Here is a 122,164-nt window from a genome sequence, read left to right on the forward strand (position 1 = left end):
CTTATCTCTTCCCAGATGACTGCAATAGCTCTGACCGGTTTTCAGCCGTTACAAGCATCCCTTAGTAACCCACCACCACCAAAGTCACAATCTAGAGATTGATATAAAATATCTTAGAATTTATGAATTAATTTAGAACGAGGATCGTGGTTTAGGGACCTTCCGTGCAATTAGCTCAAAAAAGTCAGACAATAAATAACAGGGACTATTATTAGAGTAAGCAGCTGCAGCAGGCCGAGTAAGTGCTTGAAATTAAAGCACAGAACTACAAATCAGCACATTTGGAGGAGTCATTCAATCATATATTTATGAACTATAAATTTTGTTGCAGTGAACAACAGTAACCAGAAAGATGGAGTTCATTGTTTTCATTAAAAACACACCACCAACAAAAGCCAAAAGAAAACGATAAATAAGAGACTAAAACAGTAAGAATTCAGTGAAACGAGTGATCCCCACTGAGTAAATTCTTGGCCTCTAACTGCAGAAAGGTCATAACTAGGATATTCAACCACCTGCAGAAACAAAAACAAAAAAAAGGGAAAAAATAATTATGCTAATTTTTACAACTGGTTAAAACCAAAAGAGCCTTTAATATATACCATTATCTGATCTTGGATTGAAGATGGAGATTGAGAGCCTGGTTGTTGAAGGTGATGATGAGCTGTTTGATGATTTATCAAACAAATCAAACCATGACGAGTCTCTATGTTTTGGCGGCAATTCATCAAAGAAATGATGGATTGGCCTATGGTTTGAAGAAGATGAGCTCGTTGTTAATGGTGTAAATTGCCACGAATCCTCCATTGATGAACCTGAGAAGCTCCTACAAGGCTCAGTGGTATGTGCTTGAAGTGTCAGTCCAGTGCCAACAGCTCTTGAGGAATGGGGATACATGAAGGGATCATTGAGCTGAGACTGATAACCGGTGTAACCAATTCCATGGCGGTCGTTTTGATTGTCGGAGGAAGACAAGCTTAAGGACAAGCTTTGAGTTGCTGTCGAAGTGTTCGCCATTGTTGTAGCTCTAGGTTCCATAGGCTTTCTTGAACGGTTTTTGCCTCTATGCATGTGCCTTTCACAGTACTTCGAATCACTGTAAGCTTGTTTCGAGCATCTCCATTTTTTCCCATCAGTTCTTCGACACCTCCCAGGCTCTGGGTCCATTTTTCTCCCCTTGAAACAGCTCCATCCAACTACCCAGCACAACAACGAAACGCCATTGTTAAAGCCAGAACGAAATAACAACAATTCGTCACAAAAAGAAAATGTACAAAAAATTGGGGCTTTAACTTTTTACCATGTTGAGGCTGGTAAGAGAAAAGCCTGGAAGAAAATGAGTACTCCTCCAAGAAGCTTCTTTTGATGGTGAAGATGAGATCAGGTGGTATAGGAATGCCTGAGACCATATACTTGAAGATCAAAGCTTGATGTTCAAGCTCTTCCCATTGAGTTGCAGTAAAAGGGTATCTGTTTCTTCCACTCATTATCATTCAAGCAAAGGTAGTAAGAAACCTCAAAGTTCAATGAAAGAGAGAACATAAATATGAATAAGAGTACTTTATTATATTACTTGAGAAGCCTGCAATTGTAGTAGAGTAGGTATATTTATATTGAGGGACCATTTTCGCTGCAAAAACCTTCTTAACATGGATGAAAATTGAAAACTAATGGTTCTGATTATGATGCTGCCATGCCATACCATGGTATTTTCTCTCTTCTTCTTTTTTCTTTCTATTCACTGACAGTTGAAATCATGAAGGAAGAGAGAGAGGTGTTTCAATGTTGACTGTCACATCTCTGTTGTTTTGTTGAGATTGCAGATAAGTTGCTTCAATGGCAGCTCTTGTCTCTGACAACTCTACTGAAACCCATAAAAGTAAAATGGTTAGTGGATTGAAAAGACAAAAAAACCAAAAGAGAAAACTATTATTATTAGTGTAAGAGTTGGTATCTGACAGTCTGAGCTTCAATGAAATTATGAAATGCCTGCTCTCATAGGAAGCTTTTACTTTTTTACTTTTTTCCCTCTGTTTCTTTTACCACAGTACCCCAGCATTCTCACTGACCAATTCAATCTTTTTCAGTTTGGGAGACTAGGAAAATCAAAGATTAGTTCTAGGGTTGTTTAGAGATTCAAAAGTAAGTTTTTGATATGCATATTTGTTTAATATAAGTTTATTTAATTATATATATCTAAATTGTTTACATTTAAGTTCTTGACACTGCTCTTTGTATTATAAGTTTGGCAGAGGTGTCCCCATATGCTGTTCTTATCCCCTGTCAGTTTCAAACACATGCAATGCAAAATACCTACTTCATTTAACCATTGTGTATTACAATAGGTAAATCTGTCTAATTTGTATCGTGTTCATATCATTATCGTATTTAAGATGTTATTTATTTGTAAATACATGTTCATGTTGCACATTTGTATACTTGAGAGCAGTTCTTTAAAGTGTTGGAATGTTAAAGCAGGTTCCCAAATGTTCCCTGGATTTTCTACAATGAAAATCAGATTTGAGTAGTGCAATAAGATATTGCATGAATGCTTTCCATGCCAAAAGGAAGCATCATCTTCTGCCAACCATGTCTCGTTTGCCATGCATTTATGTTGTTCAGATCCTTAATGCCATTCATTCATATATCTTTGGGTGTTGAGCATTTATTCCCGAGTTTTATTTGGTGATTTGATAAATGAAACAGTGTTTCAAACTAAATGATGGTACAGAGCTACAGACAGGGGCGGACTCAGGATAAAAATTCAGGAGTTGCACAAAAAAATTCTTATAAACTTTTTTAGGGATTGCACAATATTAAAGGTGATACTTATATTAATTAGAAAAAAAAATTAACACTAAGTAGACAATTTTATTGCACAAAATTTTTTTTTCTATAAGAATTTGACTGAAATATAGGGATTCTACCTAAAAATCACAAAATATATATATATAAATACTAAAATAATATCATTTGATCAATGTTCCTCACAATTTGTCCGCCCATGGCTACAGATCAGTAGGTGGAAACCACTGCAAATACATAATGCGAATTGTCAAGTAGTATATGCAGCCATTGTTGCAGTCATAATTTCGCCTGCAGTTGATCACCTTAATTGATAAAATTATCTATAATCCATTCAGCCAAGGCTTGGCAAGTGATTCAGAGACTTAACAAGCTAGGGTCAAAACTCGATCATATTCGAGCAACTCTTTCTTTGTCCTCAAGCTATGATCTTACTTTGTAAGAGTTCGAATTCGAATTCTAACATATGAAGCTCTTTCACTATCCTACTTTCTATAAAGAAAGAACGAATATTGGGACCTCCAAATCGAATCAAATGCATGTTATGAAGCAATTAAATAAATATATACATTTGCGATCAGCAAATCCATCAATCATTGAAATCATATCTTTGTATTATTAATACCTGATGTAATACAGTTCATAGAGTACATCATCCTATATGCCATATTTCCATCACTTATTCAAAACTCACTTTTTGCTTGGGAACAACCTAAACCAATACCTTTTAATCAAAACAATAAGGAAAATAGACCCCGAAAAAATCTTATGAAGGGTAGTTAGGGACATGAAATCCCTCTGTAACACCCCCAACTCGTATCCGACCCGGATACGAGTCCGAAGTGTCACATTGACTTTTTAAACATGTATTCGTATAAAATAGTGGGTAATTTAAAAACTTTGATAACATTTAATTTATTTCAAAGCGTTTACAACGGATATCAGAGTTCATACCATTTATATCTTTAGACTACATGCCAACTACACTCTGTAAACAGTACATACATTTTCTGATCTGACATTTGGTAAGGAAAACTGACCTGTCTTGCTCCGCATTACTCTTTACTCTTCTCGAAACCTACGCGTGAAACAATCACACGCTAAGTCGAAGACTTAGTGAGGCATAACAACTTACAATGCACTTCATAACATATATCAATACATGCATGTTCTGTTCTATCATGTTATATCAATTCCATGCATTCTTCGTATCATATAAAATCATATCAGATTAATTACAGTAAATACATACAGACACATAATTCATCATTAACAGTTTATCATGTAATCACATACTTTTATTGTTAACCTTTTCAATCAAACACTATACACACACAACATCATATGGTTCACGTAACACATTTCAAACCACTTATAACCCCATCGTATACATATCACATTCAGTATGCTTGTTTAATCACTTTATTAGCCCATGTACACTAGTGAGAACTTAAGGTATGTGAGTACATTGAGGTTGTGCACACATATGCTGTCACCACAGCTCGATCAATGTCCCGAAGGACCAGTCCATAGATTCCGAAGAACCTAGGTAATCAGTCCATATGTCCCGAAGGACATAGGTAAACAGTCCGTATGTTCCGAAGAACATAGGTAATCAGTCCATATGTCCCGAAGAACATAGGTAAACAGTCCATATGTCCAGAAAACATAGGTAAACCCTCGACCCTTGGCATGCCAACTATACCCCTAGCTCTCATATCACATAACATGGGCATTATCATTTATACAGTTCACATTACTTATTCATATTCTTTCTCTTATAACCACTTATCCTTTCTTTTCAGTCACGTATCACATGTACGTGTAATCATTGATCTCATAACATATACTTGTTTTCACATATATATTCATATCATTTCACATATACACTTTCATATCACATGCCATATAAGCTCATAGCTTCTTTCACATTCTCATAGGATCACATAGTTCATATCTTATACTTTGTTTTCTCATGTTCACATATATCATGTCATATGGCTCATATCTTTCTCATGCAGTCACATAGTTCAGTTTCACATATGTTCATATATACATTACATAGCACATACTTCTCATAACATTACATTCAAAAGCATGTTAACACATATAATCATGCATACATACAATTCATGTCATTCATATACGTATAATCATATATTCATGCATTCTAACAGAGGAAATAGACTTGTCGCAAGTCTTGTTTCCATTTAGCACCATAAACTAATTAATATGCACTCACCTGGCCTCACTAGTCAATTCAAATCTCTTATCTTTCCCCTTGATCAATCTTACTTGCCAAACGTTCCGGAATTCTTTATGCGTAGAATCTACATAAATGTACATTTCGAGGTAATCATTAGATACCTACACCTTGTAATTGGATACTAGCAACTTAAACGAACTTATTAAACCAATATTCGCATTTTCCTTTAGGGGGAATCGGTTCCCTACCATGGGGGTATCGATTCCCTCAAGACATTCTGGAATTCTGTCGTTTGAAGGGGTATCGGTTCCCCTTGAATGGGTACCGATTCCCCTTGCCCAGAAATCATATTTTCAACCCGAAAATTACTTCATTTCCACTCAAACCCTTCATATATCATCCCCTTTTCATTCTTAACTCTAGTATACATACTTAAACCAATCTATATTCATTTATTTCATCTTAAACCTCAAAATCCTATCTTCCATATGAGATTCAAAAATCATACCAAATTTTCAATGTGTTCTAATTCCAATTCTAACACTCCAAATCTCTTAATTTAACCATTGACAAGTCAAATTTAACTTCAAATTCTACTTATCAATTCTTTTCCAAAGTTTCATATAAAAACTCCAAATCTTTAATCTCTCTTAACCCCTCCATCATTTGTTTTTAAGATGATTTAAGCTTTCCTTAAGCTTAGTTATCATCTAATAATCAAAACCCAACCTTAAAATCAACAATTCATTTACAAACAAAGAAACTTACCTTTGGCTTGCTCTCCCACGTATGAAGAAGAAGAAAAGAGAAGAGCACTCTGGAGAGTTCTCTCCCTTTTCACGTGTATATCATTCCTTGAATGATCAAATGACCATTTAACCTTAATTTCCTTTAATAATTACTAAATAACCTTCAATATATATTCAAATAATCATTGAATTATTTCATTCTTCTACTTTAGTCATCAAATTCTGAAACTTTACAATTTGATCACTAACCCGGTATTGAGGATGTTACACCCTCTGCATCAAATGAATGTTTATCTATTACCTGTACCTCTCGAGAAATGAGAACAGTGTGTCTGACCTTATTTGCTTTGGGCCAGCTGGTACTTCCATTGATGATGACTTAATATGTTGGTTCAAATGCTGCCCTGGGAATTGCCCCCTAAAGCAGGCTTTGTTCAACCATCGAGTAGTCTCGTGGTACCGAATGGTATTATATACAATTTTTATCCTTACGAAACGGCATGTCTGAAACATTGCCAGCACAGTGCAAACCCTCTTTGTAACATTTAAAAACAAAATTGTGGAAGCTGTGTTTCAGCTTTCTACATTTCTTCTGTTCTTTCGCAGATGCATCCCGGAAGTGGATTTGCATAAAAACTCTCCTCCAGTTTTGGAAATTCTCCAGGCTCTCTAAGATATGGAGCCCCAGTTAGATCTTTGTGAAGCTTTTTCACCTTAGAATTGAATTTCTTCCAAGAAAGATTCCCTTCATAATATTCATCCACAAGTTTCACAAAATTCTTCCTGCACCAACAGATTGATAATTGTTTGTGCAAATTTTGGTCTGGAAATTACGATGATTCGGTGCTAATAGCACTATTCATTCAAGAATGAACAGAAATAACTACATTGAAAAGGTTAAGACTTAAGAATAGTTTCAATCTAATAGCTAGCGAATTACGATTACCTGTCAGGACAGATAGTCTTCTTGAAGTTCTCAAATCGCCTATGACCTTGAACTGCCTTTGCCATATTTCCGTCGTAAGTATACACAAAGACATCACTCTGAAGGGCAACAACATAATCTAAACCGGCCAACATGTTCTGATGGTTCTTGAAAGGATTCAACTCCTCATCTGTTGCCAGCGAGGAATGAGAAAAGATGTTAGGGAAATCCTCCTTAAGAGGCTCCATACTTCCATTTCCATAAGCTTCACCAGTTACCAAGTAAATCCGAGTACTTGGCGGGAAACCAATGCTCTGAGCATGAGGGAAGTCTCCCTAGGGGTCAGTGGACAGCCACCGAGCAATCTTCTCTCTGTACCATTAATCTCTTTCTCCTTCCAATGGCTGACTTCATAACGCATCCTACATAATTCATCATCTTCTTCTGCTGTCAAGCTTTGACTGCAGCCCGTAAATGCAAGCATATCCATCTCATATCTACAGAAGTAACAACATACAGCAGCATTGATTTCTTTGCAGTATATCAAGTTAACCAATGTTACTATTTATCATGAATGTAAAGATGATACTATAAACCCATTTTCCATGAAAACAACTGCTTTATAATATCAAATGCAAACAATAAGAGTAAGGTGCAAGGGAAATATGGTATTGTTTTTCTTTCAGTTTTTGGATAAGTGGTAATGTAGCATCGATATGCAAAAGAAATAAATTTATTTACTTGCCTCAAATGTAGAGCAAGATAAGGGCTTCCATTTTGGTGCATTCTAGAAATCAATGTGTTTCCAAGTTCTTCAATTGCAGCTGAATATTTCAGTGCCTTGTACACGGCACCTCAGCTTTTGTATGGAACTTGAGATACCATTATTGGCAAGCCGAGAATCGGTGTGAGTAAAATAGATTACATTATGCTGCTTCAGTAATGGAAGGACCTCTGCCTTATAATAGCTAACCTATACCAAGAACGTAATAATTAGTTGCTACTTATCACAGAAGTAACCAGTAATACAAGTTACATTGTATCATATGATTGACTAAAGTAAAGCCACTTGTACGGTTGTATGAATGGGCTACTAAAATGATTGTCATTTGAGGCCAAGAAAAAGAAACAACCATCCTCAGTCACAGGTGCACTGTTTACTTTCTGAATGTATATTTGCCAATAAAAAAGATAAGGTTCTAATGACCTTAGACCAGGATATTGGCGTTTTTTTAAATGGTTCAATTCCAGCATACTCGGGTGGTATTGTCTCAACTATGTGGACATCATCCTTCAGGGTCTCGATGAAGTGCTGCCAGTCAAACAGATCTTTAAAGCCACTGCAAATATATCAAACCAACCAATTAGCTAAAGGACACAACAATAGAGCATGTCATGCAACTTTCTTGTAACTTAAGTAGCCAAAAGCAGATGTCAAACATGACAAATTAGGGCATAAGCATAAGTTAGCCATACACTAATAGCAATGCATGTCGATTTATTAAGAGCAAACAAAGAAAGCTTTTCCTAGTTGGCAAGGAAATGTATCATTTCAGAATGGATCAGAAGGGCTAATAAGTATTCATGTCCGGAAACATGCAAATGCAGATTATTAGCTTTAGTATTCAACATTTAATCAGATCAGATTAGGGACTGATGTATTGATAGGTGTAAAACAGGCAATCCAAAACATTAGCACGGTACACAAAGAAGCTAACCTATCATCTGCCCAATATGAGCAGTGGTCAAGTGAGGGAAGGACAAGTGTTGCCTTCATAATCTTAGCAACAGCAACCATATCACAGATCTGCATTCTAAAATTATTGATACATCAGACTGCAGTAATAATAGACAGTCAGGCTATAAAAACTAACAATGATAAACACACAACAAACAGACCCCAAATCTCATCTGATTCAGACCACCATTAACATTTACGAGAATGTACCCATTCGTCTTTGCATCTAGCTCTGCCAAGAATGAAACATTTAGAAGATTAGAACAAACAAAGCATAGAAATCAATTGCAACTTTGCAACACAAGAAAAACATCAAGATGTCACTGAACACACACATACATAAAGTAGGGAGAGATCATTAACAAAACAGTAAGAATTCCATACTCTTATGATTCTTTGAATGGTCGATGCACTGGATGAAATTCTCACTATTAGGTTTTGACCAAATACCTGAATGCTGGATAAGAAATGAGACAAATCTCAAGATTATTTTTGTTAATAAGAGTAATAAGTTCCAAATGTTTGTTGTTAATCATGTTTTAGCAAGCCAAACATAAGCGAGACAATAAGTCTAACATGCAGACTTTAAAAGTACCTCTGTTACATCTGATGCCACTGTCATTAAGGTTCGATCTGAGTCACTTCTCCCCTCCCTGTACCCGTACTCATGAAAGCCTTCATCAGTTAGCTTTAGTCGATTGGTGGAGGTATCAGGTAAATCCTAATTACAACAATGGAGGTGGAAATTAGCAAGGAAAAGTCTTATACAATGTTCTACAATTGATTAATCATTAGACATAAAAGAAGTTGAAATTCACTCTCTGGACACGCCTCAAATTTGATTAAGAATAAACTTAGAATGCAACTATTCATACGATACTTCAACTCTTCTTTTTTCTTTAGGTATACGTGTACAATGCAAAAAAAAAAAGATAATTAAGCCACTTACTATACTCCAGAAATTCTTCTTTGTACTCATAAATACTTTCCAAAGGTAGAACAGTAAACATGACAACAATCACCAATTCATTTCCGAAGCAAGATCATTTTTGTAAAAGAAAAATGCTTAGGAATATCAAAAGAATAGATCACATTTTTCACATTGATACATCTGAATTAAATCCCAGTGCAAGTCAATTCACAAACAGCAATAACAAAGACACTACAAATAAAATTCAAAACTCATAAAAAAATACCTGATTTGATGTTATGGTTTCGATAGCAGATCCAATCCAACCAGTAGCGCAAATCTTAAAAACACCCAAAAACAAACAAACTCCACAGAAAACCAAGAACATCCAATGCCCAATCTTCCTCCTCTCTTTCAGCCCAAAATAAAAAACCATAGATCCAACACTCGGCTTCCTCAGGAACAACCCTTTCCTTTGGCTCAACCCTTCGATTGAAACTAAACCCACAGCTCCTCCAGCTTCCGATCTGGGCGAGTTCAATGGCAGATCGATCTCATGATGAACGCTCATGTTATTGCCGTTGCTCACGCTATTACCGGCGTTACTTGAACCAACGGCGCTGGCGTTGGTGCCGGTAGCGGTAGCGGTCTGGGAGTTTCCATTGTTATTGCGCTTGAACGAGTGACCCCGACGAGTCATCGGGCCCGAGAAACGGGGGCTGTGAACTCGCGGTGAAACGCCATCGGTCGTGTTGTGGTGATGCTGCTGCGTAGCGTATGGTGAGCCATATAAAAAATTATTACTCTATAGTGATCAGTAATACTTAAATTTATTTATAGTAATAAGAAAATGAAACAAAACAAAGCAGGCAAAGGATTTTGATTAAACCTCCATTATTAAAAACAAGAACGAAACACAGACTTTTCCGGTATTTGGGTATTTAGCACTCTGAAAATAATGATTCAGAATTTTCCAAAAAGCGCGTGTTAGGACAGTTGAAATTATTCTGTCGACTTGAACTTTTTTCTAAAATCTATATATTTTAAAGATAATTTACCTATTGAATAAGAAAATCATTTTCCAAAACAGCAATATCAGAATATAATTATTTTTTACCGATATGTAATTACTTGATATTTCAAAGACCAAATTAAGTATTAATTAAAATATTCTAAAGTTATGGAAGTAATATTTTAAATAATATATTGTAAGATCTGGATGTTGTCTTTGCCATTTTCTAATGTAAATATATTAAAATTGATAAATCCAATATTAATATAATAGTAAAAGCTAAGCTACTCAAAAGAATCCCAAGTATATAACAAAACACTAGACTAGTACATACATTACACACTACTATTTTTTTTATTATATTGCACACTGAATTTGAAAACTGCACCAATGATTGGAAGAAACAAATAGGGGTGTTTGGATATTGGATTTAGAAAACAACATCAATGATTTAGATAAAAACAAATGGACCTGTTTGAATGTGATGAGATCTAACTTCATGGCCTAATTAAACTCTTTGTTAACCCTTTGTGCCGGCTACTTTCATCTTCTACAATATATGAACGCAAGGTTATTATTAATTGTACACGTCATTGAAATTTATAAGTATAATTAAAAATGGTCATGCATCTTATTTATTTTTTATATTAATAAATATATTTTATTTCTTTTAGATAAATTACACTCGTAATCACTTTAAAAAATTTAATTTAATTATCGATATTTTAATTTTCTCGATTAAATCACAAATTGTTAATATTAAATTAGAATTTAGGGCACCGAAATAGAAATGAATGGAAGTAGAATATTTATTTTTCAAATAAATTTCCTCATTAAGATAAAGCATGCAAAAGAGGAGAGTAGATTTTACGCCGTGAAGAGGCGGTGACCGAATGGGTAAATTGTGAGTCATTATTTCTCTTCTTTTTTCTTCTTCGTCTTATTTTTGTTATTGTATCATTCAACTATAAACAAATTTCATTCTGATCATCCAAATTTATAAACTTACAGAATGACTACTATAATTATATTCCATTTTTATTTTCATCACCTAAATTATTAAATTTCATTACTAACACGTTTCATTCTTCAAATTTTTTATTTTGGGTGACAAAATATATTTTTATAGTTCCAAATATTTAATGTGTAGTTTATCTCATTATTGTTGTTGTCGTTGTTATTATTTGTTTTTGTTGAAAAAAAAGAAAAATAAATAAATAATGGGAACACGTGACGGCATGCTAAATTTCCGATCTGAGAGGACCCACACGTGATGCGGGAGTTTCCGGTTTCCACTAATCAGCTGTCGTTTACACGATGACAGCTTTACGGATAAGATTTTTTCTAGTTTAATATTTAAAGGGTAAATTACATATTTAATAATTGAATTTGACTCTCTCTTATTTCACTCATTATATTTTATATTTTTCAATTTAATCACTGAACTTTATACGTTAAATATTTTTTATAACTGTTGTTAAATTTGTAACGGATTATGTTGTAGCTGGATGAAAAGATTTTTTAATCTTTAGTCTTTGGAAGTCAGAAAAAAGTGACTATTCTCTCTCTAGATCTTCTCGTCTTCCTAGTCGCTCTCTCTTACCCGCTAAGTCTAGCATTCTCTCGGCCGTTCGCAATGTCGTTTCCAAAGTCTACGTGGAAATCATCAAAAAGGCAGAGACTCGCTCCGAACCAGTGTCTGGAGAAGAGAATGTGGATCAAGACAAGGTGATTATAAACTTAAGTGGAGACCTGTAGTCGCGATTGAGAAGAAATGAAGCCGATGTCGGAATTGGAGTGAGACTCCAATTTTGAGGTGGATAATCCGAGAGTTTATAAGAGAAGTAAGTGGGAGAGAGAAGAGTAAGACGGTCGGAGACGGAGAAGTGCAGAGGAATTGAAAACATGGAGGAGAAATCATTTGCAGAAGATGAGCTAATAAATGAAGAGTTTAAACGAGCGATCGAAGATTTTATTACTAAACAGTTGAGGTTTCGTCAAGAAGAGTCTTTGTCCGTTGCTCTTCGGGGTAAAGCTTAAAAAATAGCAAAGAAAAGAAGGTAGAGACCTGATCAGGGTACGTTGTACAGTCGTACAAGGAGAATGGAGGGAGGGATTAGCAAGTAGCACCTAATATAGTTTTTGTTAACCAAATCCTATCACGATAAGTGTACTATTTTTACTTTGCTTGTATTGCATGTAGAAAATAAATAAAGGGTAAATTACCATCCATAAACATTGAGTGACCAAATTCCCCATTTAAACTTTTTCCTCGAGCTTTGATGGCACAAAAATATCAGTTATGTTTTCATTTGCAAGATAAACTGATGACATATGGATTGTTGTTATCATTGTTTGCAATAAACTCTGCTTACTATTTTTCGAAGAGGCAAAGTTTATAATACCAGTATGATATATTTGGTAACCTCCTTTACTTGGAAAACATAAGGCTTTTGTTTGGTAAGCTCCTTTACTTGAAAAACACAAAACTGAGAGGAAATATGATGATTTTGTACTTGTGCAACTGAAACTGCAAATATATTGAAGGTAACAGTTTGGTTGAATTTGCAAATCTTAATGATGATAAATGGCTATAGAAGATGCAAATGAGTAAAGAAAGATGTCATGTCATAACAGAGTTAGGAAGAAAATCATAGTGTGACAAAAATCAATGTATAAAATTCAATGATTAAAATTCAAAAGAATTAAAGTATAGTGGGTGAAATAGGAGATAGAGTATACTAAATTTATAATTTACCCATATTTAAATAAATCATGCTTTTAAAAGTTTATTTAAAAAATATGGTAAACTACACGTTTAATACCTAAACTATTGACTTCATTTTATTTTAGTATGTAAACTTTGATTTGTGTCAAAAGCATACATAACATTTACTTTTTGTTTCATTTTTAGTACTCATTGTTAAAAAATTAACGGAAATGGTGCACATGTTATTTTTATGGATAAAATACATCAATAATCACTTAATTATCTTCTCATTCATATTTTGGTCACTAAAGTTTAAAAAATTTCAATTTAACTACTCAACTTTCAAATTGTTAATGTTTTAATCACTCTAATTTATTTTATTAATAATTTTTTTGACATGATATTTTTTATTGTTATTCTTTTAACAGATGATCAAAATATTAAAAAATTGAAAGCTAGAGTGATTAAATTAGGAGTAATTTGAAAGTTAAGTAATTAAATTGAGAAATCAACCTTTTGTGACCAAATTAGGAGTGAGAAGATATTTGAGTGATGAATGATGTAATTTACCAATAAAAAGTGTCATGTTGTAACAATTCCGCTAAATTTTAACGACGAGGTACCAAAATGAAATAAAAAATACACGTTATGTATGAATTTGAAACAAACAAAAGTTTAGCTATTAAAAAATATCGATAATTTAAGTACTAAACGTGTTGTTCACCCTAAAAATAATATCATTCTAATAAAAGTGTGTCAATAAAACCTATTTTTTAGAGGTGTGTTAAAAATATCTTTTAGAGGCGTGTTTTATAAAATGTAATTTTATTGACGTAATATTTTTTCGAATAAACTTTTTAATTTTTATAATTATTTAGGATAAAAATATAAGAAATAAGAATAATGAATTAAAAATATTAGGTGATAGTCAATAATTTCTAGAATATATGATTAAATGCTCTTGACACTTTTTCTTTTTCTTAGGTTATGGGTTTAATATTTATTAAGAGTAAAAAATTCCTCCCAAAATAAGAATTGTTATATATATATATATTATGTGTTAAAGATATGTATTTGCATAAACACAAATCAATTTAACGATGCCGAAAGATGCATAAATATTTTTAATTAGTTAATATATTTTTAAAATATTATAATTAAATAGTTGAAATTGTATTACCCGGAAATCAAGCTTCCGGTACAGTTTGAGAGCTGGTTCATTATAGCTATGCACGTGGACACACAGATTCGAGACCTCCAACACAGGTGACTGAAACTAGAAGGGGAAGGGGAATGTTTCCTCAACGAAAGCTTCTAACTTTCTTACCACTTAATAGTGCTTTGCAAAAACGCTGCATCTTGATAGCAATGCGTTGTCGACGAGCCGATTTCAGTACGCACAAGTTCGAAACGTATCCGCATTTTTCAGGTTGTGATTTCTTCTTTTTTTTCGATAATACAGATAATCAAAGATTAAGCAATATAAGCTTGGTCATTAACCACTAAGTCAGCCACCTCGTTAAGAATACACCGATAAAGAACCACGCCAAGAGGACACCCCTAGCCATTGCTGCGAGCTTATCAGCAACTTGATTAGCCTCCCTATATATATGACAAACTTTAACTTCCCAATCTCTGCTGATCACCCCGCGGATTGAAATGATTATCGCTCGACCCTCGAATAAATGCTATTGCTCGAATTCAAAATATCTAAAAAGATTAACACTATGTTTTACAGTTAAAATCTTGTAATAGTTATCTAATAATGACGTACAAAATACATTAAAAAGAACATCCTTTCACTTCAAGAAAGAAATCTTTATAACTTTAGTCCCCGCCTGTCGATCCTCCTAGTGAGTTTCTGCTCTAATATATGCATGCCGCAGTCCAACACAAAGTAAAACAAAAATCATCAACATTCATATGATCAAATGAAAGTGAAAAAACACGAAGAAGAAGAAGAGTTCGAAATGGCATGCACGTACATACATTTCGTCATCAAGGATGATCTCTCTTGCCATGAATTTATCAAAATCTAATGTTTTAACTTGAACTAGATCCAAATCCGACAACTGAAGTCCATCAAATCTAAAATCATCAACATTCATATGTGTTTTAGATAAATTAATATTTAAATAATTTGATAATGAATGTTCAAATATTCTTACGAATGACATACTTAAACTTAAGACATTTAAATATATTAATTCTCTCTTTAATCATTAAAGTCACTTGATTCGTACTTTAAAATTAGACTAACAAAACATTCAAACCAATCCCTCCCTGGACTTTGGGCACGCATAATAAGGTCCATTCTTTTATATGTACCTCAAAATTTGTATACGAATGATATAACTTCAATGAAAGATATATAACATATGGTATATAACCATCGGAGAGAGGGTCTACTCTTTTCTTTTTTATCTAAGAAGGTCCACTCTTGTTATGTAACGTCCAATTAATTATTCATGTAATTTTCCCCTCTAAAAGATTCCTCACCGTGGCTGGCTTTAAATATAGAAATCTGGACTTAATTCATATTAAATGATCCCAGCAAAATATTTATTCATTTCAGATTCCCTCGGATTTTCATTTTTTTAAATCTTAAGAGGATTCAAGTTTTTCCTAAATATTTTTTAGTTCAAATTAAAATAATTTTAGATAATATTTATTTTTAGGCCCAAGATTTTTACGGAAATACCTCGTTTACCAATAAATTTACAATGAAAGTAGTCAACATAAAATTAAGGAACGTATCTTATATCTCATTATAATTCTAAATATGTATGATATGTGAGTGTGAACTGGTTTTTTTCTTAATTATAATTAATCCTTTTTTTTAAAAAAAGGGGTTAATTTCATATTTAAAAAATCGTTATCGTTCTGTCTTCTTTCAGTTATAATTATCATTAATTTCATATAGATATGTGTATCATATTTCGTTATGAAGTAGTGCATTCGTGTCTTCTTTCAATTAAATTGATATGTTTTTAGTAAGATACACGAAACATGTTATGTTATGAAGTAATACATTCGTGTCTTCCTTCAATTAAATTAACATTATATTCCGTTATAAAGTAGTGCATGGATAGGATAAAAAAATTACTTCAAAAATAATTAAAAATTATATTTTACATTTCAAAATGTAGTTATTTCGCCTTTATTATATTAAGTACCTGCACCATATTCCATAACCGAATAATTGAACGAGATGACTTCAAACATAGAAAAATATTGAAATTACATTCCAAAGTCCCATTCCTAACATTTGAGTTTAAATCATTATTATATGGTTGTGAATTGTTTTCAATTTTACATATATTTTTCTCTTTTCTCTTTCAAAATAACTATTAATCTCGCGCCTTCTTTTAAATACATGCATATTTTGTTATGAAGTAATGCATTAAACACATAAAAAAATATTAATCGAAACATAGAAATTAGAAACACTGAAATTACATTTTAAATTCCATTACCTTTCTCTTTCCCAAAGATTTCGAGTTTTACATCAAACAAATGGATTATCACCCTCGTTAAAACCCTTTACTTTTTTTTCTTCTTCTTTAACGAAAAGATGATTATAAACCATTTCTTCTTTTAGAAATTAAGATAACTGGTGACGGTGTTTGGGCACAAATTTTCGAGCCCAAACGTGTTTCCCATTGATGTTAAACTTAGCTTTGCCACTACCATTAAGGATCATTTCAATGGCTGTTGTGGAGTAACAAACGATTCGAGCAAACAATGATTGTTCATTAGGCATCACTTCTTGCATATGTAATGATTCGATGCAATTCCCATAGAACCTTGTGAAAAATTCTCTGACTTCCCATTCCTGAACCGGATACCCTTTTGAGAAGGTAACAAATATGGTTCGATCATCTGGTGGGACTACTTCGTTGGCTTGGGTCAAAGGGTGTCCCACCCTGACCGGACCATTTCCTACCCCCTGAGCCAAACCTGGTTGAGCCGTAGGTTGTTGTTGTACTTGTTGTGACATCATTTGTTGCTTCTGTTGCTGGGCATGATTTGCTAAGCTCTGTGTGGCATTTCGTTCGATGGCGGCTTGCATGATGTCCCTCAACACCCTCATACACACCTCATCGACGATCTTCGCCAAACCTCGCATCGCTATCAGTCGGTGCTTGACAAAGAATTGGAGAGAAAGATCATTGTCAATCAAGTTTTGCATCAAAGTGACATCGTTGGCCGAAGCTGATATCGATACTTGGTCATTGTGAATGATGTTAAGACACACGAAAGCCTCATCGGCGAGTTCATTTATCACCATATAAGGCAAAGACAATATCTTTTTCACAACATGTTTGAAGCCAACTCTTTCCAGCCAAAGCCACAGAGCTACGAACTGAAGAGCTTCCACTGGGTCTAAACATAGATCTATGACGAGTAAGCTATATAATGTACGATCGATGTTGTGAAACATTTTAAAGTCCTCATCTGAAAGAGGAATCATCGTTTCCAATACTGCAAAACCAACCATTTTATTGTAAAAAATGAAATGAAAAAGCTAACCAAATCATATATGTTCATCATTTTTGACGGTGAAAGTAGAAGCAAAAGAGAAACCTGATTCTCAGATAGGAGTGAATTTGCCTTCGGACAAGATGAAATCAAGGGGAGGGGCCCCACCATAAAACAAGACAGTGTTTTCGACTTCATAGCTGTGTGTATGTGCGTTTATATATGTCTTTGTGCTGATGAGTGTGTCTTTGTGTTGAAGAAAATTGACCAATGGGGTGAAATAGTTCTTTCTTGAGGAATTAAAATATTCAATAACCTGAAAACCAACAAAAAGTTTGTTGGGTTTATATGTCAATTAAATAAAGAAAAAATGTTTATGACAAGGTAAAATTAATTAGAGTGTAGGCTTTGTATGGTAATTAGAGTTGGAATCATGTATGGTAATATTCATTATATGGTATTAAGTTATTTGACATCTATACTTATCTTGCAAATGTCTTCCCAACGTGAAAAACGATCTTTTCCCCCTCTAAAAGTTGCATTTCACCACATTTCAAATGTTAAATGATATAACAATTTAATCTTTATATAAATTAAACTTGATCGTAAACATAAATGAAAAGTATATAGAAAGATTGTTTCTCATTTCAATTATATAATTATTTATTATTTTATGTAATTTTTTACGGCCTTTAATTTTGCTTCTTTTTTTTTATCGAAGTTACATTTCATCACAAAATTTTACATTAAAAGAAGAGAATTCTTATAATTTTTTAATTATGTTATCTTTAGATTAACTAATGATATCAACTCAGTCAAAGATTTAATATAATATATCCATAAACTTGGGATTTATTCACGCATTATATTATTATTGATTACTTTTACATTATTAATTCTTCATTTGAACGTTGATTCTATTTTCAAACTTAACATCACCGATTGAATTAGTCGGAGTATCGATTCAACAAATTACTCAATGATGATAGTACTAAAATATATTACATGTTTTTCCATTTTATGTATTTTTCGTGAGAAATTATCAATTCGATGCCGCATCATAAGCTAAGGTGAAGTCGCTCAAATTTTATCAGAAGTTATATAACATATGGTATATAGCATTGGAGAGAGGGTCCATCCTTTTATGTAACTTCCATCAACTAATTATTCACCTCTAAAAGATTCCGTCACCGTGGTTGACCTTTAAATATCAAAATCTGGACTTAATTCATATTAAATAATTCCCAGCAAAATATTTATTGATCTTTGATTCACTCGAATTATCATTTCTCTAATTAAAACCTTGTTCGAGAGTAAAACGGTTCAAGTTTTTTTATCGAAATATTTTAGCTCAAGTTAAGTTTATTTTAGTTTAAATTTATTTGTTCGACATAAATAAAAATTGATAAATTAATTGAATTAAACTCTCAATCGAATAAATAAAAATGGAGAAGCCTTGTATTGAATTAATGTTCGACATAAATAAAAATTTATGTATAGGAGTGAGAAAAAACACTAATTCCACCCCAAAGTCATTCCAATCAGGATCAGTCTGTCTATACAAAGTGGCGTGGAATGAGTTATTTAGGGTCCACGCTGCTCACTTGATTCACCTGATGTATGTGATGATGGATTTCTAAACGTTGAAATCTTCTTCTGCAGTTCGACGTTCGACATCCGCTCAATCTCCAAGGCTCGTTCAAGCTTTAACCATTGATTTGTCATGACATTAATATCATTGAATATGATGATAAAAACATATTCAGCACCCGCATTCGATACATGTCTATATCCGACACTCACAACTGACACATAAATACGGAATGTAAGATTATGAGTGGGAATAAAAAATTACCATGGAATAAAATTATTGAGAATGTTGTATTTTGTGTTGATTTAGCAAGAATGTAAGATTACCATGTTTGGTTAAAGGAATAAAAGATTATTGGAATATATATTTGATCAAATTATCCTTATTATATATTTGTATAATATTACAAATTGTAAAATATTATATATTTTCTTTAAAAATTAAATTCATAATAATTATATAATTTTTTACAAAATTAAAAATATAAAAAATGTTTAATGAAAGGGTAAAAAAAATTTTTAACCCTGAACTTCATATAAAATTTTAATTATAGATTTTTTTTTTTAAATCTAAAATAATTTAAGGATAAATTTATAATTTAACCTTCGTAGAATTTTTATTATTCAATGACAGAAGAATGATATTTTTGAAAAAAAATAAAATTTTAAGGACATTTTAATCCAAAATGTCGGTAATGTTACAATACTAAAAAAAGGGAGGTAATGACATTCCCGGTAATATACCCCAAAAAATCTACTATTGATAAAACATTACCGGAATAAGATTCCCGGCCAACCAAACATGAGAATGTATGATTCTATCCCATGGGAATCCCACAATCCTTGAACTAAACACCCCTTAGGTGTTTGCAGCTTACATGATTGTTGGTTGTTCGAATGCGCTGGACCTCTGCTTCAGTCTCCGCCATTAAAGAACGAGCCAGTCTTAGCTCGTACTGCAGTTGATTCATCTACAATTAGAATAGTTTAATATCCTAGTTTCTGACAGAATCTAATACCGTCACACTTCTCTGGAAAAAAAAAACCGGGGAGCAAGGTGGAACGCTCACTATCAATGCTCAAAGTTCAATAACTTAAGGTGCATGGAGAAGAGTGAACAAATTGGAGTTTAAATACAAAGAAAAACTGTGTCACGAAGTGCATATCCAAAGATGTACATGAAATGCATATATTACAGCTATGTTACTCTGACTCGGCTGAGCATAAGTGTTGGATATGGATATCCATCTGATAAATTTTGTGTATTTAGAGTGTCAACCCCCATACCATGTCTGAATATGTCTCGGACATGGGTATGAGAAACATATACTTCAACAAGAAAAATGAGGGTCGGAGGCTCGGAGCAACATAGGACCGTAGGGTTTGCATGCCAAATGAACACCCAGCTTCTTAACAGGTTAAATCCTTACTCTTAAGCACTAGTCACCTATTTAAACCATGAACATGAGTATGTGTTCAAACAAGATAGAACAGTATGGAAAAGGGCAAAAGGTGCATAGGTGAACAACAGATGATATGCGAGCATGAAAAGTTTAATCGTTCCAAAGAAATCTCTGCATCGGTAAGGCGAATCAGCAAATTTTCATATTTCCGATATTAACCAGTGTACCTCAGCTGAAACTGTTTGCAATTCTTGATCACGTGCTGCTAATAGATGGGTAAGATCGACCTGGAAAAGCAGTCGAGAGTAACCAACCATTATTTTGACCATTTCTTGCAAAGTTATCCCAGAATTCATATGTAAAGATAGATAATAACCTGAGGTGTGGTTCCATCATTAGATCCTTCATATTTGCTTAAGCACTCTTGCAATCGGAGAACCTGCAGATAAAGATATATTGTTTGTATTACAGTATTCTGCTACGCTACTGCAAAATGAATTAGAAAAACAACTATCATGAAATATAAGTATAAGATGATCCAAGTACCTCCTCACTCAGAAAATGAAGGCTTTCAAGCTGATAATGCAGTAAAGCCATTTGCTGGTCAGAGAGTCGACCGCCATCGTGATACCTGGAACACCAATCAGAAACAAACATGGCATATAAACACCATTATGTATAACAACAGTAATGATTCATAATTTCTTATTAATCTTTTTCTTTGATTTCATGACAAATGAATCTCCGGCAACTATAATCAGGATATCTAGAAACCAGAAAAGCTCCCAATATGGCAATACTAAACTAATCTACCTAAATTAAAGATTGAAAGAAAGGATTTCTTGATTCTTATCAATGACAATAGGGAAAAAGACAGAAATATTTACCATATCCAATCTTCTCCAATTTTGACGCAGCAGTTGTAAAAGCTTTTGATATATAATAGAGAGCAATATTTCAACAGCAGAAAGCAGATTTAGAGCCATTCTAAAATGTGTGTGAGAGAGAGAGAGAGTAGTAGAGAGAGTAAAGGCGAATAGCAAGTTATTTTCCGATGAGATTTGGACGGTGTTTGTGGATAATCTTCGGAGAGTTTCACGACGTGTGTTAAGGGAAATGTTCTTAGTTCATGGTCCTATTCAGAGAGTCTTCATCCCCAAAGAAACAAGAAATCCAAAATACAGATTCTCCACTTTTGCTTTTGTGCAGTTTGGGAATGAGACTGGTTTGAAAAGGGCAATAGATAATCTAAATGGTTCAGTCATAGATGGGAGAAGGATTACGGTTGGAACTGTAAGATACAAGGAATCCCGTTCATGGAAAGAGCATAATAATAGTTCTTTCAAGAAGGCTTCACGTCCGATTACTGTTGAAACATCTAACTCAAAAGAGTCAGATGGTATTAATAGAAGTTTGAGGAATGGCAGAACGTATAAAGATGCTCTGATGTCGAACAGGATGTCGAGAAGTGTTCTGGGGTTCAAGGAATTTTCAGCTGAAGGTCATCACAGGGGGAAAGACAAGAAAAACTTATTGGAAGTTCACATTCCATCTGAAAGCTCGAGCTGGGTTAAAAGATCATTGACGGGGATTATCAAGCATTCATTTGAGATAGAATTAGTTTCAAGAGGCTCTAGTCAATGAAGTTATGAAGTCCAGATTGCTAGATGGGGATATGTCTGGAACTCTTGTGTGAACAAGGAGATGGGGAAGGGTGGTAGATATTCCTGAGCAGATTACTATTGGATCTTATGGAAGATCCTTCAAAGTCAGCATTAAGATTGGTTCGGCGAATGAGCATTCAAATCTATTTTCCAGTAACTTTCCGGTGGTCAGTTCCGATGAGGGACAGTTTGGAGCGTTTATGTCTGAGAAGGAAGAAGACATGGAGTGGTTAGAAAAGGAGGAAGATTCAGCAAGATCTGCAGAAGAAAATCGCCAGAGGGTTGACAGTTGGATTGAACAGGGTGCTGCTCTCAAGTTTGATGGAGCTGCTGGGGTAGATCAGTTTCAATGATTTGACAAAGTTGGGAAATGCATTAAAAGAGGGATGTCAGAATTGCAGAAAGGTGGGAGTATCAAAGTAGGTGAGTTTGCAGGTTTGGGGTTTAGAAATTCAAAAATTTCGTCTGCCGGATCTCAAGCCCAATCAGAGGATGATGGGTTTTCTGGACCAAATGTATCGAAGATAATTCCTGCTGGTCCAATAATTAAAATTGATAAGTTTGGGAAAATGATTCAGGATCAGAATTTGGTTGAGTCAGGAAATTACAGTAAAGAAGAGGGGAAGAGGACAGTTTCAGAGAATGTTGAACAGGCTGGTTTAGGAGTTCAGGAATCACAGTTAATGTTGCTAGAGCCAAGTATTAATATTTCTGGAAGTAAATCAAGGGGTACTTTTTTATGTAGGTCTAATAGATCGTTAAGTATTAAAAGTGTACCGTTAAAGAAAAGAAAAATGAGAAGTTATAAAAGGGTTTACAAAAGGTCTAGGGACAGAAAATACTGGCATGGGAGTGTCTTGGATTTTATGTCTAATAAAGAGGATGACTTATCCGTCAGGGAAGGGAAAGATTTGAATTCGAGAGCTATTGAACAGGTTAGCTTGTCAGTAGATTTAGAGTTTCATGGTTGTGACGATTCTACTGCTGGAAGAAGTTCGGGTGATAAGAGTATGGAAAGGGAGGTTGAAGGATTGCTTTCAGTGGGAGGAAGACCAAGTTCCAATTATGGATTTTCTAATAGAAGAGCTAAAAGACTTTTGTTAAGGGAAGCTGTAGAAAGAGTGAGCATTTTAACAGCTTCCTCTTCAGCCTTTTCAAATTTAGTGGAAGAAACACTAGCTACTTGGGAAATAAGTAAGCTGTTGGAGATTTCTTTTAAGCAAGGACAACAAGCCTTTTTTAATAAGATCATTAGCTTAGAGAAAGATTTGAGAATGGACAATCAAGGTGATCTTGATGAAGTTAAAGTTATCCATTGTTACATGGAATGTTAGAGGCTTGGGTAGAAAAGAGAAGCAAAGGGTTGTTAAGAGGTTAGTTTCTAAATACCATCCTCATTTTCTTTGGCTGCAGGAAACAAAATTGGAGAAGATTCAGAGATCTTTTCTTAGAAGAAACGGGTTAAATAATTTACAAGGGATTATTGAGTCTCCATCGGTTGGTTCATCAGGGAGATTACTGAGTTGCTGTGATGATAACATTTTTGAGTTGGAAAATCAGTTCTTAAACAGAAGATTTATAGCTATATCAGGGAGGTTTTGCGCCAATAATTTCAGATGTAGATTCATTAATGTGTATGGTCCTTCTGTTGAGGAGGAGAAATGAAGCTTTTTTGAAGAGTTAAGCATGTTCATAGGAGGTAACAGTGAACCTATTTGGTAGAGCTCAGAACAGGAATTCAATTAGGATTTTCAACCAATTTCTTCTATATACAGGTTTAATTGATTCGCACTTGAATGGAGGTAGGTTTACTTGGTGTAACAACCAAGATTCTCTTACTTATGTAAGACTAGACAGATTTTTGGTTGATAGCCAATTCATGACTGGTTTTCCAGATTTAGTCCAATCATTACTGCCAAGTTCTGTGTCAGACGTGAAAATGGAGGTGTTAATTGGGGGAAAACCTTTTAAACTGTTTAATTATCTGATAGATGAAGTCGGATTCGAAGATTTGGTCAGCTCTTCAATTCAATAATGTAAGAAATATCAGAGGAATGTTGGAAATTATAGTATGCTGAAAAAAACCAAATCAACCATAAAAAATTGGGCAGGGAAGAGAGATAAATTTCCAGGAGCTTTGATTTCAGAATTAGAATTGAAGATTCAAAAGTTAGAAGTGGATGTTCAACAGTTGCAAGATGGTTCCAATGGTGAGAAAGCAGTTGAGTTGAAGGAGTTAAGAACAGAATTGTGGAGGCTGTACAAGATAGAGGAGCAGATTTGGTTCCATAATTCAAGATAAAGTGGGTTGAAGATGGGGACAGAAACACCAGATTCTTTCATACTTATGCTTCAGTTAGGAGAAAGAGAAATGCTTTGAATGCTCTTTATATCAGGGGTAATGTTATTCAAGATCCGAATGTTATCAAGGCCACTGTCAGAGATTACTTTTTTAAGGCTTTTAATGACCAGTCAACCTTAGAAGCGGAAGATATTGGGCTGAATTTTTCTAGTATTTCATTGGAACAAAATTTTATTTTGGAGAAAAGAACTTACAAAGGAGGAGATATGGGATACTTTAAAATCTTGTAATAGCAATAAAGCTCCGGGGCCAGATGGTTTAAATTTGGGCTTTTTCAAAAGATTTTGGCATGTACTTAAGGGAGAGATTATGAAGTTTTTTCACAACTTCTACTTGGGGAAAGATTTGGAACATGGCATAAATCATACATTTATTACTCTCATTCCAAAGGGCTCAAACATTGGTGACCTAGATAACTATAGACCTATCAGCTTAGTTGGTGGATTATATAAGGTCCTCTCTAAGTGTCTTTCTAGGAGGTTAAGGAGCTGTATTTCAGATATAATTAGTCCTACACAATTTGATTTCATCCCAGGTCGACAAATTTTGGATTGTTCTCTAATTGCTAATGAAAGAGTTGATTTTTGGAGAAAAAATGGACTTAAGGATTGTGTTTTCAAGGCTGATTTCAAGAAAGCATATGATTCGGTTGATTGGGGTACTTTATTTCTAGTAATGGAGAAAATGGGATTTGGTGTCAGGTGGAGAGGTTGGACCAGAAAATGTGTAACCACAGCTTCAGTTTCAATTTTAGTTAATGGAGTGCCTTCTGAAGAATTTCCAATGGCCAAGGGACTAAGACAGGGATGTTCTTTATCCCCTTTGTTGTTTAATTTTATAGACGAACTTCTCAACTTACTGATTCTAAAGGTTGTTGCACAGGGACTGTTTTCTGGACTGGTTATTGGCAGGGAAGAGGGGTCTTTCAATTTATCACATCTACAGTTTGCGGATGATCTCATGGTCTTTTGCGGTGCTTCGAAAATGCAGATTCTAAATGTGAAGAGGGTGCTTCGTATGTTTCAAGTGATTTCTGGTTTATAGCTAAACATAAAGAAAAGAAAATTGTTTGGTGTTAATTTAAATGAAGAGGAAGTTCAGGAGTGGGCAAACATTATCGGATGTTCAGTAGGCAGATTTCCTTCTGATTATCTAGGGCTTCCTTAGGGGGCTACTAGGAATTCTGCAGCTCTTTGTAATCCAGTGGTTAATAATTTCTCCAACAAATTAGCTGGTTGGAAAGCTTCTTCTCTTTCATTAGCAGGAAGATTGGTATTGATTAAGTCGGTTCTATGTTCGCTTCCAACATATTACCTAGTATTGTTTAAGATACCATCTTCGGTTCTTAAAAACCTCAACTCTATTATGTCCAATTTCTTATGGGGAGGGAGAAATGGAAAAATTAAGATTCATTGGGTTAGTTGGCATAATGTGTGCAAATCAAAGATTGATGGGGTCTAGGTGTTCTGAATCTTAATTTGATGAATCGAGCACTTTTAGAAAAATGGTCTTGGAGGTTTACCAATGAAAGGGAGGTTGTTTGGGGAATTTATTTGTTCTAAATACAAACTGGATTCATCTTTTTTAATGTTGGACAGTAAGATCCCACAGAAAGTATCTTGGATTTGGAGATACGTGGTAATGAATCACTTCAAAGAGGACATTGTTGGCTCCAAGTTTAGAAGTAATGTATACTTTCCTAGTTGGAGATGACAATTTTATTCGGTTCTGGCAGGAAATTTGGGCTTTGGATTATCCTCTTTTGCTCATTTTTCCTAGACTGTTTTCTGTGTCTACAAACAAGATGGGCAAATTATTCGAATTTGGGGAGTATAGCTCTGAAGGATGGATTTGGGATGTGCAGTTTCGAAGGAAATTAAATGACTGGGAATTAGAGCAGTGGTATAATTTGATGGCTGTTATTTCGACTTTTTCTCTATCTATGGAAACTTCTGATGATTTGGAAAGGTACTGGGATGGGGTGTACACTGTAAAATCTGGTGTTAATCTCTGTTTATCAGATTCTTTAGGATCGGAAGAGGTCCATTTTTGGAAGAAGATTATTTGGAGGGGTCAGCTACCGCCAAGAGTGGAGTCATTTATGTGGCAGGTTGTTTTAGGGAAGCTGGATGTTAAGACAGAACTTGTTAAAAGAGGAATTCAAGGAATTGAAGATGTGTTATGTCCTCTTTGCAAGATGGAGGATGAGTCTCCCTCGCATTTGTTTTTCTCTTGTTCGGTGGTGTGGTCTATTTGGAACAAATTTATGAATTTTTGGAGGATTAAGTCTGCCTTTCATGCTAATGCTAAAAGTTTTCTTCTAGCTTGGGATGCTTTGAAGACTAACTCACCGATATGGTCTTTTATTCCAGAGGTCGTTCTTTGGACAACTTGGAAAATTAGGAATCTTATTGTGTTTGAAGGGGGAAGTTAGATATGGCAGAATATTTCTTCTTAGCAAGGTTTAGGCTTGCTTCTTGGTTCCTAGCAAAGAATAAAGAGGTTTCTATTTCTAAGGACTCTCTTATTTTAGATCCTTCTTTGGGGGACTCTTGTTCTCTCCATTCTAATCAGATTGTATCTATATTTCTTTGGTCTCCTCCTCCTATTTGTAAAACTTAATGTAGATGCTGCTACTACAAGGGATTGGAAGAAAAGCGGGTTAGTAGGAGTTTTAAAGGATTCCTCAGGTTTTACCTTAGACTCTTTCAAGGAATCTGCTGGTCCAGGGCCTCCAACATTTATGGAGTTAAAAGCTATTCAAAAGGGGTTGTTGTTCTATGCTTGTTTTCGAGAGCGGATCAAGGACCGTTTGATTATTGAAAGTGATAGCAAGGTGGCAGTGGATTGGGTTAAGAAGGTTGAATTATGTCCAGATGTTTATGCTTTTATTATTAAAGACATTGTTCATAGACTTAAAGTATTGGAAGGTGTTGTTATATGGGTAAATAGGACAACCAATTTAGAGGTTGATGCCTTAGCTAAAGAAGGAATAGGCTGAATTAGTGTTGTTGTTTATGGTTATTTTCTGTTTCTCTATTTCTGTTTGGGGTGTTTTCGAGGCTGTATCTTATATAATTTCTTATGTTGAATAAATTCCTAAGGCACTCTTTTCCTCCTTTCGCTGATTAAGGAGCTTCCCTACAAGCTCCATTAATCAAGAAGAGTTTTTTTAATGAGGCCTGATATTCTTATAAAAAAAAGAAAGACATGATTTCTTTCACGGTGAAATTTGAAAATTCAGATTGGATTGATAAAAGTTTTTCCGTTACCTTAAATCTTCCAAAGGACTTTGTGGTTGAAGGGGAGAATATAATGACTTCAAAACATCAGGCCGAGAATCCAATGAATTGTACTGGTGTACATAGCCTACAATAACCAAAAAAGTGCATATATATATTGGAATATAACTGAAAAAAAGAAGAAGAAAAAAACTCATATTATTGGCATGTTTTATTCAATTAAACTCTTCAAGTGGTTCTACACATGTATGTGTGAGCTTACCGATATACACACTCATAACAAAAGCAGAACATACTGCTTCAACCAACATAATAATCCTGCAAATCATGAAGGAAATTGTCAACGATATGTAGTTTTAAATGAAAGCGAGAACTTGGAATGTTACTGTACTATATTATTCAATTGCAACTTCTGAATTGACCCAACATTCCCACCAATCAATAACATCATACAGCCCCAATGATGAAATTGTAACATAAATCTAATTAGAATGAGCATCCGGAACTTGCAAACGTTTCAAGAGGCAAACATTTCAATCAATATGATAGAACACAACCAATATTTCTTTCTCCATCCCCTATAAAGGCTAAAAGGTAACTACTTGGTATAAATCCTTAAACAAGCATAAGAAATATATCTCACGCTTAAAATAAATGGAATTATTGCTGAGCCATAGATTACCTGCGTATAGCTGAGGTGGAAAGAAAACTAATATAGGGTTGCCAGACCATGACAAGCATCATTGCAGCAGTTCCTAATAAAACAATAATGAAGATATGACAAAAAAAATGACCTTTTACTATTAAATTTCATCATAATTCCTAATCGAAAAGGTTCCATGGAGATAAGCCATTATCGTTCATGCATGCGGATAAAGGAAAAGATACTCACCATAAGCAGTAATGGCAAATGGTAGACGAACAATATGCTTCAACTTCTGACTGAAACTATAATAACCCTACAAAACATAAAAACATTTAATGTCTTCTACTAAAGTTAGATGTCACTTAGGAAACCAACAGGATGAAGTAACTGGTAAAGTTACTTGTAAACGTATCTTCTGGATTTGATAAACATGATATTGCTGAAAAATGCCTGTAAAACTTGAACAAGAACTTAAACGTTAGCAGTGCACTCAAATCCTTGTTATAGTACAGCATTCCTTCTAAATCAAACCACAATATAAAGGAATATTGTATGCAAATCTATAATCTAAAGCATCCCACGGATGGTAGAGATCTGGAACATCTTTTCTTATTTTCATTCAATAAATACAAGAGAAGACCAAGCAAAGAGACCTGTGACTACTAAAAGAACAACATCGCAACTGCAAAGCAACTGTAAGACGAAACTCCCGAAACTCCCAAGAGGCTGAAATATCCAAGGAGCTGCTGCAGCCAATATTGCATAACCTGCCTTAAATTTGAAAAACAATCAGAGTTTGCCTAATTACCCATTGAAAGATTCATTGTTTGATAGAAAATAGTTATGAACTTCAACTTGCCAGTATGAAACAGTAAAAAACACCCCCAACTTTACACCTTGGTTTCCGGTGACCAAATAATAGAGCCTCATGAAGTATATCAAGGAAGCTACAATTGACTCAAATTTTGAAATTACCCATTACTCATTTGAGTAAAAATTTTGCTAAGATCAAGTTAAATTAACAAAATTTGATCCCTACAGTCAAGTACAGGGAAATGCTATTCCAAATTTTACATTAAACACGCGTAATTATTGAATAATTCTATTCGGTAAAACCCAGAAAGCGATTATTAAAGGGCATGATCGAAGGAACAAAACTTAAAATTCTTCAAGTAGCAGAATTGTCCCACAAAATGGAGGTAGCTGGTGAATGAAAAAACGATGAAAATGAAAATTTTGAAATGAAAATGGAAGTGAAGGATTGAATGCTTACATAGCATCTTCCTGAGGAGATGTAGGATTAGAATAAGCGATCCTCTGATTAGACATCTTCCACCACTTCTCTGGAAAAAGGCTTCAACTTTTTTCAAATTACCCAGTTTTCAGGGAAAGAAAGCTGGATTGATACATTGTTCCCCCCCCCCCTTTCTTTCTCTTTGGGATGGGGTCAAGGTTCAGTGCTGCAACAAACGTTCTTTGCTTATTCTAGGAACTAAAATACACCTTATAAATGGGTTATTTTTCAAAGTTATACTTTAATAATTTAAATAAAATATTATTATAAATATATTATTTTATCTAAAACAAAATTAATATAATAATTATTATTATATTTAAAAAGTTATATATTATATCAATTTGATAGTAGTTTCAAATGATTTAATAAATTTAACATCTTATATTTAAAATTTCAATTATTTTGATATTTTTTATAATACAATCAAATTAAGTGAGTCTATCAAATCAAAGTAATAATTAAATAGTTATGTTCTATCATAAAACAACAATAAATTATTGATAATTATTATTATATTAGAAAATTAATATAATACTTCTAGAAAAACAAATAATTTAAGAGACGAATAAACACTTAATTGATAGAAATTTTTAAATATAAAAAGTTAAATTTATTGAATCATTCTAAATTATAACGAAATTGATATAATGTATAAGTTTTAAATATTAAAATTATTATTTATACTATACCTTGTTACTATTTTATTTTGTTTATAATAATATTTTAATTGTTTGATTAAATTATAACTTTTAAAAGAAATATGATTCATTTATAATTAAACTAATAATTGAGTGATGTAGAGCCTTTCAATGAAAATGTCAAATGGAAATGGCATCCTACAGGCCCAATAGCTATAGCCTTATATTGCTGGTTAAGCATGGACTAAAGCAAGCCTCAATGGGTCTTTATTTATAAGATAAAATGCCTAAGCCTTTAAACCCTAGTCTTGTTTTCTATTTTGGATAGTCGATAGTCTATCTTGACAAGGCAGTGAAGTGAGCCAGCAAAAACAAAAGCCCTAGTACTTCCTTTTATTGCTATTGCAGGCATTACATATTTTCTACATTTCTCATCGAAATATCCCTTTTCCATTAAACAGCTCTAACATCTTTCGTCTTCCCAATGAGCAGTGATCACCCAATGATCCTTTTTAGTGAGTGAATGCTTGAGATTCATAATGGGTTTAAGCTCTTCTCTGGGTTTATATCATACCAGTCAGTTAGTTTGAGCTGCGGATCATTTTGTCATGGTACCATACTTGTATTTCTCGTTATCGTCATGAAGATTTTGAGTTTTCAATGAAAAACCCACCTTTGAGCCTGAGGTGTCCAATAGAAAATCCAGTCATTTTCAAGTAGAGAAATTTGGGTATTTAATTAAAGCTAGTTATGTCGTGGGTTTACAATCTTACAGATGACCCTTTTTTCATCGGCAAATCGTCTCTCAAGGGTTCGAGCAGCCTCCAAGGCCTTCATTCCGCGGTGTCGCATCCAATTTCACGGCTTGTCTCATCCGCAAGGTGATAAAGGGGCAAAGGCAATCCAAAAGCAAGAGTCTTGGTTTGTTAAGGTTGTATGCACTCTCTTTGTTTACTCACAACCGTTGGATGATTCCTGCTGGGGTTACTTGAGCAAGAATTTGACGCCTTCGACTGAATTCAAAGTTGTTAAGTGGTTAAAAAATCCAGCTTTCGGATTGAAGTTTTTCGAGTTAAGTAGGGAGAATCTTGATATTACTCATTCTTTTTGGACTTATAACTTGCTTATTAGGTCATTATGCCATATGATTTTACATGGTTCTGCTAAGTTAGTTTTTGATTATATGAAGATTGATGGGCATTTGCCTGATACTACTTTGCTAGGGTTTATGATTTCAGCTTTTGGGAGGGCTGGTGAGTTTGATATGTCAAGGAAATTGCTTGCTGAGGTTCAGTCTGATGATGTAATTGTCACCGTTTACGCAATGAACAACCTGTTGAATATGATGGTTAAGCAAAATAAACTAGAAGAGGCAGCTAGGTTATATAAAGAGAATGTAGAATCAAACTTCAACCCGGATACTTGGACGTTCAATATTCTAATTCGAGGCCTTTGCAGAGTTGGGAAAGTGAATCAGGCTTTTGAGTTTTTTAATGATATGAAGAGCTTTGGTATTTTTCCTGATATTGTTTCATATAACACCATTATAAATGGGTTATGTAGGGCAAATGAGATAGACAGAGGCCGTAGTTTATTGAATGAAATTCGTTTGAGAGATGATTGTTCCCCGAATGTTGTGACTTACACATCGGTCATATCTGGTTATTGCAAGTTGGGCAAGATGAAGGAGGCATCTGCTCTTTTCAGTGAGATGATAAATTCCGGAACTGTGCCTAGTGTTGTTACTTTTAATGTTTTAATTGATGGCTTTGGAAGAGTTGGTGATATGCTTTCCGCTAAATCAATGTATGAGAAGATGGCTTCTTTTGGTTGTAGTGTTGATGTTGTTACATTCACTTCCTTGATTAACGGGTATTGTCTGATCGGAGATGTAAATCAGAGTTTGCAGCTTTGGAATGCAATGAAAGTGAGGAATATATCTCCAAATGTTTATACCTTTGCGATTACTATTAATGCTCTATGCAAGCAAAATAGAATACACGAGGCTCGTGGACTTTTGAGGGAGTTGCAATGTAGGAATATTGTTCCGAAACCATTTATCTTCAACCCTGTGATTGATGGGTTCTGCAAGGCCGGGAATTTGGATGAGGCCAACCGGATAGTAGCAGATATGGAGAAGAAATGTGAACCTGATAAAGTGACATTTACTATTCTCATTATTGGTCATTGTATGAAAGGAAGAATGCTTGATGCAATTAGCATTTTCGATAAAATGTTATCATTTGGTTGTGCCCCAGATGGTGTTACTGTACATTCTTTGATATCTTGCCTTTTTAAAGCTGGGATGCCTAATGAAGCCTTCCGTATTTCTACAATAGCATCATGGGACATGAAGTTGACTGGTTCAACTTCCATGGATAACAATGCTCATTTGAGGATAAATAGAGATGTGTCTGTTGCTGCTTAAGATAAAAGCTTCCCTGATCATCGAACTTGGTTTCATCACCGAATATCAAGTATTCAATCAAGCATCTCGAGTCTGAAGCACAATCCAAGTTGCATTCGGTAAGTGAAGTCCTTGTGTTCTTCAGATCATAAACTGCAATTATGCCTATTATTACCAATCAACTGTTTAAGCTGGATCTTTATGAAATTGCAACTCTACAAAGTTGGCCTTTATATTTTTTCTCCATCCGGCGAGTCCCTTTGTTCATTTTCCATGTATGCTAAAAGTAACACGATCAAGTTCGTCAGGGACAACATTAATTGCAGGGTAGTTCAACACTCTTCTTAGCCAGAAATCAATTTCCATTTTCCTTTTCAATCAATGCAGCACTTATAACTAGTAAATGCTACTTTAGAAAATAAAGCAGAGAGTTGGCTATTACTTGCAACCTCAGAAAGATGCAGACTTTTTTTAGTTTAGCAGCATAGTTAAAGCAGTGGTATGCATGTGTACATGGATGTATAATCTTAGAGCATCTGTTGTTAAATCTGAACTTGGTAGGGGAACAACACCAGTAAATGCTATAAAGCTTGCTTGATGCCTAATGGATCGGAAAGGACCACAGAGGTTAGCTATTTATCCTCACAGTTTGGTATCTGTTGTTCCATGTCCGGTAAAATCTCGAACATTGTAATGTAAAAAAGTAAGCAATTCCATGTTTAGGGTCAGGAAAAGGGGAACAGGTAGATCAATTTTGTGTTTTAGATTTCATTCTTCGTTCTTTGGGGCAATTCGAAATTCTTTTCAGCATCTTGGATGATACCTGCTACATGCAACATTCAATATGGTATCTTGTATAAAATTAGGCAGTATGCCATCACTCGTGCAATCCCGATATTCCGATATCGACAGCATTAAAAGAGTGACAATCCGATAATCCTTGTATAGGTGCTATTGAAAGAACAGGCAAGTTGAATGATCTTTGAGGGAATAATAAAACCACATAACTTGATGAAAATTTTGTTACACAACAAGCATGTCAAATATGAGATCTACATTGTCTTTGGTGTATACAACTGATTTGCATCTTATAAATGCCTTTATAATTATTGAGTATTAAGTCAAGCACCTTCAACTAAAGACCATGGCATTGATCCTTCACATTCTTGGACCATAATTTAAACACTAAGCAATGACATAATCAAGACAGTTGCTCAATCAGATCAAGCAACAATAGGGTATGATGCACATGTTTTACACCTGCAACAACCAAATTCAAGATATAAGCATAAAGGGAATGCCAGTGACTTGGTATGTTGGATTTTTTTTAAAAAAAAGTATGAATTTGGAGTCTTTAGAGGATCATAATCTCTTAGCCGTATCTTTTGAATACGTATTGAACACAAAATAAAAGTGTGAAATCCAACTGAGGATGAGACTTACCACACATGTTTTCCCCCATCTCCATCTTGAAGTAGCCATTTTCACCCTAATCGGCTCCACATGAGTTCTTGATGAGCCAATATGGAACACCGTTCTCAACTCCATAACCTACCGCGAGAACAGCGTTGTTCACATCCTGCAATATAAAAAAGGCAGGAGTTTTGGATTAGGCACAAGATGCATTTGACATATATCTATATTTGACGGACAAGAAAAACCTTACCTGTGAAGTTCTACCACATGTTTCATCGGATAAAACCCCACTTTTGTAAAGCCGGAAACTAGAGATTACTTGATAGGCCACGCTAACTAGCCGAACCAAGGCGACTGCATGCTTTAGTTCGTCTTCAGCACCCTATGTTCCTTTATCCGAAAGATGAAACATTTAAATCCACAAGGCATTCGTTTTCAGCTTTATGCCAGAAAAGCAATGCCGTGAACTTACCATGATAATGTTGACAGAGCCAGCGACTTTAACGCCCACATTTTCGGATGAGAATTTGCATACACCATCTTTTCCAGTGTAGGGGTAAGATTCCTCGGTATCAAGGCCGCCGTTATATTTGATGTATTCAAAGGCTTGAGAAGGCAACCCACCATGGCAACCTTTGTTATTAAAGGCTCCAGCACAGTCCACAAGCTGCTGCTCAGATAAAGAGATTCCTTTCCCAAATGCCTGATGGTAAGCTGCCTCCAAAGCCCCAGTGGTACTGCAATATCCAAATGCATAAAGGTCACAGCTTAAAACGTTTACAAGCTAAACATTTTTATTAAGATACCCGAATCCGACATTTGTGTTTAACACAAATGTGAATATAAATACGAGAGCTAACCTGAATGTCCAGCAAGATCCACAGTGGACTTGTTCTTTGACAGCGCTGACAATTCCTGCTTCCCTCCAATCTTTCTGCATGTATTATTCGATTATTGTGCATATGTTATCCACTTATCGCAACACTAGCATCCAACATTCAAACGGTATCAAATAATATATCATCGTATAAGATTCTTTATGCTCGTATATGTACCGATTCAGGAAGGACGACATCAGTGAGTTGGTGATTGCCCTTAGAGTAGCGGAGCAATTTTGAGCTGCTCCGAGCTTGTATTTTTGAAATTCTTCCCAGCTCCAATCAGCAAACTCTGCATCGTTCACTCAAACAAATGATAAGCTCATGATAAAATACAAACAAAACATCATGAGTTCACAGTTTCATCGGAGCCAAAGTAAGTTCAGGCTACCGTTGACATGTAACCAAACATACTGGAACTCAACTGAGCTAAATCAGCTTCGTGCCGGAATCAGACAAGTCCGATTCATCTACAGGTAGTGGATATTCTCTGAAATAATCCTTCAACTTAAGAAAAAGAACTTACGATTAACACCAAGAGTATAAGACAATCCCTTTTAGTTAGTGGATCGGATTAAATCCAAATTCTCTTTGAAAATCTGAAACCGAAGCTTCATCTCCTCCACGCTCTCGTATTGTTAAAAGTTTCAAAGTTTGGCAACCAACTTTGGAAAATGTTTTTTCAAAGTTTGGTAAATGTTTCTTTGAAAAATGTTTTTCAAAGTTTGGTAAAATTTTGGTAGATGTTTGTTGAAAATAGGAATGGGTAAATTCACTTTAGTCATTGCACTTTAGGGTATTTTCAAAGATTAGTCCCTAAGTTTCTACTATAAATACCCTTACCCATTTAGCTTCAAAATCATCCCAAAACATTTCTTTCTTCCTATACTAGAGAGCTTTCTTGTGAGTAGTGAGTGTTTTGTAAACACCTGTAAATTTTCTCTCTTAGTAAAAGATCTGCAGCAGCCCGGAGACGTAAGCACAATTGGCTGAACTCCGTTATCAATTTTCGGGTATTATTTTTCCGCTTTTATTTCACATTCTCACTAATCTGGTTATAGGGAAATTACTTGTACTCGGTTTATTTTCCTAACAACTGGTAATCAGAGCTTTTGGTTGTGAATTTTGTCAAATTTTCTGCGAGGTTACTATTCATTACTATTCACGTGAATAGTGAATTTCGTGAATAGTGAAATTCGGTCGGCGATACGAGTTTGTCGACGGTGGTGTTCTAATACACGGTGATTCGCAAGAATTGTCAGAAACGATCCAAACGAAGCCAGATTCGAGTGGGAGCGATGGCTGCAGACGAAGGGAATGTGAAAATTGAAAAGTTCGATGGTGCGGACTTTGGCTTTTGGAAGATGCAAATTGAAGATTTTTTGTACCAGAAAAATCTATATCAACCTCTCTCAGGAAAGCAACCAGAGGGCATGAAGGATGAAGATTGGGCTCTTCTCGACAGACAAGCCCTCGGAGTTATCCGACTGACGTTATCCCGCAATGTTGCTTTTAACATAGCAAAGGAAAAGACCACGGCGGGTCTTATGGCGGCTCTCTCCAGTATGTACGAGAAACCATCGGCCTCAAACAAAGTTCATTTGATGAGGCGATTATTCAATTTGCGGATGGCGGAAGGGGCATCGGTGGCACAACACCTAAATGAACTCAACACAATCACAACCCAGTTGAGTTCAGTGGAAATTGAGTTCGATGATGAAGTTCGAGCTTTAATTCTCTTATCATCTCTACCAGACAGTTGGAATGCTACTGTTACAGCAGTCAGCAGTTCGTCGGGAAACAGCAAATTAAAATTCGACGATGTTCGGGATCTGGTATTGAGTGAAGAAATTCGACGAAGAGAATCGGGTGAAGCATCAACCTCCTCAGCCTTACACACGGAGTCTAGAGGGAGAACTTCAGAAAGAAATTCAAATCGTGGCAGATCAAAATCTAGAAGGGGCAAATCAAGAACAGGAAATAAAGATTTTACCTGTTATAATTGCGGCAAAAAGGGTCACTTCAAAAGAGATTACCGAGCACCGAAGAAAAATACCGGCGCACAGGAATCTGCCAACATGACGGAGGAGACAGGTGATGCCATGATTTTAAGCGTCAACAGTCCGATTGAATCATGGATCTTGGATTCAGGGGCATCTTTCCACTCCACCCCATGCCGAGAAATCATGGAGAACTATGTCAGTGGTGATTTTGGGAAGGTTCATCTAGCTGATGATGAAACCTTGAAGATCGTCGGAAAAGGAGACATCCGACTAAAGCTGCCAAACCAGACCACCTGGAAGCTGACAGGAGTGAGACATATTCCTGGCCTCAAAAGAAATCTGATTTCTATTGGACAGCTTGATGGAGAAGGATATAGCACAACCTTTTCAGGCTGTGAATGGAAGATTACCAAAGGAGCACTCGTCATTGCTCGTGGTAAGAAGACTGGTACTCTCTATGTAACCTCAAATTTAGAGAATATCATTGCAGTAGCAGATGCTGATGGAAAATCAAACATATGGCACCAAAGGCTCGGCCATATGAGCAAGAAAGGAATGAAGATACTTCTGTCAAAAGGGAAGCTGCCGGATCTAAAGAATGTAGATGTCGGACTATGCGAGGATTGCATCTTTGGAAAACAAAAGAAAGTCAGTTTTACAAAGATTGGCAAGACTCCCAAGGCAGAAAGGTTAGAATTGGTTCATACTGATGTATGGGGACCATCCCCTGTTCCATCTCTTGCAGGCTCACTATATTATGTCACCTTCATCGATGATTCAACAAGGAAGGTGTGGGTTTATTTTCTGAAGAAGAAATCAGAAGTCTTTGGTACCTTCAGAAAATGGAAGGCCATGGTGGAAAATGAGACTGGTTTGAAAGTCAAGCGGTTGAGGTCTGACAATGGAGGAGAGTACAGAGACAGTAGTTTCAGAGATTTCTGCGCAAACAATGGGATCAAGATGGAGACAACAGTTCCCATAACACCGCAGCAGAATGGCGTAGCAGAGCGCATGAACAGAACTCTGAATGAACGTGCCAGAAGCATGAGGATACATGCCGGATTGCCCAAATTTCTATGGGCTGAAGCTATCAACACTGCAACTTACCTGATCAACCGTGGGCCCTCAGTTCCTTTGGATGGCGGAATACCAGAGGAAGCTTGGAGCAAGAAAGAAATAAACCTTTCACACTTAAGAGTGTTTGGTTGTATTTCTTATGTACACATAAACTCTGCTGAAAGAAGTAAACTTGATGCCAAGTCCAACAAATGCGTCTTTGTTGGTTACGGTGGTGATGAGTTCGGTTACCGGTTTTGGGACTACGAAAATCGAAAGATCATCAGAAGCAGAGACGTCATTTTCAATGAAAATGTGATGTACAAAGATAGGTCAACCGCAGAATCAAGTAATACCGAAGCTGAAACAAAGGAATTTGCTGAGTTCGAGGATATTTCTGGAAATGATGTTCAGATCAATCCTGAAGCAGTTCAAGAAGAACCACACACACCAGAACTGAGACGCTCCTCCAGAATTCCTAAACCAACCCAACGGTATTCGCCTTCTTTACACTACTTGTTGCTGACTGACAATGGTGAACCAGAGTGCTATGATGAAGCAATGCAAGTGGAGGATTCAGTCAAGTGGGAGTTTTCCATGAAAGATGAGATGGACTCACTTATGTCAAATCAGACATGGGAATTAGCTGAATTACCACCAGGCAAGAAAGCGCTCCACAACAAGTGGATTTACAGGATCAAAGAAGAGCACGATGGGAGCAAACGCTACAAAGCAAGATTGGTCGTCAAAGGCTTTCAGCAAAAAGAAGGTATTGACTACAATGAAATTTTCTCTCCAGTCATAAAATTGTCTACAATCAGACTGGTGTTAAAAATTGTAGCTGCAGAGAATTTACATCTTGAGCAGTTAGATGTAAAGACAGCTTTCCTTCATGGTGATTTGGAGGAAGAAATATATATGAGGCAGCCAGAAGGCTTCATAGAGGCAGACAAGAAAAACCTGGTATGCAGGTTGAAGAAGAGCTTGTATGGTTTAAAACAAGCTCCTAGACAGTGGTACAAGAAGCTCGATAGCTTCATGAGTAGCAGTGGTTTTATCAGATGCCAAGCAGATCATTGTTGCTACATCAAGAGGTTCGACAACAGCTTCATTATTTTATTATTGTACGTTGATGACATGCTCGTTGCAGGCTCAGACATGCAAGAGATTATACACTTGAAGCAAAAATTGTCGAAGCAGTTTGCTATGAAAGATCTGGGCGCTGCAAAGCAGATTCTTGGGATGAGGATCAAGAGAGACACAAAGTCGGGGACTTTGATGTTATCACAGGCTGAGTACATCAACAAAGTACTCTCCAGGTTCAACATGCAAGATGCTAAACCAGTAAGTACACCTTTAGGTGTTCATTTCAAACTCTCCAAAGACCAATCACCAAAGACGGAGGAAGAACGTGCACACATGGTGAAGGTGTCGTATGCCTCAGCAATTGGAAGTCTGATGTATGCCATGGTTTGTACCAGACCAGATATTGCTCATGCAGTGGGAGTTGTTAGCAGGTACATGAATAATCCGGGCAAGGTACACTGGGAAGCAGTCAAATGGATCCTCAGATATCTTCGGGGTACCACAAACAAAGCACTTTGTTTCAAAGGTGGAGATATGATACTGACAGGCTATGTAGATGCTGACTTAGCCGGAAATGTCGACATCAGAAGGAGCACTACAGGGTATGTCTATACTCTAGGAGGAACTGCAGTGAGTTGGGTTTCTCAACTACAGAAGATAGTTGCTCTCTCCACAACTGAAGCAGAATATGTCGCTGTTACGGAAGCCAGCAAGGAGATGGTTTGGCTCCAAAGTTTCTTGGAAGAGTTAGGCAAGAAACAAGAAAACAATATCTTGTATTGCGACAGTCAAAGTGCTATCCATCTAGCAAAGAATCCGTATTTTCATTCCAGGACAAAGCACATACAATTGAGATATCATTTTATCCGGTCTCTTCTGGAAGATGGGATTTTGAAACTTGAAAAGATTAGTGGAGCTCAAAATCCGGCAGACATGTTGACAAAGACGGTGACTACGGACAAACTGAAGTTGTGTTCAGCTTCAGTTGGCATGCTAGAATAACAAGACCAGACATGCTGCTGCATTGATCGAGGTGTGAAGACATTAAAATCAGTCTTCAAGTGGGAGATTGTTAAAAGTTTCAAAGTTTGGCAACCAACTTTGGAAAATGTTTTTTCAAAGTTTGGTAAATGTTTCTTTGAAAAATGTTTTTCAAAGTTTGGTAAAATTTTGGTAGATGTTTGTTGAAAATAGGAATGGGTAAATTCACTTTAGTCATTGCACTTTAGGGTATTTTCAAAGATTAGTCCCTAAGTTTCTACTATAAATACCCTTACCCATTTAGCTTCAAAATCATCCCAAAACATTTCTTTCTTCCTATACTAGAGAGCTTTCTTGTGAGTAGTGAGTGTTTTGTAAACACCTGTAAATTTTCTCTCTTAGTAAAAGATCTGTAGCAGCCCGGAGACGTAAGCACAATTGGCTGAACTCCGTTATCAATTTTCGGGTATTATTTTTCCGCTTTTATTTCGCATTCTCACTAATTTGGTTATAGGAAAATTACTTGTACTCGGTTTATTTTCCTAACAACTTCCTCCCATGCCTAAACCAATTTTTTTTAAAAAAAAAAAAAACTCAAATTTTCATCCACAATTTCAATTTTTCTCGATCGTTTCTCCTTTTTATAGTGCTAAACCAACGAACCAAGATAAAAGGTGCGAATTTCGGATGAGTAAATGAAAGCTTACTTGTAAGCAAAGCGCGCGAAGGAGATAACATGACGAGTATGACCGATGACACTAAGAATAGAGGACTCGAAGCCACGGAGACCGTCGGATACCATCTGAATAGGGTTGGAGCCGTCGAAAGTTGATGCTGCGGCAATGCAGCATAGCATAAGGATGATGGAGAATACCAACGTTAATCGAGCCATGACTGTGCTTTTTTTTTTGAGAGCTCTCTGTTCAGTGGATGTAGAAATTTAAAGGGAGAGGCAGCGGGTTGGATATATCAATAAATTAATACCTCCAATTATGAAAATTAGGAAACTTTTAAGAATTTATGGAGATTTCAGTTATAATTTATTAGACCATAAAAATGGTAATTTTAACCAAATAATACCATATCAGAAAATTATCTACCAAATTTCACCTAATGGCATAATGTGAAATTTTATTATTAATGTTTATCTAGATAGTATACCATATCATAACTTTATCACATGTGAATATCATGTTGACATATAGTATTGAATCAATTAATAATTATTTTATTTTAATGAAATTTAAAATAAATTAACAATAAAGTATTAACATAATAAAAATACAATACTACAACGAATTTGGCATATACAATAAAGAATAAAAAAGAATTTTACATTCCTTTAAAATATCGTCATCATCGTCATTTTGATCAAAATGTTTTCTAACATTATCGATATCAATGCGTACTAATCGAACAAATTTATTCATTGGGGTGTCTTTGAAACACTCCAACGGTACGATGTTGGATGGCTTGTGGAGAATAAAGATTATAGAGTTGTCTCATCAACAATCTCACTATTAAATAGGGCCAACGAAAATCTGAAGAATGACAGCGACGCTTATGATATAGTTGATTGAAATGACGGCGGTGTATATACAGTAAACGTCGGATCTAATAATATTACGTCGGACTTAGAATAGGTGAAACAAAATAGGATGAATTCAATATCGATGGATTAGATAACAATGACATCGACGGCGTAAATTGTGATGGTCATGATAGTGTCAATGACGATGAGTTGGGAGTGTTTTGGAAGGGGGATAATACCATATCGGTTAGCCAGGGATTGGACCCTAGCTTTATAAAATAAGGATCATATGATATATAGCTCCAGTCGGAAAATCCTTATCAACAGTATTCAAAGACGGATGAATGCGAAGCATAGGGAAGTTGGGGGAATTATAAAAACCACATAACCTGATGAAATTTTGTTACACAACAAGAATGTCAAATATGAAATCTACAATTTTGTCTTTGTTGCGTACAACAGATCGGTATCTTATAAATGTCTGTAATTATTGAATATTAAGCCAAGCTCCTTCATCTAAACACCATGACATTGACCCTTCACTTTCTTATACCTTAATTTAAACAATGACATAATCCAGACAACTGCTCAATCAGATCAAGCAACAATGGGGTATGATGCACATGTTGCCACACCTGCAACAACCAAATTCAAGATATAAGCATGAAGGGAATTCAACACTAATATTTTCTAAAAAGAATAGAAAATTCTGAAATCCAACTGAGGACGGGACTTACCACACATATTTTTCCCCAACTCCATCTTGAAGTAGCCATTGTCACCCCAATCGGCTCCCCATGAGTTCTTGATGAGCCAATATGGAACACCGTTCTCAACTCCATACCCTACTGCGAGAACAGCGTGGTTCACATCCTGCAACATAAGAAAAAGCATGGAGTTTTGAATTAGGCAAAAGATTTGTTTGACACGTATCTATATTTGACAGTAAGACAAGAAAAACCTCACCTGTGAAGTGCTACCACATGTTTCAGCAGAGAAAACCCCACTCTCATAAAGCCGGAAACTACGGATAACTTGAAATGCCACGCTAACTGGCCGGACCAAGGCAACTGCATGCTTTAATTCGTCTTCAGCACCCTATGTTCCATTATCCGAGAGATGAAACATTTGAATCCATAACACATTTGTTCTCAGGTTTATACCAGAAAAAGCAACACCATGTACTTACCATGGTAATGTTGACAGAGTTGGCGACTTTGACACCCACATTTTCGGATGAGAATTTGCATACACCGTCTTTTGCAGTGTAAGGGTAAGCTTCCTCAGTATCAAGGCCGTCATTATATTTGATGTATTCAAAGGCATGAGACGGCAACCCACCATGGCAACCGTTGTTATCAAAAGCTCTAGCACAGTCCACAAGCTGCTGCTCAGATAGAGAGATTCCTTTTCCATATGCCTGATGATAAGCTGCCTCCAAAGCCCCAGTGGTACTGCAATATCCAAAGGCATAAAGGTCACAACTTAAAACGTTTACGAGTTAAACATTCTTCTTAAAATACCCGTATCACACACGAATTAGATACATATCTTAAGATGAATACGATAGCTAACCTGAATGTCCAGCAAGACCCACATTTGCCCTGTTCTTTGACGGGGCTGACGATGCCTGCTTCCCTCCAATCTTTCTGCAAATATTATTCCATTATTATGCACATGTTATTCACTTACGCTCCCTTGATTCTTATGTCTCACACATGAATGATATGATATGATTTTCCGGTATATGAAAATAAACTTCAAAAGAAGTAAACATATTAGCATCTACCAGATATTCGTATCCAACATTCAAACCGAATAAGCATCGTAAAAGATTCTTTATGTTCATATTTGTACCGATTCAGGAAGGACGTCATCAGTGAGTTGGTGATTGCCTTTTAGAGTAGCGGAGCAATTTTGAGAAGCACCGAGCTTGTGTTTTTGAAACTCTTCCCAGCTCCAATCAGCAAACTCTGCAGCATTGATTCATACAAATAATCAGTTCATAGTAAAATACAAAACAAAACATCATGAGTTCACAGTATCATCTGAGCCAAAGTAAGTTCAGGCTACCGTTGACCTGTAGCCAAATATACTGAAACTGAACCGAGCTAAATCAGCTTGGTGCCGGAATCAGACAACTCCGATTCATCTATAGATCGCGGATATTCACTGACGTAATCTTTCAACTTAAGAAAAAGAACTTACTATTAACACCAAGTGTATAAGATAAGCCTTTTTTGTTAGTGGATCCGATTAAATCCAAATTCTCTTTGAAATTCTGAAACCGAAGCTTCATCTCCTCCACGCTCTCGTACTTCCTCCCATACCTAAACCAAATTAAAAAAACCCCAAATTTTCATCTGAATTTTCAATTTTTCTTGAGGGTTTCTTTTTTTAGAGTGCTAAACCAAAAAGGCAAGATAAAGGGTGTGAATTTCGGATGAGTAAACGAAAGCTTACTTGTAAGCAAAGCGGGCGAAGGAGATAGCATGACGAGTATGGCCGATGACATTAAGAACAGAGGACTCAAAGCCACGGAGACCGTCGGATACCATCTGAATAGGGTTGGAGTCGTCGAAAGTTGATGCAGCGGCAACGCAGCATAGCATAAGGATGATGGAGGATACCGACGTTAATCGAGCCATGTCGTTTTCTCTCTCTCTCTCTCTTGAGAGCTATCTGTTCAGTGGATGTATACTTTTAAAGGAAAGGGGAAGCAGGGGATTGGTTGTACCAATTGACAGTTGGGATTATCCCACGGCAGTAAATAGAATAAAATTGATTGATATCTCGTAGCCATTCCAATAGAAAAAATACTGTAAAATTAGGTTTAAAGTTTTTTATTTTTGGGACAAATTTTTAGAATCAAAGTTTTTTATTTTGTTAAAAAACGAAAATAATAATCTATAAATCGATATATTAAAATAGATAGATTTTTACCGTATCTAGTGGATTGATGTATTAGATTCTTTAAGTATGATAAGAGATTTGAACTTTAGAATTTACGAATAGAGTAAACTGGAAAGAGTCACTCCTATAATGAGTCTCTGCAAAACTTAATTTAGATTAACAGATCAATTTTTATTTTATCTCAATTAACAAGTTAATGTTTATCTCAATTAACAAGTTAATAATTAGCTCTAACAGTCGTCAATTTTTAACAAAAAAATAACGAATTTGAAACATATAAATAGTTTAAAAGTCATTGTGCAACTTTTAATATTATGTAGACTCGACAAAGTAACACTATAATTTAATACTTAACAAAACAGTATCATATATTGGAAACCATTTATATACTTCATCTTATTTTTTAATTCTTTAATGATCTAAAGAATAATAAAAATAAAAATGATATAATTTAAATTCTTATTTACAATAAACCATTTTATAAGGAGTAGTATTTATAAGGCTTAATACAAAAATAATTTACTAAACAATGCCTCGAAAAATGTTTTAATGTCTAAAGAAAATTTTATTAAATATATGTTTCTAATGTTTTCTCAGTTATATTTTTAGATGTCGATCGTTATATTTTTAAAATTTTCAAATTTACTAATAATAAAATATTATTTTAAAAAACCGAAACTTTTATTGAAATTATAAAAAAATCTAAAAAACTAAAATAACTCATTTCAACCTCATTATTAACTGTCGTCGGCCATTTTCGGCCACCATCATCGTTGAACACTTAGATTTTGATCGAAATTACACGGTGGTTAGAATGATGGTGGCGGTATGATTATGGACATTGGGATCGACCATAATCGACGAAAAATAGTGATGGTGGCTTAAATCCAACAAATCTTTTAACTTTATCTATGACAAATTGTAGCACTTTATGATAAAAGATTAATTGGGGTTTGATCGGGGGTCGATATCGGTACCGATGAAAGTGAAAATGATGGTCACGGATGGTCGGCCGACGGCTGAGGAAAAGGTAAAGGGAAAGGGGAAAAGAGAAAGGGGAGAGAGGGGATCGACGCGCGCTATTAGGTTGTTGGTTTTTTTAAAATAAATTTTTAAAATTATCAAAACGTGACACGTATTACTTAACGGTCAAATTTAACGATCGTTATGGTCTAAACACCTAAAAATCTCCGATGAAAACATTTGACACTTATTTTATAAAAATCTTTAGGCATTAAAATATTTTTCTAGGCAAAATTTAAACATTTATTCTTGTATTAAATCTATTTATAAACGAAGATATTTTATGCTTACATCATCACCTCTCAGTCGGAAGATCAAACAAGGCATCTTTGCTTGGCCAAATCCAATTTTTCATTATGCTGAAAATAAAAACTAAAATTTTATGAATAATTATTTGATACATAAATGATAAAAAAAATTATTCACAAACAATTTTAATCTCGTTCTATCTCTTTATTTATTTATTTAAATACTAATTAAAATACATAAAAATAAATTAATTTTTCTAAATATTTATATATATATATATATATATATATATTTTTTATAACATTTTTTGTGGTTTTTCGTTTTTATATAAACATTTCAATCCATGGACATCATTTACAAAACCTTAAGTAAAAAAACTAGAAAGAATCTTATTTTTATATATTAAAGCAGTTTATTTGTCAATTCTTCTACCAACTATTTTGGTTTTTTCCCTCAACTTAAAGGAATACGAGCATTTACAACAAACTGAATTTTATTACATTTTGGGTTCCAAAGAATAAACAATAAATAAATAAATGATTTGATTTAATTTAATTTTCAAAGAAACACCACCAAAATATTTTGCCACATGGAAAGTCAGTAGTCAGTTGTGTGTTCTTTATTTACAATTAGCTTTTAGTGTTTTATTAAATACTATTGCACAAAGCAAGTGGTGAATTAGATAATATCTTTACATGGTGGGTGAGATCCATTGCGATAATATCATCTGCCCATTTATGTGCCTCTATATTTTGATTGGTCCACGTGTTTCCCCCTTCTCTTTGTTTAATTATGCATTAGCAAGCACAAAGTTGAAAGATTAATAATAATAATATTATCTCGTGACGTACAGTATTTTATGTTTTCAACTTTAAAAATCCCTACACAACCGGATATATTGAAAGAGTAAGTGAGAACTTCACCAGACTCATGGTTACCCAACTGTTAGGACATTTAATATTGAAATCTAAAAATATTCATTTAGGTTAATTTTAATATTTGTTATCAGACCGTTAAATGATTAATAATATGATACATCCACATGTTGGGTGGCTGAATCAATTAAAAATATCTTGTTGCTTTTACAAGCAATGATTTTGCAAGAAAACAAAACACAGGAGATAGGGTTTGGACAGTGAAATATATGGGCGTAGGAGTAGAGATATTATAATGTTAATGTCAACATTGAAGATTGGAATTTTCAGATTTCCTTGGTATTCCAAATTGTATGGTGATTGTTGGATTGGAGAATATCAATGGCAAGTGTGGTCCATGTGAGATGCTTATATTTTATGTACGCGTGTTTCCTTTTTCCGAGTATAATAGAGTTGATAGGGAATTACCATCATAGAAGTACATGTTAAAAAGATAAATGTCTATAATTTTAAAAGATAAAAATAGATTATTAATGAAAAATATTAAAAAGATATTATAAATTAAAATATTTAGAGAGACTACCTTCCTCGTAACATGCGTTGATATTAGAGGTACCCTGGTCCAACACTTGATTCTCTTTCTCCCCCTTCACATCTCCCCTATAAGAAATTAAATCTGAATTTGGGGTTTTGGGAGACGGGATAAATTAAGAAAAGTAGAAGATGGGGGTATCAAGTGATTAATATTTGCAGGCATACTTCAAATGTGATTTCTTGGACTTCTTAGCCCATTATTTGTTAATTGAAGGCCCGCAGGAGCACGAGTTTATGATTCGGCAAACATGACGCGTTTAAGAGAAGACGACAACATCCCGGGCAGAAGGGTTCCTCTTTCCAGAGCATTGAATCCATAATTTTCACTTGATGATAATAATAATACTAATAAAGGTAGTAATCAGCCAGAAAAACCCAGCTCCACTAAAGAGATTTGACTTTGAATCTGTAGGGTTTTAATAATTTTCTGCCGATTATATAACTTTATGTTGTCTTTGTTTAGTTTAGTTCACTTGGACCATGCAAATTCAACATTAATCCCTTGATTTCATTTCTTTAATATGTAAGCTCCAAGTAATTGGATGTTTTTTATATTTGTAATTTTACATATCATTAAAAATCAAATAATAATATATAATTTATTTGGCACTCTTACAAAAATTGTGTTATGGAGCATTGAATTTGTTAATGCGAGGAGACGCCATGACGAACAATTATCTCAAATCACTCACCTATTCCCCCCATTGACAATTTTGCATCGTTTTACCATTTTCATGCTTTTGAAAAAGAAAAATTACGACATCTTTTGTCTTAATTAAGCATAGTCCCTGTCATTTAAGTCTTAATCCCCATGCATAACTTTGCAAAAATCATGCTTTGAACTTCAACTTGGCCACGGAACCTTTATAATATCATTTTTCTCTCGTCTTTTTTAAATATTAAAATCAAACTTTATTATCTTAAAATATAATTAAATTGATAATAAAAATATATTAAAGAAATTTATATCAGATTCATATTATAGTATAAGTACACATCTCCCCCACCCGCCCTGGGGCCCTACCTGTGAGGAAATGTCAACATCAAAGGAAAAGTCCACAGAGTTCACGCGGTTGCGATGATGAGCCAGTGATGCATTTGACGACAATTTTCATTTTGCCATTTCAAAACTAAACATTAATTTTATTAAATTAAAACTATTCTAGAAGACATATCACTGTAATAATAATAATATTCTTTTACAAGACCAGATTTCAAATTTGATCAAAACCATTATTTTAACGCTGATTTTAGCTGCCACACCGTCAAATATTAGCCATGTTTTCATACGGACACATTCCAAAGTTTAAATTTTTCCCGATACCACTTTTTACAGAAATAGAAAATCAAAGAGGGCTGTATGTTGGCAGCCGCGTTCAATTTTTTGTCTTGCACCACCTTTTGTGGACTAGGCTCAATTTGCCCTTCAATCAAATCTTGTTCTCCCTCTCTCTATATTACTATACATATTAATTACAGTTATAAACATGTGTGGAACTTGGAAGATTTCCAAATGTTTATCGGCATGATATGAAAGACGGAATCAAAGAGGGCTGGAAGCTATATATAAAGAAGGGTGCTTCAAATCTGTGTGTTGTGTTTTCAGACCAGTTTTTGTAGAATTATATACTTAGATTTCAGTCAAGAAGAAGAAGCAAAAATGACAGTGATGAAGTTTAGCTGGGGATCAATTATCCCAAGATGTTCAAAGGGTATTGAGATTGAGAAACCAGAAGAACCCAAGCCTAAGAAGGAAGATTCAAAGCGCGGTTCTTTTGGCCGGCTTGCAATGTTGGACCTAAGCTATCCAGGCTCGATGCTATCCGAGGATCTTTCCACGTCCCTCGCCGGTTCCAATCTCAATGTCTTTACGCTCGAGGAGCTAAAGGTGATAACACAGTGCTTTTCATCCGCTAATTTTCTCGGCGAAGGTGGGTTCGGACCGGTTCATAAAGGGTTCATTGATGATAAGCTTAGGCCTGGTTTAGAAGCTCAGCCTGTTGCTGTTAAACTCCTGGATTTAGAAGGCTGCCAAGGACACAGAGAGTGGCTGGTTAGTAAATTTTTTTCTCTCTGTGTGTTTAATGAATTTCCCATTTGCTTTTCAAATGCATGAAAGATTGGAATTTCGTTTCATTAATTACAGACCGAAGTGGTGTTTCTTGCACAATTGAGCCATCTACATCTGGTGAAACTTATTGGATATTGTTGTGAAGAAGAACATAGGCTCCTTGTGTATGAATATATGCCTAGGGGAAGCCTTGAAAATCAACTATTTAGAAGTAAGTTCTGTCTCTAAATTTACCTCTCTTTTTTTTGTATATTAAAGCGATGTCCAAATTGTGTTGCAGGGTACTCGGTGCCTCTTCCATGGTCAACGAGGATGAAAATAGCTCTTGGAGCTGCCAAGGGTCTTGCTTATCTCCATGACGCTGAAAAACCAGTCATATATCGAGATTTTAAAGGTTCAAACATCTTGCTGGACTCTGTAAGTTCTTGCCTCATTTTAGAACTGAAATATCGGACTTTCGCATGCCTCATTCACTAACATGTTGTTTTGTTTACCCAGGATTATACAGCAAAACTTTCAGATTTCGGCCTGGCAAAAGATGGCCCTGAAGGGGATAAATCCCATGTTTCAACCAGGGTAATGGGGACCCATGGATATGCTGCCCCTGAGTACATCATGACAGGTTAGAAAATTTCGATCTTTTGATTCTATTTTCTATGTTCAGATTGTCGGAAAACACTGACTGGATGTTTTTGTTTAGGTCACTTGACGGCGATGAGTGATGTTTATAGTTTCGGGGTTGTACTATTGGAGCTGCTAACGGGGAGGAGATCTTTAGACAAGAAGCGGTCTCCGAAGGAACAGAACTTAGTAGAGTGGGCTCGGCCGATGTTGAATGAACCTAGGAGACTTGGTCGGATAATGGACCCCAAGCTCGAAGGGAAATACTCGGAGATGGGTGCACGGAAGGGGGCTGCATTGGCTTATCAATGCCTTAGTCACCGGCCGAAACAAAGACCCAAAATGAGTGAAGTGGTTAAGATTTTGGAGCCACTTCTGGACTATGAAGACACCTCGGTTAGAACCTTTGTTTATACGGTCACAACCCAAAGTGGTTCGCCACCAAAGGAGGTTAAGGACACTAAGGAATGTAAAGCTAAAGCAGAGGTAAAGAAAGAGAGTGGCCATCATCATCATCGTCAAAGGAACCAAAAAGACCACCACGGACGTAGCCATCATAGCAAATCGTCGAGTATGTCTTCGGTTCACTCGGAAAATGACTCATTGAAACAAAATACTGAGCAGGGGCCGAATTCGCGTTTGCACCGCAAGTCTAGGGAAGAACACAATATGGACTAGAGGAACGGTATTTCACTTTGTAAATATTGCCTTTGGATTTGCCTACTGATAAACGTTGAAAGTGTAAGTTTCTTTTGAGAGCAAAGATGTTTCAATAAGGCTTATATAAGGAAATAATAAGAAAAAAAATTAAAGAGTTGGGTGATTTTAGGAAATAAATTGAAAAGAATAAATCACTTAAATCGTAATTGAATAATGGTAATAAAACACATGTATTTACGTGTTATAGATACGTATGAATAAAAACACGAATCAAGTAGAAATAACATCATGCATGTATTTGTCTCATTCCTCAACTCCATTCATTCAATAAAAGGTAAGTATAAAGATCATACTTATAAGTTCATTATCTATTCCCTGTTAGGCTTTGTATTACCGACAAATTCTACATTTTATTTTTAAGAAATCACTAGTTTTATTCAAAATAGGAAATATCTTAAACTATAATAAAGATTTACAATCAAAATCGTAAATTAATCATATAATTAGGATACTTTTTTTATAATCATTAAAACAAAACTAGCAACTTAAGATCAAATGAGGACTATACAAGAAAAGATTAAAATCTAACCAAGAAAACTCGAACAAAGATAAATATAAACGGATCTGATCGCATCAACAAACGAACCACAAAAGGGAATCAAGCTACTGAAATACCACCAACAAACTACAAATCAGAATCGAGCGACGTGAAAAGGTATCCACGAACACATAACAGGTATCCAAATCTAATCTGAGAGTCCATAGTAGGGAAGATAAACAATATAACATATAAGCGCTATCTTGATCAATTGTGGCGATGACTAGTTAACCATTAGAAAAATATAAGTGAAAACAATAGTCAAACGACGAAAAAACGTGCCTAAAGACAATAGAAAGTGTGTCATAAAGACAGAGGAAAATGTATCATACACGAAGATTTATTGAAAATAAAAAATAGGAGAAAACAAAACGACAATAAAGAATACTTGCGGTAGGCAACCAATAATAAAGTTAGTGTCGCTGCCGATCAACAGAGATAAAAAAAAACGGCTTATCGATGAGAGAAAATTAGGAGAGAAAACTAGAGGTTATAGAATGTTAGCTAACCTCTTAACTTAAATTCTATATTATTTGATATTAACCTGTATAAGTAGTTAAATATAATCTTGTACCCTTCTCGTTTATTAAATGTCTAAAGATTTATTTACTTATGATATCGGTTTTTTCCAATCTAATTCATGTTTATATTAATATTAATGAATTTGTATCGGTGAACGACTTTGAGTTATTAAAAAGATTTATCCAACTAAGAGGAACTTTGATAATTAAAGTTAAAGAATGGCTAATCACGGGCTAAAGTTCAAATCTCCTTTAAACTAATACTTTCCTAATTCAATAATTAGCGATGTAGCCAAAGTTAAGTAATGGAGGCAGGGCATCATTAGGCAATAAATTTCAAAAGGTGCGATAAAATTCCTTCTTACTAATAGCTAAATGGATGACTTGACATTCATCATTTCTGCTTCAACAGTAGAATCGTGAAAGACGGATATATACGTTGCAAAGTTTGAGAGCAACAACCCATTTATAATTCTATGTACTCCGCAAAACTTCAGTAACAGCACAGCATTTGGACAGTGATTCTGTTAACCCACAAAGCATTCAAGTTCAACCAAGACATATTCTTTGGCAAATCACAACCAAAACCCTAATAATCTAGTTTACCGGTTGTAAGGTTATGCCATTCGTGCTCTGCCTAGGCCCTGGCTGCAACATTAGCCAATATTGAACCAGTTGAGCATATGAGCCATCAAATTTCATTCCTACCCGTAGACAAACAATAATTGTACGGATGTCAGATGACTTGACCATTCGTGCCATCCACCATTTCAGTTTCGATTGTAGAATCGTGAAAAATACAAAGATTGCAGGGTTTCAGGTATGTTCAGTTTCTCATATTATATTCAAAATATGTTTCAGTCTTTCATATAACGTTGCCAAATTTGAGAGCAACACCCAATCTATATACGTACATGTAGTCTGAAAAAGTGCAAGAACAAGACAGCATTCCAACAGTGATTCATCCAATATCTGACCTAATGTTGCAGCCAGACCGTGTTGGCTTTTCGTTGTTGTTTGTTTTCTCCTAGTGATGGATTATGGATAGTTTTTGGAGATGATGTTGTTGCACATGAAACCATAGGCCACAACGGCTTTGCAAGGGATAGAAAGTTACTCTAACCCAAAAAATATTGTTTACACTTTGCAACCGGAAATAGAAACCGTCGCCTGAGAGATTCGAACTCTCGCGGGTAAACCCCATGTACTTAGCAGGCACACGCCTTAACCACTCGGCCAAAGCGACTGGTTGCAACCTAATAATAAAACAAAGTATCCTTGAATTATGATAGTGAAAACTTTTTTTTTAAAAAAAAGAAACATAATCATTAAGTCTCGAAATTTACGATCCTTTCTTAATCTCAGACTACGACATTTGTGATTAAAGAAAACAAAAACATTATTGTTTACATATAGGTGTTGATATGATTCATCTACCGATGCTTTTTGTTGGGTCTCCACATGCATAAAAGTATTCACCAAAAACAAAAGGGTAATACATCAAGGGGAACCTTCTCATTCCTACATAAAACTCCCATGTGAAATATTATCAACATTTTAAAAAATATTTAATACAACAATATACATATAATAATCAATCAAGATTTTAATTCACTTGTATTCAGATATATGTTTGAATACGAATATATAAATATATTTAAGAAAAATAAAAAGTTGGAAGCATTAGCTGTTTTTGCAACTTCTTTTGTAATTCTCATTAAACCCTTTAATCATTAATCTCAAATGATTATGTTATATGTAACACCCCATAAACCATAATTTAATCCTGCAAGGTAATTGAGGGCTTGGGGCCAAACTTACAAGCTTCCATGATTATAAACATTTATAAACTCTCGTCAAATACTGTGTTTAAGGTTAAAGTATTGAGCATTGTCTTGCTCTTTAGAACTAATTAGACTTACGAGCATGTACCACTCTTTCTTAATTACCTTTTTCTGCACTTTCTGGGGTTAGTGGATCACTGCTCTCTGGTCACTTATACGTACGTATCTGTGTGTGCGTATATTTTTTTACTTCTTATGCTAAACAGGTCAGCTTCCATCACCATCGGTTCATGTAAGATAATATTTAATTTACATCTTTCTTTTTATTAATTCAAAGTGTTTGGGATATTATAGCTTTCCAGTTCAATTTTTCACATTGTTTAATGTTTCTTCGCTTGGTATCTTATTCCATTCTTTTCCGGCTACTATATTTATTTTATACGATCCTCGTACAAACCCATTAATCATTCATCTATTTTTTTAAGTGAAAAAAGTACACAATATTTGAATCTAATAATTCAACTTTCCATAGCGATTTGTCACGAGTTTCAATGCATTAAAACATTAAATGTTGTTACTTTAGAGATATTGGGTTCAACCGGTCGTAAAGTGTGTACGTTATTAATAGATTAAATTATTAAAAAAATAATTTAAATCTTAAAATAGAAGCTAGATTAACATGTATGGGGACAATATAATTTAGATTTTGAATCAACTTCTAAAACATTTAAATTAAATATTAAATAACACTTTAAATATGACATGAAACATATTTAAAATAAATAAATCGAATTATAAATTAATGTATGCCTATCGCATAAATGACTTGTTGAAAATATGATGATTTTTTTTCCTTCAATTTTTGAGATAAAGCCATTTTAAAAATAAATACTAATCCTGTCAAATTGAATGGATTCGTTAGATTTGATCACTTGGCTATCCCTTAAATTAAAGTTTAAGGATAAACTACACTAATTGGTCAATCACCTCTTTGTATATTTTTATTTTGGTCATCAAATAAAAAATTTCAATTAAATCATTAATGTTACAAAAATAATTATCTTTATCACTCATCATTAAATTATTAACATAATTACTAATTTATTAAATTTTGACTCACAAAATAATAATTTTAGTCTTAAATACTTGTACATTTTATCAATTTAATCATAATCCTAAATACTTCAACAATATTATTTCTTAAAAATTACAAATTCTATGAGTTAACTCTCAAACATATTATCATCATTGTCGACACTTTTACTCTTGTTTTTGTCCAAACACTTCCTTGTCCCTAAAAAAATCCCTAAAAAGGTATTTGATATTTTTTTAATTTTTCATTCTCCTCCCTCCCCACTACTACACAATAAGCAATTCTTTTCCAAGCATACCTCAACTTTTTTTAGTGTAAGTTGCCTTCAATTTTGTTGGAAACTTGCATTAGAGAGAGCTAATTACTTGGTACCCATTTGAATATTTAATCTTATAGTTCTCTACAAATATACAAAAGTATCATGCTAAAGAAACCTAATAAATGATAGACTATGCAAATGTCAAGGGTTAAATAATTACTTTACTACTTAAAAACGAGCTACATCGTTAATTTCATTAATAACTTAACGGTGAACAATTGAAATGATCAATTTTATTAGTGGTTAAATTGAAAAAAGGTAATTTAATAAATAAAATAGAAACATGCTAATAGTTGACTGACCAACCGTTCAATTAACCCCAAATCTATTCGTAAAGTTAAAAAGTTCCATGACCATTTTTGAAGTTTTTAGGAAACAGCGAAGGAAGATTATGACTGTACCCAAATCATAACTACATTTAACAATGAATATTATTACAACTTTTCTTCACTTGTAATTCAACTAAACCCTATTTTATGTCCCAGATGGACATGTGTTATGTTATAATTTTGTTATGGAAACTCTCAATTTTCATAATATCCCATCATGCATAGAAATTATCACCCTACACCATGATATCTTGCAATCAAATCTTTTACTTTAATTCCATTATTTTTATCAAAGTTTTTGGCTTTTTCAAAGGTGTTTAATCCTGGGATTTTTCCAAAGCAAAATTCAAATTTGCGATATAGGCACACACATCTTACTTGATATACTAGGGTACTATAATTGTAGTAATATACTATAACTTATTTTAATTCTGTGTAAATAAATTGAATAAATTAATATTTTTACCTTTTTTTTATTTTGGCATAAAATTATATGAAATAAAATAAAAATAAGATCGTATAAAGTTTTTTTTTTTGAGTTTAAAGATCACATTAAGTAAAAAAATAATTCAAAGATTATATTAAATTTTATGTGAAAAAATTGGAGAATCTCATGTACAGTTAAACTAAATGTAAAATATAATTATTTAAACAACTCAATGAGCTAGCTTTTCCTCATCGCTTGATGAAAGCTAAGAGAAAGCAACGACAAAGGAGAAGGAGAGAACAAAAGCTGGGCAGTGAGGTATGCAAGTCATAAAAAAAACACATTTTGACTGTTTAAAGGACAGATGGAGTGTTGTTTTGCAACATCTAGGGAACAAATTCTATGATTAACGATGAGCCGGTGAAAGAAACAAAACAAAAATACAAGTTTGTATGGTTAAAATGTACTCTAAATCCTTGTATTCTTGATATATTAGAACGAACTCTCTATTTTTATTTCTAGGACTTGAATTCCTCTATCCATCATATTTAAAATTTTAAATTAAATTGTAAAAATTATTTTTTGTTAAACTCGAATTTATTAAGTTTTCTTGAAAAAATTATTGCAACCTTACTATTTTCAGATGACAATGGATTTAATTTTGTATTTTAAAATGATGTATCGTTAAATTTAATAGAATAATATCAATGGTGTTAATAAATAAATTTAAAATTTAAAAAGTTGAAGATTTAATTTTTGAAAGAAAAAAGTAGGAGATTAAATTTAAAATATGAAAAGTCCAGGGACTTGAATTGCATATTAACAAACCCTTATAAATTACAGAAAGCTCGTCATATAATTGAAGGGAAAAAAAAGGAAAGGGAAAGGGAAAGGAAGTGAGGGCGTGCGATATAACAGCGGAAATATCTTTTTTCAGATTTCATGGGAGCTTTTGATGCCTCGATTGACGCCTTTATCTGCGCCTACGTTAGACCCGGGTCCACAACCTACACTTTATCCTATGCCCCTCCCTCCTACTCCTAATTGAGATTTTCTCACGTCTGTCCTTATTTGGCACACTTAATTAATGAATAAATTTTAATTAAAAATATTTTAAATAATATATTAAATTATTTATAGTTTTTAAATTAAATTATTATTTATTTAAATGTGTTTTTTATGGTATATGAAAAATCAACTTATTTAATTTTATTTTGCTATAAATAGGCAGGGAAGTGAGAAGAAGAACAAACTCACATTATTTTTCTCGTTTCGCCCCTCATTATACATATAAAATTAGTAATATGTATGAGATTCTAATTTTATGATTTTTAATTTGATCTGATTTTATAAGTTGTTTTTTAATTTAAATTCTGATTGTGTGATATTTTTTTTAAAAAACAGGTCGAATTTAAATTTAGAATTTAAATTTTTATATTTGATTCAATATAATAGTATAATAATCTATTCAATATCTAAAGATAAATAGTATAATATATCTCTATATATTTCAATCATATCTCTATTTTACTTAATAAAAATTATATAAATATATATATGTTTGTTTGTGTCTAATAAAGTTGGATAAAATACTCGAATAAAATTATGAACAAGTAAAATAACAAACCAATCATACTCGTATTTATCCCTAAACAAAATTACTTAAATTAAAATCACTTAAAAATAATGTATCCCCTATTCTTTAAATTCATTGAAATGGCAGATTTGAGGCTGTTAGATACATTGTATCATTACTCTATACGTATACGGTATATAAATACATACTGATATAATGTGTATATTAAAAAATGATATATAAATACATAAGTTATGAATTTATTGATTTGTCAAATAAGACAAAAAGAGGCATTAGTAATATTATGTTGCATTTCCTATGACGTGTCTACATATGTATGTCCTACTTCATCCCTTACCATTTGTATTGAGTTAATTGTATTATATGTTCTTAAAAGTAGGTTTCATTTTAAATCAGTTAAATGTTTTAATTTTATCTTTAAACTATAATTATCATTTTAAATTAGTTCTTAAAATTTTGAACATTTCAATTTAATCTTCAAACTATGACCTTCATTCTAAATTGGTCCACAAACATTTTGAACATTCCAATATCATCTCAATCTATACATATACACTAATCACATCCCTTCTTAATAGAATCATTAGGCTAAGTTATATTATTGTATGTTTGAAAAAAATTTAAGTTAAATTATAGTTGAAACTAATTATATATTTGGATGAAATTGAAATATTCAGAAGTTTGGGGACCAATTTAGAAAGAGGATCATATTTTAAGGATGAAATTAGAATGTTCAAAAGATTAAGGATAACTTTAGAATAAAAATCATAGTTTAGGGATGAAATTAAAATATTTAAAAATCTAAAGATCAATTTAAAATTAAAATCATAATTTAGAGACATAATGCAGTTAAGGTTATATTAGTAAAATTAGGTTGCATTTCCTATAACTTCTCTACAGCTGTATGTCCTACTTCATCCTTTACCATATGATTTTGAAAAAGACAAATATCTGTCACGCTTAACACTATAGACACGGGTAGACCGTTATAGATGTGGAGCATTAACCTCGTAAAATGGGGAGATATCCAAATAAAGATATCTAATTTATATAGATATTTAATTAGTTTAAAAGAATATCGTAATATATTTTATAATTAAAGTAAATTTAAATTTAAACTAAAATATATTTTAACAAAACTCACATATAATAATAATTAAGCTTTATGAATTTTATTTTATAAATATGGAGTGAATATAAAGTAAATTATATAAAAATACTCTCGATCATTTAACAATAAATATTTATATTTTTATATATACTCAAAATTAAAATCTTAAAAATAACAATAAATCACTTTATCATTTAGTTTAATTCATACCGCTAATCTTAGATATTACTTTTTAAATATAAATTATTGAACATAAACGAACTTACTTCAATAATAATTGAATTATTATTATCTTTAGTAGTTACGAATTCAAACAACGACTGTAAGAATAATTTAATGTACATTTTCAAATATTTAATAATATTTAAAATAGATATAACTTTCTAATTGATAATTAAAAATATTACAAATTATTATTGATACTTTAAATAATAATAAAAAATACTACTCGTACATATCATAGGAACACCGACGGGATGGCACCGAAGTAAATAAAGCAAAATTGGAAGGCCAATTAGAAATACAAGTTCGTTATAAATCCGACATCAGTCTAATGCTTTCAAGCTATCCTGTTCTCTGTCTCCTCCAATTTTTTCAATATTAGTGTTAAACTAAGTTCATTAATAGTACTGATAGTACTAATAATCCTTAGTTTACAGCCATGGCTTCCATGGCTTCATCTACATTCTTCCCCGGCTTCATCTTCCTCGTACTTTGTCTCACAGTTACCTCCAAAAAGACCTACATTGTTCACATGAAACATCAAGACAAACCACTGTCTTTTGAAACCCACCATGATTGGTACAGTTCAAGCTTGCAATCACTCTCTGCCACCCCAGCTGAGTCCCTTCTCTATTCATATAACACTGCGTTTAATGGCTTCGCTGCTTCACTTGATCCAGAACAAGCTGAAGCTCTTAGCAAATCGGACTCTATTTTGGGTGTTTATGAAGATACTGTTTATAATCTTCATACGACTCGTACTCCGCAATTTTTAGGCCTTGATTCCGAGTTTGGGCTCTGGGAAGGCCATAACACCCAGCAACTCGAACAAGCTTCTCGGGATGTCATTATTGGAGTTCTCGACACCGGGATTTGGCCGGAATCTAAAAGCTTTGACGATTCCGGCTTGCCGGCGATTCCTTCTAGGTGGCGTGGTGAGTGTGAATCGGCTCCTGATTTCAATCCCAAGCTTTGCAACAAGAAACTCATCGGAGCTCGAAGCTTTTCGAAAGGCTTCCATATGGCCACTGGCGGTGGTGGAATTTACAAAAAGCCCAGAGAGGTTGAGTCCCCACGTGATAAAGATGGTCATGGAACCCACACTGCCAGCACCGCAGCTGGATCTCACGTGGGCAACGCTAGCCTCCTCGGTTACGCCAGCGGAACGGCTCGTGGGATGGCCACCCACGCTCGGGTCGCCGCCTACAAGGTTTGCTGGGAAACGGGTTGTTTCGGGTCCGACATTCTGGCCGGCATGGATCGGGCTATCCAAGACGGTGTCGATGTTCTCTCAATGTCCCTCGGTGGCGGATCCGCGCCGTATTACCGTGACACCATCGCCATCGGTGCTTTCACGGCGATGGAGAAGGGTATTTTCGTCTCTTGCTCCGCCGGAAACAGCGGCCCCTCTAGGGCCAGTCTTGCCAACGTGGCGCCATGGATTATGACGGTTGGTGCCGGGACTTTAGATCGAGACTTCCCCGCTTACGCAGTTTTAGGAAATAAAGTCCGTTATAACGGCGTCTCGCTTTACAGCGGTCAAGGAATGGGAAATAAACCGGTTGGTTTGGTTTACAGCAAAGATAGAAGTTCGAGTAATTTATGTCTGACAGGCTCACTTGATCCGGCTTTGGTTCGTGGGAAGGTAGTGATCTGCGATAGGGGAACAAACGCCGAGTTGAAAAGGGAGCAGTCGTGCGCGACGCAGGTGGCGTCGGGATGATAATAGCGAACACGGCGGTTAGTGGTGAAGAACTGGTGGCTGACAGTCATTTGTTACCTGCCGTGGCGTGGGGAGGAAGGTCGGCGACTTGATCAGAGAATACGCACGGTCCGATCCCAATCCGACTGCCGCACTTGTCTTTGGTGGCACAGTGTTGTATGTTAAACCATCACCGATTGTTGCCGCATTTAGTTCCCGGGGACCTAATATGGTGACACCGCAGATCTTGAAACCGGACGTGATTGGACCGGGAGTCAACATATTGGCGGCTTGGTCTGAGGCCATTGGACCCACTGGGTTGGCCAAGGACACGAGGAAGACCATGTTCAATATCATGTCAGGTATTTACCAACGGCTATATCACTTGTCTTTTGCCCATAATCTGTTCGACTTTGTGTCCAACAGAGTTATTTTCATAAACAAAATACCATTAGTAAGAATAATCTAACAATATTCAACTATGGATATTTAGATATACTCGTACAATACATGCATTCGAATTTGATTATTATGTTTAGTTATTTATCATAGTAATTTTGTTTGTTGCTTTAGGTACATCAATGTCGTGCCCACACATCAGTGGGCTAGCAGCATTGATCAAGGCAGCTCATCCTGAATGGAGCCCAAGTGCAATAAAATCGGCTCTTATGACCACGGCCTACTCTCAAGACAACACCAACTCGTCTCTCCATGATGCTGCCGATGGCTCATTTTCGAACCCATGGGCTCATGGCGCTGGCCATGTTGATCCCCAAAAAGCTCTTTCACCCGGCCTAGTATACGACATCTCCATTGAAGAATACATTACATTTTTGTGCTCACTCGGCTACACCATCGATCATGTCAAGACCATAGCGAAGCGCCCCAACATTACGTGCTTGAGGAAATTCAATGACCCCGGTGAACTCAACTACCCATCGTTTTCAGTCTTGTTCGGAGACAAAAGGGTTGTTCGATACACTCGTGAATTAACAAACGTCGGCACTGCACGGTCGGTATACAGAGTCACAGTCAATGGACCATCGACAGTTGGGATCTCAGTTAGGCCGAGGACAATAACTTTTAGAACCGTGGGGGAAAAGAAGAGATACACCGTCACTTTTGTAGCTAAAAGAGGGACAAGCCCAATGGCTAAACCTGAATTTGGTTCAATAGTGTGGGGCAATGCTCGAAACCAAGTTAAAAGCCCAGTTTCCTTCTCGTGGACAGAATTAAGCGATTGACAAGTTTACAGTTCTGGGTTGTTTTCACCCATTAACAAGCCTCGCTCAGCACTAGTTTCCATCCAGGAAATCTGGTGCAAAAGGAACCCTCTAGTCCTGAAAATGTCATTTTTAATATTGAGATTTGACTTGTAAACAAGGCCCACATGCAAAATCAGGGTCGTTTGTAATATTTCTCCACATAAGTTATTTTATGGAGTTTGCTTGATTAAGTTGATGGTAACACTAACAGATTCCCCTTCAAATGAACATCCGCCATTGACAAGTGAATTAAGGTTCATTGCGGATTTCGACAAAGTAGCACACAATACAAGGAAAAGAAAAGAGGGGGGACAAACGACGGGACCCCTAGCACAGTCAAAATCCCTGGTTTCTTTGAAACTTTGATGTTTTGTCATTGTAAATGAAATGAATGAACATGGATTGCATTCTGGGTTAAGAACTGATCGAAAAGACAAATCAACCACATAATTTGGTTGAGTTTGAAAGGCAGAAAACCATGAAAGTGTTTTCAATTCCTTTGCATCATCCATGATGAAATTGTCAGTTGAATTTTGGGACCTGAAATAGGTTCATCGTACTCTCTCACTGTCACCCAACATCGTGATCCTAAAATGGCAGATAAGAACAGTAGTCTGCTCCTGCAATTCTAGCTTAAATCTGGGTTTTTTTAAGTCCCAACAAATTGAATGATTGATTCAATAATTCATACCACACTATGACTGAGGCATTGATTCAATACTTTACTAGAAACTAATCAACATGTCGAGGATTAGACTCGAACATGCAGAAATATATTCGAATAAGAGGCAGCAAGCATTAATTACAACAGGTTTTTGTACAGTTGCAGCAAAGGGTTACCTTTGGACATTTAGGAGAACATTTCCATCTACAGCAAAAGCAATCTGTCATTGAAGGGAATTGAAAAATGCAGCAGTTTTGGCTGCTGCATGAGACCTTTTTGCAGCAATGGGATTTAGGACACGAGAAGCATTGCCATCCCGGCATAGTGCAGCAGCTTGAACATGAACAGCAGTTGCATGAGCTGCACTTACATCGACATTTTGGGATTGTGCAGCAGCTGCATGAGCTGCACTTACGTCGACATTTCGGGATTTTGCAGCAGCTTGAACATGAACAGCAGTCGCATGAGCTACATTTACATGAACTGCAGTCACACAAGTTGCATTTATACGAACTGCAGTTGCATAAGCTGCTGCATTTACACGAGCTATATTTACATGAGCTGCAGTCGCATGAGCGACACTTGCATGAACTCAGGTCAGACGAGCTGCATTTACATAAGTTGCAAATGCATGAGCCGCTGTTGCATAAATCACCGTCATAGCATTGCGAACATTTCAAATGGGAAGAGCACCCGGAATAGCAGCAACAGCAGATCCATGACAAGTTAAAGCAGGGAATTCCACTGCAAAATAACGGAATTAATGTCATAAAGCGGGATAAGTAAAGAAAACAGAAAGTTTGCAGTAGACATCGTTCGTGTATACACAAATACCAACTAATAAAGAATAAACATAAAACAGAAGCACAAGAAATTGGTACCAAAGCCAATTCCAAAACCGACGTGACTTTCGATTCTTCCGGCTACTGCTTCAAAGAAGAAAAATATAGAACGTAAGGGCTTAACTCCTCTAGATATTACACGAAAATTGGTGAAAACAACAACATTTTTAATTCTTACGTAGGTATTAGAGGATCGGATTTTGCCATCACAAAATCTGTAACCCTGAAATGAAGAAGAAAAATATAAATGTAAGAAATTCTTCAGCAAATGCTCAACTTCACCTATACAAAAATATAGTCATTCAAGGTAACTGAAAAGCTTCACATACTCTTTGCAGTATCTCGAAGCAGGTTGGAGACCTTCGACGGATTTCAGCTCTTCCTGCTCCGTATGAAATCATCAGCAACATTTTACAATGCAAATAAAGGGCACAAATTCGATAAAAGTTTCATCTCTTGATGGTGCAAAACAGAATGTTGTCTTCCATTGATAAACCAAAGTCCGTTCTTCATTCAAATCATAGTTTACAAATTCAAAGATGAGCAAGAATTATATTGAGTTTCTTTAAAAGATTTATTTTTTAACCATATCCGAATGTGTCGATCGGTCCGAATGAATTAATAATAAATTTGTCCATGATGTAGCTGGATTGTGAACATATAAAGTATATATTTTTATCCTAATTCATTAAAGAAAACATTATATTTTAAGCAAGTTAAACATGATAATCAAATATAAACTTAAAAAACACCGAAGCAAGCCAAAATTTTAAGCACACCTCAAGGAAACTAATCTCTCTCTCAAGCATCTGAATCTTAGCCGTTTCCCTTCGTTTCCCATACAAATCAGGATACTCCGGTGGCGATTTTGGACATGGTGGAGGCAGAGACCGGAGAGACGAAGTAGAACCACCCGACTTGACAGCCATCGCTGTCCTCTGAATCTCCGGTCACCACGGGACAAAACGAAAAACCGATGGCGTTAGTGTTCTTTTTACGTAATATCACTCCACCAAGAAAACGATGAAGTACCCAGAAATTGCAAGTCAACAAAGGAATCCAAAAAACCAGTGACATAAAAGAGGAAGAAGAAGGAAGCGCCAAGTAAATGTAGGTGTATAGAGAAAGAGGTGTATGACAGTGGCAGAGGCAGTAATTAAGCGTGTCTGACAGGGATAATTACGACCCAGAGCTTAAAAGATTAACCAGAAGCTGAAAACAGCAAAACAGGGGTGGTACAAAGCAATGAATGTGAATTGGTGTAATTTTTATTTAAAGTTGAAGGAACAAGAAATAATTAAAGGAGCAAGTAACGAGGGCAAAAAGGGAGTCATCATTAATGGAAGAAATCAAAGAGAGTGTCTTGTAACTGTGATTCGGGTGGGCACATTGAATTTCGACTTAAATAAATATATTAGAGTTGGTATTGATTATTTATTTTAAAAATAAAATTTAGATTGATTTGACATCTCGATTTATCTTCTTATTTGATATGCATTTTATTAGAAATATGTCGGGTTTGGTAGTCGATTACAATCAAGAAATGATTAGCACTCTTGTACTGTATTTTCGATACTAATTTAATTTCTCGATTGTCTTAATTACGAAAATTAAAAGTTAAAGTAAAAATTAAAATTTGATCTGAATTACTTACATTTGATCAATAAAATACCCCTAAACAAGGTAAAAAATATGTTAAATTGTAAAATAAAATATTGAGTGGGTCGAAAGAAGAATATATATATACATGCCGAGAAATAAATAGAAATAAAATTAAAAGAATAGAATGCCAAAAATAAATAGAACAAATTCATGCCAAATAAAGAAACATATCACTCATATTAAGAAAGCACGTAGTAATAAAGAAGATGATGTAAAGAAAAGATCAATTAGATTAAAACAAAAGAAAAAAATGCGAATTGCAAGATAAAGTAATGAAAAGCAAAGATAATTTGAGAATTAATTAAATTATAGTAAAATAAAAAAGAAAAATAAAATAAAAATAAAACGATTATCGTAATATCAAAATCTCGTAAAGTGTAATAGTCTGTTAAATATGATTAAATGAAACACGAAATATATAAAAAGGACTAAATTAAAAAAATGAAACAAAGTGTATGGAAAATTAAAAAAACCATAGTTAAAATTAAATTAAAAAAAATAAAATGGATTTTCAATAAAACTCTAAGGATCGAAAACGTAATTTGACCCTACCCAGAAGAAAACACGCTGATCTGGGGGCTCCAAACGGGTCCTCGGGTCGAGTATAAAGCCCAAAAATCATGAAACAAATTTTATTTTTTTCTCTCTCCCTAAACACGGATCAAAATCCCTTTTTTCTTTTCTTTGCCGGAGTTCATGAAAACCCAAATTCCTGCCATGCTCTGCCTCATCGACCGTCGTTCATCGACAATAAAACTGAGCGATTTTTACGCCTTTCGAAAGCCCTCATCCTCCTCATTACAAATCCCACCACTATTTTCGTTAAAAAGCCTCGAGGAGAGCAAGATCTAATAAAGATCTTTCGCACTCAATCTCCTCCAATCATCGGCTTCTTCCGTCCATGATGTTTTTTCGAGATAAAGAAAAACACACAAAAAGCCAAACAATGGAACATGCAAACAAAAAAGCAAATCGAGAAAGGTAAAAAATATTACCTCTTTTATTGATTTTTCCTTTCGAAATTTCAAGTCTTTTGCTTTCTCTTTTCAATCTAACCCCCATGCTTTTGATTTCGTAGGGATTTATAGACTTAGGGATCCCTTTTTTTTGTTTGGTTTAGAGTCTTAGTTAGATGAAAATACTATATGCTCTTTGGGTTTTTTTGTCTGATTTTCATGAAATCCATGTTGTGCCGAGAAATCTGGAAATGGGTTGTTTGTTGCGGCTGGGATAGGATTCTCCAAGAGCCCTAGATGTTATCATTTTGACAGTCGGATTGCAAGTTGATCCAACGGTCCAAGGCGCGCAACGCTAAAGGGAAGAAGGCAAAAACCCTAGCTCCACTAGGGTAGACTTCCCGTGTGCTAGGCTTGGACTATTGGGCCTAGTGGGGCTTGTTTTTAGGTTGGGTTGATCTTCAAATAAAACAAAAAATGATAAATATATATATATATATATATATATCATAAATAATATGTAATAATATATAATGCATATATATATAATATATAATATATATATATATATACTATAATATAAATATGCTATATAATATACGGGAATGTATAACGGCATAATATATATACCTACTATAAATAGTACATAATATAGTATGTATATATTATATAATATAAACATAATATATATACTATACAATACACATAAATGTATAGTCATATAATACGTTTATACTATATAATATAAATAGACTAATATATATAAATATAATAATACTATATAAATAAGATCCAACGAAAATATGTGTGTACATAATGAATGGCGGAGAGAGGAAGAAGAAGAGAACAATGGTCTTTCTGGATTGACAAACACAATAACCTTTGTGCATGGTATTAATGAGAATAGGAATAATGGTAAAGTCGGCTGTCAAAAAAGGCTGCAACTTTCTTGTACGAACGCATTTTAAGTTAACGCTTCAGTCTTCCAAGTAAAATTCCCAGTGTGTTTAAACTTTTTGGGGTTTGGGTGGTGAAAATTCCCCAGTTTTTCATGCACAGAAGGCAATTAAATACTAAGTACAGTGTGGATCAAGACTTAAAACTTATATTTTATGAGGATTTAAATCTTAAGAAATAGATTTTTACAGTTTTAAACACATGGAAATAGTGATTAAGATGGTTAAAATTTGGGGTCTGTGAATCTATGAGGTGGGTTGGGGATGCAGAGTTGCAGAAGAAGGCAGAGAAGCGAAAAGCACGATGTACTACCTCAGATCGCACGTGACATCTGCCGATCTGCGTAGGAGAGAGAGAGAGAGAGAGAGAGGTTAAACATTGCTTCGAAATAACAAATGGAAAAGAAAAAGGTGTGATTTTGGGGGTTATTGGTTGCATTTTTTCAACAACGAATCAGCCCTCACTTGGAGAAGAAAAAAGTTGATGAACAATATGAGACCAACTCCATAAAAAGTAATTTTGTAGCATTCAATAAACTCACTGAGTCAAACAACATACACTGATTTTTATTCATTTAATAATTCAAGTTCATATAACAACAATCCATTTGAATTTTATTTTTTAAATTAAATTCCTATTAGAAATTAATTTAAATTTCAATTAATAATATTTAATTGTGACTTAATTTTATTAATTATTGAATATATATTTTTTACTAATAATAAAAAATATAATAATATAACAAGAATAGTCAATCAAAATTAGAATCTATTATTAAACACATCAGTCAATCATTTTATCTACAATCATTATAGTTCATAATTAGTCATTAAGAAATGGAAAGATTTAGAAAATCAACATAACAACTTGAAAAAAATATGATAGGAACAAATAAGCATCATTACGACAATAAACGCAATTGATACTAACGTAAAAATACATATAACAATGATGATACTTTAATAAATGACTTTATCACAAAACAATTGTGACTTACTTTAGTTAAATGCAAGCGATTATCTATATAAAAGAATCAATTTAAATATTCTAAATAGAGATAGATTAATAAAATAATTAGACATTCTTTAATTGAAGATGATGTAAAATTTAATCTTAAAAAAAAGCTTACTACAAAGTAAGAAAAAAGTGTTACAAAAATTAGAAAAAAATATCATCATTTTTATTGAAATAAAAAGTTTTCTTAAAATAAAATTCGCATAAAAAGACAAATGTGCGAGGAAAATATATATATATATATATATAAAAGTTGAGGACAACATTTAGCCCAAAAAGAATTTATCAAGTGGTCTTAGTGGTAAAAAATATTGATCTATGTAAAAGTTTTAGATCCGAACAATTAAATCTGCAAAGTGTATATATTACCAATTGATTAAGAAAGTTTTTAACAAATACTTTCCTATAATTATCCCAAATTAAAAAAAAATTAGGTTGTCTGGAAATCCAAATGGCATTTACGATTCTAAGGTTTTTTGTGTACGCCAATCTACTTTAGTGTGGTCGGGGTTGGCACCACCGAAAGTGGAATGGTTTTAGTAGAGAAAGGTGCAAGTCGAATCCCAGTTAGAACTGAACTCTTGAAGCGAGGGGTGTGCAACGTTGAGTCTAGCAGCTGCGTTCTTTGTATCAATAGGCTGGAAACAGTTCATTGAAAGAAATGTTGGTTAGTTGGAAACAAACATCGACTAAACCCTCCTTAAAACCATTGTGGTTACTATCGTTTGGACAATTTGGTTAGTACGTAATGAGGCCGTGTAAAAGTTTGACGCATCAAGAATTCTTGATTTAGCATTATTAAGGATTGGGATTTGGAGTAAGTCAATTTGTCCAGAGTCTATTTTGTCCATTGGTGATTTAATTCTTTGCCCGTCTACAACTTCCATTCCCTTGTCCCCAAAACAAAGATCAGCTGTTGGTTCCCGGATTGCTGCTCACCAGGGGATGTTCAAATTCAATGTTAATGCATCAGTACGGGGAAGCTTTGATCCAGCTGGGATTGGAGGCGTTCTTCGCAACCACAATGGAGTTATCCTAATCAAATTTTCTAAACCAATGAGTATTTCAGATGTCAAGGGAGCAGAATTAAATGCAATACTGGAAGCTTGCGAATTATTCGAGTCTTCGAGGTGGTGTGGTCAAGAAAAATTGCTTATCGAGTCGGATTGCAACACCGTGGTCAATTGGATCAAGGATTCGCGGTCTGCTCCTTTGGTTGTTGGTCAGGTTGCAAAATGCAAAGCCTATTGCGATAGGTTCTCCTAGAAGGTGGCTTTTGTGTTCAGGGAAAGGAACTCGGAAGCTCACGTTCTAGCTCAAGCTGATATTGGGAGGAATCCGGTTTTATTATGGTCTGCAACCAATGATTAGAAATCGAAGCTACTGGGGGGCCTGGATATCGTTGAAGAGGGTTTTGAAGGGAGTAGACCTATTGTTATGGAGATACAATTAGTAGGAAAGCGTTTCTTGTGGAGAAGACGTTCCCAATAGCAAGGGTGATTCGAATCCTCCTATAGCAAGAGTCCTCGTGTTGTAGTAAACAATCTGTGTAGGTTTAGCAGCTGTTTCGATTGCAGCAGTATAGTTCAAAGATCACAGTTAAGTTTTTAAAAACGTTTTGTTGTACTCGAGAGGTTCCAATGGCAGGGCGTTATGATTTTGTTGTAGTTTGTGTTATAACACCAGCACATTACACTCTTTTTCTTCTATTTAGGTTTTGCTTTACTTAATCAAATTCAAATTACATTTCCTCTTTAAAAAAATCTCAATATTATGATTCAAACTTTTGGTAATACTTAAAGGATTTAGTGTCTTATCTCACTAGACAAATGATTGGTTTTAATCATGAAATTAAGGCGCTAATGATATTCTGGAATTCCCTGGAAATATCATTTTGAATTATTTTTTTATGTATATAATGGAAAGGAGTGATTAGTTGTGTCCCAAAATGTAGGGTTGGTTTTTCATGCTGAGGGGTCTGTGTTGGGAGAGAAGCAAAGAGTTGAGGGACCTTGTCTCCTATTGTCTCTTTTTATATTAGCCTGACGATTATAGTGTGAAGGCCTGAAGGGTGTTATTAGCATGAACTCAAATTTGATATATTAATATTTCATCATCATCATTTAAATTATTTATATATTCAATATCTTACATGATAATGGTGTTCTGAACAGAATCGAGCGAGTGAGAAGACAACTCAGTGTGACCTCACTTCCAACACAAAACTCTTTACCAACGTTAGCTCATGCCCATACATTGTCTATAAATGAACACAGATTCAACAATCTTTCTTCTCCGCTTCTTCTCCTTTAGGCATAAATGCATAATTTCTTCTTAAACTATATCAGTTGTACCCTAAATTTTTTTTAAGACGTTTTGCTTTCTAAAATTTAAATCGTTATCTTATTTACTAGTTATCATAAACGGTTAATTTCGTTAAAAAAATAAAATAAACTACATATTTTTATCATTTAACTCTTTTTTGTCACCTAATTATTTAAATTTTCAAAATCATCATCAAACTTAAGTTTTTATTCTATTTTAATCTCATTTTGACGTGATTTTGTTGTGGACTATTTCTTTTTCAATTTGGGAAACCTTTCACTTTCATACATGCCTTTTTTATTTTATTTTCTTTATTGAAAATAAAATCTTTTAATATTTTAATTACAAGCAATCATGTGCAGAATTGAGTGACAAAAAAATAGTTGGCCCGAAGTAAAAGGTACATATGGGCATGGATGAGCAGCATATGCTAAATGTTCGACAGAGATGGCTTGTTGTCTCAGTAACTCTTGATTTGCATTTCAGCATAACTTATAATCACTATATTAGGTCAGAAAACCTCCACAGGCTTGAAAAAATAATGAGAAAACTTACACGACATTGATGAAAACTCTCCTACCCTAAGAGAAACAAGAAAAAAGAGGACTTGTTAAGGAAAGAATACAATTGAAAGAAGAACCAAGCAAACAATACAGTAATGATTTGTATAAAGAAATAAAAAGGAATGATATACCACAACATTTGGAGGTCACTGGTGCCCATTTGGAATCTTACTCGAATGAAGTCAGTCATGCTAAGATTCCAAATGGGCACCAGTGACCTCCAAATGGACGACGGTGATGGAGGTGCTGTTGATGGGGGTGATTGCAGAAATAGAGGGAAGTCTTTTAAGGATTTAAAAAGGCTTAAAAGGAAATCTTTGAAAGTGAAAGGTGTCCAAAATTGAAAAGAAGAAGGCTCACAATAGTACTACGTGAAGATGAGATCAAAACATAACAAAAAATTAAATGTAATGATGATTTTGAAGGAAAAAAATATTTGAGTGACAAAAAAAAAGTTAAGAATAATTGAGTAGCTAAATATGTAATTTACTATTTTTAAAGATAGTTAACTATTAAGACAAATGAAGTAATAATTTAAATTTTAATGGACAAAATACTCCGAAAAATATTTTAGAGAATAATTCAGTACTGACTGTATAGTTGAGGGTAATCATGTATTTAAGCCTCTCCTTTAATAATACCCAAATCTTATATCACATTAGTTAATAATTGATTTGTGTTTTTATAATATGAAGCTTTCGTATTTTCTTCTGGGTATTTGTTGATCTATTCGATAAGCCCAACGGTTTGGCCTGCACTTCTTGCTTGGGTACTTTAAAGATTAGACCTATTGCTTTTTAGACAGTGTAAATACTAAACAGGGTTTCCTTGACTCAGAAAACTCCAATAATGACGAGACAACACCAGCCTCATTAGATCAAAGCTTGTTTGGGTTTAATTGAAGCCCAAAATGTAGCTTCAGATTGACATGAAACCTGTAATAAAAATGGGAATTCCACGTAAATAGGTTTTAACCTTTCATGTTACAAAACAAAGCAAAGGTTGTCGTCTTCATCTTTGGCATAATGCAATAAAATACTAAACAGGGTTTCCCTATTTTTTTTAAACATTTGATCACTCAATGTTTATATTTGAGTCAAAAACAATTAACAATGGATGGAAACCGACGCCTATTGTTGACGGGACACACACTTGAAAGGAAAATTGACGTGGATGTCCAGCTCATGGTGATTAATGACGTGGCACTGCCACGTCATATTTAAAAAAAAAAAAATTTATTTATATTTAATTAATTCTTACCAATCAGAAAATGAACCTTGTCACTATCTGAGATTATAGGTTCGAAAAAAATCACGTTTATTATTAGAAAAGGAGAATAACACCACATGTTTTAGTTTTTTTTTTCATTAAGTTCACACTGAATCATTTATTAAATAGGTTTTGTTTCATTAAGTAATCAAGTAAGTAGGCTTGGTTTGGTGGCAAAGAGAATTTCATTTCATCCTTTAAACCTAGATTCAAGTCATTTACCATGCATCACATTTCATAATTAGTTTCATTAACCAAAAATCAATTAACATGTGTCATTCTATAATTGATCATAATTAATTAAATATGAATAATAAATATTAATTTAAAAAAATTACGTCATCAATCACCATGAGCAGGACATCCACTTAACTTTTCTTTTGCGTGTCTCGTAAGAATCAATCGTCGACTGTCAATTGACTAATAATTTTTATCTACTATTGATTGTTTTTGACCTAAAACTAAACGTTTGGTCAAATATTCAAAAAAATAATACGAACAAATTTGACACCAAACATTAAAATTATTTTACTACATTATGCCTTCATCTTTCCATCTCACCTTTAATTGCAGAAAAAAGAAAGGAAAAAGCAACGTGATGACAGTATTACGCTTCATTCCTTTGCTTCCTTTCAATCAAACGGATCTTCATTTTAGATTTCCTCAACAAAATCAAAGGATTTAGGAATTAAAAAGATGAAATAATTCATTTCATGAACGTCATGATTCGTACAGGAAATACGTGTAAATTATACAGAGAAAAAATGCTTTAAGAAAAAGGAAAAGGGTCAAGCGCAAGCGTTTTCGATCACCTCGGGATCCTCATGGGTGAACCTGAAAATCAAGTAACCCACGGCCAGCCCCGAAACGACGGCCAGTAAAACGCCCCCGTTGAACGACACGATAGCCAACATCAGGAGATACCCAATTGCGGAGTTGACTCCGAATAGCACGGCCGTCACGAATTCAGCGGAGCGTCGGTACCTGGGGATGAGAGGAACGGCGACGGAGGAAGGTAGGGATGGGGTGGAAGAAGCGAGGGATCCGAAACGGAGGCGACGGTCTTCCATGTACTGATAAAACGAAGAGAAGATGAAACAAGCGAGTAGAGTGGGGAGATAACTCGGCCATGAATCGGTTTTCCAGGAATCAATGAGCAGAGTCACATCTTTTCCCCAATATAAAGTCATATGCATCCAACCCAAAAATGTTTAAGATTTTGATAGTTCGACTTTGGTTTGGTCGGAAACTCTGATCTCCAATGAAACTATCTAGCTCCAATAATGGAGTTTTGATTTACCATCATGCCCTTTGTAGGATACACCAAGCTTGGAATCAAAGTCTTCAATGGGGAAAAGGAAATAAAATGGGCACATGCCACAAGCTGTCTTGTCTGTCATCTTTTATTATATTAAAGGCCATAGCTTTTTTCAACCTACACCTATGGCTAAAACACAAGGGATGTTGTTAGGTATGACTCATAAATATACCAGTAAAGAGGATAGGAGGTGGAGCGGAGTGAACGAAATGAACATCAACTGTCCTTACAAAGAAAGTCTCGTTGTGTGGTTACGAATTATGTGGGTTGGGGGTGCAGGGCTGCGCCCCCGCAGTACGGTACATGATTGATTTTGTAATTATGTACCAGAGTTTTCTATTATAAATAGAGATGTAACCTAGACCTAAAATATCATTGAATAAAACTTCTAGCGCCGCCTAGACACCGATGACGTAAGCATATTGTCGAACCTCGTAAAATTCTCGTGTTCTTTTGTTTTCTTTACCCGTTTTCGTCAACAGATGTACTCACCTAAACTGTGACAAATATCAAGTAGATAGCCAATCCTCAATGTCTTGTTCGGCCGCATATCGTTCCGGGGCAACATCGGTCCAGCATAGCACCCCGACAAGGCAATTTGTACGCTATCCCCGCCGTTCATTACGAGGGCAATGTCTGGCATCAGATCACCCATCGAGTTTCCCCATGCCAATACGGTTAGACCAAGGATCGATGGTTTGATACAAAAGATCACACCTAATGCCACAAACAACACGACGAACTCTCTCGCGATCATGTAAGACCAGACTATACTCATAATAAATCCTCCGAAAACCCATGGGAAGCAAAAACCGGGATGATCGGATTTAGTGAATAGATACTGTATGTCGTTTTTGGAGTTAGATTTGAGCAGCGAGGCATAGATGGAATCCCCCTCCTCATCTTCACTAGAAGATGAGCCCACTTTAACAGGCAACAAAGGTTATACATACTCCAAATTAAACCTCTTGTTGATCCTTTGTTGTCTGTTAAAGTGAATTCCTATCAATTTGAACCCTTTGCTGAATTTCTCTTTGGTAGAAACCAATGTCCCTAACAAATGAATTCCTATCAATTTGAACCCTTTTATCAGCTATACAAAGAGAAATAATCCCAACAACAACACAAGTCACAAACAAAGCCCCTCCTAACACGCTATTAATCCCCACTTCACCTGAATTCTTACCCGAAAATGCAGCGATGCTCGCAAATAGGTTGGGAGCACCGTTCCCTAGTGGTAACAATGTAACACCGGCAACATCTTCAATAAACTCGAAAGCTTTTCCAAAGAACAGCGGAAGTAATCCACCGCAGTGTTTGCCAATAAATAAAACAATGCAACGAGCCATATAGCCAACACTCTGAACCCCAAGAAGCTAAAATCTTGACAGCTACAATAGAAGAACTTGGTGTAGTTGAAAACACCCCCAGGATTACACTCAGGGTGAGCAATCAAGTAATCACATTGAGTTCGATAGCCCTTGTGTTCAAACAATCCAGAACAAATTTTGGGCTTTCGAGCCGTGACATTTATTTTGGGATAAAATGTATGTACTAAATCCAAAAAAACAAAAGCAGCAAGCTGCAACAATCAACAAATCAACCAAACCAAAACCTATAATCTCTCGTTATACATTCCCTGATATAGTCCCCCTAGTTAGTTTCACCTGCACAATTTCCTCAATACAACCAATTAATTCCTCATCATTTCTATATAAATTTCCAAATTTTCTTCTATTTATCTCTTCCCAAATAAAATATATAAAAGCATTCCAAGTAATCTTAACATAAAAGAAGAAATGAAATTTTCCTGATTCTCCCGTGGATAACTTCACCATGAAGATATTAAAAAAATTAAAGGAAAGGAAAGTGGAGGGGTTATCTTTGTTTCTAGGAGTTTTCCTTGCAGGTTCTTTTTCTGTCATCATCTTCTTTGATATGCCGCCGTTCATATATATATCCCGTTTTTCTGATGAAATTCGACCCAGAAACCACCACAGAAAAAGGCTACCCAGTTTTCATACAAGTTCACATGTTGTAAGATTCTTTTCTGCCAAATCTTTTCCTTCTAACTTATGCACGATTAAGACAAGCAGCAAAGTGTCATAAGCTGCTGTAGCAATCATATTAAGACATGGAAGCATTTACTTCCTATGAGACATTTAAAACATGCCTCGCCAACATGAGTTGGTTCAACTGATAAACAATTTAGTATCACATAAGTAAAATTTCGAGTTTGAGTCTTTATGTATTTAGAAAATTTCTGTTGAGAGACTCATCCCTGTGCGACGTGGGTCGGTCCGGATTAGTTAAGATAAAACCTTGGAACCACGAGGACAACAAAAAAAAAAAAACATGCCTCGATTGTGTTCAAACAATAATAATGTAATAAAAAATGTAGCAGTTCTTTAGATGCCAAAATACTGGATTCTTAAAAGATATCTACTTTGATTCTTTACAGTTTTACGCAAGTCTTCTTCTCAAGCTGTTTATTTTGTGAAAACCAAGACCGATCTGTGTGTTCATCACTCTCTTGTCTTGCTAACACCTGAAAAGATGAAAAAATTATTATATGAGCCCTCTGTTGGGAGAGGGTTTGCACTTGATGTGTTCAAACAGTAATAATCAAACTTTGATTATGATCCCAACCAATAAGAATCAACCACTCTATTTTCTATTTTTTCTATTATGAAACTTCACATTTTTCATGTAAATATGAAAAATTAACGATTATTTGAAAATTAATTATAAGTGGATGGATAATATAGGAGAAGAAAAATGAGATGGGTGATTTTTAATTGATTGAGGTCATAAATACTGTGGTGAGGGTAAAATAATTTCTACTAAAAGGAGTGTGCCCAACTCAAAAAAAATTGCCAACAAAAAGTTCAAAAAGACTAATCCAATCAGAGGAATAATTTACGGTTTACGTAACATTATCTATAAAGACTGTACTCCGAGGCTTCTCTCCAGTCTCCACCACACAAAAACCTTCCTGTCTGGAGCTGCAATAACTTCCAGTTTCCATGGCTTTCATCAAACATTGTTGGGTCCTTCTCTTAGTTCTTGTAATAGCCTTTGTACTCCAAATCATCTTCTTCTCGCCGATATCTCCAGAGATACTCCAACTGCCATTGCCATCTTCTTCGGTTTCAGTCCCTCCATCAAACAGCCAGTTACAGGTAACACTATATCACATTTTGAACGACCACCACCACGATTTTTGTCTTTACAAGGTTTGCACTTGATGTATATACATGTTTAGTTTGTTTCGTTTCGTTTCGTTTCAGAAAGTGATTAAGCTTGGAGAAGGGTTATTGATTGGTCCGGAGGATGTTGCAGTGGATGAAAAGGGTACTCTGTATACCGCCACCAGAGACGGGTGGATTAGAAGATTGCATCGGAATGGTTCGTGGGAGGATTGGATGAAACTGGAAAGCAATACTGTGCTTGGAATTGCAACAGCTAAACGAGGTGGCCTGATTGTTTGCGATTGCAAAGCGGTAAATTAAAAATATATTTCCACATAAATTACTTTGAAACCATGCATGGTTTTATAAAATGAACTTTGTCATGTTAAATTTTCAGGGTTTGCTTAAGTTCACAGATGATGGTGTAAGAGTTCTTGCATCACATGTCCATGGATCTGAAATCAGGCAAATGTTCAAATCAATTCTTGTTGATGCATATTTTACTAGTTCTAATGTTGTACGTTGTTAATTTTGATCAGGTTTGCAGATGATGTGATCGAAGCATCGGATGGCAGTATATATTTCAGTGTAGCAAGCACCAAATTTCAACTCCATAACTGGCATCTCGACTTGCTGGAGGCCAAACCTTACGGCCAACTTCTTAAATATGACCCATCGACGGAGCAGACCTCGATTCTGTTAGATGCCCTCTATTTTGCCAACGGTGTTGCACTCTCCAAAGACGAAGATTTTCTTCTTGTTTGTGAAACAATGAGGTAAGACATTCAAATCGTCATTGCCACTGTGCCACAATTTCCATGTATGTTGTCATGTTTGACCTTCGTTTTACACACATCTATAGATTCAGGTGCCTGAAATATTGGTTGAAAGGTGAGAGTAAAGGGAAAACAGAGATTTTCATCGAAAACCTTCCGGGAGGACCTGATAACATCAACTTAGCTCCAGACGGTTCCTTCTGGATTGCACTACTCCAGGTACTCAAAAACACTGATATCTTAAAGTTTAACAACGAAGAACACGCCATTGAAATGGATTGTATCGCATTTTTGGTGCAGTTGGTTCCTGAGGGGACGGAGCTGGTGCACACCTCCAAGGCATTGAAACGGATTATATCGAATTTCCCTAAACTCATAGAACTTGTTGTGGGTGGAGAGAAGAGAAAGGCTACAGTGATCAATGTGGCGGCTGATGGCAACATACTCGAGAGGTTCGATGATCCTAATGGAACAGTTATAACGTTTGTGACATCTGCTGTGGAGTTCGAGGACCATCTTTACTTGGGTAGTCTCAACACTGACTTCGTAGGAAAATTGCCACTCAAATGAATTCGCAGCAAGATGCCAAGGACCAGGAGAGAGAAACAGATATGGGAAGTCATTGCATAGATATAGATGCAGATGGCTAATAAAATCTCCAAAAGAATTATTCACAATGACTCTTTTTTTGGTTTTGATGAGTGATCCACAATTAACATGAAACTCAAATTCCAGAAATAACATGAACTTTAATTCAAGCAGTATTAGGAGAACAAAGTTTGAAACTACGAACCCTTTTTTGTATTCTCTCCCAAACATAATGATCAATGAAAAGCACAATGTTAGTCCATGCTTGCTAGTCACGCTCACTAATTGCTGTCAAATGTTCATCAATTTCCTCGGTTGACAACACTTGGAAAACTGGATTATCAGCTTTCACCACTCCCACCTGCCGAAAATCAAAGGATTATTGTCAACCCCGGTCCGGAAAGAGGGTAAACAAGAATAATTTCAGTTTCCACAATGACTGTGGTTATATGTACGTAATTATATTAGAGAAACAAAAGCAATTGGATTAGAGTGAGAATACGCGAAAGATATATAATCCATTCACACATTTAGATAGTTGCAGACTCGACATAGCAATAAAATCACTAACAACTAAGATGATTGGCTGACTCGTTATACCTCTATCTCAGTAGCCTTGAAATCCTCTTCAAGAACAGATTGCAGAGCCGAAATAGAAGTCTGTACAATAGTAGGAATAGGAAACAATAGACAAATGCGAGAGTTTTGTCAAATGTTAAACCTGTGGCCTTTAACAACTTCCTTTTCCATATACAAAGATATTAATTGCCTCTTGTTCTTTCGATCCAGCACTGGTTGCCTGCAGAACATCAGTCAAAAATTCAATCTAGATGCACAATGCAAACCTTAAACCAACTGAAATTTAAACAAATTATTGTGGTTGCCTCTTGTACTACACTCTCAACAAAAACAAAATTTTCGTATATAATATAGTCAGAGAGAACTAGTAGAGAAAAACAGTTATGAATCATAACCATAGTAATAATATATGGCTTCTGGAATCCAGGCATTTAGAACTAAAATCAAGAATCCAAACTTGATGTGCAATAAAATTAACTTGCAAACTACCTTGTGACCATAAAAATGGCCTGCTGGATCACACTTGTAGAGTTGGGGTCCCTTTTCTTCATCAATACCCAAAACCATAGCAACTTCACATAAAACGAAACAGAATAGCAGAGTAAGTCACCGGGAATACACATAAGCATATATCTGCTTGCATGTGTGTTAACAACTCAAAAATTGCAAATCTCCCATGGAAAAAATACAGATAGAAAAAAAAAATTAAAAACAGAATTATAGTTGTAGGATGTTGAAGAAGTCATAGATTTACCAACTCCAAGAGGTCTCATATAAGCATGTTGAGTATAAACCTGTGATTTGTCTGCAATCCTATACCAATAAAGCATGCTAGGCTAAATTAGATGTATGATCATCAAAATGCAAAGAACCATAAATATAAAAGAAAATCAATTTCCAATAAGGAATTCAAAATAATATTTAAAATGTGGCTGGTTGAATGTATTAATTTTTGGAACCAAGACTATATCAATGAACCAGTAAATAAGGACGACAATGGCTCCAACTTTGATGTTAAAAAGAGAAGGGTCTTAATATTTTTCAAATATCTGGTAGAAAAAGTTCAAGCGCAAAAATCTATAACCAGTGTCTATCCAAATGACTGATATCTTGAAGTCGCTAAGCTTGTTCAAACATTATCTAGATGAGATGTACAGAGAATACAACAACCAAAAATTGGAAAACAACTAAACATTGCCAAGTTCAACAGAATATGATACAAGGAACCATAACATTTGGACAATACATCCACAGACATCTCATATCCATATCTGAACTGAAACTCAGCTGCTTCATTCCTTACTTGTTGGACCAAGGTCCTTGCATCAGCTGAATAGTGGAAATGCCAATTATTATCAGTGTGAAAAGAGATATATCATTATAACCTAGAATCCCTAACAACCCCAAATCCCTGATTCCCAAAAAAATAATCTTGCCAATTCGAACAAATAATATCTAAGATAAATATTTAACAAACAAATGGTATTTAGCAATAATAAACCTGTCATGCCAGCAGCCAATAATCCAAGGAACTTGGTAACAGGGAATAGATGAGAGACACTAGTCTGATCCAATAGCTTGTCCTGTATAGCACTATTCAAATTAAATACTCAAATCGAATAAAACCCTTAAAATCACATTAATCCCGAAAATAAAGATGTAAAAGAAATATAGAAGGGATAGTACGGACGAGAACTTTCTTCTGGGTAACAACGTGTTGGGAATTAAAACGAGAACGAGTAATTTTCCCTATAACCAGATTAGTGAGAATGTGAAATAAAAGCGGAAAAATAATAACCGAAATTGATAACGGAGTTCAGCCTATTATGCCTACGTCTCCGGACTGCTGTAGATCTTTGACTAAAGGGATAAAATTTACAGGTGTTTACAAAAACTCTTGAGAGAGAGCTAGAATGATTTGGGGATTTGGGATGATTTTGAAGTTAAATGAGCTAGGGTATTTATAGTTGAAGCTTAAGGACTAATCTTTGAAAATACCCTAAAGTATAATGACTAAATGTGTGATTATCCCTTGCATATTTTCAACAAAAGTTTGCTACAACCGTCCCATTTAGTCACCCCATTTGCTTTTGAATTCACGATGGCTGCCAAATATTGTTGAAAAACAATATTTGACTTTTCAACTCCAACAATCTCCCACTTGAAGACTGATTTTAATTTGTCTTCACACTTCGATCAATGCAGTAGCATTTCTAGTCTTGTTATTCTAGCATGCATGTGGTCACCGTCTTTGTTAACATGTCTTCTAGATTTTGAGTTCCACTAATCTTTTCAAGCTTCAAAATACCATATTCCAGAAGAGACCGAATAAAATGATATATCAATTGTATGTGCTTCGTCCTGGAATGAAAAGACGGATTCTTTGCTAGATGAATAACACTTTGACTATCGCAATACAAGACATTGTTTTCTTGTTTCTTGCCTAACTCTTCCAAGAAACTTTGGAGCCAAACCATCTCTTTGCTGGCTTCCGTAACAGCGACATATTCTGCTTCAGTTGTGGAGAGAGCAACTATCTTCTGTAGTTGAGAAACCCAACTCACTGCAGTACCTCCTAGAGTATAGATATACCCTGTAGTGCTCCTTCTGATGTCAACATTTTTGGCTAAGTCAGCATCTACACAACCTGTCAGTATCGTAGCTCCACCTTTGAAACAAAGTGCTTTTTTTGTAGTACCACACAAATATCTGACGATCCATTTGAATGCTTCCCAGTGTACCTTGTCCGGATTATTCATGTACCTGCTAACAGCTCCCACTGCATGAGCAATATCTGGTCTGGTACAAACCATGGCATACATCAGACTTCCAATTGTTGAGGCATACGGCACATTCACCATGTGTGCACGTTCTTCCTCCATCTTTGGTGATTGTTCTTTGGAGAGTCTAAAATGAACACCTAAAGGTTTACTTATTGGTTAAACATCTTGCATGTTGAACCTGGAGAGTACTTTGTTGATGTACTCAGACTGTGATAACATCAAAGTCCCCGACTTTGTGTTTCTCTTGATCCTCATCCCAAGAATCTGCTTTGCAGCGCCCAGATCCTTCATAGCAAACTACTTCGATAATTTTTGCTTCAAGTGTATAATCTCTTACATATTTGAGCCTGCAACGAGCATGTCATCAACGTACAATAATAAAATAATAAAGATGTTGTCGAACCTCTTGATGTAGCAACAATGATCTACTTGGCATCTGGTAAAACCATTACTACTCATGAAACTATCGAACTTCTTGTACCACTGTCTTGGAGCTTGTTTTAAACCATACAAGCTCTTCTTTCAACCTGCATACCAGGTTTTTCTTGTCTGCTTCTATGAAGCCTTTTAATTGCCTCATATAGATTTCTTCCTCCAAATCACCATGAAGGAAAGTTGTCTTCACATCTAACTGCTCAAGATGTAAATTCTCTGCAACTACAATTTTCAACACCAGTCTGATTGTAGACAGTTTTACGACTGGAGAGAAAATTTCATTGTAGTCAATACCTTCTTTTTGCTGAAAACCTTTGACAACCAATCTTGCTTTGTAGCGTTTTCTCCCATCGTGCTCTTCTTTGATCCTGTAAATCCACTTGTTATGGAGCGCTTTCTTGCCTGGTGGTAATTCAGCTAATTCCCACGTCTGATTTGACATAAGCGAGTCCATCTCATCTTTCATGGAAGACTCTTACTTGACTAAATCCTCCACCTGCATTGCTTCATCATAGCACTATGGTTCACCATTGTCAGTCAGCAACAAGTAGTGCAAAGAAGGCAAATAACGCTGGGTTGGTTTAGGAATTCTAGAGGAGTGTCTTAGTTCCGGTGTGTCTGGTTCTTCTTGAACTACTTCAGGATTGATCTGAACATCATTTCCAGAAATCTCCTCAAACTCAGCAAATTCCTTTGTTTCAGCTTCGGTATTGGAGCTACTTGATTCTATGGTTGACCTATCTTTGTACATCACATTCTCATTGAAAATGACATATCTGCTTCTAATGATCTTCCTATTTTGATAGTCCCAAAACCGGTAATCGAACTCATCACCGCCATAACCAACAAAGGCACATTTGTTGGACTTAGCATCAAGTTTACTTCTTTTAGCAGAGTCTATGTGTACATAAAAAATACAACCAAACACTCTTAAGTGTGAAAGGTTTATTTGTTTCTTGCTCCAAACTTCCTATGGTATTCCGCCATTCAAGAGAACTGAGGGCCCACGGTTGATCAGGTAAGTTACAGTGTTGATAGCTTCAACCCATAGAAATTTGGGCAATCCGACATGTATCCTCATGCTTCTGGCACGTTCATTCAGAGTTATATTCATGCGCTCTGCTACGCCATTCTGTTGCGGTGTCATGGGAACTGTTGTCTCCATCTTGATCCCATTATTTGCGTAGAAATCTCTGAATCTACTGTTTCTATACTCTCCTCCATTGTCAGACCTCAACCGTTTGACTTTCAAACCAGTCTCATTTTCCACCATGACTTTTCATTTTCTGAAGGTATCAAAGACTTTTGATTTCTTCTTCAAAAAATAAACTCACACCTTCCTTGTTGAATCATCGATGAAAGTGACATAATATAATGAGCCTGCAAGAGATGTAACTTGAGATGGTCCCCATACATCAGTATGAACCAACTTTAATTTTTCTGCCTTGGGTGTCTTGCCAATCTTTGCAAAACTGACTTTCTTTTGTTTGCCAAAGATGCAATCTTCACATAGTCCGACATCTACATTCTTTAGATCCGGCAGCTTCCCTTTTGACAAAAGTGTCTTTATCCCTTTCTCGCTCATATGGCCAAGCCTTTGGTGCTATAGGTTTGATTTTTCATCAGCATCTGTGGCTGCAATGATATTCTCTAAATTTGAGGTTACATAGAGAGTATCAGTCTTCTTACCACGAGCAATGATGAGTGCTCCTTTGGTAATCTTCCATTCACAGCCTGAAAAGGTTGTGCTATATCCTTCTCCATCAAGTTGTCCTACAGAAATCAAATTTCTTTTGAGACCAGGAATATGTCTCACTCCTTTCAGTTTCCAGGTGGTCTGGTTTGGTAACTTTAATAGAATGTCTCCTTTTCCGACGATCATCAAGGTTTCATCATCAACTAGAAGAACCTTCCCAAAATCACCACTGACATAGTTCTCCATGATTTCTTGGCATGGGGTGGAGTGGAAAGATGCCCCTGAATCCAAGATCCATGATTCAATCGGACTGTTGACGCTTAGAATCATTACATTACCTATCTCCTCTGTCATGTTGGCAGATTCCTGTGCGCCGGTATCTTTCTTCAGTGCTCGGCAATCTCTTTTAAAGTGACCCTTCTTGCCACATTTATAACATGTAAAATTTTTCTTTCTCGTTCTTGATTTTCCCCTTCTGGATTTCGATCTGCCACGATTTGAATTTCTTTATGAAGTTCTCTCTCTAGACTTCGTGTGCAAGGCTGAGGAGGTTGATGCTTCACCCGATTCTCTCCGTCGAATTTCTTCACTCAATACCAGATCCCGAACATCGTTGAATTTCAATTTGTTGTTTCCCGACGAGCTGCTGACTGTTGTAACAGTAGTATTCCAACTGTCTGGTAGAGATGATAAGAGAATTAAAGCTCAAACTTCATCATCGAATTCAATTTCCACGGAACTCAATTGGGTTGTGATTGTGTTGAGTTCATTTAGGTGTTGAGCCACTGATGCCCCTTCCGTCATCTGCAAATTGAATAATCATCTCATCAAATGAACTTTGTTTGAGGTTGATGGCTTCTCATACATACTGGAGAGAGCCGCCATAAGACCCGCCGTGGTCTTTTCCTTTGCTATGTTGAAAGCAACATTTCGGGACAACGTCAGTCGGATAACTCCGAGGGTTTGTCTATCGAGAAGAGCTCAGTCTTCATTCTTCATGCCCTCTGGTTGCTTTCCTGAGAGATGTTGATATAGATTTTTCTAGTACAGAAAATCTTCAATCTGCATCTTCCAAAAACCAAAGTTTGCACCATCAAACTTTTCAATTTTCACATTCCTTTCGTTTGCAGCCATCGCTCCCACTCGAATCTGGCTTCTTTGGATCGTTTCTGACAATTTATGCGAACCACCGTGTATTAGAACACCTCCGTCGACAAGCTCGTATCGCCGACCAAATTTTACTATTCACAAAATTCACTATTCATGTGAATAGTAACCTCGCAGCAAAATTGACAAAATTCACAACCAAAAGCTCATGATACTAGTTATTGGGAATTAAAACGAGAACGAGTAATTTCTCTATAACCAGATTAGTAAGAATGCGAAAAAATAATACCCGAAATTGATAACAGAGTTCAACCAATTATGCCTACGTCTCCGGACTGCTGCATATCTTTAACTAAAGGGAGAAAATTTACAGGTGTTTACAAAAACACTTGAAAGAGAGCTAGAATGATTTAGGGATTTGGGATGATTTTGAAGCTAAATGAGCTATGATATTTATAGTTGAAGCTTATAGACTAATCTTTGAAAATACCCTAAAGTATAATGACTAAATGTGTGATTATCCCTTGCATATTTTCAACAAAAGTTTCCTACAGCTGTTCCATTTAGTCGCCCCATTTGCTTTTGAATTCACGATGGTTGCCAAATATTGTTGAAAAACCAAATATTGTTGAAAAACAATATTTGATTTTCAACTCCAACACAACGCAGACGGAATCTTTTTCTTGAACACCAATGGATGTGATTTCAGCTGCTTTCAATGCCTTAAACGCATACTCTGCTCAATTTATTCCAAAATCAAAATATTGAAACAAATAACCATAATGAAGTTCTTGAAGAATAACAGAGTGAATACACATACCGACTTGGAAAAGACGACCTTTGGGAGAGAAGATTGTGATATGGCGATCGTAGCCGCCTCCACTTCCTCGGCTCATCTTTTCTCTCTTGTTTTGATGATTCAAATTCAACAAATTGATAAGCTAAGAGAGAGCTATTTTTTCTCCTAGAGATTTATGACTTCCGAGTTAACTCGCACTCGTTGAAGAAGAAAACTTGCCTATTTCCCAAAATGCCCTTCTCTTAATTTTATTTTTAAATTTTCTTTTCTGCCTATGAAACTTGAATAAGGGGTTGTTTGTTTACCTCTTAATGGAATCATTCAGCATTGAATGCTGAACCGTTCAGCATTCAGTGCGTTTGTTTCGCACATCTGAATGATTCAGTGCTGAGCCATTATCAAACAGCATGTCACATTCAGAGCTAATTCATACAGAGTCTCTGAATCATTTAATATTTGAATCATTTAGCGCTTAATCATTTAACATTTGAATTATTTAGCGCTTAATCATTTTGAAGTAAACAAACAGCCCCTAAATTTGAAAATTGACCGTCTTCGATGTTGATTTAGTTTCAATGAATTTCGATTTAACAATAATATATTCCATTGAAGTGTAATCATTCCATAAATTAAAACATTGAATTAACTTTTTTTAATAGATAAATGAAATTATAAAGATTCAAGTTAATAAATATTTCATTAATTAAATTAAAAAATAATTAATAAATTTTCCAGTGAAATTTGATTCCATTTTGCATTCCCTACAAGGCACAGCCAGCTGATATTCAAGGTTACAGTATGTATTTGAAGGGTAAAATTTAAACCCCGCAAGCAGATACAACACTGAAATTTTATTAAAATACAACCTTAAAAGCACAGTATGAATTATTTAAATTTTATTCAAGTGTTAAAATGTATAGCTAGAGATGCCAACTTCACACCGTAGATTTTCCCGTCGCCTTCTCTATGAAACCTTTGATGTCAAAACCATCCTTCATTTCATTCTTTGTAATCACACCCTGCTTAATATTAACAGCTTATCAACAGAATGTAACTACAAATGCCAGATGAAATAGTTGTAATTCCAAAAACAGAGAGAGGGAGAGAAGGCGAGATCTTTTCTGTTACGATACCGGCTATTAGATTGGCGGGGGTGACATCAAAAGCCGGGTTCAAGACTGAGATCCCCGAAGCAGCCACTTGCTCACCCAGTCCTCCCCGTGAGTGCAATAACTCCTTTGCTGATCTTTCCTCAATAACAATTTCATTCCCAGAAGAAAGTAACAAATCAATCGAAGTAACCGGTGCCGCAACGTAAAATGGAATACCATGATACATTGCACATAAAGCAAGGCTATATGTTCCAATTTAGTCAGCAGTGTCACCTGCAATTCAATTCAATGTGTTCGGTTATATTTACTTCATCACAGAATCCAAGTGAAATGCATCATTAACAGCCATGGAGTACCATTTGCAGCCACACGGTCCTCTCCGATAATAACAGCACTGACACGACCTTCTTTCATTAGAGCAGCTGCAGCAGAATCTGCTATTAGAGTAGCAGGTATCTTTTCATGCACCAGCTCGAAAGCCGTGAGTCTGGATCCCTACAGTCCGAGCCAAATATATGAGAGAAAACATAGATTGTGAATAACAGCTTGTAGTAAAGGGGCTTCAATGTAGAGGTGGGTATACGGGCTACCCGCTCGTTTAGTCCGTGAGTTTTGACTGTGCGGGCTTAAACGGAACGGTTTAAAAGTCCGCAATCATAAACGATTTTGAATTTTAAGGCACGCGGCCCGCTAAATAAAAATAATTTTAAATGCTTTAAATGCAATAAAAAATAATGTTCTAACTTGCCACACCTTTAAAAATGATCCAGTAACTTGAAAAGGAAGATAGCACCGTCAAAATAATAAATAATATTTAAATTTTATTTTAAATAGCCGGAAATGATTATAAAATAATATTTTTTTTAAATTTTTTAATCATTAATATATATAACGATATAATTACTTAAACTAAAATTAAAAAAAAATAATATTCACTTATATCACCAAATTGAAAAACAAATAAAAAAATAACCACATTATACTTTTATAAAACACTATTATTCAAGGCTATAATATGAAGACACAAAAATGTCTGCAAGCATAGATTCAAACAGAAAAATTCAACAAAGTCAAACATTATACAAATCTAACAATTTTTCTTTTGTAAAAGCCTTTAAAAGTTGAAAAGTATGTTTTCAATTTTTCTTTTACTTTTCTTTCTTATTTTTAATCCAAATATTACGTGTCATGTGATATATTATTAGAATATCACGTGACTTTTTATAAATAAAGAACGAAATGGATAACATACTTCATGAAAAAAATAAAGGTCGAAATTAAATAAAAAAAATCTTTAAATACAAAAGTGATAATGATGTAAATTTTATAAAACTAAAATATTATATAAATCTTTTAACTTTTATTTTTTAAAATGAAGAATAATTTAATACATTGTAAATGAAAAAAAAAATATCAAACAACGGTAGAATTATGACAAATGTCCTAATAAATTTAAGAACTACAATGGTTATAAGTAACATCATATTTATAGGTAATTTGTTTTCTTTTCTATAAAATTCTTTGAGTTTATTTTTTCTAAAATTTTCTAAATTTTAAATTAATCGGACTATTGTGGGCTTCGCGGGCTACCCGCGGTTATACCCATTAAACCCGCGGGTTTAACGGTCCGGGCTAAAAAGCCCGCAATTTAAACGAGCTTCAATTTTTTATGTCTAAAACCCGTACGGGCCGTGGATTAAACGGGTAGCCAGCGGGCCTTAGCCCATATACCCACCTCTACTTCAAAGTATTATCAGAAAGCTCAGTGGCCAATTCAGGTTTAACAAAAGCATGATCTTAATCGCAAATCTATTTATCATATGAAAACTAAGAAAAGGTATTTTAGCACATTAACGAACTTAAGATATTTTTTACACTAGTTCGGTTATTTGCAGCACACATGTCCTTATGCTGGTTAGTATGGACATATTTAAGTCAGTTTCCATTACATTCCCAATAAGGTTCAATACAAATGTTACCTAATTGAAGGGCCGAGTTTCGGTACAATATGCCCTTTCTAACACTCCTTCAGCATGAAGGACGTGGATTACACCTAGAGCAGTACCATATCCAGCTGTTGCAAACTGCAAGATACAGTAAATAACAGTTAGAAAACCATCATATGGCAATTTAGTGTCCATGTATATGAACTACAATGGCTTCTTTACCTTTAGACATTAGTACAATAAAAGAAACAGCAGGGAGATGACTAACAAACCTTCCAGTGTTCCAGTGGGTTAAAACCGAAAATCTCTTCGAATTAATTTATTGCTGCAGGAGAAAACTAGCGCCATGAGCCCCAATTGCTTTGTTTGTAGCAACATCTTCATCAAGCATGATTTCAGCAGCTTCTATATAAGCCTATAAAGATGGAGAAAAGCTAAACATATAGCAAGAACGAAATAAGACGTGCTTAAAAAATCCAAAAACAAATCCAAATCGATACAAGTCAATAAACATGAAAACTGACCAGGAAAACATTCTCAGGCACTGTAGCGGTACAAGCAGCCTTCGATATAGTGTCCTTAAGCTTTATAGCAGCATCAGAAAGATTCACTGCCGTTGGTCGGCTGAATAAAGGACATAAAAAGACAATAAAGTATCAGCCATACCTCGAAAACAGAAGGGAGAAACTAATTTCAATCTATAAAAACAGGCAAAATATATTGCTCTCACACATTTTTCAAACCTCGGCACGAAGATTTGACACTCCAAGTATCAAATACATAAAAAAATATTTGAAAAATCGAATATATACATGTCGGACATGTGCTCATATCCAATACCTATTTGAAAAATGAACATATCCGTGTTGAACATGTGATCATATTCAACATCATACTTGAATCCACAGTGATATGTGTCATAACTATTTTTTTAAGGTAAAATAATTGTTTATTGTTTAAAAACAGTTATAACTTAAATTTTGAAAAATATGAGTGATTTTGGATTAATTGAATGAAAATGGATAAGAGTCGCCTGTTGGATTAGGTAGGTCGAATACCTAAAAACGTCTTTTAAAAAAAATTAAGAAAACCCATTTTTAAGACAAAAAACTGGTCTACGTTTACAAAGATTCGATTAAAATAGGTTCGGGAGTCGGTTACGCGTGGTGAAGGATTAGCACCCCCACAACGCCCAAAATTGGTACTGTATCGCTTACACGTTGTTGTAATGGTGAAATTTATGAATCGAATATAAAGTTAATTTATGATCCATTTATCAAACATTTATTAATTTACTTCGAATTAACTTGTTAAAGAAAATCCTTTAACTTGATAAAAAATCTTGAAATTTGTAATCCTCTATCGAGAAAGTTATTTTAACCATTTTCCATTGTTAAAGAATATTTAATCGTCTAATATGTAAAAGATGCATATCAAAGATAAATTGCAAATTGACAGTTGCGAAAAATTAAATACAACTTGCATTGTTCGGTGTAAAATAAAAATGAATTAAAAATTAATAAACTAAAATTGATTTATTTCAAGTTTCATTTTGTTCGAACGTCGTGTCGAATGTATCACTTCGATCAAGTGATACTTTCTCTGCCCGTTCTACAAATACAAGTTTTTGAAAATATTCGAATAAAGGACACTAAAATGAATATATAATTGCGTAATTATTAATCAAACAGTTTTAAAAGTAAACATATCTTCATATATGTAATATTTATACATAAAAAATACATTAAATAGAAATCAATACATAAATATAATATGCACACACATATATATATATTCACAACAACATATATACTACGACACAATACAATTATGAGTAAAGTTCTAAAACAGTAAAACAACAAGGACTATGAACATAAAATAAATACTTAACCTTAAACAACAAATTATAGATAAGAATAAACATACGAATTATATTAAATTTAAGGTCTCAAAACATAAATCACCCAATTTATACTGACTAATACGAATGGCCAAAATGAACATTATATAAAATCATCAGTCAAAAAATACAAATACTTAAACGAGCAGCCATACAGGACCAAAATAAAACATTCACAAACATAGTGACCAGAATCTAACACCAGCAAAATGACAAACAACAATCTATTAACTTAATATGGAGGATCAAACTAATAAAACCCATAAGCATGCAGGACTAAAATTGAAGAAAATAAATGCCATGACTCTAATAAAATAAATAAACTGTATAACAAGTGACTAAAATGGAATATATACAAATCCCAAAACCAAATTAGAAAATCAATAAAAATAGAAATCTCACTAACTTAGTGACTAAAGTGAAATAAATAGCAAATACCATGACTAAATTTTAACATTAATAATAATGACAAAACAAACACAGGACTAAATTACAAATAGTGAAATTAAAGCTCGAAATAAAATAAATATAATTTTATTTAATGACTAAACCGTACATTTACAAAGAAGAAGGGATCAAAAGTGTCATTTATTCTTAACATGAAAATACGCAGAAGCCCCCCAACCATACGACGTCGTTTTGCATGAATAATATAAGCCCAAAATGAGGCTTAATTCACTCATTTCCCTCATTTGTTTATTTTCAAATAAACGAAGAGAGAGAGAGAGTTCTCTGAAACTTTCTCAACTCTCTCCAACGAAGAGAGGGAAGCCACGGTAGCCGGACGCTCTAACGACGGGGCCAACGGAGGAACCATGGCGATACACGGCGGGGTACAGCTCCCGGAGGAGACCAAAAGGCTCCAAAGATTCCTCTCTTCTCACTCAACTCGAATCTCACTTTAGTTTAACCTAAAACCCCTCTTAGATCCGTAGATCTAAGTTTTATCTCTGGGGTATTTTAAAAACTGGCGACGTGGGCTTATCGGTTTCAAAAGGAGGTAAGATCTCTTTCCCCTCAAATATTTTTGTTTTATTTTTCTTTTCTTTGTTCGAATCTTCCTCTCAATATTCTCTGTGTTCTCTTTTTTTCTGATTCGAATCGGTTCCCCCTTTTCTGATTACTCGTTCCTTTCTTTATGGCTGCCATCCTCACCGAATCCCCTTGTCCCTTTCCTTTTTCTTCTTGCTTTTGGGTAAGATGATGGGTTTAGGTGTATGGAAGAGTAGATTGAATCCCATAATTTTCGGGATTTCTTTTTTATTTCAATGGTTTAGGTGAAATCCATTTTGACATTGGTGAATGCAACTTGATGGAATCGGTTGAGGTAGCCCGATTGGTGCTTGCTGACATTTGATGTAGCATGAGGAGGCACAGTTGGCATATAATATAATGAATTTTGAGACCATTGTGCATGCATGAAGGATGAAGGTTGGCTGCTTGTCTTTCCTGCAAAAGCAATAATAATATTAATAATCATAATAATAATAATTAATAATAATATTTAAGCCCGACAAAACGATTGTCTACCCTATGCACTTTTGCATATAGTAAGTGACTAAAATCTAACCAAGACCGGAGATAACAAAAGTAAAATATAAACCTTGTGACAATATTCTAATTTGGTTTCGAGGAAAGAAGCAGCATCCTTAGATGTCCCCTTAAAGTCCATTAAGTTGGCAATTTCAACCGCCAGTGAAAGGGCAGCCGCTGTGGCCATAGCAGGCGCCCCTCGAACCACCATATCTCGAATTGCGTTCCTAAAAACCATCAAATAGTTTATTCAAATTGAGATCTTTAATCCCAATGAAATTCAAAAAAACAGAATCCAGAGGAAGAACTGAACTAATCCATTATCATCCATCAATTGAACCTTGAATATCTAAGTACACGGTTTCCAAAGGGAGTTTTATCTGTTCAAGTTCAACAACTCATAACAGTTAAGTAAATTAAAAAGAAACCCAGACCATAAAGCTCCTTATAATAAGGTATCGAAATTCGAAACAATCAAAACTGAAAGATCTTCAGCTTTAAACCTAAAGAAGAAAAAAAAGGAATGAAAAACTATACCTGGTCAAGCAACTGAAGGGAACCACGTTTGTAGCAGATAGCTTGGAGAGTGTTGTCGACTGCAGTTCCGTCAATCGATTTAGAATCAGGCGCCATTGATTGAAAATTTCCTGAAACGGGAATATTTAATGAATTCTGGGGTTTATGAAATGAACGGGATGAGGCTGCCTTTTCAGCTTTTTACTGCTACTGTGTTTTGTTACTGGCGGCTGCTCCACGCCTACTTTATATATTATTTGCATATAAAGCTCCTGCCTTTGCGATCCTTTTTCAATTAAAATTGCCATTTAAGAAATTGTGAAAAGTCAACAAATTATTAACGTTAATTATCTCATCAAAACATATATTAAACTGTAGCAAAATTTAAACTAAGACTCTTAAATTGATAAGATTACTTTTTAACGCATACAAATTTACGATTTTTTTAAATTGATTCGGTTACATTTTAGCGCATACGAACTCACTATTTTTTTAAAAGAACTCAACTAAGACTCTTAATAATGACTAAAGTTGTTGTAATTAGTTCTTTTTAACAATTCCTAGAGAGAAGGGGAATTTTGCTCCTAATATATAATAGACTCACAATCCATAGGACCATAGGAGAGAAGAAGTGTCAACTAGAGCTTTTAATCATCTACTCTAAAAAATCGTTAACAGTTCAACTAAATAAATGAGGATGGACAAAATTTTTATGTTCATTAAATAAACGAACAAACACAAACTTATGTGTGTTCAGTTCATTTATGTTCACAAACAAATTTATTTATCGAGTCGCTTTATAAGCTTGTTTATTCTATTCCCTTTTTTCCTTTTTTTTTATATTTTAAATATTGATGAATGTAGGGACTAAATTAAATATAAGGTAAATTTTAGAATTCAACTATGAAGTCTAAAAATTTTAAGACTAATGATATAATTTTATCATTTTTTGGCAGTCAAATAAAAAGGCAAAAAGAGGGAGTTGGTTGTCAAATATTAACCGGACGTTAAACAAATAATAAGCATCTTCAAAAATAACTAAACGAACACGAACAAACTTTGCTCGTTCCTAGCTTGATTCTAACACTTGTCTTCAACACCTATAAGCAAATCATTTTTGAGTTTGTATACCACTCTCCCCAATCCTCAACAATCCCCTCCAACATGGAGTGTTCTTGCTACAAGAGAAATTTATCATTAAATTCACTTGCTGGATAACGTAAATTACAGACTGTTTCCTGTAACGTGAACATGTCTGAAGTTTTACTTGAACTACCGATTCCTTGATAATTTTCATGATTACGACCAAAGGGACTTGTTCTTTATTTATATTTTCCCGGGAAGTCAGCAGAGTAGTCTAAAATTTGTAAATTTTTATATATTTTATAAAATTTATATATTTAAAGATATATCATTTTCCTAACATTATTTTATAAAATTTACATATTATATACGCTATATTTATCTAAAATCGAGTTACGAATCCGAATTATTTATTGTCAGTGTCGATATATTAAATTTAAAATACAAACACTCGGGTAAGAGCCGAAAAAGCTAGACTCTTGTCGCTTTTATAATAAAAGGTCAAAGTTGTTGAAATTTTCCTCCAAATTTGATTGAAAAACAAGACAAAATCCCTGTGTGGAAGCAACGAGCAGCCATATAAACAGTAACGGGTAAGGCATTATTATTGATCTAATTTCCAATGTTTGATGTTACAGTCCAAACTTTGTCTTTTTACTCATCACTGTCCCTTGAATCCATGGTTAAGTTTTGGCCTGATATTTTGTACCATTTAATCTCACAATTTTTTTAGGTTACGATGGGAAGGTAAAAGAGTGAGACTAGTTGACGGTGAAACCTTTAGGGAAGGCCATGCGACCGGCGTTTAAAAATGAGTGGAAAAAGAAAGGCGAAAACGAAATGTGATAAATTCTTTGGTGAAAGATTATTTATATTTACCGCCAAATCTTTTAGTTTTGTACTATTATAAATTTCTACTTAAAAAAGTATTTATTAGCTTATAATATTTAAACTATATTTTTATACTAAGAATAAGTAATAATTATTTGAATTTGAGTTTACTATTAGAGAATCTCATTTGTGTTCTATCCAATATAAATGAATTCGATTATATAATGTTCTAAAAAAGTATCTAAATATTTGATTGAAAGCTGTTGTTATATGCAAACTCTACAAACGAAAGGCATTCCTCCCGATTTCCCTCGAAATCAATGACAACACTGAAAAATGTTCTTTAAAGTTGAAATTGTCTTTTTTAATTATCTATTTTTTTATGAATGAAAAAGACGTGTTAGAGAGCATACAGGTGTCTTTTAGAACTTTCATTGAATTTTCATAATAAATTTGAAGATTTTTATCAGAAACGATTGAAGTAGACGTATCATGAAATTGTACCATCTTACTAACATAGAACTTAATCTACCTTTCAAGCGTTTCAACAGAAAACATGTGATTTTTGTTAGTCTATCGACAATTATAGAAATTGTACTATCTTACTACAAAATACGAATTAACCAAATATTTTTTTTTTTAAAAAAAGCGTGTTTAGTCTTAACTTATCCGTTAAATATATTATAATTATATATTTAGATACATCTTCCCTTTATATATTGCTATCAATACAGTTGGAATAACTCTATGGGGTAATCGATAAATTAAGAAATTTTAAAAAGTATTATCTTATAATCATTCAAAATAAAATATTATTTTTCTTAGAAAAAAAAACTCTATGTGCATGGTGTGATCCATCCATTTTCCCCATGTAAAGTAAGTAATCCCTTTACGTGAAATTACACCTATGACTTATCTTCGTAAGATAATTCACATGCTAGTCCATCTTCATAAGATTTTTTTGTTATTATTAAAATCTATATTCTTATATCGATAACCAACAGAATTTTTCAACAATTTTAATGAACTGTTTCTTTATTAAATGTAAAAATTCAAATTAGAAGACCAACAATAGAACAATAATAAGAAAGTGAAAATAAAATAGGATAATAAAGCAATGGACTTATTAAACCTCTTAGGTATACATAGTATAATATTCGAATTATACAAATTATAATACAATCATTATACGAACGAGCACCAAAGGATGATTGTACAAAAATCGAGCCCTGCCCCAATGCTCTATTATTAAACTGCCCAGGTTAAGCTCACATGTTCTAGAAATTCCAAAGAAAAGATTCTGAAACTAAAATCCCATCAGCATCATCCTCTTCACCACTGATGTTGGCCGCCGATGAACCAACAACGTCGCCTGTGAGATCATAAAATTCAGGGAATATCTTATAATCCAAATTGTAATCATTCGAATTCATCGTCAAAACATCTTTAAACGATTCGACCATAGGTAACTCACACTCCAATTGCACTCTCTTATCAGCATGATCTTCTTCACCATTCATGTTGGCCACCGATGACCCAACAACGTGATCATCAAATGTGGGGAATATCTCGTAATTCAAATCGTACTCGCTCGAATTCATCGTCAAAGCATCTTCGAACGATCCGACCATAGATAACCCACACTCTAATGGTACTCTCGCATCCGAAACTGACAGCGTCTCGGTTCCGCTGGTGGGCTTGGAGTGCTCAGAATGGGTCGTTGGAGTTGGAGGCTCCGAATTCGCAAACTGAACAGCAGCAACTTGAATTTCAGAAGGGGTTAAAGACCTACCGCGAGCGATATTCGGGGGGGTATCGGGAAAGTTGAACTTCGCCGAATGACCACGTAAGCAAGAAGCAGCAGCGTCAAAAGCACGCGCCGCTTTCTCGGCGGTATCGTAAGACCCCAACCAAATCCTTTCGCGACTGTTGGGTAGTCTGATTTCGGACACCCATTTTCCCCATTTCCTTTTCCGAACACCCTTAAACTGTGCATCGGATCTCTCAGAGGCTGGTTTTTCAGTTACGAGTTTCACCATTGTTCTGTTAATGAGGAGTTGTTGGCGGCGAGTACGAGGGGGACTTTGCGAATCCGTTATTATACTTGCAGTTATGTTGTGGGGATTAGAGAGAGTATCGGAGTGAGAGTGACAGTTTACGGATTAAAAAAGTGTGGTTTGGAGAAGCCGCAAAGGGAAAAATCAGCCAAAACTTGTCCGCTTTTTTTATGACCTTTCTTCCCATGCTACGTGGGAAGGGTTCCTCCACGTGGATTTTTCTTTTATTTCTCAAAGACATTCACAATTGATTACATTACAACAATAGTAATTATTTTTTTCTCTTATTCATATTTTTCGTCAATTTATCTTTTTTACTAAAACATCACTAACATTAAATTTTTTTTATCAAGAGAGGATACTCAAACATAGCCCTCCTGCATAAAGGTCTAACGCATCGTCCTGAATTAGAATAGAACTTTATTAAATGTTTATCTCCGTAACTTAAAAATTACGTCAAGATATAACTTAAATTGATTAAATTGATAATTCATACAAAATGGGTCTAATACTTCACCATATAACCGAAATAAAAGTATGATTAAAATTGAGTGTATATGATGTTGTGATGTGTTATCTGTATATGATTGTGTCATGTGTCGTTGTTATAATAGTCAAATAAAAATATTAAAAATAACATGTTAACTTCTAATGAGAGAAAATAATGTGAATATTTTTTAAGAAATTATTATGTTAGTTTCATGTCATCATAATTTTTAATGGACAAAGACAAATAATGTTATTTGTTTTTACCGAAAAATGATTTGATGATTAAAATAAAAAATGTTTTTTAATAGTGATTTAAACACAACCAAGTGTTATTGTACAAAAATATCGGGTAGGCTGGCCCCCACCTACTGTGGTTTGGTCCCGGCCTATGCTAGTAAAGGAATAAAACAAATGCCATTTTTTTATGAAGTCAAAATTTTAATAATTGTATGTTTCCACAAATAAAATATTCTGTTTAAATTCAATTGCGAACGGAATAAATTATGTGTGTTGTAAAATAATAAATGGTAAATTAGAGGATTGATCACTGTCGTTTAGGTTTTGTATACTTCTCTTTATTGAATTTAAAAAATATAATATTTGGTCATTTTTGTTTTTATTTAACTAAGACGTGATCACTGACAATTAACTGTCGTTAGAACTTTAATAGATTATTAACGTAACACGCTGAATTTAAAAAGTATATATAAATAAATTGGGAAATTTTGGGGAAAAATAGAAACTTTTTTTAATAAATTAGATACAAAATCATTGTTTAATGATTTTTTTGATGTTTTATTAACCATTTTGTTACTTTTGAAATTTTAGTAGGGAAAACAAATACATACTCAGACACTAGTCACCATTTGTGTAGTTTACCCTTTTTAATTTTATAAATTTATTGCGCCACGTCAACAATCCATTAAAAATCTAATGACAGTTAATTCTTAGTGACCAAATATTAATTAAATAAAAATAAAAGTGACCAAATATTATATTTTTTAAATCCAGTGAGAAAAAATGTAAAAAACTTAATCGAAAGTTATCAATCTTATAGTTTACCCAATAGTTTGTAGTGATTGCAATATATTATTTGATAATAATATTTCTTAATCATTGACAACTCACACACCCTTCATACATAACTATTTGAACCCATGACCTTAAGGGGGTGTTTGGATGGGGAATGTGGAATTTTCATGGAAATGGAATCCACATTCCCCCGTTTGGTTAATCCAGAATCTCATTCCCGGTAATGTAAGATTATCAATAGTGGATTTTTTGGGGTATATTATCGGGAATGTCATTATCTCCCTTTCTTTAGGTATTGTTGGATTATCAGCATTTTGGACTAAAATGCCCTTAATTTTTTTTTCTTTCAAAAATATATTTCTTCTGTCATTGAATAATAAAAATTCTACGAAGGTTAAATTACAAATTTATCCTTAAACTATTTTAGATTTACAAAAAAAGACTAATTAAAATTTTATATGAAGTTCAGGGGTTAAAATAAAATTTTACCCTTTCATTAAACCATTTATATTTTCAATTTTATAAAAAAAATTATATAAATTTTGAATTTAAATTTTTTAAAGAAAATATATAAATATTTTTCAACTTGTTAAAAAAACAAATATACAATAAGGACAATTTGGTCAAATATACATTCCAATAATCTTTTATTTCTTTAACCAAACACGGTAATCTTACATTCATGCTAAGCCAACCAAACACAAAATACAACATTCACAGTAATCATATTCCCTAGTAATCTTACATTCCGTGAACCAAACGCACCTTAAGGGAGAACAATATTTTCTTTAACTATTGAAGACAGACAATAAATTCATTTATTTTTTATTATTATATTGATTGATCCATTATAATATTAGAGATAGTCTGAGGCAATCTTTATAATAGATGAATTGCATTGATATTTTAAGAGTTAAGGGACTAAATTGATGAAATTCCTAAAATAGAGGGGTCTATATGTATTCTCACCCTTAAATAACTAGTGTGGTTCTTTTTGACAAGAGTCCTTGATTTTTTTTCCATATTAATCCCTGAAATTTGAATTATGTAACATAAGTTACGATTTTATTTTAATATTGTAGTAATGCCAAAAGAGGTGATGTACCATCTTGAGATTATGTTACATCTTCTAAAAATTTTAAAAATAAATAAAAAATCATTAATAGTTTATATTTAAGATATTTATAAAAATGATCAAATATTGGTTTTTTTATTAGTCTTCGTTAGTCTATTTTCTTCTTCATATTTATAGTTGGCAGTGGCGTCAGTCTTGATGTTGATAGTCGACCGTCAATATTCATTATTTTTCCTTTACTTTATTATAGTGTATCTTTATTTTTTTTCTTTCTTATTTTTTTATTTATATTAATTCTGTCATTATGACACATCTTTTTCCGTTTTTATGATACATTTTTCTTTGCCTTGATGACATATTTTCATTCGTTTGACCGTTATTTTTCGTTATCATTTTCTTTAGGGTTGGGTTTAACATCATCACGACTGATTAAGATGATACTTATTTGTTATCATGTTGATCTTCTCTGTTTTGGACTATCAAATTAGATTAGTTACACGATTTGTGTTTATGAATAGTATTTCACGTTGTTTGATTATGATTTGCAGTTTATCGGTGGCTTTCAATAGTTTATCTTTTTTGGTTTGTTTACTGATGCGGCTAGACTTGTTCATATCTACCTTTTGTTCGAGTTTATTTGGTTATGTTTTTAACTTTTTATTTGTATGATATTTATATGATCTTAAGTGACTAGCTTTCTTGTGTGTATGAAAATATTTTTATTATACGTTTAGCTTATGAACGTGGTTGCAAACCTTCGTTGTAATTTGAATATTTTTTATTTTTAATAAAATTAACGGTTTGTATAAAAATGTTTATAAAAATTATTGAAATGAAAATCGATAAAAAAATATTAATGTTGACAAAATAAACAAATACTAATACTAATCTGTCCTTACTAATCTGTCATAATGAAAATAGTAAGGAATCTTTTTTAATTATATATTTTTTAGTATTCATGATCAATCTTTTCTTTTTCATTACAATTTTTTATGTTAATTGCAATGATTTATGGATAGTGATTGAAAATGAAATGTGTAATAATTCTTAGGTTAGACCAAGACGATTTCAGTTTACGACCAAATCTTTCAGTTTGTCTTTTAGTTTGTGTAAAATAAGCATTCACTCCTTATTTGTTAACCTCTCTTGATTTGGAACTTCAATTTTAATTTTACTCCAAAAGGAAAATTCATGCCAAAGTTTATATTTAAGCTCATTTTTCTTCAAATCTTCTATCCAAGTCGTAAAAGTCCAATTTTTAAGATTAAGCGTTCAATTAATAAAATCAGGAGGAAATATCACAATATAAAGACAAATTACACTACGGTAATTTCAAACATATACATATCGTGTTCTTCAATTAATGAAAATTTTAAATGGATACAGACCCTTTTTTATTTGAATTTTTATATAAATATAAAAACATATAAAATATATGAATATAAATTTGATATAATTTTATATGCGATATTTTTTTTTTTTTTTAAAGTCTAAGGTGGTTATAAGATAATATGTTTACAACTTCACTAATTAATTGACAATGCGCATACATTCTATATGTCGTTGCTCAAATCCAAAACCTTCAAAGAAAAAGCATTTACTTTTATTACTGAGACCACTCGATGAGATGTTGTAATATAATTTTTACAATGCACTAATAATATTATTGATATAACAATTTGAATGTATTTATTAATAAAAATATCTGTACATCTCTTTTGAATTTGAAAAAAACATACTTTTAAGGATTTTGAATCCTAACATCGATACTTTTCATCAATTTTATATCATTTTGATTGCTACGATAACAAATACAATTTCATTTTCTGATACATTGTGTTCTCATCATAATTTTTGAAAAAAAATCAATAAGTTTAATTTGTAATGTTTATAAAAGTATAAATTTCATGTTAAATATTTTAGAATTAATTTCATAACTTCTGAAGAGTTTATTTATCATTATGTGAATAAAAATTATGTAAAATTAACAAACAAAATATTGAGTGAAATTAATATCTTGTCTGAATTTCCCCAAACATTGGTCTAAAATACGATCAATTGTCCTTAATTCCTCCAAAATTTGGTCTAAAGTTTCGCCAAACTTTGGTGGTGGTTGGTTGAAAAACATGACAAATTGCCGGTGTGGAAGCAGCTTTTGAAACAGTAATGGATAGAGACACTCGTATCCCTCAAATTTCTAGAGTCGGCAAATTTGATGTTACACTAAACTGGTCCTTTAACCCTCTAAGGTGTCAAATCCATGGTTTGGTTGTTGCAGATATTTTGGACGATTGAGTCCCGCAATTTTTCAAACTTTTCAACTCCATTCTCTTAAAATTACTAATAATTTCAAACCATAAGATTTCCCCCATTATCCTTGGTGTTAATTTCATTAGTTGTAATGATTTTGGTGATAGTGATTGATGATTAGGTGAAATAGAAAGGCGAAAACGAATAGTGATTGATGATTGGGTGAAAGAGAAAGGTGAAAACGGAATGTGTACTAATTTCGAAACGGCATATTGCTAATGAGATATTGGATGTATGGGTAGAATTTAAGTATTGGTATCTAAATGATCATGTTTGAATTTTATTTATGTAATACTATGTTTTCATTCTTGTTGATATATCGATTTTATCTTTTTACCTTAATAGGTCTCGAGGACGAGGAGTGTCTCGAAAGAGAGAAAAAGGCGTTAAGCGCACCTCATAACTTATCTCTATGCATCGAATTATCGAACAATTAGCCGATTAAGGATTTATTGTTGCTTATCTTATTGATCTATCAATGCGTTAGATAATCATATTTATTTTTTCATATGAATAATGCTTGGAAGTTGCAATCACCTCGTATATGTTACATTTTAGTTGTTATAAAGTCAATTATCAATACATTTTATTAATATACTAGTGTTGGTAATACTTATATTTCTTTACAGATAATAGTTTTTGTTTGTATTTTTTGAGTTTTGATTGAACTTTTTAATATTTGTTGTATGATTATATTTTTATTAATAATGTAACAATATTAAGTAAAATATCAATTAATGTGATTAATCTAATTTAAATTTTAAAAACTTTTATTTATAAAAAATATATACTTTTATATATTTTCTATTTGTTTAATTGATAAAACCAAATGTAATTATTATTTTTAAAAATATACGAAGGCTTCGAAGGCTTGACCCTATGTAGTAGGGTATGTTTAGATTGAATGGGCTTTGGTTCCAATATACAAAAATGGGCAACTATTTGAGGATGAGGGCAACTTCAAAATGATGTTTTTTTCTCTCGGACCTCACTAGATAGCCAAGTACTTTTACCTTTGGGTCCAACGAAAGGACCATTGATATGCAGGTTATTGGGTTTGGAAGTTTGAGTAATAAAATATAGGGATATGGATTGGGTTTTGGGCTTATATATTTTAAATAGTTTGATTAATTTATTCAATTAATTTTAAATTAAATTAATCAATAATAAGATTTTTTAATTAATCACTGGTATCCGATCTATTGACCGACTAATCCAGATCAAGTACAACAGAGACAAGGACGACCCTTTCAACCTAGCTTGCTCCATTCGCAAACGTCAGGGTTAGATAAATATATCTTTATTACATGTAACATAATTTTATGTTGTCATATTATAAGAATTAACTCTAATAAAAATTATAAATAAATTTTTATAGAGTAAATGGCTAAAAGTTCTCAATTAACATCATGTTTTTTCACAAGTTGTGAGTTCAATACTTATTAGGAGCAAAATCCTCATTCTCCTTCCCTTAGAAATTATTAAAAGAAAAAAAACAAGTATATATATTTAAACCATGTTTTTAATACTACTAAAAAAACTTTCATTTTGTCATTTGTTTACCATTCATATTTTTATTCAAGTTTTTGGTTGAATTTTGTTTATCTCTTCTTTATATTATCATTGTATGATCTCAAGTAGTTAGTTTTTTGTGCCAATGAGTAAAAGAAAATTTCTAATTATTTGTGTAAATTACGATTATTATTAAAACATTAATTGTAATTTTGAGTATTTTATTTTTAATACAATTATTTCATTCTCTTAAAAAATAAAAATTTATTGATTCTCATAATTAGTTTATCGGTGAACTTTTATTAGTTTGATATCTTTTTGTGGTTTGTTTACTGTTCATGTTATATGAGTTTGAGTTTTTTTGTTAGGTTTTTATCTCTTCTTTATATGGTCATTGTATGATCTCAATCGGCTAGTTTCTTGTGTCAATTATTATAAAAAAATGTTTAAATTACGATTATGGTTCTAAAATTTGATTGTAATTTAGAATATTTTATCTTTTTAATAAAAGATAATTGATTCACCTTTAAAAATAGAAATAAAATATTAATTGATTCTCCTGTTTAGTTTACCAATGATCTTTCATTAATTTGATCTCCTTTTGTAGTTTGTTTACCATTCGTATCTATCTTTGTGCGAATTTTTTGATTGAGTTTTTATCTCTCTTTATACGGTCGTTGTATTATCCAAAATTACTAGTTTTTTGTGTCAATTATTATATTAAAATGTCCTAATTATATGTTTAAATTACGATTATGATGATTGGCGTAATTATAATTTTGAACATTTTATCTTTCAAATAAATCAATTGATTCTCTTTAAAAAAAAATAAAAACAAAAAAGTTGGTTAAATTTGGAAGCTACATGATTCACGCTTTAAAATACTGAAATTTAGTTAATTTGGTAGCATGAGTTATTAACTTTAGTTCCATTTAACATTAATTTGGCTGAATTTGTGCAAATATAAGCACAAGACACATGTTATATGAAATGGCAACTTGCCTTTCTATCATCATCGGCATTAATTTTATTTATCTTCGTTAAGATTTTGAAAAGTTTCAAAGTCTTATTGGTTCAAATAAATTACCACTTTTTTTTTGTTTATTTACCTAAATTGATTATAAGTAATATTTATTTTAAAGATTTGCAATTATTTAATCATGAAAATTCAAATATATTTATAATATTTGTGCTCAAACTTGTTATCTCTAAAAATAATAATAATTTTTTTACTATTAAAATATTTTTTTAAATACTGTTAGAATCAAATAAATCACTTATTTAAATAACTGGATGGGATAAGAGGTATTCCATTTTCTCCGTTCATTTTCTCAACTGCCACGTGTATGCGAAAAATCAATAATCAAATGAAATAGTAAATGTTTGTCGTACATGCACGTATATTAACTGCCAGATTTAAAATTATATATTACTTCTCTGAAACTGTGAAGAACGCGGTAGGTAGATTTGATTAAAAAACATAAACTTGACTGATTTCGAGGTTAAATTAGAAAAAATAATGACGTTCAACAATTGGAGAATTGAGGAATATAAAAATTATTTAAGGACACAAATAATAATAGAATGATTGGTAAAGTTATCAATAACAATAGACAATTAGGTAAAATCACTGATAGTTAAGGATGATTTTGACAAAATCATTAGCAGCTAAAGATGATTTTAATAAAATTATCGATATCTAAAGACGAAATTACTCCCTTTTTATACACTTTTAGAACTAAATCTAAGAAAATTAAACTATATGATTAAGATGATTTTTTAGAAATTATTTTTAAAATGAAATATTGAGTTAAAAAAATTAGTTTTTTTCGTATTATTAGCAATTTCAATATTTGATTTTATTCCTTCTGAACTATAACATTGATAGGGTGGATAGATGTCAACTGGTTTGATTGCAACTTGTATTTGTATCACATGATTAAATTGAAAAAGAAATGGATTACATGGATCAAAATGATATTTAAAAATTATAGTAAAATTACATACAACAAATCATCCTAAATAATAATATATTTCAAACTAAAATATTATACTCGTATATAATAAATTTATAAAGGAAATATTTTTACATGAAAATATATTTATTGAACAAAATTTAAGATCATTCCGAACTTATGTCATATCATACTTACGTTTTCGTCCCATCATGATGTAAAATTTTGAGTATTCAAAAACTATATGATCTATTTTTAAAATTTTAATTATACGAATTCTCTTCCAAATTATTAGGGAAATGTAATGAGAATCTCTTTCATAATTATCGGAACCGTCGTTCGGTTGGGTCTCGAAATTGGGCTTCGACTTGGATTAAACGAATTGGAGTCGTCACCGACCATTTTAAAACGAATTTAGGTGGGTCGGACACCATCTTACCTGCGTTTTATCAGAAACGTGTCGGGTTCGGGATTCGATTACGGTCAATGGATGATTAGCACCCTTGAACCACCCTTTCGGTACCAATTAATTTATCGATTGTCTTAGTTACGAAAAATTAAAATTTAAAAAACTCGATTCGAATTACTTACCTTTGATCAATTGAAAATATCCAAAGAGAGATGACTAAACAGGCAGTTGTCCCCAGCTGAATCAAATGACATGTTCTCTGTACACGCCACTTACTTGAAATAGAGAAAGAGAGACACTAAACGCCAAATGATGCTTTGGTGGCAATAAAGCATTATCATGCTTTAAAATTAAAGAAAAGCAAAGGTAAACCCTTGGAAGTTTCAAGCAGCAAGAGTTGTTTAATTCGGCTCCCAACCTGTACGCGTCGGTGTTGTCTCTTTCGCCACTGCTCCTTAGACCCACACTCGATCGGAGTTTCCCTCTCTTCTTCACTTTTTTTTTCTTTTTGTTTCAAATCCCTCCTGCCACGATCTCTTTGATGCTATGAAGTTCCCCTCCACTCCGGTGAAGCAATGATCTTTGAAATCGAGAGGTAAAGTATTCTCTTGATAATTCTCCGGTATATCTCGTGAATATTGTTTGTAATATGGCGTGTACTCTCTGATAATCGTATGAAAAAAAACCTCCTCAATTTCGTTCGATTTACATCACATTTATAACCTTGAAAAAACTTATTTTTAGAGAGAAAGAGTCCTGATAAAACTATGATTTGTTTGTTACTCTTGTGAGATCCTTGCGCCGGAGAACTCGGGAGGTTGAGGCGTGTTGGTTGCGGGCATTGTGGCGTCCTGAGAGACGTGAAGCACAAGGGGTCCTCGGATGCTTGGAGAAACGGTTGGACGAGGGTTTCTATCGGGTCATGGGGCCTGAAAACGGACAACTGTTAGGCCTGATGGGTTGTAACTTTTCATTGGGTCTGTAAATAAAAAAATAAATAAAATTAAAATAAATAAAATGAATAAAATAAAAAATAATAAAAAATAATAATATACTAAATGTAATTTATATAATATATATATTTCAAAATATTTTTTAAAATTATATATTATATAATTTTTAAAAAATGTTTTTTAAACTATATATTATATTTTAAAAATGTTTTAAAAACTATATACTATATAAGTTTTTAAAATGTTTTAAAAACTATACAATATATAAATGTTTTCAAAACTATATATTATATTTTGTCAAAAACATTTTCACAAACTATATTACTATATACATATATATATATATAATAAAATAATATATATATATATATATAACAAAATAATATATATATATATATATATATATATATATATATATAACAAAATAACTCCGGACGAAAATGAGTGTCTACAGTTTCATCTTTGTTATTTTTCGTGGAACGAAAAATAGGACAAAGACAAAAGGACACAAATTTTCGATCGGTGGAGTTGAAAATTGACTTGAATTAGGAATAACTCCTTCTCGAATTGTATTGCGGATAACTCCTTAGTTGCAAAGTCGGGTCCATCTTGAAATGATATGTAATTGAAGTCGTTATTCAGAGTTTGAATCGGAATGTGGCTTATTGTTGCCTAATTGTAGTCAACTTCGGTCTTCTTCTGAAGAATTCGACTGAAAAATAGTTTATTGACGCCACCATGTGGTTGATAGTCTCTCGAGCTGAATGGAATCAACTCGAAAGATCTTCGTTGACATATAGCTTTTCTCGACTTAAGCTATGCTGCCGAAAAAATGGTTTCTTGTCACTAAGGCGGTTAACCCATGTTTTCTTTTCGACTTGAAAACCTCGACTGCAACTGGCAAGTAGTGTGATGTGTCATCGAACTTAATGGAACTTGATAATTTTATTGACAGATAGCACTTCTTGTCTTGACTATTCTGTAAATTTGGGTTTGCCTCTGAGCTGAATGTAATCTAACTCGAAGGTCTTCGGTTGGCAGATAGCCCTTCTCGACTTAAGCTATTATGTAAATTTGGGTTTGCCTCTGAGCTGAATGTAACTAACTCGAAGGTCTTCGGTTGGCAGATAGCCATTCTCGACTTAAGCTATGCTGCAAATGATGTGCCTTGGAGCTGAGCGTAGTCGACCTCGAAGGTCTTTTGTTGGCAGACAACCATTCTAGACTTAAGTTATGCTGCAAATGATATACCTTGGAGCTGAGCGTAGTCGAACTCGAATGTCTTTGGTTGGCAGATAGCCCTTCTCGACTTAAGCTATGCTGCAAATGATGTGCCTTGGAGCTGAACGTAGTCGAACTCGAAGGTCTTTTGTTGGCAGACAACCCTACTAGACTTAAGTTGCTGCAAATGATGTGCCCTCGAAGCTGAGTGTAATCGAACTCGAGGATCTTTGGCAGATAACCCTTCTCGACTTAAGCTATATGCAAATGATTTTCCCTTGAAGCTGAGTGTAATCGAACTTGAGGGTCTTTGGCAGATAGCCCTTCTCGACTTAAGTTATACTGCAAATGATGTGCCTTGGAGCTGAGCGTAGTCGAACTCAAAGGTCTTTGGTTGGCATATAACTCTTCTCGACTTAAGTTATGCTGCAAATGATGTGCCCCTCGAAGCTGAGTGTAATCAAACTTGAGGGTCTTTGGCATATAGCCCTTCTCAACTTAAGTTATGCTGCAAATGATGTGTCTTGGAGCTGACCGTAGTCGAACTCAAAGGTCTTTGGCAGATAGCCCTTCTCGACTTAAGCTATGCTGCAAATGATGTGCCTTGGAGCTGAGCGTAGTCAAACTCGAAGGTCTTTGGTTGGAAGATAACCCTTCTCGACTTAAGTTATGTTGTAAATGATATGCCTTAGAGCTGAGCGTAGTAAAACTCGAAGCTCTTTTGGTCACAGATAACCCTTCTAGCGTTGAGTTATGATGTACCCTCGAAGCTGAGTGTAATCGAACTCGAGGGTCTTTGGCATGTAGCCCTTCTCGACTTAAGCTATGCTGCAAATAATGTGTCTTGGAACTGAGCATAGTCAAACTCGAAGGTCTTTGGTTGGCAGATAACCCTTCTCGACTTAAGTTATGTTGCAAATGATATGCCTTGGAGTTGAGCGTAGTCGAACTAGAAGGTCTTTTGGTTACAGATAACCCTTCTAGCTTTGTGTTATGCTATAAATGATGTGCCCTCGAAGCTGAGTGTAATCGAACTCAAGGGTCTTTGGCAGATAACCCTTCTCGACTTTAGCTATGTTGCAAATGATGTACCTTGGAGCTGAGCGTAGTCGAACTCGAATGTATTTTGTTGGCAAATAACCCTTCTTGCCTTGAGCTATGTTGCAAATTATGTGCCTTGGAGCTGAGCGCAGTCGAACTCGAAGGTCTTTTGTTGGCAGATAACCCTTCTTGACTTAAGTCATGCTGCAAATGATATGCCTTCGAAGCTGAGTGTAATCGAACCTGAAGGTCTTTGGTTGGCAGATAGCCCTTCTCGACTTAAACTATGTTGAAAATGATATGCCTTTGAGCTGAGCGTAGTCGAACTCGAAAGTCTTTGTTGGTAGATAACCCTTCTAACCTTGAGTTATGCTGCAAATGTTGTCTTTAAAAAAATGGCTTCCCTTTTCAGGTCTAAGCCGGTAATAGTTCTTCAGGTGGTTCCTCTGAGCGGGTCTGAACTAAGTAATGTGATTTTTGGATGACTCCCCTTCATAGGAAAGTCCACTGATAAATTCTGTCAGGATATCTTCCGTCGTAAAATTAAAATCTGGCTTGAAAGTGGTAACTGGAAAACCTGCTACTCGTTATTGAGTTTAGCCGAAATGAATTCGTTCTAAATAAGTTCTCGAACTCACCTGAAGCTGATTATCAATCTTGCAATCTGTCGAGTTGGTTAGGGTGTAGCCTCTCGCTGCTGAGTTAAGCAATCACCATCGATCTTTAAAGGTGCTTTTGAATCGAGTATTCTTCGTCTTGAAGTCAAAACTTGACTCTAAAAGCTGTAAAAAAAATCATGTATGCTAAAATGATGAATGTGATGCACCTAAGTATGTCTAAGATGCATGCAACATGAATGAATTATGTGTTATTTCTTTGATAGAGTCTCGTGTTGTCTGCCAATCTGGTCCTTGAAATCGATCGTGCCCCATTTGCTTCTCAAGCTTTGGTTTTACAGACCTTTCATGTCTGAGACTGTTCTGTTTGAAAAATGTTTTTCTCTTTTTTCTTGTTTTAAAAGGGAAAATGATGAAAATTCTGTAAAATATTGTTCGCAATTGAATCAAATTGTAAACATGAGTTCAAAGTATACCAAAAGAATCAATAGTTCTTTTAATGCTTTCAGAGTTATAGCTCTTTGACAAATAATCAAGTGGGTGAGTTGGCTTTAGGTTGACCTAAGGTTTCAGCCATAAAAAATGTCATTTTTCGGTTATTGCAACATGTTTTTTCTTTGGATTAGCATTTTAATTGGATGCGGACAAAATGATGAAACTAGCGTAATCAATTACTAGACCTTCTATTTCGGTTCTCTGAAATCTTTCATTTGTTTAAGTTTTGTAAGCTCCTCTAACAAAGATAGTGCAGAAACATCAGTCTAAAAATGAAATTCTTGAGTGCTCGTGTGAAATTGACTATAACATGTGTTCCTAACTCCCTTAGTCAATCATTACCGAAAATTTCTTACTTAGATAAATTTTATTTAATTTGCTTTATCTGGCTAGCTGAATCCATAAAGCCTAGGCGTTTAACCAATTGCTTTAGAGGGACAACTTAACATTATAATCAGTTTTATCAAGTTAACTGAAGGGTTCATCTCATCACAAAGTCTTTGGCCGGACAATAGCGGTGGAGAAAACACCGAATTGCCAAGTGTTCGAGCCATGTCATGGTTTGAACTTAATCTACTCATAAGGCTAGGGCTTTCAAGTTTCCTCTATAACCAATTGCCTTAGTGGAATAGCTCAGCTTTGCGGATTTAATTTCTTAAGGTTGTCAAGAAGAACCTGTTATAGTCTATGTGTTGTTAAAAGTAAAAAATTTCATCTTTAGAGTTCGATTTTCAAGCAATTGACCTAAACTAGATTCACTTACTCGACTACTCCATCTGTAAAGATCATGATCATCATTGAATGTCTTAAAAAATATAGAAATGTCATATGCAAAAGATGCCCCATGTTGTAAGGGAAATGTATGATGTTCGAGCTTTTCAGGGTAAAGTTTTTGTTTTAAATCATGTTACTTTGTCAAAGATATGTAACTTTGAACCATTTATAGAGTTTCTTAATTTAGTTGATATTCAAATAATTACAAGTTTGCAAATGTGATTCATTGCTCGTCATCACTAAAGTAATATAAGTTATTCAAATATTCTTACAAAAACTTGAGAAAAAGTGAAAAAAAAAGTTCAAACAAAATGCCTTAAATGATGAAATGATATTCCTCACTTGGATGACCCCAAGTTGTTGAAGTCGATCCAGTTCTGGTTACGCATCTTCTGTATGACTCTTTTGAATGCGTAACAGTTCTCAATTGTGTGCCCTGGGACACCGCCGTGATATTCACAATGTGCATTCTCATATACCACTTGGGGTATGGGGACTTCATGGTTTCCACCAGGTATGGTGACACTACATGGGTGTCAAGAAGTTACTGGTAAAGCTCCTTATATGTCATAGGATCGAAATGTTCTCATTTTTTATGAGACATGTGAATGTAAATGGAAAAATAATGCGAATGTAAAGAAAAATAACAAAATGCACAATATGTCTAAATGCATGATGCATGAAATGTTCAAGGCATTGATCCAAAAACATGTATGTTATTATAAATAATCCTTATTGGGGACAAAAGTGTTTTATCTTTTAAGAGACAAAAATATTCTGACAGCTTCTGACATGTTGACTAGTCTTCTGCCTTCGTTTGTCACTAGTTGAATAACCTGTCGAACCGCACTGGCTTCCATGGATGAACCATGCAAATGTTTAGTTGCATTTTGTACTGGCCCAAGAAGTCTGGAATGACTGCATCTCTGTCATTTATCTTTTGTTGAACCTGTTCCCAACGAATATGTCAATGGAGTCCTCAATTGATAGGAACTATGTGAAATCATTTGTTTGAATTCGTCAGCAATGGTCTATCGTTTTGCCATTGTTATCTTTGAAGAGACTCCCAAGATCAGTAACCTTCATCTTGCCCCTGCAACCTCTGTAAGTCAGTTCTTCAAAGATAGACTTTTCATTGTGCTTGATGTAGACCCAATTCATTCTGAGTCCTTTATAATGCAGCAGAGTGATATACTCTTCAATTGTGGGCACCACGCCTTCTGGATTGAATGTGACACATAGTCGCCTTGTAGATTGTCCTCTGTATTTTCATCTCTTGTATTACAACCCCTTTATCCATTAGTGTGAATTATTTATGTTTAACAAACACATTTTTTGTGGATTAACACATCTTTTAAATAATGCGAATGATGAAAACAAAACAAAACGAAAAAAAGGAAAAGATTAGTGAGGTGAAAATAATAAAAAACAATCATGAAAATAAAAGTCCTACCCCACATACTTATTGTTCCTACCCGGACATGATCTCTATCCCGCATGCTAATTTCAAACAAATCCTAAACCGCATATTTGTCTAGTTTGCATGCTTTGAACATAAAGTAAAGCAGGAAATAAAATCAAAGCAGCATAGGGTTTGGAATGAGGTTTTAGAGTGGGCTCTAATTCTTTGTACTCTCCCGATTTAGGTCCTAAAAAAGGTACCCGAGTTCTCATTGCTGGTGCCCCCTTGGGCTTTCCAGACCCTTAGTCCTAAGCCCATCACAAGCTTATGTGGACTAAGTTAAACTCGATAGGAAACATTCCCTTATGTCTGTACGGTGAATAAATTCACACGAAGACATAAACTATATGCATCCCGAATGTTACTTGCTAGGCCCGCACGGAGAATAAATTCTCACGAAGGCGTCACTTTTACCCCCACTTGAAAAGGGTTTGGAGCTCGGGTATAGAGCTTGAGATGAAAATTTCGAAAATCTGGAATAATTAAAAAAATATCAGTACAACTATTTATTTAAAAAATAATCAAAGGTAAATAATTGAAATCGAATAAATAAATTAAAATTTAAACTTACCATTTTCGCATGAAAAGACAACCGAAATTAATTCGGTCTGACTCACTTACCTGTCCCAGCAGAGTCGTCAAATGTTAGAACCGTCCTTCGGTTGGGCCCCGAAATTGGACTTCTACTTAGATTAAAAGAATTGGAGTCGCCACCGACCACTTTAAAACGAATTTAGGTGGGTCGGATACCATCTTACCTGATCTGCGTTTTATCAGAAACATGTCGGGTTCGGGAATCAGTTACGGTCAAAGAAGGATTAGCCCCCTTGAACTTCCCTTTCGGGACCAATTAATTTGTCGGTTGTCTTAGTTGCGAAAATTTAAAATTTAAAAAACTCGATTCGAATTATTTACCTTTGATCGATTGAAATATCCAAGAGAGAGAGGACTAAACACACAGTTGTCCCCATCGAAACAAATCTTTGATGCTATGAAGTTCCCCTCCACTCCGGTGAAGCAAAGATCTTTGAAAACGAGAGGTAAAGTATTCTCTTGATAGCTCTCCGGTATATCTCGTGAATATTGTTTGTAATATGGTGTGTACTCTCTGATAATCGTATGAAAAAACCTCTTCAATTTCGTTCGATTTACATCACATTATAACCTTGAAAAAATTATTTTTAGAGAGAAAGAGTCCTGATAAAACTATGATTTTTGTTTGTTGCTCTTTGTGAGATCCTTGCGCCAGAGAACTCGGGAGGTTGAGGCGTGTTGGTTGCGGGCATTGTGGCGTCGTAAGAGTGAAGCACAAGGGGTCCTTGGGTGCTTGGAGAAACGGCTGGACGAGGATTTCTATCGGGTCATGGGGCCTGAAAACGGCCACTGTTAGGCCTGATGGGTTGTAACTTTTCATTGGGCCTGTAAATAAAATGAAATAAATTAAAATAATAAATGAATAAAATAAAAAAATAATAAAAATAATAATATACTAAATATAATTTATATAATATATATTTCAAAATATTTTTTAAAACTATATATTATATTTTTTTAAAAATGTTTTAAAACTATATATTATATAGTTTTTAAAATGTTTTAAAAACTATACATATATAAATGTTTTTAAAATATTTCAAACTTATATTATATTTTAAAAATATTTTCAAAACTATATAATTATATAAATTTTCGAAAATCATTATTCGAAATATATATATTATATATTTATAATAATATATATATATATATATATCAAACGAAAATAAGTGTCTACAATAATAATAAAACAATATTTAAATATTAAAATAAAAACACATTTTTATATTTCTTATTCACGATAACAAAATATATTTTTATGTTATATAAAATTAATAAAACATGTTGGTGTGCATTCCAATGTGAATAAGTATTTTAAAACTTTTCCGACCACTTACTGGTCTACCTCGAGTACCAATCGAATAATGGGACAAAAGATAATTAAGACACTAAATGCATAATTAACACAAACCATGTGTGTTAAATAAAGACTAAAAAAAACGTGACATAAGGTGAGGACGTATTGATTAAAAGAGAGTAGGAGAAAATAGTCGTTCCTCTAGAAAAATTAAAATTATCATATATTTTTAATTAATAATTTATCTTTATATATTTAAAGTTTAGAAGTTTACTCTCTCCTTAAAATTTTATAAGATATCCTTTTTATAAGATTTGTATAGATTCATAATCTAAAATTTTAAAAGTTTCATGTGTGTTAAATAAAGTAAAAAATTTTAAAACGTGACCTACAATAGGGATGTATTGATTGAAAGAGTAAGTGAAAGTAGTCGCCCCTTTTAAAAAAAATTAAAATAATTATATATTTCTTATCAGTAATTTATATTTATCTCTTTAAAGTTTAGAAGTTTACTTCCTCATTAAAAATTTAGAAGATATGCCCTATTATAAGATCTGTATCCATTCATAACCTAACATTTTAGAAGTTTCATGTGTGTTAGATAAATCCCAAAATTTAAAAAGTAGGGATACATTGATTGAAGGAGAAGATGAAAATAGTCGTATTCTTATAAATTTTAAAAACTTTATATATTTTTTATTAGTATTTTGTTTTTACTTCTTGAAATTTAAAAGTTTACTTCCTCATTAAAATTCTAGAAGATTATTCCTCAAAGATCTACGTATGGTTCATAACCTAGAATTTAATTTGAATATTATGTCTTTTATGATTATATTTAATAAAATAATTTAGAAAGAATCAAATCACGTAATTAGATTGATATATAATAAATTTAACGATGCTATGTTATTAGATGTATTTTTTTAAATTTTGTAATTGAGAAATGAATACAACTTTATATCATGTGAAATTGGTAAAAATAAAACTTAAATTTATGTTATGAAAAAAATGCACATAATATAGTTTTGCAAATGAAAAAACAAAAGAAACATCGGGAATATCGAAGAGGATTAGGTAAGAGTTTAAGGCTCCAAATCAATTACAGTGGAAAGCCCTTTCTCCACGCACACGTGTATGCATGTCTATCTCTCTCTATATATTTGTATTTTAATCATATGAAAAAATTGAGTACCGATCTACTTATTCAGCGCTTACACTTGGATCTAAGGCTAAACTACTTTTGGTCACTAATGTTTGGGTAAATTTTCATTTTCATCACTTATATTTTAAAAGTCACAAAACGGTCAATGACGTTATCGTTTGTTAGAAATTGGTCACTCGCCGTTAACAGGCGTGACGGAAAACACACGTGGACTGTTAACAGCTGTTAACAGGCTTACCTGGATGGTATAATTACACAAATAGTCCATGTTATTTATATATTCTTTCAATATGATCTTATTTTTAGTAAATTAAAATATATTTATTTTTAATTCTTATAAATAATGATATATTTTTACACAAAATAATTAAATGTTTAAATCCAAAGACTTAAAAAAAAAGAAATCAAAATTTTAAAATTAGTTAAAACAATATTTTTAAGGAAAAAATGATGATAAAACACTTTTGACTTATTGTCTGCCTAGTGCCCATGGATTTCAATATATATTAAAAAATGTTTAAAATTATAATCTTTCAAAGTTTTATGATACGACTTAAACTCAATGTTTCATTTTGAATGATAATTTTTGAAAATTTTCATTTTAGTTTTTACACTTCTATTTTCTTACAGTCCTATCTAAAAATTATTAGAAAATTCAATCTAATTTTTTTTAAAAGATGAAACAAAATCATCAACAACTTCCGATAATTTTTTTAATATTATTCTTAACGATCAATGATTTTAATTGCTATCGTAAATTGTTATATTTATCATTTTTTTAAATAATTTTTTGACATTATTTTTTATTTAATTTATATTTCATTCGTTGAAGATGATCTCAAGTTAAAACATAATCATACCCGTTTTGATTAGATTTTAAGTATAAAGAATATAATTATTGAATATAACAATTTATTTGTTTTAAATATGATTAAGATGTTGCATTTTAATAATTTTTGAGGCATGATATGAGTTCAAACTTAATGTTAATAAAAGAGTTGAGATAGATTTAGTTAATTTGAGTCGTGGGGTTTTCGTGATGTTCAATACAAAATCACATTTAATGTGTAGCGATTAACATAAAACATGATTGAGTTTGAGAAAACTATCACTAAAAAATATTTAATATTTTATTCTTAAAAACAAGGATAAACTACTCCAATGGTCAATAATGTTTGGGTAATTTTTCGGTTTTGGTGTCGAAATTATTGGAACATTTGTTTTGGTTTACATTGTTTTCTCTGCTACTGATCCCAATAGGAAGGCTCGAGACTCCCATGTCCCTTTAAGTATGTGTTTGGTTCAAGGATTGTGGGATTCCCATGTTTGGTTGACCGGGAATCTCATTCCCGGTAATGTTTTATGACCAATAGTAGATTTTTTAGGGTATATTACCGGGAATGTCATTACCTCCATTCCCTTAGGTATTATAACATTACAAGCGTTTTGGACTAAAATGTCCTTAAATTTTTATTTTTTTAAAAAATATCATTCTTCTATCATTAAATAATAAAAATTCTACAAAGGTTAAATTACAAATTTATCCTTAAATTATTTTAGATTTACAAAAAAAGTCTATAATTAAAATTTTATATGAAGTTCAGGGATTAATTTTTTTTCACCCTTTCATTAAACTTTTTTATATTTTTAATTTTGTAAAAAAAAATTATATAAATATTATGAATTTAATTTTTAAAGAAAATATATAAATATTTTACAATTTGTAATATTATACAAATATATAATAAGGACAATTTGGTCAAATATACATTCCAATAATCTTTTATTCCTTTAACCAAACACGGTAATCTTACATTCCTGCTAAACCAACCAAACACAAAATACAACATTTCCAGTAATCCTATTCTATGGTAATCTTTTATTCCCACTAGTAATCTTGCATTCCGTGAACCAAACGCACCCTAAGTTCCTTTTACCTCCTTCTAAGTTGTAATTACTTGAGTTAATTCGATTCGATGGATTTCGAATAAGAAAAATTCAGAAGTTTAGACTCTAGGTTTGATGTATTTTTAAAGTAAATGAAACTTTTGACTTATTTATATCATATATATTTTATATTTTATATTTTATAATTAATAAATAAAAATATACATAATGCTATTTACATTATTGTAAAAAAAATTCTGATTTAAAATCCATAGATGATGAGGATGTGAATGAGATTTTGTACCAATTGATAGATGAAGAAACATGCACTGTGAGAATAGCTGGCCTATCATCACTGTATTTACCATTATAAAAATATTAAAAGCAAAATGGTAAGATATAGCAAAGAGTAGGGTGTTTAAAAATACTCTATTTGTTATAATTTGTTTTTATAATTAATTTTAAATTTTTGATTTTCTTTTTTAAAAGCAGTTGGACTTAAACATTTAATTATTTTGTATAAAAATATATCATTATTTATAAGAATTAAAAAATAAATATATTTTAATTTATTAAAACTAGGATCAAATTGAAAGAATATATAAATAACATGGACTATTTTTATAATTATACCATTCAGATAAGCCTGTTAACAGTCCACATGTGTTTTTCGTCACGCCTGTTAACGGCAAGTGACCAATATGTAACAAACGATAATGTTAATGACCGTTTTGTGGATTTTGAAACAACAGTGGTGAAAATGAAAACTTACCCAAACATTAGTGACAATTGGAGTAGTTTACCCTAAATATATTTAGTATATCTAATAGTTAGAAAACAAAAGGCAAATAAGACAATCTTATTAATATAATATTCATATCTTAATATTAAAAATTAAATTAAATTCCAGAAAATAATCTGAATACCTTATAAGAGTTAACTATTTAATATTACATTATCATTATATTGCCTATATCTTTTTAATGATCGAGTAACTAAGGTAACATATTTTTCACGTTTAAACATGATATAGGTATATACATTTTGATTTTGATATTTATTATTTTCAAAAATTGTAATATTTTTTTAATGTTTTAGATATTATATAAAATTACTGTAGCAATGATGTGACATAATTCTATAATGCTGCCTAATATCTTTAACATTATTTAAAAAAATAACACACATGACGTAAAATAAGTTGTATAAATGTAATAAAAGTATAAATTTAAGTACCAATCTAAACCGAAAAAGGTTTAAGTATCCAAATAAATTAAAAAAATTAAGTATTAATTTGAGGATAGTAGACAACTTCATAGATTAAATTTACTTATAAACTTTAAAAGAGCAAAGATACAATTTTGTACATAAACTTAATTTGATACTTTATTTATTTTTTTGTTACAAATTGATACTTATAATTTTAGTTCAATTACGAATTGAATTTGATCTTTTGATTCAAATTATACCTAAACTTATTGATTTAAATTGAATTATTTCATATTTAGTTAATTATTTTCCAAAGTTTCATTCTACATATTTTTTATTGGGTAAAGTATAGAGTTTACTGAATTCATATAAAAAATATTATTTTGATGAATGAACTTTCAAATATTATAAAACGATCATTAAGTTTATTAACCCGTCATAAATAATCTCCACATGTTATAAAATAGTTATAATTTTGATAAATTTAAGGATCTTTTTGTAACAATTTCATAAGTTGAATGTTCATTTATAATAATTTAATAAATTTTAATGATTATTTTGTAATTGTTTGAGAAGTTTAATGATCATTTTATAATAATTAAAATATTCTCTAGTCAAAAAGATTATTTTGATACAATACAATGACCTCTAGTGCACTTTACCCTATTTTATTTGATAGGTAAATAAAATATAAAATTATTATTATTTTTACATATAGTCCAAGTGAATACAATGACCAACCCTATTTTTATCATTAAAAAATAAAATTACATCTGAGAAATTAAAAATAATTTTCTGATCATAGATCCTTGTTTTTTATCACTCTTTTTTATTGAATTTTTTTGATTGGTTTATGCTTTTTTCATTCGTGGGAAACTTAAATTTCTCTGATACCGATGGAGAAAAATAAAATTATAATTTAGAAAAAATTGAGCAAACAAATAAATAGCACTTGGCACTGCGATCATTTAGTCTTAAAAGGAAACGACTGGAAATGCGCAGATTCAAAGCCTTTTCCCCCAAATATCGAATGCAACTCACATTTTCTTCGTCTTCAAAATTTATCTCTTTTGTTTTTTTTTTGGATAATTCAAATTTTTTATTACCCAAAAGCAGTAAACTGCACAAAACAATAGAGTTAGAAATACAAGAAGCATCAAAAAAGCAAAAAGGAAATTAAGTCATCATACAATACCTCATTGGTTACAAAGATTTATATTAACATAGCCTAATCTACTAATATTTTTACCCCTTAGATGAAGACCAAGCAATTCCTTAATAGCATTGAACATTTCTTCAACAGTAGAAAAATGACTTTGAAACAACCTCTTGTTTCTTTCCTTCCATATAGTGTAAATCAAGGCATTAGAAGCAACTTTCATTATGGTAGTTAGTAGGGATTTGCCCTTCCAACACGCAACAACCCAATCGAATAGAGCATCCCAAGAAGGATGTCTAAACCGTAATCCATTAAAAGAAAATAAAGCAGACCATAGGGAGGAAACAACAGTGCACTCAAAGAAAATATGGTCTCTAGTTTCCATAGCAGCAGCACAAAAAATACAGTTTATGTCATTAACAATCCCCATTTTATGAAGCCTTTCTTTCGTAGGAAGACGGTCAAGAAAAGCCATCCAGGCTATAGGGCTATGCTTAGGAATGAGATGAGGGAACCAAAGTAAAGAGTGCCATTGAACTTTATGATTTTTAACTCTAATTTCGTTCCAGAAGATATTAACATTCGGAGAATGAGAAGACAAAATAGAGGAAGCATCAGTCCTCAATTTTTGAAGATGTTTTAAACTCCAGCTCATAGTTGGTTTAACAGCAACAAACCAGAAGTTGTTAGTATTGAACATGTATCTCCTTAACCAAGCCACCCACAACGAACCTTCTCCAGCCATAATTTTTTTAATGAGAATCATCATACAGGCTTTGTTCCATGCTTTCATGTCCTTAATGCCGAGACCACCCTCTGATTTAGGTTGAAAAACGTTTTCCCAGCTCACTCTAGCACCAGCAGCCGACTTATCAGCCCATTTTCAAAAGAATCTAAAACATATCCGCTCTATCTTTTTTAATGACAGAGTAAGGCAAGAAAAGCTATCTACACCAAAAATTAGAGATACTAAATAAAACTGCTCGAACAAGTTCCAGTCTACCAACATAACTTAAAGTCATCCCTGACCAGTGATTCAATCGAGCTTTAATGGTGTCAATAAGGGCAGAGTAATCCTTATCTGAAATTTTCCTTGTGACCAAAGGAATGCCCAAATATCTAAGAGGAAGACTGCCTATTTTAAAACCAGTAATCAATTTCAGTTCCTCTACAGTAGAACGAGAAATGCCAGCATAAAACAGATCATATTTGGAAGCATTTAATTTAAGGCCAGACATCTCATAAAAGGAATCAATGACAGAAATGACTCCAATGACAGAATCAATATTGTCTTTGCAGAAGATTAGGAGATCATCAACAAATGATAGTTGAGTAAAACCAATACGTTTGCATTTAGGGTGATAACCTATCAAACCTTTAATGGCAGCCAAGTTCAGTAGCTTTGAGAGAACATTAATAGAAATCACAAAGAGAAAAGGAGATAGAGGTTCTCCTTGTCTAATCCCTCTAGCTCCTTTGAAGTAACCAATGAGGCTCCTATTTAAGGAGATAGAGAAGCTTGCAGTGGAGTAGCAAGTTTTAATCCATGTGATGAAGAGCGAAGGAAACCAAAAGCTTTTAAAATAACATAGATGAAATTTCAGCTAAGAGAGTCGAAAGCTTTGTGGAGATCAATTTTCAAAGAGCAACGAGGAGAAATATTCTTCCTGTTATAACCTCTCACTAATTCTTGTGCCAGAAGAGTGTTGTCAACAATAGATCTTCCCTTAATAAACGCTGATTGGTTAAGAGTAACAAGATCAGGGAGAAGTCTGGTCATTCTTAACCAAGATTTTAGAAATGGCTTTATACACAACAGAGCAGCAATATATAGGTCTAAAGTCTTTGACCTTACTGGGATTAGGAATTATGGGAATTAATGCTATTGTGGTAGCATTAAAAGCTGGAAATAGGATCGATTCCCTAAAGAAAAATTTAATGGCAGCAGAGGTATCTTCTTCAATAATAGGCCAAGCTTTTTTAAAGAATAGAGGGGTGTACCCATCAGGGCCAGGAGCTTTGTCATTGTCTTGGCAGAAAAACCCCTGTTTGATTTCATCTTGAGAGATGTCTTTGATAAGTTCAGATGAGACATCAGCAGGCAGAGATGATTGGAGAAGGTCTTTGAGAATATTAGAGTCATCGAAGTTAACCAAAGGATCAGGGGTGCCGATAGAATTTTTGAAAAAATTGATCACCTCGGTAGACATGGCCTCAAAAGTCTTCAGTATGTTCCCATGTTCATCGATCAGAAGCCTAATGTTATCCTTTTTATTTTTCATGATAACCGCAGAATGGAAAAATTTATTGCATTTATCACCTTCTTGGATCCACTGAACCTTAGCTTTTTGCTTTAAGAACATAACTTCAGCTTTTTCAAGAGACTTTAAATCCTTTTGTAAGGGAATCTCTAATTTGTAACCAACTTCACCCTTGAGAGTTTTGATATGCTGATGTTCCAATTCAGTTTTCTTAAGTTTAACCCGAGCTTAAAGAAAAGTTTCTGCATCGGATTACCCTTAGTAGGACTGTGCCAAGAATGCTAAAAAATATTAAGAAAGTTTGTATGATGAGCCTAGAAGTTAAAGAACTTGAATGGTTTTGGTCTATTAGCTTGCACTTCTTTATGGATCCAGAGAAGAGCTATGCAGTGGTCTGAGATTCCTGGAGCCAGGAACTCAACATGGGAAGAATGATAGGAATTAACCCACTGATGATTAATGAGGACTCTATCAAGTTTTATGGCCAGAAAAGAATTTTGTTGTTTGTTGCTCCAAGAAAAGGTTGGGCCAAAAAAGGGGTGGTCAAAAATATCCAGTTCAGACAGGACTTCCTGAAAATCTCTCATATCGGATGAGGAAGAGGGACCAAGTAATTCAAAATCAGAAGACTCATTCGGATTTAAAATAATGTTAAAATCACCTCCTATAATCCAAGGCAGATGACCAATGTTTCTGCCCAAATCCCTTAATTACTGCCAAAGATGTCTTCTGTTTCTACCATCATTGCAACCATACAATGCAGTGATGAAAAAAGTCATACTAGAGTGGGTGCCTTTGATGGTGATACAATGATTGGAGGCATGGCAGAAAGTGAAGACAATGCCCTTTCTCCATAAGATCCAGATTCTACCGTTATGGGCATAGTCATAGTTTGTACAGACATTACAGTTAGCAAACTTGTTTTGAAGAATATTTGGAGATTTATTAACCTTTACTCTTGTTTCTAACAAACAAAGGACATCAATTTTATTTAAATTAGCTCTTCTAATAACACTAGCTTATTTAAGAGGACA

The 122,164-nt window shown here is 33.8% G+C and overlaps 11 protein-coding genes, 1 non-coding gene and 6 pseudogenes across 14 annotated transcripts; 4 read left to right on the forward strand and 14 right to left on the reverse strand.

Moving 5' to 3' along the window:
• Positions 1–243: 243 nt before the first annotated feature.
• Positions 244–2,083, reverse strand: LOC120117639 (growth-regulating factor 5-like). Of its 2 annotated transcripts, XM_039137882.1 has the most exons (4): positions 1,523–2,083; positions 1,301–1,492; positions 603–1,196; positions 244–515 (listed from the first exon to the last, which is right to left on the reverse strand). In XM_039137882.1, coding segments are annotated over exons 1-4 (795 nt in total). In that variant the 5' UTR covers positions 1,524–2,083; the 3' UTR covers positions 244–507. The 2 variants fall into 2 exon arrangements, with proteins under 2 accessions (XP_038993813.1, XP_038993812.1); XM_039137881.1 differs by having other exon boundaries at positions 1,301–2,078.
• Positions 2,084–6,195: 4,112 nt separating this feature from the next.
• Positions 6,196–10,321, reverse strand: LOC120117638 (annotated as a pseudogene).
• Positions 10,322–16,659: 6,338 nt separating this feature from the next.
• Positions 16,660–17,556, reverse strand: LOC120117799. Its single transcript, XM_039138009.1, has one exon. The coding sequence runs from the start codon at positions 17,554–17,556 to the stop codon at positions 16,660–16,662; it is 897 nt and encodes a 298-aa protein (XP_038993940.1).
• A 2,789-nt stretch (positions 17,557–20,345) lies between these two features.
• On the reverse strand, positions 20,346–29,913 carry LOC120117645 (protein FIP1-like). 2 transcript variants are annotated; one of them, XM_039137889.1, is made up of 11 exons: positions 29,718–29,912; positions 29,098–29,211; positions 28,845–28,894; positions 28,691–28,757; positions 28,481–28,553; positions 28,061–28,116; positions 27,829–27,925; positions 21,077–21,161; positions 20,907–20,969; positions 20,758–20,817; positions 20,346–20,574 (listed from the first exon to the last, which is right to left on the reverse strand). In XM_039137889.1, the coding sequence occupies exons 1-11, from the start codon at positions 29,722–29,724 to the stop codon at positions 20,560–20,562; spliced, it is 687 nt and encodes a 228-aa protein (XP_038993820.1). In that variant the 5' UTR covers positions 29,725–29,912; the 3' UTR covers positions 20,346–20,559. The 2 variants fall into 2 exon arrangements, with proteins under 2 accessions (XP_038993820.1, XP_038993819.1); XM_039137888.1 differs by having other exon boundaries at positions 20,346–20,817; positions 29,718–29,913.
• An 820-nt stretch (positions 29,914–30,733) lies between these two features.
• Positions 30,734–32,984, forward strand: LOC120117643 (pentatricopeptide repeat-containing protein At2g06000-like). Its single transcript, XM_039137885.1, has one exon. It carries the CDS (start codon positions 31,155–31,157, stop codon positions 32,805–32,807), a length of 1,653 nt encoding a protein of 550 aa, XP_038993816.1. The 5' UTR covers positions 30,734–31,154; the 3' UTR covers positions 32,808–32,984.
• A 1,003-nt stretch (positions 32,985–33,987) lies between these two features.
• On the reverse strand, positions 33,988–35,142 carry LOC120117800 (annotated as a pseudogene).
• A 471-nt stretch (positions 35,143–35,613) lies between these two features.
• LOC120117646 (thiol protease aleurain-like) lies at positions 35,614–41,127 on the reverse strand. Its single transcript, XM_039137890.1, has 3 exons — positions 40,914–41,127; positions 40,756–40,768; positions 35,614–35,715 (listed from the first exon to the last, which is right to left on the reverse strand). The coding sequence occupies exons 1-3, from the start codon at positions 41,096–41,098 to the stop codon at positions 35,638–35,640; spliced, it is 276 nt and encodes a 91-aa protein (XP_038993821.1). The 5' UTR covers positions 41,099–41,127; the 3' UTR covers positions 35,614–35,637.
• A 995-nt stretch (positions 41,128–42,122) lies between these two features.
• Positions 42,123–44,433, reverse strand: LOC120117644 (thiol protease aleurain-like). Its single transcript, XM_039137886.1, has 8 exons — positions 44,201–44,433; positions 43,946–44,067; positions 43,595–43,710; positions 43,313–43,386; positions 42,927–43,191; positions 42,704–42,835; positions 42,475–42,610; positions 42,123–42,372 (listed from the first exon to the last, which is right to left on the reverse strand). Exons 1-8 carry the CDS (start codon positions 44,383–44,385, stop codon positions 42,335–42,337), a joined length of 1,068 nt encoding a protein of 355 aa, XP_038993817.1. The 5' UTR covers positions 44,386–44,433; the 3' UTR covers positions 42,123–42,334.
• A 4,440-nt stretch (positions 44,434–48,873) lies between these two features.
• On the forward strand, positions 48,874–50,865 carry LOC120117648 (serine/threonine-protein kinase RIPK-like). Its single transcript, XM_039137891.1, has 5 exons — positions 48,874–49,444; positions 49,538–49,673; positions 49,743–49,879; positions 49,961–50,084; positions 50,163–50,865. Exons 1-5 carry the CDS (start codon positions 49,052–49,054, stop codon positions 50,759–50,761), a joined length of 1,389 nt encoding a protein of 462 aa, XP_038993822.1. The 5' UTR covers positions 48,874–49,051; the 3' UTR covers positions 50,762–50,865.
• Positions 50,866–53,026: 2,161 nt separating this feature from the next.
• On the reverse strand, positions 53,027–53,108 carry TRNAS-GCU. Its single transcript has one exon. It is a non-coding gene; the product is annotated as a tRNA-Ser (tRNA).
• Positions 53,109–59,067: 5,959 nt separating this feature from the next.
• LOC120117647 lies at positions 59,068–61,896 on the forward strand (annotated as a pseudogene).
• Positions 61,897–62,337: 441 nt separating this feature from the next.
• LOC120117650 (guanine nucleotide-binding protein subunit gamma 3-like) lies at positions 62,338–64,266 on the reverse strand. Its single transcript, XM_039137893.1, has 5 exons — positions 63,997–64,266; positions 63,547–63,599; positions 63,396–63,440; positions 63,257–63,301; positions 62,338–63,119 (listed from the first exon to the last, which is right to left on the reverse strand). The coding sequence occupies exons 1-5, from the start codon at positions 64,144–64,146 to the stop codon at positions 62,510–62,512; spliced, it is 903 nt and encodes a 300-aa protein (XP_038993824.1). The 5' UTR covers positions 64,147–64,266; the 3' UTR covers positions 62,338–62,509.
• Positions 64,267–72,751: 8,485 nt separating this feature from the next.
• On the reverse strand, positions 72,752–75,407 carry LOC120117801 (annotated as a pseudogene).
• An 836-nt stretch (positions 75,408–76,243) lies between these two features.
• On the forward strand, positions 76,244–77,863 carry LOC120117649 (protein STRICTOSIDINE SYNTHASE-LIKE 4-like). Its single transcript, XM_039137892.1, has 6 exons — positions 76,244–76,463; positions 76,572–76,784; positions 76,870–76,937; positions 77,012–77,248; positions 77,335–77,467; positions 77,549–77,863. The coding sequence occupies exons 1-6, from the start codon at positions 76,308–76,310 to the stop codon at positions 77,816–77,818; spliced, it is 1,077 nt and encodes a 358-aa protein (XP_038993823.1). The 5' UTR covers positions 76,244–76,307; the 3' UTR covers positions 77,819–77,863.
• Positions 77,864–77,929: 66 nt separating this feature from the next.
• LOC120117802 lies at positions 77,930–81,778 on the reverse strand (annotated as a pseudogene).
• A 4,334-nt stretch (positions 81,779–86,112) lies between these two features.
• LOC120117803 lies at positions 86,113–88,525 on the reverse strand (annotated as a pseudogene).
• Positions 88,526–91,453: 2,928 nt separating this feature from the next.
• Positions 91,454–92,449, reverse strand: LOC120117804 (methylthioribose-1-phosphate isomerase-like). Its single transcript, XM_039138010.1, has 4 exons — positions 92,264–92,449; positions 92,051–92,106; positions 91,797–91,953; positions 91,454–91,642 (listed from the first exon to the last, which is right to left on the reverse strand). The coding sequence occupies exons 1-4, from the start codon at positions 92,357–92,359 to the stop codon at positions 91,454–91,456; spliced, it is 498 nt and encodes a 165-aa protein (XP_038993941.1). The 5' UTR covers positions 92,360–92,449.
• Positions 92,450–95,419: 2,970 nt separating this feature from the next.
• On the reverse strand, positions 95,420–96,195 carry LOC120117878 (ethylene-responsive transcription factor ERF017-like). The gene is made up of 2 exons (XM_039138057.1): positions 95,801–96,195; positions 95,420–95,644 (listed from the first exon to the last, which is right to left on the reverse strand). Exons 1-2 carry the CDS (start codon positions 96,193–96,195, stop codon positions 95,434–95,436), a joined length of 606 nt encoding a protein of 201 aa, XP_038993988.1. The 3' UTR covers positions 95,420–95,433.
• Between the last annotated feature and the right edge of the window lie 25,969 nt (positions 96,196–122,164).

This window comes from Hibiscus syriacus, unplaced genomic scaffold, assembly GCF_006381635.1.
Source record: "Hibiscus syriacus cultivar Baekdansim isolate YM2019G1 unplaced genomic scaffold, ASM638163v2 tig00110321_pilon, whole genome shotgun sequence".
In the NCBI taxonomy this organism is placed as follows: domain Eukaryota; kingdom Viridiplantae; phylum Streptophyta; class Magnoliopsida; order Malvales; family Malvaceae; genus Hibiscus; species Hibiscus syriacus.

What these genes read in the sequence shown, in the direction of transcription:
- LOC120117648 (XM_039137891.1), top strand. Translation starts at nt 49,052, where the DNA reads ATGACAGTGATGAAGTTTAGCTGGGGATCAATTATCCCAAGATGTTCA. An exon ending in AAGGACACAGAGAGTGGCTG is followed by an intron (nt 49,445 to 49,537) that starts GTTAGTAAATTT and finishes CATTAATTACAG; the next exon opens with ACCGAAGTGGTGTTTCTTGC. An exon ending in CCCTGAGTACATCATGACAG is followed by an intron (nt 50,085 to 50,162) that starts GTTAGAAAATTT and finishes GTTTTTGTTTAG; the next exon opens with GTCACTTGACGGCGATGAGT.
- LOC120117804 (XM_039138010.1), bottom strand. Translation starts at nt 92,359, where the DNA reads ATGGCGCCTGATTCTAAATCGATTGACGGAACTGCAGTCGACAACACT. An exon ending in CAAGGTTCAATTGATGGATG is followed by an intron (nt 91,954 to 92,050) that starts ATAATGGATTAG and finishes GATGGTTTTTAG; the next exon opens with GAACGCAATTCGAGATATGG. An exon ending in AATTAGAATATTGTCACAAG is followed by an intron (nt 91,643 to 91,796) that starts GTTTATATTTTA and finishes TTGCTTTTGCAG; the next exon opens with GAAAGACAAGCAGCCAACCT.
- LOC120117639 (XM_039137882.1), bottom strand. An exon ending in CTCTTACCAGCCTCAACATG is followed by an intron (nt 1,197 to 1,300) that starts GTAAAAAGTTAA and finishes TGTGCTGGGTAG; the next exon opens with TTGGATGGAGCTGTTTCAAG.
- LOC120117643 (XM_039137885.1), top strand. Translation starts at nt 31,155, where the DNA reads ATGACCCTTTTTTCATCGGCAAATCGTCTCTCAAGGGTTCGAGCAGCC.
- LOC120117645 (XM_039137888.1), bottom strand. An exon ending in ATTTGCCATTACTGCTTATG is followed by an intron (nt 28,554 to 28,690) that starts GTGAGTATCTTT and finishes TTGTTTTATTAG; the next exon opens with GAACTGCTGCAATGATGCTT. An exon ending in AGTCCTTTGGAAGATTTAAG is followed by an intron (nt 21,162 to 27,828) that starts GTAACGGAAAAA and finishes TTGGTGTTCCAG; the next exon opens with GTATCACGATGGCGGTCGAC.
- LOC120117799 (XM_039138009.1), bottom strand. Translation starts at nt 17,556, where the DNA reads ATGGTTGGTTTTGCAGTATTGGAAACGATGATTCCTCTTTCAGATGAG.
- LOC120117646 (XM_039137890.1), bottom strand. Translation starts at nt 41,098, where the DNA reads ATGGCTCGATTAACGTTGGTATTCTCCATCATCCTTATGCTATGCTGC.
- LOC120117644 (XM_039137886.1), bottom strand. Translation starts at nt 44,385, where the DNA reads ATGGCTCGATTAACGTCGGTATCCTCCATCATCCTTATGCTATGCTGC. An exon ending in TTCGCCCGCTTTGCTTACAA is followed by an intron (nt 44,068 to 44,200) that starts GTAAGCTTTCGT and finishes AATTTGGTTTAG; the next exon opens with GTATGGGAGGAAGTACGAGA. An exon ending in ACTCTGTCAACATTACCATG is followed by an intron (nt 42,836 to 42,926) that starts GTAAGTACATGG and finishes AATGGAACATAG; the next exon opens with GGTGCTGAAGACGAATTAAA.
- LOC120117649 (XM_039137892.1), top strand. Translation starts at nt 76,308, where the DNA reads ATGGCTTTCATCAAACATTGTTGGGTCCTTCTCTTAGTTCTTGTAATA. An exon ending in CATCAAACAGCCAGTTACAG is followed by an intron (nt 76,464 to 76,571) that starts GTAACACTATAT and finishes GTTTCGTTTCAG; the next exon opens with AAAGTGATTAAGCTTGGAGA. An exon ending in TCTGGATTGCACTACTCCAG is followed by an intron (nt 77,468 to 77,548) that starts GTACTCAAAAAC and finishes TTTTTGGTGCAG; the next exon opens with TTGGTTCCTGAGGGGACGGA.
- LOC120117650 (XM_039137893.1), bottom strand. Translation starts at nt 64,146, where the DNA reads ATGGCTGTCAAGTCGGGTGGTTCTACTTCGTCTCTCCGGTCTCTGCCT. An exon ending in TCCGATCCTCTAATACCTAC is followed by an intron (nt 63,302 to 63,395) that starts GTAAGAATTAAA and finishes TCTTTGAAGCAG; the next exon opens with TAGCCGGAAGAATCGAAAGT. An exon ending in CGGTTTTGGAATTGGCTTTG is followed by an intron (nt 63,120 to 63,256) that starts GTACCAATTTCT and finishes GTTATTTTGCAG; the next exon opens with TGGAATTCCCTGCTTTAACT.
- LOC120117878 (XM_039138057.1), bottom strand. Translation starts at nt 96,195, where the DNA reads ATGGTGAAACTCGTAACTGAAAAACCAGCCTCTGAGAGATCCGATGCA. An exon ending in GATGCGAGAGTACCATTAGA is followed by an intron (nt 95,645 to 95,800) that starts GTGTGGGTTATC and finishes TGCTGATAAGAG; the next exon opens with AGTGCAATTGGAGTGTGAGT.